Here is a 144,179-nt window from a genome sequence, read left to right on the forward strand (position 1 = left end):
ATACTCTTAAAATTAACAGTAGAGTGTCACAATAAAGGTACTCCAGCAATGCATTATAAATCAATCTTTTACCTTATTTCAGCTTAAAATGATTCAGCAAATCTTTTATTTTTATGAGTGGTAATTATTTTTGAAGTTTAGCATACATAATAATTTTATTTACATAACCCTTTTTAAGCACAAATGTGACTAAATTTACTAACGGAAGGTATAAAAGCATAAATGGTAAATAATTAAAAGAAAATTTACCATAATAATACAACAAAATAAAACAAGTAAATGGGATGTAAAAAGTACATGTCAAAGCCTAACAAAATATAATGAAGTATTTCGGATACACAGTTAATTTTACAGAACCTGATGTTTTAATTTAAAAACTCTTTCATAGCATATTTATGGTATTTTTGCATTTATTTGTAGCTATCCACTGATAATGGTCTCATTCCGTGAAGCACTTTTCCAGTGAAAACATTTCCTTTTCCTTCATTGGATCCACTGATGCATCCTTTCTTTCACCAGAACTGGTGCTTCCAGTAAGATCCATTAGCAGCAACAGTCTACAAGCCACATTTTTGCTGTAAAGAATCAAGGTACTCTGACTACTACCAGCAACAACAGTGTTGTGTTTACAGGATGTGATGATGCCATGATAAAAACTAAATATTACAGTTAAATCTTCTGATTGAGAACCTCGTTTCATCTCTAGAGAGCATTTACCACAGCTTTGATACAGTTCCCTCACTACCTAGAGCTACCTGCTCCCTGGTATGAGGTGTGACACCCAGCAAACCTTTAATCATTGATTGACTCTATGAATTATTCAGACAGGTGCCACTGTTGCAGGGACACTTTCACTTGCATATCATGACCCAGTCCCAACCCACACCAACAATGTTCTGTTTCATACATATCTTTGTTGTATGTTAAAACAAGCAGTGGGATTATTGCAACGTCATTATTCACATACAGTACTGTGAAATGGGAGAAACGTTTTGTGGGTGTGAATTTTCTTTATGACTCATGAAGTAAAATAAATGTACGGTTTAATGTTTTGGATGCTTGGGTGGTAAAGTCTGATATAAGATACGGTGACGATTAGGTCATCAGGGGTCAGGCCTCCCTGCTTTGTGTCAGGTTTCATGTCTGTAAGACACAAAACAATGGGAAACAACTGGAAGTAGCTTTTACTTTTTTTTACATAGGTCTAAATGATAATGTCTGTTCATCTGCGCAGAAGAATTTAGATTTACAGTCAGTTTATTTCACAGCTCATTGCACCCATTCAAACAGGTATACCTTCAATATTGCTATATTGAAGTTATAGGACACTATTAGTGTCAATTAATAGTCTCTGACTGGACTACAAGTCCAGTCAGAGACTGGACTGCTGTCATGTTTGGTGATGTCAAATGTGCAGAAAAGTGGCATACCTACTCTAACACTAAGAGCTCTGAAATCACATTATACTATCTTGAAAAATGTCATTTACAATACAGTAAAAACTTGTTATACTCTATTTTGTACTAATTGTAAAAGTCAGTTATGAAGCTATTAAAAAGCAAAGCATTAAATATTCAACAAACCAAAACTATATTTCAAAGTCTATCTGTTATGTTTTTGATGAATTCAATTATCCCAAAATTAACTGGGGGGCATCATGGGTTTAAATTAATTGCTCTAAACTGTCTTTGTGTTTTGCTTTCAAGCAGTGATCTCGCAGCGTAATATGATTTTTAAAACTGTCGAAGGAAGAATAAATGTTAGTCATGCTGTTCTTATTCAGGAGATGGATTATGCAAACATTAAGTGGAGCACACAGCAGTAAGTGTGCAGAAAGGTTATGTTCCTTCAAAGGTTATTTTAGAAGAAAGAAGAAGAAACCAAAACTCATGTTGATCCCTAATTTTTGTGAACTGAAAAAAAGAGAATGTTGTAAGCAAAGAAAAAGCCCTCTGATAGGTGCTTACACTGAGCCAGAGATTATATACAAACATTTCACCCTTCTCCTAGATTTTGCGAAAATTTAACATGAATAATACTGTTTTCTAATTCAAATGGATTGAAATTAAACTAACAAAAGTTACTTATACAGTAACAATATTGGGCAATTAAAAACCATATGTGTAATAAATTAAATTCATTAACACCCATTTGAGTAACCAGCTTGTAATCCAAATGCTGTGGTACAGCAAAATAACATGCAATGATGAGCTCATCCTGATCATCATTTATTTTTATCACTTATGTTCTCTGTTCATGCAAATCCTCTGTTCCTGTTAGCATTTGCCTTTCATAAGCAGAACAGGCTGCTGTCCTTCCTGCCTGTGAGTACATCTCACTCATCAACACAGGATGTATTGACACACAGCATGAACCAGTAAAAGCTCTTTACAAATTCTATCAACACTAACAAAGAATTGTTTAGTTTGTTCTTAATGCAATTTCTTTGGATGTTAGGACTGGCATCCTTGTAAATTATTTACAGATTTTTTTTCCAAGAAAGATTGCCACTCAGAGCAGAAACACAAATATGGTTGGTTAATTTGAGACTGAGTAAGAAAAATACAAAATACAGAAATCAAACATTAGTTACTTACTAAGCTGAAAAAAACGCACTACTTTTTTATTGCATTCGTTACAGCACATCTCAAATTTAGATTTATTCCCAACAGTTCAATGAAACAACTCATTGTTTTATAACAATGAATTATGAAACATTATTCAATGAAACAATTCATTGTTTCGTTGAATAATGAAACAATGAGTTGATGATGACTTTGCTAACAGCGACTTTGTTGTTTATTCTGATCAACCTGAAAGTGATGATTCAGAATTTTATTAAGTGAGGATCTGATAAAAGGTAAAAGAAGAAAGGTGCTTTGTGTTGGATTTTCTAAATTTCCTTTGGGAAATAGAAGCCGTATGTCACTCAGACTTGTTAACTCAGTTGTAGCACCATTCCCAAAACTCTTGTCTGACAACTGAGAGAAATTAAACTCTTGCTCGATACCTTACCTGTAGTAGATAACTATTTACTATAAATTAAAATTAGTTGGACCTGGAAGCTGTACTATGTTTGAATTGGGTAGTTGTGTATAGAGAAGGTAATGATTATTTACACTTATTAAGGAGGAGTAGGTCACCAGGAATATTTATGTTTTAGACTGAAAATGAAACACATGAATGATTTCTGATGCGAGTAAATGTCTAGTACAAAGGTGAAGAGATTTAAAACCACAAAAACATTATTGCATTAAGTTTTTGGCTCTGCGGAAAACCTAAGTTTTGTCATTCAGTCCAATGACCAGGTAGAAAAGCAAGGCAGTGAAAAATAAATAAAAGAGCATTAACATCAAACACTGTTATAATTTGTACTTTTACTTCCCTTTACTTTTCTTTTTCCCAGACAAAATTGCTTTACAGCTTCAGTTTTATTACATGTGTCACAGAGGAAGATAATAGGTGGAGCACTTCCTCCAACTTTAAATTCCTGTGAAAATAATCAGTGAGCTCGCTGTTGTAACATAACAATTTAAAGGTGCACAAACTAGTTTGCTTAAACTGCTGTGCAGTTTCTTGAGATTAACGTTGCTTTAATACATTCAGAGTACACTTTGCAATTGGATCTGTTTTAGATTTAACTACTGCGACTTTGCACCAAACCAAGACAAAATCGTTATTTCCAGGTGTTGAGAAGTTAACTGCCTACATCCTTTTAACAAAACCACATTTTTAAACCCTCAAAATATCCATTTCAGTATGCATAAGCACTGTTCCTATAGATAAGTCTTTGCTGAATTCATTTTTCAGTGATTTGTAAATCATGGTGGTTTCCATTGTACTGGTAAAAAGGGTTGCGGAAACTCATCCATATGATCATTGAGTGGAGGAAGGAAAAGAAAAAAAGGCAGCCAAAGGGCTGGAAATTAGCTAAAAACTCCTTCCTGCCAGATGGTCTGCTGTATTTATTTTCCTGCACTGCATTCCCCTCAGGAGGTTTGTTTTTTTAGACACAATAAGCCTCTCATTTGCTGCCTCCACAATCATAAGAGGTAGATCAATTAGCACAAAGGGAACTGGTTTGGTTTCTCACTCTCATTTTTACTAATCACATGTAGCTCATCAATTAGGCAGGGAAATGGATGAATGGATGAGGGGATGCTGTAGTCACCATGGAGACCTGATAATGCTAAGTTTTCTGAACACCCGTCCTTTAACCAGGATGCACCTTTTTGGATCAAAATGTTTTTTGATGGATGTTTCTTTATTGCTTGTCCATTGTGTAGTCAGTCAGTTGAGGTTATGATTTTGCTTCTTTTTACACAATAAGATAAAACAAATTCACGTTTGCTCTGCCACCATGCAACATGTCATCCTATCATAAGCACTGAATGACCTATTTAACATGACAGGAGTGAGAGCCCTAAATGCTAACCTGATTTCATAAGCAAATCAGGTTGTATCCCACATTTACAACCCTGATGTCCCTGCTGCCAGCAACTCAGATGCTCCTCAGTTTGTGGTCTCACTGACTGAATATGTAGGACAAAGCGGCTTCATCTCCGTTAATCTTTCAGAAGGATACCTGATGCAGCACCGTAGCACCTGTTTGCTGGGAATTGCTTCCACCCACTGAGCATACAAACAGGGTTATATATGCACCCTCAGCCAGGAAGCTGCAATGTATATGAACTAATCCTGCGCACAATGAGCACAGGGGTCAGAGACAGAGTCAGGGCCATCTGGTTTGCCGGATATCACTGAGCACTGAGTCTATGCTTTACTGTCAATGTAGTTTCACCAGTAAGAAGCATTGTAATAAATGAAAGTCCCACAAATATGTTCTAATGGTGAAATGGAAATAACAAGAAAACATCAGGATGACTCAAATGTATATATATATATATATATATATATATATATATATATATATATATATATATATATATATACTAAAGCTTTATTATGCCTTTTTTGAAAAGCTACAGGTAACAGCTTTTTTATATTTATATGTGTTTTGATTTTGTGTCATAAAATTTACTTTCATTTACTTTCTTCAAACTAACAGAAGAAAGTGGATTTCTTTGTGTAATTATGGCTTATGCCGTCATTGGGGGATTTCAAAAACACCGTCATCATTAACCATGGTGCTTCTCTCTGGAACAGTTCCCTAACACGGGAAAGCTCTCTCATTCGTCAAAGTAGAGGTCACCTGGAAACTTTGGGAAAAGAGCTGCTGACTTTGCATCTGTTAGATAATCTGATGATGGTTACTTCCCATAAGCCTTGTTGACTTAATGTTTCCATAAGTTTGACTTCTTCTCTTTTGCCTTCTCTTTTTAATTACATAGTTTTTAATTCAGTTTAAACTGAAACTAAAAATATTTCTTTTATGCATTATTTACATGTCTGGTATTTGAAACAAAAGACACCTTGGCCCACCTGAGTACGCAAACAAGTAGATATCAGGAGCCCCTGCAGTTTATATTGCCATGGAGATAGAGTTGAAGATACAATCATACACCTCCTTCAACAAACCTATTGTCATCTGGACAAAGCAGTCAGCACTGTGAGGATCATGTTCTTTGATTTCTGCAGTGCATTTCACACAATTCAGTCTGATTTGCTTTGCCGGAAACTCCAGGAGACATAGTTGGAGGCCATCTTGGTCAATGAATAGCTGACAGACAGACCAGTTTGGGAAACAGAAGGGTCATGTGGCACTTTACTCTCACCATTCCTTTGTACACTTCAGACTTCCTGCACAAGTCAGACTAATGTCATCTACAGAAATACTCAGATGGCTGATGAGTACAGAGAGCATGGAGTGAAAACATTCATCTAATTTTGAATGCAAACAAAATAAAAGAGATGATAAAAATTTTGTATAGATGCAACTATGTAATTGCTAATGCATCAAATTTACAGTTCACAAAACAATAGATGTAGTGTCAGCGGCAACATTTGAATTTTCTCTACACTTTAATTACTGATCAGTAATTGAGAAGGTCAGCTGATTTTAAAGGTGGGAAAGGTTTGAATTGTTTCCTCGGGAGGATTCAACAATACTAAATAGAGCAGCTCCATGCTATCAATCTTAATTTTAGAATTATTTTTTTCCTTTTCTCACACCTGAGAAAAGGTGTGAGACAACAACATTGGTTGTTGATTGTTCATTTTCCATTAGTTATGTGGCATATTGTTATGCTTGGTTCACTTTCTTCTTAGCTAAAAATCACTCTTGAATGGTTTTCTATTAAAATTATAATTATAATATTTCATACCCATGCCTCCAGCCTGCCAGGTTTTACCAATGTATTCTCTTTTGTCAAGTCAAATCATGTTTATTTGTAAAACACATTTCAGTAACATTAAATGTCATTAAAAGAAATCCCTCTAAACAATAGAAACTAATCGGACAGGCTTTCTTGGTATTCATACTAGTGAGGTTAACTAACTATAATTTTATAATCCTGGAAGATTTTCATAAAATTACACCCAACATTTGCATTTCTACAGTATTTAAAATAAATGGTCTCATGCAAACAGATCATCTAAAATAATAGATGATTTGTTGTTGATAAAATAATTGAAAACAATTATTTTGTTGATAAAATATTTGAAAAAAACATATTTTATCAATAATAGGCACATTTCCAGACTAAATCCACCTGGTAGTGGAAGTTTGATGTGCTATCTCATTCCAAGTGTTTCTTTATAAACAACCTATCAAGAAAAACTATTTGAATATCAAACGTAAAATGTTGTCAATTTTGTGTACCGTAAATAGATTTCGTACAGCATCACAATGTCTATCGTGTTAATTCTACTCCTAGCTCGTTTGTTAAATTGTGCCTCTTGAAAAGATTGAGGATCCTTTTTCCTTGATGATGTCTTATTAGCAGACTATCAGCTCAACTTGCAGCCCCTTCACACCTCCTCCAATTCCTCTCTCTACTTCCCACACTCCACCGGCAGGCACTGACATTTCTGTAATGAATGTGCCTCATTTTCAGAATGTTGCCCAATTAGGTGTGAGACTATGAGCTGTGGGGAAAGTTTTGTTGTATTTGCACCAGAGTGATTCTCTAATTAAAGATCCAAGTAAATTAGACTGAATTTCTGAAAAGGACATGGTTGGTGGCTAACTTGTCCTTTGAAAATATTCATTGCCTTATATTAGACAAATATGCAAATATTGTGATTCCAGCATGTCAAAGCTCAGATTCTACTTAATGTCATGATTCATAGAGTTTATTACATTCATCAATAATGCCTGTAAATGTAAATGAAACATACATTTTACAAAGTAAAGCAGTAAAAGGCTGCAGATTATAAAATGGAAACTGACCAGATTGCATTTCATAGAAGTATTTGTAAGTTTTCCCACATGGAGAGATCTGTAATTTTCATTGTGAAAACACCTCAGCTGTGAGTGAAATAATCTTAAAAAAAATCAAAAAATTCACATTGTATGTTTTTTTTAAACTAATTAGTTAACATTTTATTGTGTGAAATTAGAATGTGAAATAACACAAAATAGAGCATGATGTTTGGTACTCTATTTACAGTTACATTTATTCGACTTTTCCTGTAGTTCTTGACCAGATTTGCACACATCTCCAATGCTCTTAACGTGAGGAGTTATGTTGCCAAACATCTTTTCATACATGGCCTCAATCATCCTCTCCTCAATACTGTGCAGTCATTCCGTCTCTAATGCAGAAAAGCACCCTCAAACCATGATGTTTGCACCACCATGCTGCCTAAGTGGGATGGTGATCTTGTACAGTACTCTTCCTTTTTCTTCCTCCAAACACAGCAAGAGGACTTTGTACCACAAAGTTGACCTCCTCCCCTGCCTCTTCTGGATCACAGGAATGTCCTCTCGTCTAGTTCACTCACCTTTCTCATGAACACTATAGGAGCTACAGAGATCCACAGGTCTGAGAGAATCTGTCTACAAGACAACAATGAGTTGTACAATCCACAAATTTTGTTTTTTGGAAGGTGAGTAGCCGATGTAGCTGCAGTATGTAACTTTTACAAAAATATGTGTTTTTTTAATTTTTGTTACTACTACCATATAATGAAGGTATAATGAGACAGATAATCTGTGAAAAGATTGAGCTCCTCAATCTTTTCTCCAGCTTTATCTTTCAGGCTTACAGACATGCAAAATTCATAGAAACCCCAAAAGAGTTCTAGCTGGATATGGAGCAAAGAACTTTATAAAACAGACTCTGTGACATTGCTCATATTTATATCTGTCAGTTTTCTTCCACTTCACAATTGTGCACTAATTTGTACTGGTATGTCCAACTGGTGGCCAGCTCCAGTCTTCAAGAGTCTGTGTCCTGTATGTTTCAGATGTTTCCGCGGCATTCAGCACACCTGAATCAAATAAATGGTTCCCCATGAGGCCACTGCAGAAACTGGTTGACATACTCAGGAGAGAATTCAGCTGTGTTGGAGCATGGACACATTTACAACATACAGGAACTATCAACTCTGGAGGACTGGAGTAGGCAGATGTTGCACATTTATTACATAAAGTCGCAATGGAACAGTTGAATGTTGTGGTTGTAATGTGAAAAATGTTCAATGAGTATGGACATTTTTAAAGGGCACTGCTTTCTTTTGAGGATATCCTACACAAGAGATTTCATTGTTTTACATGTTGAAAATTGTATCCATGACAACACTCAACACCTGTGATGCTTATCACACAAGAGAGCCTAAACCATAGAATCTAAATTATCATACAAAACTACAAACATAACACATGTCAGACCTTCAAGCACAGAAAAGTTAAAAGAATCAATAACTACTGGACTCCAAATTCTGTGGCTCCAGCATTTTGTATGAGTGAACACAATTTTATTTTTTTCAATATTTATCAACTAACAATAAATAAGTACTTTTTCACAAAATACCTATTTGAAACTTGCTGCTGCCTAAATACACGCATGATGCAATCACAAATATTTTTTAGAGATAAATGATCAGTATCATTTTTTCAATACAAGCTGATAAATTACCGACTCCAACTTGTATTGTTTCTGAAAGGAGTAAAAAGTGACCATGCAAACACAAATAAATGCATATAATAGTAACACACATAAGATACTGAAATTGAGTTAAAATCTGTTTTTAAAGTTTACATTTTTTTTTAAAGGTGAGTGTCTAGTTTTAGACACCAATGGAAACTTTCATTTACATAGGGATTTTGGATTTGGAGTGCTTGGGTGTGCTCCACAGAGTTCCTAACAGACAATAAGTTCACCAGCAGTACACAGTACATTCAGACCTAAGCCTCTGGATAAACAGGGCGGACAAAGCAACATGTCCCCAATGCAGTCTGTACACTATGGAGGAAGTCTGCTGATGAGATGTAATCTGTGACACAAACAGCAGTGAGTTCTGGCTTTCCTTCATATAACAAGCTAGTCTGTATGCACATGAATTTGCACCTTCGAAAAATGTACAGCTAAAATAAATTCTAAAACATTATATTCTATGAAAGCTTTTGCCCCAACTCTGGGGATACAGTGTGACGTGATTAAAATATTGTTTCTCGACTTTTTGAATAGGTTTTGGACTGCTAAAACCTCAGACCAGTGGCGGTTTCTGATATGGGAAACTTGGGCAAACGCCCAGGGCAGCATCTTGTGGGGGTAGGGAGGTGACATGAGCAACCCTCCTTCATGCATGTCTTCTGCCTTCATTTTCATCAGCAGCATCAGAGTCAGTGACTGAAAATAGCTCAACAGACTGGTTAGAAGGATCTTTATGACCTCTAAGAAATGATTCTGCAAAGAAGAAACCTTTTCATGAAGAAGAATTCTTCAGAAAATCAAGAAGAATATGAACGACCCTGTGCATGTTCTTCATCAGACTATTAATCAACAACAGAATGACTTCAATTAGAGGCTTCTTCTGCCCACAGCCATTCACAGTTCTTCAAACATCAACTCTTTGAAGAAACTTAGGTAAATATGACTTGTCAAAACAACATTTAATTTTCCTTTGGAGGTTAATAAAGTATTTTTGAATTTAATTCAGCTAAATTGTAATATTCCATATTTAACTGATAACTCTGATATTATTTCAATAAGAAACAGTTGTTGCTCTGGCATGTCAGAGAACTCCGGTTAGATCCTGATAAAAGAACAAGAAACAATAGTGTCAAAAATAATCTGACTCAACACTGAAGGGATGGATGAACGTGAGGAATTACTGACTAGCAACATAATAAAGTACTCCTCTACAGCATCAATGTACACTGCCAATGCATTTACCCAAGGTATGGCCTAGTCTGCTTATTTTCCTGTTATCTTTCACCTTTTCATGCACCTGTACTGCTGTGCATCTAAGGAACATGCAGATGGAAAATCTCAGTCACGCTCAATATAATATGGCCACTAATGAGCATTCTAAAATCTGAATCCCCCAGTGTGACCCAATGGCTGAGTTCATTAAGCATGAATTTCTCTGTAAACGTGCAGCACAAATGAGTATATTCCAGGCAGAAAATGAGGCCGTGGATTATTCGATTCAAGGAACTTTGAGGCTGCTGTTGTTTACAAAATCCGGCGCCTTATCTTACAATTACAGTGATTGTGATCTGCATCCTCATTACTAATGAATGATTTCTTCTTTTACTTACAGTTCCTTGCAAATATAAACACACCCCATGAACTTTTTTTTTTTACTATTTTTGATGTCATACCCATAGACCTTTGTGGTTTATGAATACCACATACAGGGTTTTCGAAAATATTCTGTATCCATTTGTTCACCTACCTTGAATAAATCCTTTTAAGAAACACATTTTGCTGCAAGTAGAATGCAGCAAAAGACCTTCAAGACCTTTGGAATAGGTACATATTTGTACATCAAAAGACTTTTTGCCCATTCATGTTTTTGTTTTTTTTCAATTGAACTAAGATAACACACAATGCCTTGGTTATTCTGGTATATATAAGAAGCCTTATGTCCCATTTATTTATGTCCCATTGTAAATTGGACATAAAAAATCCCATTGTTGATCTGGATGCATTGCATGGTTTTTCTGTTGTGCAGTGAATCAAAACCTAAACAACTTATAGGTTCTCTTCCAGAATTGTAGTGCTTTTAGCTTAATCCATCTTCCCATCAACTTTACAGCTTTCCAGTCCTTGCTAAAGAAAAGCAAAGTGGTGCTGCAACCACCATGTTTTGCAGTGGGGATGATGACACTGTACTTCTTTGTGTACATAAAATAAGAAAGCCAAAACAAACAAAGTTTGTAGTTCTAATGTGACAAAATATGGAAATGTGATATGAACACTTAATTCCAAAACACTGTATGTCTCACTTCTGCTTGATATTATTTAAATGCTTATAGTTTAAGCAACAATCATAAACTAAACACATAAAGTAAAGACACAAGACAGGCAAAATAACCTATATTGGTAATTTTTTTTAAAAAAGTGACCTGTCTATGCACCACATTGATGGGTACTTTCTTTCTTTCATTGCTACCAGTTTCCTAAAATTCAACTAGCACATTCTTATTGAGCACCTTCCCTTAAGAGTAAAAAATGAGAACACCAAGTCCTGTTTTCTTTCTCTCTTTTTGTTCAGTGGGGAACTGACCTGTCACATAATAAGCGGTGCTTGTGTGATCATTATTCACCATTAGTGGCCTTTCATATCTTTCATCCAACTGAAGCGGGGTCTCAGTGTTCAGCTGGACATCTGTCCTCTTTAAAAGTGTGACATGCAGGTGGGGGAGGAGCTGCACAGAACCACAGTATAGGTAGGCGAAGCTATTGACAGGGAAACTATTACTGTAGCTGTGCACTCTGCAAATCTGGTTTTTATGAAAGGGTAGAAAGAAGAAAGCCATTGTTGAAAAAAGCAATTAGAAGTCCAGTAGTTTGCCAGAAATCAGCTAGGGGAATTTTTTGGCCTAGATACAAAATACCATGAGTTTAGAAAACAAACACTGCACATCACCCAGAACACACCAGCTCCATGGGTTTAACAGGAACAGGGAAGCAAAGTGGTTTGGATCTGGGTTGTCCAATTCCAGTGTTTACAGGTAATTTTCCCTCATTTTAGACATAACCCTGCTTTATCAAAGATAGTTCAAATGGCTGAATTGGCTACGCAGCATGTCATCAAATTCTGCAGGATCAGACTAAACACTTGTTCTTTTGAGATGTCTTGAATCAGGAAATAATCTATAACAGTACGCCCACTGAGAACTGACCTGATCAGTCAGGGGTCTGCAACCTTTATGGTCCAAAGAACCATTTTTGCCCTCAGGCAAGCTAAATAAAATCAATTTAGAGCTGCAAATACTACATGACCGCTTGAAACTATTTTTTTAATAAATATTTACAATAGAAAAGAACCATACTTTTATTTATATTTCTAGGCATTAAAATAAAGAATAAATAAACTTTTGCAAAAAAAAAGCATAATTTTTGTTTTCTTTTGGGTGTCAATATTTGTGCAAAATGATGTGAAGAAAAAAGCGTTTTACAACTTAATGACAAGAATAATATATACAATTTATCAGTTTGTTGTCAAAATTCAATGCAATTTGAAAAACCAAAAACTTGAAAAATTGCTTGAATCCGCATTTGCTGTTCTATCCATATTTAAAAAAACAACAACAAAACATTAGTTGGTTCAATATAATTTTTAGCCAAAGTTATTAAGAGGCATTATGAAAGATTCAAAGAGCCTCTTGCCACAAGCTACAGACGCCTGCTTTAGATCCAAGTACATTGATATTCTAGGATGGCTCAGTCAGAGACGTCCATTCCTAAACAAAGCTGAAAATCTGTGGCAAGACTTGATAACTGTTGTTGGGACACCCTCCAGCCAAGACATCAGTACTTCACTTTTTATTATTATTAAAGTTATTTAAAAATATTCACCTTTTATTTGATACGTACGCCCTACTTTATGTTAGTCTGATACATATATTTTAAAATAAAATACACCGAGCCTTGTGGATGTAACTAGAGAATCTGAAAAAGTTTAAGGGATGTGAATAGTTTTGCTGGACACTTTATATTCATTAAGAAGGAAAGCATAGAAACCCAGGAGGTGTTCATTTTTAGTCAAAAACTGTCTGCCCTTCTTCATGACCACCAAATGAAATTAGACCAAAGATATTATTTTTGGAGCAGCCGCATGAGATGGGCCACAGGTCTCGAGACAGATGACAGACCTAGAAAAACTACACTGCATGTGTATTTTTGTAAAACGAAATAGACTTACTCATAAAGTCTGTCATTTCTTGAATAAATAGCAAAGTATTTGAAAATTTTTAGTTTTGTCAGGGTAATGTTTGTAGGATGATGCATTCTGCTCTCAGCAGGATGAAATTGAAGTTTTTTTGTTTTTTTAATGTGGCAACCGGTGGCATAAATCATTAGGCAGAAACACCATAATGAGCCAGCACAGACAAAGCACCCAATTTCCATGGTGTCGGCTTTCTGCTGGGAGTTCTGGTGATAATGACATAGCTGTTTGTTACTTGGTTCTGAGCTGAATCACGAACACACAAGCCGAGGCCTCTCTGTCCTCAGTTTCTGGAACAAGAGAACATCATTAGGCCTCATCACATATCAGACAAGTGTTATTTAATATATCTATTTATTTAAGTTGCTACAAATTTTACTTTTCCAGCCACTTATGAATTGCTGAGAAAGACATAATTCAATTTTCCTGCACATTTTTTTTCTTTTCTTGAGATTACACAAGTCTTGCAAGGATTAATCTTTTGAGGGGGATTACGTATACTACCAGTTTGCTTTAAATTCATGTAGTCTTTTAGTTGCAATATTATAGCGGTAAAGATAGTTAAAGATATTGACACTGCATGGAATGAATATGACTATTTCCCGTTAAGCAGTTAAAGACATGCAGCAAGTGCCATGTTCTTTTAGACATCATGTAAAGCAATCTGCTTATAGCCCCTTGTGACTAATTGAAACGTAAATATTAGGTTTTCAGTTTTTCTTTCTCTGGCCAATCCATTAGTTTTAGCTTTCTGGCTGGTATCCGTACATTTGATGGGGCACTCAGCAGTGAATTTATTGTTTGCAAAATCTCTCAAGCATGTTGGCTTATGAATATTTTATTTGTTTTCCCTTTTATGATATTAGGGGGAAAAAACCAGGAGCTGAATAGATTTAATTGTTTTGGAAATTGTTGTGGAGACAGTTTTTATGGTTCTGATTTTTGACTGTATCAATGACATCCAAAGATTTATATAAACCAATCTCTCGTGTGAATCAAAATTTATTCAAAATTTATTCAAAATTAATTTAAAAACTATTCAAGCCCCTGGCAGAATTAAATCTAAAGTTGCTTTCACTGAGCCAAGACGTTTTGTTTCTGCTACGGCAATCGCTATAATTGCTTTTTTTTTTTTTTACTGATGATTTTTATTATGTATCTTTTGCAATAAGCTCTTGATGTTGGACAGCATCCTTGTTCTTATCCTAATCTTTAAATTTTTCCAAAGATTCTCAAAGGATGATATTAACTTTGGACTAACTGTAACTATCCATACAAAGTTTGAATTGATGCATCTTAGAAAGTTGCTGTGAAGCGATTCTGTTTCAGTAGTCATCAACAAGGTGGATATTTTAGCAAGCCTCATTCTAGGTGGATATTTCACCAGTATTTTTAGGAGATTTGGTAGAGCTCATTTAGCTTACTCACATAGCCATCTATTAAAACAAAGACAACACCTTTCCAGAAACTTAATATTGCCGTTCATCCATTCCAAGCAACTTTTGATGTATTTGGAATCATTGACAGATGGAAAGTGAATCTAAAAGATTCTCTTACATTTGACAATAATTGTTATCTCTAAAAAAAAATCTATAATTGGTTTGGGTGTTCAATTATAACCTAGACCAAGACCAAGTCAGCCGGCTGGTAATAACCAAGATTTAAATGTATAAAAAACTGGAAGATGTTGGAACATAAGTGTCACTGTCCACGGTAAAGTGAGCTTAACATTAAAAATAAGCTCAGACGCTGAAAGAAGCCAGGGTGCCTAAAAATGTATATCTTTAACATTTACTGAAATTGGCAGCTACCAGAATGACTGAGGCTAATTTATTCTAGAAGAAATTAAGATTGTGTTGTTTGGTCATAATAACAAAAAAAAAAGAAAAAGTGTTTGGAAAAAGTCATCATAACATTTTAAACTTAAGAACTCTGTATCAACTATTCATTTTGGGAAATATTCTTTATTTTTTTACTTTGTTTTTATTTGTCTCACTGAGATCCAACATTTTATTTAGAAGAGACGTTTTGATATATAAAACGAACAAACAAACTAAATTATAAAAATAGTAACTACAAATATGTCCCCACTTATTTTTCGGGTATCTCCAGGATTTAGTTTAGGCTTCATTTTCTTTTATGCTTCCCCTGGGTTGCATTTTCTAAAACCTTGACATTGTTCACTTTTTTTTGCTGAGAAATTGTAACTTTTAAATTGTGTTTTTGCGTTTTTGTTATTTATGTTTTGTGGAGAAATGCCAACTGAAACCACTTTCTTATAACAGGCATTTGTTTTCATTTAGGTTGATCATGATTAGTAATTTGACAATTATTTAAACAGACTTTAAAAATGTATATTTCAATAAGCTCCAACTTATTGAGTTTCTGTACATCTCGTTTCACAGATTTATTTATTTAATTATTTATGTATTCATTCATCTTCGACATGTACTTATTTCTGAGCAACATGTCTAAAACTAACATGCGGATAGAAACAATCAGACGTGAAATAATCCACATTATAAAAATGTGGCGGAAACACGAATCAAAACGTATTACGTCACAACCAATTCTTCCACACTATTGGACAGAGTCAATGTTTACTAATATCTGATTGGCTACCTCCTTGAGTTCAGAGGGTAGCTTGTTTGATAACTTATGCTATAGAAAGAGGCGTTTTTCTGTAGGTTTGTACTCAGTAGTTCATGCTTATTGAAATGTAGAATCACACAGGTGGACTGTCGCCGATGTATTTAGTCTGTTATCAACCTTAAGGCATGCATGTTTTGCGGCAACCAGTTAAACATGCTGACATTAGCCTTGTAGCTTTGTCCAGTAATTAGCTAGCTTGGTACCAAACAGGCAGTCGTAAATGACATATTTTTAAAGCTTACCTTAGCTGGCAGTGGGTTTGAAAGCGCTGTATCAGAGTTATGGCATCAGTCAGGCTTCTGTGTTTGTTCAATGGGAGGGCTGCAGGCTGGAGCAAAACATTAGCCCGGACTGGCTGCAGAAATGTCTGCAGTTCACCTTCAAGGCTGCAGAGCATGTCAGCCTGGGTCATTGATCAGTATGGCTCTAGTGGAGTTTTGAGGCACACAGAAGAAATCCCTATCCCGACTGTTAATTTTGCACATGATGTGATGATAAACGTCAGCGCGGCCAGTCTCAACCCTCTGGATCTGAATATGAGGGGTAAGTGCTATTCTGGCATTATCAGCAATAACACAAGATCTAAATATTTAAATGAATATGATTTGCGATGTTTTTCCTCTGTAGGGGGTTACGGAGCTACATTGCTTAACTTAAGGAGGGATCCTTTGTCTCTGGTTAACAGCTTTAGTGAGTTTCCACTCATTCTTGGCCGTGATCTGTCAGGTGTAGTAGTGGACTGTGGGTCTGGGGTAACCCACTTTGCTCCAGGAGATGAGGTAAGCACTTCAATACAAATCTGTCTTAGAAAAAATGAAGAGCAGTTCCAGTGTCTTGCAAAAATATGCACAAAACACCCTTTGATACAAAAACAGAATTCAATCTTCTTTAACATACTGTACCACCCACCCATCATTTCCCAATATTTCCCCATGCTACCTTACAGAAGTTCTCCAAGTTTCTCAAACTGTTAGGAGCTTTTTTATCCACAACCCTCTTCATTTGTGACTCCACAAATTTTCTGTCAGATGTTGTTCTGCATTTGGCTATTCTCTGCTCAAACTTTTTTTTTTTCCCGATGTACTGGTTCTGACTGGTTGTTAGAAAGTTAAATCCCTTTGCTCTCTTAGCAGACATAAAAAAATAGTCTGGAAATTCACTGGTGTTTGAAAATATTCATAGTTTTATTCATTTTTACAAAAAACAGTTACATCTGGGAGAAAAAGCAACTACAGCTCATGATACCACCAGTAGTTTTGAGAAATTTTTACAATTTATTCAGTACAGCTTTTTTTATTACCTCTAAGCAGCTTCAATTTGTTGTTTTGTTGTCATTTATAATGAAACTCTGTACATGCTTATTTTAAATACTAAAATGTGGAATTTATTTGTACTCTTCTCCTGGTTCATTTGTGCAGTGAGACTATTCTAATATTTTCTAATTTAGCTGCAAACTATGGCTTTAAAGGAAGTAAATGTCAGAAATGGACAGCAACATTTTTTTTCCCGATTTAAAAGATTTGGCATAATTGATGTTTGACTTTTACCATAGAAGATTAAATTCTGAAATGAGATCAAACAATGGATAAAAAAACCTCCTTCTTTTTAATGCATTTTTGATCCATCCAAGTTTTGCACCTGGAATTAGCCATGTAATTTTACATAACATTTTGAGAAAGGACAATTTAAAATTTCTGTTAAAAAGCTATGATGGAAAAACTGTTTTATTTCAATTTTTAGGCTTTAAAACAAAGAACAACAAAGAAGATGGATACATTTTATTTTACGGGATGTTAATATCTGTGGGAAATTATGTATACAAAATGAAAGCCTCAGTTTCCTGATTAATGACAAGAATAATGGATCTAATAACACATACTGGTGCCGTTAGTGTTATCCCGTTGTGGAAATTCAGTGAAATAATTCCATAAAAATTTATGGGCAACTTCTAAAACCTACATATGTTATTATGTCTCTTCAAAACATTACCAGTACTTGATTCTATTTTTTTTAAAATCATTTTTAGCCAAAATGATTAAGAGCCACTTATGGCTCCAGAGCCACAGGTGCAAACCCTGATCTAGTCTTCCTTCTTTGCTTTCTTTTCTACCTTCTGTTTTTGAAGGTCTTAATAAAGTTGTAGAAATCTCAGTCATACATTTATAATGAGACTGTTTTGACATGTTTAGCAATTCAAAATGGGCTAAGCTCAAAACAAAATTCTGGAGATTTAAATAATAAAAAGTTTGGAATGTTTATACAATAATTTTGAGAAACCCTGAATATTCTTCAGTTATGTTCAGGAACAAAGCCCACCACAGAGCGTTACGCTTTTCTTTAGATGGTGACACCAACGAACACCTCAACCTATAGTTTTTGTAACAATCAAACTGTTGGAGTAATTCTTAATTTGAGGAACAGTCCACAGATTTTCAGTGTGGTTGAGATCAGCAGCTTCCAAAAGCTTAATGCTAACCAGTTTGATCTATTCCAAAACATATTTTGAAATAGACAAAGCATAGATAATTATGTTGGAAAATCTATCAGTCTCTTTCTTGATTTGAGATTTAGTTGGAGTATTAAGGGATTGCCCTTTTTTGATATTCCTTTATCATTGCACAGTGCCCCATTTTCACCACTAGCCTCACCAGCATCCTGCCTTACAGTTCATACAGTGTTTTTAAATTCTAAAAGTCATACATTCTGCCTGCCAATGTGGCCAGAAAATTTGATCTTTATCTAATCTGATCTTAAAGCTTTTCTCCAGAAGCCATTAGGCTTGTTCATGTGGGCAGACTGTGAGCTGATCAGCATAAAAAAATGACAAAAACAAAAATATACATCAGTCATTTGTAATTTTTTCTTTATTTTTCCAGTAATTCACACACATTTGGAACCAGTGACATGGCTTTAATGTTGACACAGCCAAAACCGAAGAGAGATATTTCATCTCACCCCCATTAAATGGCAACAACTATAATACATAGTCAAACCCTCTGACTATGTATTACAGTCAGAGGGTAACAGTGTAACCTGTTACTCAGGCTACACTGTTATTATTCATGGTTCTTTCTTGGAACTAAAAGATTCTCTTTGGTCGGTGGTTACATTAAGTTGACTCATAATAATTACGGACGCCTACTGTGTTGTCTCCCACATGTCCACATTAGTGTCTTCCTGTAGGCTGAAATGCAATTTTGCGAATTCGTCTTCAAGTGAACATGATTAAGGAACAGAAGGACACACAAAGATTTCCAGCAACATACTGTTCACAGCAGTGAGCCGCCCGTTTAAAAATATCCTTTAAAGCAAGTTAATTATGATAAACGGCAGGAACCGTCTTCTACTAGATGGCTGATTAGCCAGACTAAGACAGCATGAGTGGGCGGGTAATTTCAGCTGTGTTCACCTTGTTAAATGTCATGTTGGTCCTCTAGGTGTGGGCTGCTATTCCACCGTGGAAACAAGGCAGCCTGGCAGAATATGTGACTCTAACAGAGTATGAGGTGAGATATAGAGACTGTTGTATAACATCAGTGCATGCGTTTAAGATTAGTTAGAAGTAATTGTTTGTTTTTCATGGAAAATATAAAAATGTACTGTAGAAAATATTATTTCAAGTGATTGTACGTTATGAAGCCCTGCTGTGTAAGCAATTAGGATTAGGTTTGTTTGGTGGCAGTAGCTGCTGTGGCAGTAATTGCAGACACATAATTTGGCCTGTTTTCTTTCTGTGCTATATTTCTCTCATTCTGTAGCGCCTTGCTTTTGTTGCAGCTCTTTTAGGCTTATTGTGACTGTTTTTGTTTGTTTTGTAGGTTTCCTACAAGCCAGAATCACTGAGTCACATAGAGGCTGCATCCATCCCCTATGTAGCCAACACGGCCCTCTCTGCTCTTGTGAATGCAGGAGGTCTGTGCAGGGAAAACTCCTTTAATAAAAGGCAAGAAGCAGCATGACCTTGGATAAACTTTTCACCTACCATAAGCTGTATTTTTTAGTTATTTACAGAAAATGTAAGTTATGCCTGATGAGGAAAGAGTCATTCCTGTAAGTTGGTGTGTTAAAATAACTGTATCTTTTCCTCCTCTTTTCTTCATCACAGTAATAAACAGAAGACTTAATTCATAAACCAAGTAGTGCCTTATAAAAGTATCAACATCTTAAACGTCTTCAGACAGGGTTTCCTCCGGTAAAGTAGATAAGATGTACCTTATTTAACCAGAATTGGGTAATTATTATTATCGTTATTCCTCTTAACAACAAGCTTTTCTGAAGAATACTATTCCCACAGGAAGATGCTGCCACTACTTTGTCTCACTGTGGGGATGGTGTGTTCAGGGTGATGCGGAGTGGTGGATTTCTTCACAACTTTTTACTGAGATTAAATTAAACATAAGTTGGGTCTTAGAACTGTTGGCTGCTCTGGATGCACTTTGGTCATGTGAAATCTAAAACAAATACTTTCAAATTTGTGGTTTTAACTTGGAATATGTGTGAAAAACAGCGGCGATTATTGTGAAACAATTTCAAGGCATTAGGTCATATCTTCCATTCCTACAATTTCCTTTGTACCCCAGGGTGATGCAGTTTCTGTTGACAGCATTGCTTAAATGAGTAACATGGTAAATAACCTGGTTTTTATGTTCCTCCTCAGAGTTTTGATCACTGGAGCATCTGGAGGTGTCGGAACGTTCTCAATTCAAGTAATCGAAATCATTTTCTGTTGTTGCTGGAACATTTGACTCATTAACCAAATGTTTTTTTCATAAACAAGAGAAAAACCTCTTGCTGCCAGTTTACATCTGTTTTTAAAAAAAAAAAAATTTCTATCCAGTTATTAAAAGCTTGGGGTGCCCATGTGACCGTTACCTGCTCTCAGAATGCCGAAGGCCTCGTCAGAGGTCTTGGAGCCGATGAGGTGGTTGACTACACTGCAGGAGATGTGGCTGAAAAACTGGACATGATGGAGAGGTGAAAAGATAGGCTTTGATGAAAACATATTTTAACCTATCTTTCAATATGATTTTGTTAAATTGAACAGCTTGTGGCTGTACCATTAGGTTTGACGTTATTTTGGACAATGTGGGAGAAGATACGGAGGAGTGGGCCATGCGCCTGTTGAAGCCCTGGTCAGGGGCGAAGTATGTAACGCTGGTGTCACCTTTACTCCTCAACACTGACTCCATGGGGCTGCTAGATGGATCACTTCACGCTGGGCTGACCCTGCACAACAAAGCCTTTCAGGTAAACATGAATCGCTTGAATGATTCTGTACAGAAGTTATCATCTCTAAATGCACACGAATCTGTTTTTGTTATGAATTGATCAGTTTGGGTGGGGATTCCTGAACAAAGGTGTCATGTTTAAAGCTCAACGGTGTTTCAAGAGCGCTTAGCTGGGAATGCACACCTGTTCAGACACCTGTAGTTCCCTCTACATTTTACTTCCATTCAGTTGATCAGATTAGTTGAACAGGGCGTGAGAAATCGTGTCATCACATGACCAGGCTACATTGGCTGCCTTTCAGACTTTAGCAGGAAATCAGACTTGGAGTAAGAATTTCAGACTTTGATCTTCTAATTTGGTAAAGTAGTAGTGAATTTTGAACATTTCATGACTGCAGTGCATGAATCACACAGGACAGGGTGGAGCAGCTGTAGGGACTGAGTCAAGTTGGCCTGGCCTAGTGAAGGCAGCGATGACGGCACAGCTGGCCGCGGTGGGGCTGGCTGTTAGTGAGTCTGTGCATGCGAGGAGATTCGACTTGATTGGTGTGTGCGTGTGCGCGCGCGTTTGCCGCTGACGCAGCAGTATTTGGTATTTGTTCAGATTACAGCCGACTGACTGACTCTCCCCACCAGCAAATACCAGCAATACAGCATGTCTTGCCAAGCCTTCGAGGCCTTTTGTCCATGAGAGCAGCCAGCTGGTCAGTTAGGTGGGGCTCAGCTGCAGCGGCCTCACCACCACCATCTAGCTTTCATCTCATCACATCAGGGAGTTCATAGCACAACTGAGCCCTCTAGTGGTGAATGTGCACATAGCAGGAACCATCGGCGGGACCTTATTCCAGTCTTTAGGTCAGGGGTCTCAAACTCCAGTCCTCGAGGGCCGCTGTCCTGCAACTTTTAGATGTGCCTCTGCTGCACCACACCTGAATGGAATAATTAGGTCATTAGCAAGGCTCTGGAGAACTGATCTACACAAGGAGGAGGCAATTAAGTCATTTCATTCCAGTGTTTTGTACCTGTGGCACATCTAAAAACTGCAGGACACCGGCCCTTGAGGACTGGAGTTTGACACCCCTGCTTTAGGTGATCGGTGTCCTGCATCTTTTTGGTGGACTGCTGCTCCTGCCACTCAGACGTAAATAATTTATTTACCTCATCAGCTTGTTATAAACTCAAGATGTCAAGAATCAGTCAGGGACCACTGCTGCAGATGTTAGAGAAGTGTTGAAAACATCCCTTGTCATATAAAGCTTTGAAAAAAAATGTACTTGCACCTTGAACTGTTTCTATCTTACATCCACAAACCGTAATGGTCTTTTTTCTTAAACTATGTCCTTCACTTAAGTTATTCATAATTTTTATTTCGGTCTATCACAGAAAATCCTGTAAAGTACATTAAAAGTTGTGGTATAATGTAAAAAGGCTCACTATCTGCCATGCAGCAGAGTGCAAATGTTCTTTCTACACAAGTTTAGTTTGTGTATAACTTGTTTTGGAGGCAATGACTTCAGCTTCCCAATAAAATAAATAAAAATCGGATCACTTTCTTGCTTCGAAACACATTTATTGGATACAGATCTGCTTAAACGCATAAGAGAAGCAAAAATATGACGTCCTAAAATAATATGGACATTAATAAAGAGACTATTCATTGCAATGTTTCTTATTAGAAATACCAACAAACTGTTTCATCAGTTGTCCTGATTGTTTTATCTCTCATTTTTGCCTTCACTCTGTTTTGCCTCCTAGAACATAACCTCCAGCGGAGTTTTCTACAGGTGGGCATTTTATGCTCCCGACGGTCCCACCTTGGATGAAGTCAGCCGGCTGGTGGATGCAGGGAAGGTACTGCCTCAGTACTGCTTTAATATTCATATCATGCGAAGCTGACATTCAGAGCTGTGGGTGCTGGCAAAGTAGCAGAGTTAGGAATTGCCTGATTTGCACAGCAGTCGCAGGCTGACAGTGGACCTCATGCTGTGATGGAGATCATGGAGAGCAGAAATAACGAACATGCCAGGGATTCCCTACATGCCTGTGTTCAACGCTTCCCCGCGGTTTTGTAAATGAGCGAGAATCAAACTCCCGTAGTGCCTCGCTTGGCTTAGCTGGCAGCGTGGCGGCGTGCGCTGCTGGGGGGCGATGTGAGTCGGGCGCCAGGAAACTGTGAATGGATTTTAAAACAGTGCTGAGCAGCCAGTCGCCGAGGCATGTGGACCCTCTGTCCTTTTGTCCTGGGGGGCTTACAGCTTGCCTTACACCCTGACCAGTGGCTGGAAGCTGGGGAATAAGCACACACACATAAATAACAAAACCACCACTCACTCACACACACACACACACACACACACACACCCACTATCTGGTTTGTAGTGACGCCATTGCGCCCTCCATTCATTGTTAAAGACAAGAGCTGCTGACCAGAATAACAAGCTGAGCTGCTGGTGCTGGACTAGCAGAGGATTGTCCAGCCTCATCACATTCTTAACCTCTCCCTCACATTTGGCACTGCTAAAGCAGAGCTTATTATACACATAAATCACATGTGCATAATTGTATTTCTATTTTCAAAACCTGTCAGTGTGAAAAAGACAAAAAAACCAACAAAAAAAACAGACAACTTTTATTTCTAATATTTTGTGAAATAAAACAAAACATCAGCTTATCACTTTTGACTTTTAAAGCATATCTCTGTCCAAAAGGTTACATCTAGAACTGTAAATGTAATCAAATTGATGGATGCACTTTTTTTGTGTGAGATTATTTTTCTGCTATGAAATATTATTTTAAGACCTTGTTATCAGAGGGGTGATAAGTGTGGGGATGCAGATTTTATACTTCCACTATGTCTCGCTTTTGAAAAATAAAAAATCTGTATTCACTGTCTTTGACTGCAGTTTGTGTTTATAGTCACTGTTTGCAGTGGGAGAGACTAATGTGTTCAGTACTGGCTCATTTTGTCCTGAATCCACAAAATAGAACAGAACAACTTCAGTCAAAAACTACAGGCTCAGAAGGCAGGGAAACTCCCTTATGAAACATTTGAATGAAAAAAGCCCACTGCAACTCTAGACAGGCAACAGTTCATAATTTTTCACCCACACCTATTGAAGCGATTCTACTTTAAGCTTCTGAATTTTTCTCTGCTGGATCGTTCCAGATCCTGCCGGTTGTGGAGGCCCAGTTTCCGTTCAGCCAGGTGCCTCAAGCGTTCCAGAAGCTGGAGCAGGGTCACGCCAGGGGGAAGACTGTGGTTGAGGTGGCTGAAGACGATGAGTACATGGAGGCCGCGGAGTCTGAGCAAAAAGTGCAAGAAACGCTGCAGCAAAATTGAAGATGGAAAATTGCCAAGCGAATCCCTCGTGCACTTCTTTGACCTTTCACAATGCTACAATTCACAGCAACAGACTGTGAACTCCAAATGGGAAAGGTCATGAACAGAAGATGGTGAAGAAGGAAAGGAAGAAAGCCAAATGATGTTTTTCTTACAGCGCTCACCTTTCTGCGCCATTTTATATTTATAAACGGTGTTTAAATTATGCTGTGTTCATGCTCTATTGAAATTAAAGTACACTTAAAATGGTGACATTTAAAAGTTAATCAGGTCACCATTCTGTTGTTATCCAGACTCAGAAACATGTTGATGAATATATATGCATAACATGGAATTTGGTTTAGTCATCTTTAAAGGTTTCTCAGTAAAAGACTTGAATTTGTTTGTACTCTTTTGTGTTTTCTTGCTGGAATAACATAACCATGTATTGCATGTTCACAGAATTTCTTTTTGAGAAAAACAAATAAATTCTTATTACATCTATCCTTTCTACATTTATAAAATAGTGATGCAGATGCAATATATTTAAGATATTTATTGACAAAAATAGTTGTACAGCTTTAATAATTCTGGTAAAACAAAAAAGACAAGTGATTATTGCTTGTATTTTATGCAGCTGGAATGTAAGGCAGGACGCAGCGGCATGATGCTAGTTACAAAGTAAGAGTGGTAACACTGTTTAACTTATTGGGGAGAAACAGATTTATCCAATGGACAAATTTACACAAATCTAAAAGAAACATTTATGTAGGTTTAAAAATCAAAGTATTTTCAAGTTCCTACTTAATATATGCTTAATGGGTAATAATACATTCTTAGAAAATTTATTCTCCGTGTTGACCTCCCTCATCAAAAGGTTGCACAGCTCTGAAGCCAAATATTGTCCTTTCTGGCCTCCAACAAAGTTCTTCTTATAAAGAGGAAGAAGTTCAACACGGCCGTTTAAATGCTCTCCACATCCCATCTCTGCTGTAGTTTATGTTTGTCAAGTGTGTTCAGAATCACTTGGTTTTTATCGTAGTGATGTCCACCTGAAATGCAAAACACATTTTCAGTTAGTATCCAGATAATTAAGTGTTTATTTGTTTTTTTAAATCATGAAGACATACAAATTATCACTGTAACTCTATTTAAGAAGGATTTCATGCTCCAAATTATTTACCTCATCAGAATTAAATGACTAGGTCAGAGGCAAGATCAATGCTCACATTTGTATGCATATGACACTTTATAACACATAGTAATATTCAATAAGTTAGCATGTTAAAGAAAAGTTCATTTGTTTCAGTAAATTGATTCACAAAGCGAAACATTACATAGATTACAATTACAAACTGATGATTTCAACCCTTTATGTCCGATAATTATTATTTTTCAGGTACAGGTCATGAAAATATTTAAAATTAGAATATTACATCTGATCAATTAAGAAATACAATTTTGATACAGAAATGTAGGCTTATTGAAAGTATTTCAAAGCCTGCGTAAAGGTTGTTACTTTCAAAAGGTACTTTTAATCTGACAAACGAGCCTATTCTGAACTCATATTCTAATATTAATACAGACGTTCAAATCGTATGTGAAAGCCACAGTTTAAGTTATTACTCCAATGTAACGTACAAGTTTTTAGTGTTTAGTCCACCAGATGTCACTAATGAACAGCTTTTTTTGAGGGGAAAGATTAGTAAGAGTGCCAGTTGTTCAATTTTCTTTTTAGCATAATGTGCCCAAACGAAAATTGTAAAAGCACAGACAACATTAAGGACCATTACTGCATTATTATGAAGAGTGATGGATACAGTAGTTAAGTTTCAACCTGAAATGATTGGTTATTTGTCTAATACTGTTCCTTGAAAATGAACCAATTTAACTTTTTTGCATTTTCTTATTCTTGTCCAGATTTGCAAACACAAACTTCAATGTCTTTTTTTATTGGGATTTTAAGTGACTGACCATCACAAAGTATAGTGCTAACGTGAAGTGGAAGGAAAAGGTACAGCATGTGCTGAAGCTACAGTCCTTGTGGTTGTTCTGGGTTCGACATGCAGCCATTTGCTGCATGTCTTCCTTCTCGCTCTCTCCTTACTGTTTCCTGCCAGTTTACTATCCAATAAAGGCCACTAATGCTAAAAACATCTCAAAACTTGGATGCCATTAGCACTCACCTCTGTAAGGCAGTGATCTCAAACTGCATTCCTCAAAGACACACCCTGCTTCAGCATACCTAGCGTCAATATTAGCTCATTAGCAAAACTCTCTAGAGGTTGACTGTATACTACTGAGGCAGTATAGGTATCCATTTTCACATTTTGCCAGAAGTGATTTTTTTTTTTTTTTGCCTATATCATCTTTTGGTATATCTCGCCCTAAACGTTAGCTGGAGATAGGCACCGGCAGCCCTCCCGACCCCACTAGGGACAAAGGTGTACAGAAAATGGATGGATGGAACTTTTGGTATAAAGAAGGTGTTTTTTTTTGCCAAGGTGACCTTTGGAAAAAAAATGACTTTGACCATTATTTTAGGAAGGTGACGATATGATGGACTGAGCAATGACCTGTTCCTATTTCTTAAATAATCTTCCCTAACAAACCTCTAATGTATTAATAGTACAGCTGTGTGTCTCGTTATAATCATAGCTATGAAAATCTTGCTTTATTAATCTTCCACTTCATAGTGATGAACCACTTTATATTTGTCTATCACATAAATTAGCATCAAAACACATACAAATGTTTAATTGAAATCTGTGAAAATGCAAAAAGAAATTATTTCTTATTTCATAAGAAATAATAAAATAATTTCATAAGAAATAATCTCCAGTGGTGACTTTTTACCTTTTTAGACATGTAAGATAAATAACTTGGATCACCTATGTTTTAAGATTCAAGAGTCACGGTGTCAGGCTTGGAGGCTCACCTTTGACTTCCAGAACCAGATCAGCGTTGGGGCTGTAGCGGATGAAGCCTTCAGGGGTGATACTCCAGAGGTGGTTTTGGTTGTTAAGCTCTGGTGGCGTGAGACCAACTCGGCTTCCAGCCATCGTGACACTACCACTTGGACTCAGGCAGCACTCCTCCAAGAGCTGGATGCAGGTAATTAGAAAGAAACAGAAGCAAACATCTTTGTTTGGTTCCTTTATTACTACAGAAGAGCAATATTTTGGTGTACAAGTTATCTGGGAAGTGATCAAAACCTCACAATCTGTCTTCAATCAGCTTTGACCAGCGAGCAGCCGGTCGGATATTAAGAAATTTATTAAGTTTTTCTGTTATGTAAGACATCAAACTTAAAAACTTCCACTTTATTAGGTCTGGAAACACACTTTTTAGTTCAGAAAAATCCAATAAAGGTTAGGAACATGTGAGTCGATGCATACATGGAAATAATTCCTTAGTTTCTGTTGGGTTCACAGCTGCTGAGTCAATGGAATCTGAATAACTTTTTTACAGCCATTTCTTTGTCACATTTAATTAAATTTAATTAAAATCACAATCATCAAGTCAGACATGTAAGTGATATGTACACCTGATGCGCACATCTCTCTTAATTATGTCTTGAAAATGATTGAATGTCTAAATTAATTTCCATTTACTCCAGGATTAAACTCAATTATGGTCTTTCCAGTCCAAATAATTTGAGTAATCTCGGTTTTCGTTTCAAATTTGACTATTACATTAGTTTCATTTTTCAAAGTCGCTGAAGATAGTCTCAGCCTCAGGATTCCTGCACATTTACCTGATGAAAGCTACACACTGTCTTAGACTCAAACATCTGGGGCAATGTTTTTGGTCATATTCTTTTGGCCTTAAGCTTTAAATCTTTATGGATGGATGGATGGATAGACAAGTCTGTCAAGAGGGACAACATAAGAACTTATACCAACATGCTGTCTGCAGATTGAATTTTTATGCTCTATTTTCTTTTTCCATACTTTTTCAGAACTGGGAAATAATGCAATAAAATACAATTTTTTGGACTGTGTAGAAACCCCGCAGCCCTTTAGGAACAATGCATACCTTTGACATTACCAATATAATAATGACCAGCTTGTACCTTGCAGTGTAAATATCCGTTCTGGTAGGACCATATCTGCTCTACGCCGTCCGTCTCTTCAGTTTCTTGTATCCGCATAAGTTTGACGTCATCCAAATCACCAGTCACTGACATTATTAGACCCGTCTGTCGGTTTCTTAAACGGAAGTACACTTGCTTCTGCACACACAAGGAAAGACATTTAAGCTGCGAAGATCAGAGGTTAAATGACATTTGGCTATTGGATTAAAAGTGTTGTTTTTTTCCCTTTCTGAGTTAGGTTTTAAAAGTGGTAACAAATCAAAGTAAAGATTCATCCGCCGGGTTTTTTCTGGCCAATTTTCTTTGAGGTCCTTTTTAACAAGGAGTAAAACACAAAAAGCAGAACAGTAAATGTAGGAATTGACAAGTTTATCCTCGTTTCTGTTTCAAAACATCAGATTCAACTGATTTGATTTTTATTAAACTAACAGTCTCTCAAAGTACATGCTGCTGGTTAATGTGTTTATAAAACAAAAATCCCAGGAACCTTTAGCTTTGATACATTTACAGAAAAAAAAAGATTTTCAGTATCTGATCTGCCGATCTGCAGTTTGGTGATTCCAATCTCTCTCGTGAATCTCCAAATAAAATGGATGCCAGGAACAGATGTGTCTGGTACATATGTATGAACACAGTCTTTAGAAGTTGATATTAAGTACAAGCTTTGAACTGCGGTAGGTATGACACAGGGTGGAGCAAACCTGTAGAAGAGGGCGAAGAGATCCAATTTTCTGCCAGGTGCTGAACTTCCGCCAGTCGGGAACCTCACCAGGTTTCAGTAAAATCTGGCCACCCCTATAGTTGATTCCCTCGTATAATATCCATCTGATGCAAAAAAAAAAAAAAAAAAAATCAAAAACAAAGACAAATCTTACATCTTGTATGATTACAGCAAACCCACATAAATAAATATCACTTCAAGATGAAAAGGGCAGTATTTTTCTTCTTGTGTCTTCATATAAATGCCTTTGAATAACTGGTTATTCTCAAGAAAGCAACACAGAAAAGAGAAAAAGACAAACTGAACTTATGCATCCAAAAATATGTTCTTAATCTTTACCAGATTTTTATATTAGAAAAGAAAATAGCACTGTACATTCCCTTGTGTGTTTTGTTAGTTATGATTCATTTCATGGATTGAAGCCAATAATTCAAAAAAATATTTGATCTGTGAATGATTGATAAAATGAGAGAACACAAACCTCTCTAAGATAATCTTTTAAAAGGTTCTGAGGTAATCCTGATTTTTGCTCTGCAGTGGGAATAAGCCACTCCACTGAGAACGTTGCCAGTGAGCTCTTTATTTCCTCAGCAGGACTCACACCTGCAGTCTAAATCTGACACGTCAGCAGCAGGTTTCCATCATTGATCTACATGTCAGCAGTGCACTGTGAGATGTGCTGAGGCAGCACTCTGAATTTGAAATCTGATGAACATCTCCAAATGTCATTTCACACCCAGTCATTTACACAAATAGCTCATGTTCCCTCTGTCGCGATAAGAGACTTTGAGATTCTCTCTTAAGCATATTCAAAAACAGCCTCTGGTGAAGGAGAACAAATCCAGGTGGGTTTTTTTTTAGATTGTCAACCTTTCAGCCTGTTTGTTTCATCACCTAAAATCAATTAGATTTATTTTTGGGTTTCTTGGTTTGTCTGCTAACGTTCATCCATTTTTAACAGACTCGAAGGCAGTGGTTTGTCACACAGCTAATTACTATGGAAGCAAAAAGCTTCACAACCACCATAAATGATACATTTAGAAGCAGCGCTTCTAAGAACCAGCAGACCAAAGACTGATTTTATATTTTTTCTGTGAAAATAAAAAATAGCTCTCTGTTTCATGCCTTCCATTGCAGAATAAATTACTTCGACACAACAGTGGGTCTGATCTGCAGCAGAAACATACTCATGCATGAACCTGTCAGTCACTGCCTGCTGACAGCTGGCTACCTGCCTTACATTCTGCAGAGTCATGTCATGCCCACTCAACCAGAGCTTTATTCTTCAACATCCACTCAACCAGAGCTTTATTCTTCAACATCCTTTTATCTTTTCAAATGAAAAATGAAAAGGTGTAATGGAGGAATCCGATATACTAGAAATTTGGGAGCTTAAATGTCATGAATCAACAATGTAAAAAATAAGTAGGTTAGACTTAGTTTATGGAAATAAAGGCTACCTTTTATTTAAAGAATTTTGACTTTGTTAGGAGAGCTTAGGATAGAAACATGCACAAAATGCACCATGTAGAGACTATCTGTGGCTAACTTGTCGAAGCATTGCCAGTAAGACAATAAAACAAGAACCAAAAATTCAACAAAGACAGCTTCAATAGACTTATTATTTAGACATGCACTGATCAGGTTTTCTTTCAGTTCCCATACTTTATCCTTAGGACTGTCACAAATTAAAGAGGACCACAAAGGGTGGCAGTTGAAGAATCCCTCATTTTAGTTTGATTATTATTCTTTCAACTTGTAACATCCTGGGTTCATATAGAGCCTAATATGATTTAAGAGCTGTGACCACTGATACACGACAGCACACTAGAGTCAAATTTTGTAAACAGTTTTGAAAAAATTTAAGTTTTTCTTTGCACAGTTTCCACTAGCTCTGAAATATATGTTAGATATTTATTAGCTTCTCTTGGCTAATAGTCAGGTTGTTTTTTGTAAGCAGATATGTTACAATTAAAAACAGTTACAACCAAATATAAAAATTAACATGATGTTCACTGAAACATCTTTTATTTTCTTAGAAAAGATGCACTCGCACACACCTTTTCAGATCTTCCCACAACTTCTCCGTACCACTGAGATCAGAACTTTGTGATGGCCACACCAAAACATTAACTTTGTTGTATTTAAGCTACTTTATAACAACTCTGGCTCTATGCTTTGTCCATTTGGAAGATTCTTTTGAGCCCATGTCGGTACAGGACAATTTGACTGTGGATAATGACACTATTTAACAGCTTCAGCCAGAATCTAGACGAGGTCTTAGGCTTTTGTTCTGAGGTAAAGCTGCACATTTTGGACCAAAATACATTCATCTTCTGGACAGAGAACATGTCTCCTTTCTGAGCAGTATGATGGTTGGACATTCCCATCATGTCTATACTTGTATATAACTGTTAGAACAAATGAACGCGGTACATTTAAACATCTGTAAATTGTTCCCAGGGATGAACCAGACCTGTACAGTTGCGCAATTTCCTTTCTGAAATCTTGGCTGATTTTCTTTGACATTCCCATCGTGTCAAACAAGATAGCAGTGTGTTTCAGGTGTGGCCTGAAAATACGTCTACAGGTGTGCCTCCAATTAACTCAGATGTTTGTGTTTGAGGTGTAATTCCTCAAACGTCTATAAAAAGGTTTGACTCAAGTCATAGTGTAAGGGACAGTTATCCCTCCTGTTGACCAAATGTGTTTAAACGTCTGAAATCAAGGAAAGACACACGCAAAAAAAATCTAAAAATAAATGTGCCTGCTATGTTCTCTGACATTTAGGAAATAGAAATAATTCAGGAATTCTAACTGACCTAAAACAAGAGAGGTTTGATCAGATTTAACTTCAGACAGTGAGAAAAAAATGTGTGTGTCATTTTATTTGGTGTATGTAAATATCTGATTTCAATTGTATATGTATATAATTTAGATTGCACCAGTCCAGCAGGGGTTACAATGTACTCACATGCCTCCTTCCACCAGCACGGACTGGACTCGGCTGCATCCTCCCGCCAGCGGAAGGTTGACTGATCCTTCTGTGAGCAGAACCCTCTTCCCCCGCAAACCGCACCGCTCGAACAGAGTGATGGATGGCAGAGAAAACTCCTGCCAAGAAAGTCATAAGGAGCATTAACAAACTCGGAAAACTGCAGGTCACGCAGTTCAAAATAAGAGTCATTTCAGAAGTTGCCCTGGAAACCGACCGCACTCAGACCTGTGTGCTTCTTGGCAAATAAGCTGTCTGGAAACTTGTAAAGAAGGCCTGTTTTCTAAATTGATGTAAGTGTCTTATTTGTTACTGGACAACACCTTTTCTGAGTACAAGTACAAAGAACTGAACTACTCAATTCTTTGTACAAAATCAACATAAAATAGTTCAAACTCAAAATACTTTACAATTTAAATTTAGTTTACGGATTCTTATAAGTTCATAAATATGTAAATCACTCTCTTGGGGCTACATAACAACATTTGCCTTGTTTAGAAACCACAAGGCAGCTGGGTGGCCAATGCTGTGGACAAGAGTGGTAATGGTATAAATAATTAGACCACATATGTATAATAAATTCCAAAGCGTAAAATACATAATAACAAGACAATGGAAATCATATTTCCATCATATTTCATATTTCCTTAATAAAGGAAGTGTAAAATGGTGAAACAACAGAAACAGCTAACACTTTGTCCACTGATAGAAACAACTAGTAGCAATCAATATTCTCTGTTAAACAGGCTAAAATACATTTTTGAGAGCTGTACTTAATTTTTTAACATCTCTGTTCAAATTACTACATCTTATCTGCCAGAACTACCTTGCATGTAAAATGTGTAGGTAGTCAAGATACAGATATATTTGAATTGATAAAATTTTAACAAGGCAGCCAGTGATTTCTAACTGATTGAATTTCAGTTCTTGGTGTTCAACTCTGTCTGTAATAGATCAAGCAGCAAAACTAATTTCCATTTTTCTTACTCTAACAATAACCTGAGCAGTTTCCAGGGAGCAGAGCACCCCAACAACTAATGGCAACACAATCAGTAAAAGCCTTTATCTTATACACACTGATTTATGAAACACAGCGCACAAAGAAGATGTAAAGCACTGCACCTTTAAAGGGACAAGCAACCCGAAACACAGAGGTGGGTGGAATGGCATTAGAAGAATCGACAAAATACAGACTCACAAAGCCAACAGTTTGCAGCGACAGGATGGATGAGCTCCTGCCGACACAGCCCATCGCTCTCAGATCTGGGTAACTTCCTTCCTCTAGCACATACATCTTCCCTGTGAAGTTCTGCCCTTCAAATGCCAGCCAGCTGAGGGTCATTTGCATGAACATGGACACGAATGCAAAGGAAAAATGAAGATTGCAATGAAATCAAGTCATTTTCTTTAACATTTTTTGCATTTGTACTGATTTTATTCGATAAGTAGTACAATAAACAAATGCCAAAAAGCAAACTGAAATATGTGTAGGCAATGCAGTGTATTTTAATCAGCTCATACATGAAAATAACTGAAAAGCAGAGCTATAGCAGCCTCAGAGATTTTTCTTTTCAGTCATAGCTGCTCCCAGCGGCCTCTACGTTTAAGCTCTGCTTTTCGAAGGTTGTTGCAAAATGTCCGTAAGCACGATTGATTCAACCTGTCATAACTCAAAAACAGTTACAGTAAAATGTTTTCCCCTCAGCGTGCGGCATTGCTCACCTCCCTGCCAAGACTTTGCAGGAAGCCACTGAGAAACCATCCTGCAGGCACTTTGCACTGTCCTCCAGGACAAGGACAGAGCCCTGGAAACCGGGATCAGAGAAAAGCTGCACCTGGGGGACACAAAGAAAAGCGAAACAATAACAGAATGAGTCATGTACCCTGCACACGTAGTCAGATAAGATGGACAAGAATACAAGCTTGCGCACTAATATTGTGGGTAGGGCCTACCTTAAACTTGGCAGTGTTCTCAAAATCATCCTGCAATAAAAGGAAAGAGAAATGAAACTGATTTACAAAGAAAACTCATCTAAGGAAAGAGAACTGAAAATAAAAATACAATCTATGCTTTATAATTGGCGACAAAAATCCTCAAACATTTTTTTCCAATTGTTATGTACAAAGTCGATATGAAATGTATGTGCGACATAAAAATCAACTTTTTGTACAATTGCTTAAATGGACCCAATGTCCTTGGAGGTTTAGGTGGAATTATAATCAGCAGCCTTACAGGGAGAGAAAGTGCAGTATTTTTATTACGATTCTTCAAACCTGTTTATGAATAATGCATATTGTTGTTCTTGGAATAGTTTTTAAAGAAGTTTCTGGACAAAGTCTGCTGAGACTGTCCTACATATATTGACTAGATTCACACTTTAAGGAGGAGGAATGCTCTACTTTATGTAAATATCTGTTTGTGAAATTGACTAAAGTTGGTAATAACCTATGTCTTAGTTTTAGTTACTCAGATTACTTGGAAAAAAAACCATAATGGAAGGAGTCAGGAGTTGATAACTTCAAGGTCTATAAATTCATTGAGCTCAGTGGAATGCAGACACTTTGATCAAATGAACCCATTCATGGGTTTATAGACTTCTGACGCATCATATTTCTCCCTCCGTAGTGACAAAACTGCTTTTTTGGAATGCCTGTTTCATTTAGATTTTTGGGGATTTAACTTGTTTTTAGATAAAGTGATTAGAGAAGAACACTTTAATGAGTAAATGAATCTTTTTTGTTTTCACTCAAATTTTGACACTACACTACATCCCGCTGCTTAAACAGTGACTGTTTATCCTCATGTTTGTAACCAAAACAGCTTCTGCATGAGTCACCTTTCTGATCATTCTTATGATGTTCCCTTTCCACAGGCCACATTTTTGTTCTTGATTTGAGGGTGACTCATGCTTCTGAAGATATTTTCTCTGTGGAGAATTGCCCGAGAACTCCTGAGCTGTATCTGCTCCGTCTTATTATTAGATTGTGCTACAAAGATGAGTGTTGTGACTGGTCACATGCAGCGGGTCAGAGCTGGGGAAGTGAAATCTTGTCAAACATGCTCCTCTAACCTTTCCAGCCCAAACAAAAACATTGGCTGTTTTAGCAACAGAAAGCTAAATACGACACACTCGCTGGGCCGTCTCAGTAATAACCAGGCAACTTTTCCACCAAAGCAAAAACAGTGAGATTTCATGGTTTTCCTGTGAGTCACTGCTCTTACCAGCACGACAGGCATAGTTGAGCCAACTTTGTGCTGCAGCGCGCCCCAGTCTTCTGGGCTCCCATACAGGCCTTTCTCCAGGATGTAGGACTCGCCGCAAAAGTCCGGCTGTTCAAACACAACCCAGCTAAAAGGGAAAAAAATAAACAAAGCAGATGGGGAGGAGCGTGATGTCTCTGACAGATATGACAATTTTCAATTTCATTCTGCTTTAATTAAGAGTGACAGGTGAGTGTTTGATGTGACCATATTTCCTGAGAAAGATCACCACAAGATTCCAAGTCGTGCGTAATTCTCATAAGCTGCAACAATATTTGGACAGAATCCAAACTAATACCAAAGTTAATGCTACGTGCATTTTATTAAAAATCACAATAAGTCCTGGCATTTTGGATCTGGCTCCTTGAATTAAAAAAAAGAAAAAAAAATAAAGCAAGGGGGTGTACTGCCTTTATAGAGTAATAGCATGAGAGGCAAGTCAAATTCAAACACTTCAGAACCAATCACAGGCTTGCAGGCACGGCGGGAGAACATGGGTGAGGCGGTGCAGCCTAATGGCAGACTAGCAGCGCAGCAAGAATTTCTGAGTTCTTCCTTGTAAAGAAGGACGCAATGTTCCGCTCCACAGTAATAACAGTCTTGTTAGTTTCTCCCTTGGGAAGTCAACTTGCTTCCCAAGGGAGCATTGCGTGTTCTGCTCTTCATTATCCCTATTTGCTCTCAGTTTGCTTTACTTCTACACTAGAAAAAAGCACAGACCACAACCAAATAGCACGGCTGCATGTTTCTTGCTACATATAAATAGAGATCATGAGTAGATGCGTGTTTTTATTCAGACAGCCACGCACCTCCTCCACACATAGTGTGAAACTGAATTTCACAATTATCCCACACCACAGCAGGGTGTGAGGCAGCATGCTCCAACGTAAACATACCTAGACAAGGAAGTGCAGGCTGGAGAACTAAAAAACATTAGTGAATTTGTTCCTCTGTCTTGACCTGTCTGCCTGGGTGTGGCAGTTTTACCGCTACACCTGAACCACGAAGATTGGCAGTAAATCAACAAGGCTTTGCAGGAACTCTCAGCTAATTATGAACTTGAAGGGAAGAAAAACATTTTAAAAAGCGCACACATTACTGGAATTTAGCAGGCATGTTAAGTAGTCAAGATATGTTTCCAGCAAAGCGTCTTTTAGTTTCATTGGCTGCTTGGATAAAAAGCAAAGACTTCTAGGATGAATATATTAAAAAGTGTCACTTACACGCCACTACTGACATCAATAGACTGCGTCTTCATGCCGTAGCCCGTGTCATCCATGTTAACAACAGGCAAAGTGAGGTCAACACTCACTCCAAGCTTGCCAAAGTTTCTGTCACTGAACAGCTTCAGGTGAGGAGACAGAAAATCCTGCCACAAAAATAAAATCCACCAGATTCACAAATGAACAAGGATAAGAAGAAAATGCTGAACATGTCACAGCACGCTAAAATTTGCATGATTCACAGATCACAACACAAAAACTAGCTAAGAAGCCTATTAGTAAAATGTTTTCATTGTGCTGTTAAACACTAATTTAATGTTGGTCATCCAAATTACTCACAAAAAACTATTCATACCATCTGAAACACTAAATAGGTAAAAACATGTAATTCTAGTATGAGATCCTCACATTATCTGATCGCTTTATTTGAAACTAAAAACAATGTTTTTTACTGGTGCTAAAATATTTTACCACATGTTTGTAGGCAGAACAATGTTATCCATAAAATATATGTATTTTAATTGAAAAACATAACCTAGGAAACAGTTTAAATTTATAAGTCACTTAACTTGGGGAATTTTAAGACGCTGATATTTTCTCTGACTTCTCATTAAACCTTGATGTGTCTTTTTTAACCAACAAGCAGCACCAGTCTAAACCTTAATGTGACAATTATCTTAGCAGCACAGTTAAAAACTGCAGTAACAATATTTAACCTGCATAAGCATGTTGCCTTGAAAGCTTGCCTTGTGTAATCAGGAAAGATAGTGCCCAGAATTCCTATTGTGAGGTTTATATCTTAAGAATTGCGTGTAAAACGTTAGAAGTTGGTTGCACATGGTCAATTTTAGACAAATTCCAACACCTAATTTCAGTGTATTACATGTTTCCAACTGCTTTGGTCACACATAGGCCAGAGGAATGTATTTAGTGCTGGACTCACAGATATTATTGGTCGTAATGACAGAAGCTCGAAGCCTCCCCATTCGCTGCAGTCCAGGTACTCCCCTTCCTCCAGGATGTGCTGCTGACCCTCGAACCCGGGCAGGTTGTAGCCCACCCAGCTGGAAGAGGAAAACATCTGTACTTCAACTGCATTTATAGATTTTGCTGTTTAAACAGTTTGAGAGCTGAATGCACTCGGCTTAGGACTGAGACAATGACACCTTAATTTCAACTTGCACAAGGAAAGGATGAAAAAGCGTGACAAGATGACTCACAATCCTCCAATGATTTTTAAAGATCCCACAGATTTTGTTTCAAGGTTTGTTCCATCTGCAGCGATGCCTTCTTCTGTCTCGCAAAAGCTCAAAACATCACTGTCAATTTGTAAGCAGGAGCCCTCAAAGCCAGCCTTCTCGTACACCAATGCCTGCAAAAAGGCACAGACAGACTGCATTCAAGACCACTCAGTTCAAAATAGTGGGTGTCATATTTTTTAATACACTGTCGGCTTCTTTCTATTTTCCCACCAAAGCACAAAATATAACATTGATTTGAGTGAGTATTCAATGAGCATCATGTTTCTTTTTTTACATTTTCTGCAGTTGCTGAACAGCAGCACAAAAGGATGGATTTGAAAAGAGGCTTTAATTCTCACATCTCACATAACTAAAATATCTGCTTTTTTTATTGCAGCATTTAAAGTCGTGACTATTTTTGGCTCAGCGCAAGAAGAGCACAAAGACTTGATCTGAAAACATAAAGCTCAGCAGCAGATGGCTTTTTCAAGAGGATGCTTCCAATCTGAATGTTTAACTTGCCAAGCTGACCATGTAAAAGCGAAGTGAAGTGTGCTTACCTTAACTTCATTCGGATTCTCCACTTTGAATCCACCCTGGAAAAATGGATTAATATGTATTTATTTATATGGTTTTATAAGTCCAATAATTAAAATCAAAATATTCTGTCATTTTAGAAATAAATGTACAGGTGTCAAGCAATTACAAGTAAAAAAAAAAATTTAAAAAGTGAAAGAATGTCTGTGAACTGATTCCTGTCACGCCAAAAGCCTTTGTACAAAGTGACATGCCTGAGCTGATTCACGTGGAAAAACAAAACGCAAGAGGAAGGAATAACAGCAATCTAAAGAATGCATTTTAAGCTGCTAATTAGCCTTGCAAAGACAATTCTCCCCTGCATTTCTCTAACATGGTGTCACTGACATTGTAGCACAGCAGCATTTTCTAATAAGCCCCAAATGAAACAAATAGTTACAGGATGATGTGAGAGACAGTAGTTTTGTCATGGACTTGCATAAAATGTAAAGACAAGTTATGACTGTGTGTCCACTTGTCTTGGGTAATGACTTTCATTTACTGAATGCAACTTGAGTAGAGATTAGCACAATCCATTCAGAACCTTTGAATGGATTGTCCACCCAACAACTGCCCAATCTAATGCATTTTAATATAGCTTCATGTGACAGACCAACACAAAGTACTGCAAAACAGGATGCCCAAAAGTACATGGTTTCCAAAGTTTTGTACAAATAAAAATCTAGAAAGTCAAATGTAAACTTGTGCTCTGCTCATTTTATTCTGACACCCCTATGAAAAACCTGGCAGCTCCAACTTAAGACATCACCTAAACAGAAAAAGTAACACTCTGAATGTAGCTGTTCAACTATGAAGTGTGGCGGTGCCAGTGTTATGCTGTTAGCAGGTACAAGGAAGCCTGACATAAGTCTGGAAAGATGAACGGTGCTAAAAAGCCATTCATTAAAAAAAATAGCAGAAATGAATTAGCAGAAACTTCTGTACAAGGATGATTAGCAGGGAGGTCAGAATCAAGTTTCTACAAAGGAACAAAGGAGAAAATGGAAAAATGTTTTGTTGATTGTTTCTTTTTTTAAAGTTAGATAAATAGTAAATATCATGAAGTCAGAGCAATGGTTTGCAAACTGTGCCAAAAATACCACTGTTGGTCTTTGGGCATTCTTTGTTACAATGAGTTTGTTACATTTTATCAGCTACAGTATTTACAGGGTAAAGTCTAAGCAACATAGAACTAGATAGCTCAAACATCCCAAGAGCTAGTTGGACTCCTGTTCACATAAGGCACAAAGAATACTGAGGATAACCAGCCTTTTAGATAATTTTGGTAAAATTATATTGAAGCTATTTACATATGTTTATTAGTGTAGATCATCCCTTCTAAATACATAAAATGAAATTGAAAATTCAGACTGTGCTGGTCCAAAAGGGAAGCACAGCGGGAAATATTTTTGAAAATTGCCCTGCAGAAACTGAATCAGAGGTCAGTGAACCACAAATGGCACCTAATGATGTGTTCAATTTTTCTCTGAAGCCAAATACTTCAGAGACATAATTAAGCTGGCTTATTTTCAGCAGATGATGCTAATTCCTGTTAGCAATACAAGCTGCTGGCAATGAAATTAATGTATTTAAACATAATAGGAAATTGTTTTTTTTTACAAACAGAGGTCATTGTGTCATAAATCTTACAGGTTTTATAACTCCAAAAACTGCCAGAAGTGCAAACAAAAGGCTTGTGAGAAATCTCCATCTGTCCATGCTTGCATTCTGATTTCAGGCAGCTTTACTGTTTATTTTTCCAGTTTGAACCTTGAAACATATTTCCTTAAGCATGAAGTGCAAAGAAATTTGAATGTTATTTTTTTTTAATTATTTTTATTTGGACAATAAAATAATAATGTTATTATATTAACAGTATTAACAGCTGTACTGTTTTTAAATTTCTTGAGAGTGTGGTCACACTTGCAAAACAGCATTTACAGATATGGCACTAGTTAGCAAAAGACTGAGAATATTTTATGTTTGACAACAAACATCAAGGTTTTCAGCAAAACCAAACATATAACTAACTTTCATAGCCATAAAACCCCTTTACCTGACTTGCAACTAGTAGTGATTGAACTGTTATATGCATAAGAGGATACACACACATACTTACCATTTTAAGTGGTCTAAGAGATCCCACAAATGGTGAAGAAAAGCCCCAAGCCTCAGGAACAGGATATGCTCCTTTTTCCAGCACACCTATCATGCCTTCAAATCCCGGATCACTGAACACCAGCCACCTGCCGGAAGATGCACAAAGACTAAACATTACCATTTTACTTATTACTATGTCAAAATGTCCCTCTATGTTATACGTAGCTGCACCCAGTGTGGTTTCAGAATCACAGGAAGTCATGGCCTGATGTAGGTGGTTACTTATAGTGAATAGTGGAAGCACATGGTTCTCACACTTAAAATAATATGCATCATTAGTATGAGTATTATGATTAGTATTATAAGCATAAACCTTTTCTGCTAATTTCACTCTAAATTTTTGTGATAGACTGACAAAAAATTGTAAAGCGGAACAAAAACAAAACAAAATGTCTTTAAAAATGTTTTACAAATAATAAAAATTACCCTAATAAGACAATGTCTGTAGTTTGTCACAACCTTAGTAGGGAACTCAGTGAAATGTGGATACTGTACATGACCTTGAATGCACCATCCCCACAGTCAAACATGGCAGAACCATTATGGTATGGGGATCTGCTTCTTTAGCACAAACAAGAACTGATGGGAGGATGAAAGCAGCTGAATACAAAACAATCCTGGACATAAAGCTTTCAGAGGCTCCAAAAGACTTAAATCTGGGATGAAGGTTTACCATCCAACAAGATAAGAATCCAAAACACACAGCAAGATCTATGATTCAATGATTCAGTGATGTTTTAGGTTGTAATGTGATCATGTGAAAAAGTTCATGGTTTACATAATTCGACTAAGAGAACAAAGCTGAAGCTCTCTCACAGGAAAGACTTCAACACTTCCTGCTGCGTGCAGCACTTAAGAGTGGTGAAATCAGGCTTTTTTAGTAGGGTTTGGTTTTATACCTCTATCAGACATGAGTGAAACAAACTTGAATGAAAAACAAAAGATGCTTGTTTTAGAGTGAAAGCCAGAGGAATGGCATGCTGCAGTTCAAAGTGGTTTTCTTCACATTTAATTTTTAGTGTGGGCAGCCTTTGTTCCCCCCTTTTCTCTGGCATTTCGAGCACAATACCAATGCCTCATACCGATCACCATGTGTGAGCCTCTGGCAGGAAAAAACAAACCCATCCCTTTCAGCCACCGCTGAGGAAGTAATACCAGGAGGCGATGCCAGCCTCATTCTGCTAAGTAAAGGAATAGCTTCACTCCATTTGGCTGGAACAAAACCACATCTGCTACACAGTCGTCTCCACTCGAAGCAGGGGAAAAGTTATGCAGGACGGGCAGCTGAAGGAGATCTTTGAGGATTATCTAACTAGATGTAATCCGACACCTATCACTTTTGTTTAATCTGCGAAGATAGTCAGATTAAATTCTTTATTGAAAGGCAAAGCCGCAAAAAGTAGCTATGAAGCACAAGTTTAATAGAACGCATTGCCTACTGGGGCAGGGCACAAAATGTCCCAAATGCCTACACCTCTTCTGTGGAAAAAAAAAAATCCCACATTTTGCCAAGTTGACACCTTTGTCTGGTTCTCACTGTTCATCTAGTTTTCACCTCTTTCCTTTTTTTCTGACATGCACCAGCAGGACAGACATGCCCAGGCTTTCTAAAAAGTAGGAATGAGAACAAACAAAACATAAATGAGGAAGATAATGATTATTATCACTCAACTTTTTTTATTTTTCCACAAAAGAAAAGATTTCTACTAGTCAGAGAACCTCTGATGAGTCTGCCAGTCGATATAAAAAGCAACATAAGTGATGGCAAATAGGAGTAACACATGTGCGTCTAACTACATTTTCTTTTGTCTTTTGGAGCCTCGGGGTATTTTCTCGGTAGTTTAACTCAGCACTAATTGCTCATACTAACAGGCAGCTTTTTACCTAAGTGTTGTTCACAGTGGATTCTCAACAGGTTTGAAACTGCTGGGAAAGGGAGATAAGCCGAATACGAAAGTGATAGCTGTTTTGCTAAAGCTCGAGATATTCTTTGAATTTCTACATTTTGACCATATTTGGAGAAAAAAATACACAATACATGTACCCTCTGTGGTTGCAGATTATACATCAGTTATGGTTTTCTATACCATGAATATTTTAATCTCAGCCATTAGCTTCAGGTCAGGGATTAATGTCACACACAGTTCCCCTATGTTCCAGCTGCCAATTAGAAAACTAGAGGTTATAATTTTTTTTTCGTGCTTACGGTCCAGGCTAAATAATAGAAACAGCATAACATAATTTCTCGGGCTTTATAAATTCCTACTTAAGGTATAAATAATTAAACACATGCACAAAATGATGTAAGTAGTACAGTACAAATTAAGGAAGCTAGGGAACAACAAAGCTGAAGTAGGATAGATGTGTGGTCTTAAATCTGGAAATGGGAGCATAATACATACTTGCTGAAACTTGTCCAAATCTACAGTCAATGCAATAACTAAAAAGCTTACAACAAACTAGACTGAGTGAAGATCAGTTGTTTGTTTTGAACCCACATACAAAGAAAAAGCTGGTAAAGGATGAGACAAAAAAATCCTTTGAAGCTCAAGTTAGAGAACTGCAGCAAACAAAGGACATCTTAAGATTAACAAGTCTTTGTAACAATCACTGGATGCTATCCAGGTGTTTTATGGTGAGACGTGTCACCACAAAAAACATCTTTCTTAACACTACAAATGGTAATTTGGAGTTTGCTAAAAGCTACTAGGGCTTTAACTGGAGTCATTTGATTTGTCAGACAAGGCCATGTTTTTTGGCTGCAAACACTCTTTTGCTCAAAAGGTTTGAGAGAAAAAGCAAACATTTTACCAAGTCAAAATTTCAACTATGCACGAAATATTAAGCTGATTATTCCTCCAAGGACTTAAAAAATTCAACTTACAGGGAGCAGATGCAACTCAGCATTTACATGCAACTGATTTGCATAGAGAAATTGGGATATGCAAGTTCTAAGAGAAAAAAATCTAATACAACACCCAGTGAAGTCAGAATTCTGAACTGGATAATTGAATGTGCCTGCCTGACACCGTGGTCATATTCAATATGTCTGCCAATTATATAAAATGTAGCCAAAACATTTATTTCCACTTGTGTTTTGAAACCAGCTGTAGTACTGTTGACTGGATGCAGCATTAATCCCCAGATTATTGTTGGGGTTTTTCAAGTGATCTGATCGTTTTCAGAAAAACCTTTAGTAAGCAAGAACGTCACAAAGTTCCTAACTTTGAAAATCACCTTTTATTGTCAAATCAGATTACTTGAAACTTCTTAATACAAAAAGAAACTCTTAAAGAATATCTAATCCAAAATGTTGATATCTAAATGAAACCAGATGCTATAAAAATGGCAATACTCACACTCCAGAGTGGACTTGGATGGAAGCGGTGTTCAGCGGGATACCAAATGAGCCAGTTTCTATCGTATCATCATGGTACGGTGTCACTCTCCCCCGGCCCTCTGGCTCAGTAAACAGATCAATGTGAGGGATGCTGTAATCCTACAGAGAGAGCAGAGGAAAAAATCAAACATGTCAATCATCTGTAGCAGCCAATGCTAAATCTTCAATAAATCCTCCCAGTGAAAGCAAATCAGCGATTAACTCATTCACTTATATGCTCTGAAATATGGCCTGAATGTCACATCAGCTATTAAAGGGTACATGAGTTGAAAATGAAGTAAAGTTAATGAGTGTACTCACCCTGACAGCAAGTCGAATTGAGCCTATGGTAATCGGTGGGCCATTCTGTTCAGTTTGTGGCTCTGCCCACATATTTTCTAAATCTAAATCTAGTCCACCTTCTTCCAAGGCGATGGTGCGTCCCTGAAAGTCAGGCTTCTCATAGAGGATCCAGCTGTAACATGAAAACAGTTTTGTTTCACACAATAAACACAGAAAACTCAACTTAAGGAATAATAAAGGAAGGATATGAAAGGTTTTAACTAGTTAAAAAATAGAGAAATACTCTTAATATTCACTGGATGCTCACTCTCATATCTTTTGTGCAAATATAAAAATTGGAAGCCTTATAGTTGCTAATTAGCTTAGCTTGAATAACTTTAATTGCATCTCTAAGCCTCTCAAGAAAATGCGTAATAATTTCCTTGATTAATCCTTTCGCAAGATGAAGTGTAAAATCAACAAATGGTAGAGAATGAAGATAACCTCCCCTTCTGTAAATAGTTTAATAAGATTGCTTTAATTCTTCGGATTTGTGTAAGATGAGAGAATGTTGAATCAGTTTGGCTCAGTGTGCCTGCAGAAGGTCACATCTGATTCTTTTTAAATTGCATTCTTTCTGTTTTCTTTATTTATTTAACAGAAGCAAAAACAATTCATTTGCATCTACAAATATATTCACTTGTTCAAGGATGCAGAAACTATCCAAATAGTAAAATGGATTCACAAATTGTTGTAGGAGCCGCTGTTTTTGCAGCACAATATAGTAATGCTAATCATACCCAGCTGAACATTAGCACAATACTTTTTAATGTGCCTTTTTTTTTACCCCCAATATTGTGCTGGAACATTTAGTAAAATTACCAGGAACACAACTCTGATTATAATTTCTGTTTTATGTTTTAAATAGATCACATTGTCTAGAAACGTCTAATTAAAAATCCAAGACTTCGTGTTCTCCCAGACTACAAATATGAGACACAGGACCAATTACCCCTTGCCACTGTTCTACACGAGAAACACAAAAGAGCATGTATTGCAAGTAAGTCAGCGATACCAATAATTCTGCTAGGAAGAGTGACTGCATTCATGTGAAAAATATTGGCTTAATCCACTATTTAGGAGACTGAAACTGCCACAGGAAACAAAGATATAAATACACGAAATAAGCAGTAAAATCTATGTGATAAGATCTTAAAAAAAAGAGAGTAGTTACCAACGATGAAATCCAACTTCTGATATTTCACCCAATTAATCCTTTGAGACACCCTAACTTCACCCTCACAAAATCGCTTGACATTAATTAGAACTACATCTTACGGCACATTTTCAACTGAAGCTATTTATTTTATGCACACTTACCATCCCCTCACAACCTTTACAGATATGAGAGGCGAAAGCTCCAGAGAAGAAGAATCTGCCATGTCCCTGTAAATCTCATGCGCTTGGCCACTGAACTGAGCTTTTTCAAACAACACCATCTGCATTGGAGACACAGAGGGCAGAATAAAACATTCCATCACATTAAGCATGCCGGAAAATAATGGGGAAAAAAGCATCCCTCATTAAATGCTTCATAGTAAAACAGGATTTATTGAAAGCAGGCCGATGTACCGATGTTTACTCAGGCTAAAAAGCCCATACAAGCATGCAAGTAGGGCATGCTGTTAATGTTTTGAGTCACTTTAAAGGAAGTTATTTGCATGTTTGTGCTAGTCTGACAGAATTTTAAAAATAGTCAAAAGCAAAGAATTGAACCACAAAAATGCTCTCTCTTGGGAATAAATGTTTTTTTCTTATTACTTGCTTCCAAAGATCTTATAAACAACTATAACAAAGCTCTATTTTAAGTCAGTGGTTCCTCAGTACAACAGAAGCAGAAGGCAAGAGAATAAGTATGCTGAGCACCAGGGGAATAACTGGCTTAGCTGCAACAGCTATTATGAAGTTATATACTAATGAAGATCCTACACTCATGCACTGTTAGCAGTATAACATTTCATAATGCTAATCATACCCAGCTGAACATTTGCACAAGACTTTTTAATGTGCCTTTTTTTTACCCCCAAGAACGCTATATGAAGAACAGATGTTTTCCCAAAAACAAAGCGTTGTCTATTGAGATTCCTATCTCCATCTTGTTTCTATCGAGCAAAGGTTTTGCCTACTGTACCTTTCCAGGGCGTTTATGAAATCCCTTGACAGCTATTTTCTGAAACACAAAAGAAAATGGGATTGTGAGAAATACCATGAAGCATGGCAAACATCTGCAAAATGCAAAGCATGCTAATTAATGTAACCTTGCGCAGCTGCTCCGTGTCTGCAGATTAACCTGACCTTTACAGATTATTTATAGTCTTTTGTGAGTACACAGCTCTGATTTCATACTGAAACAGCACACTTCTGGGCAAATTTGCCAAAAAAACAGAGTAATGCATGCTATGAATGCTACAGGAATGCTTTAGAACTGATGTGAAATGTGAAATTCCAACCAACAAGACCAGACTGAATAACTTTGTGGACCATAATTCTATAATAACCCACTGCTCAGATTTGCAAACAAATGCATAAACATGCCTAAACGTTTGGCTGTGGAAAAATGTGTGATTCAACAATTACCCACGACAAGCCTCTGTCATCCTGAACATAACATTTTGCATGGATTCATGTGTGATTACAACAAAATTATATTGTTCTTTCCAGGAGAAAACCTAGAATCTGGTCCAAAAATAAACTCAACACAAGTATAGCTAAAGTTCTTGTCTTTCTAATTGGCTGGGAATCTAAAATCTAATAACCCAAATTTTAATGTCTCAATATCAAGCTATACCTCAACAAATAATAGGTTCTCTGATGCACTTAACTGAAAATTCAGATAAGGATGGGGATAGATTCACTGGGGCAAAAAAGGCCATGACAGACCTGGAGATTGATCAATCTCTTATAAAAATTGCTAAAATGCTTTATTGATTTACCTATAGGTATTTACTGTAGATTTACACCAGTAACTGTAAAGAAACTTCTGCTGTATGTGTAGTGAAAGTGGTTTCAGCCTTAAAAGATTACCAAAATCCTCATTAGTTGAAGAAAATATCCTTTATTTATAAAAACAAATGGGATACAGGAGAAAGTAGTACAAAGCAGAGTAAAAAAAAATAGAAGTAAAAGATCCCCTCTAAATAACACATGCAATCTTTTGGTTTTATTTCCATAAAAGCCATAGGAGCAGCAGCTTTATGGAAATTGTAGTAAAAACAGTATCTAGCTCACTATGCCAACAACTGAAACTTGATACTTCTAACTGTAGAGAATGAATCTGTTGCACAACACAACATAGCATCCTGCAGCAGCATGCTTGTGATGTACTTACGGTATTTCTGAGAGCCTCGTGTGGTTGGGACAAAGGCTCTTTGGAAAGATGATGAGCGTGTGCAGTTGGAGGAATCCCAGGAAAACTTGGAACTGCAGAGTCAGGAAGCACCAGACCTGGTTTTCTAACGTCCTCTGCCTTTCCTCCAGAAAGCAGAGATGCCATTTTCCCTGTTAGCTAAGAGATAAAATGATATGCTTTTGGTTGATTCTTTGTCTCACTGCTCATTCAAATGTTCACAGATGACTTTCTACTCAAACAATACACTGAACTTCCCGTTTCAGCTTATACCACTGCGTCACTATTTTAGTTTAGCTTCGACAGCAGTGACATTAGAATATTTTTCATTCAAACTGAAACTAACCTCAGGTTTGACTTGGTCCAGTCCTAGTACTCCCGGCACAGCTTTTGCTTGATCCTGTGGGAGGTGCTTCTCTAAATAGTCAGGCAGCTTGATGTCGTTAAAAGCAGGAAGTGGAGGACTTGAGTCACAGACCACAGTCTCTGCAGTCCGGGTTTCCTCTTCATTCTGCTTGGCTGCTGTTTGTTTGACTGGAGTTGAGTCTGTCAGGCTTGGAGGGGCCGGCTGGGGTGAAGTTAGAGGACTGAGCTTGGGGGGTTCGTTAGGCAACACGCTGTCTGAGCCGGTGCCTTCAGCCTGAGTCTGAGCTCCATTCCGCTTACCTCTTAAGAGAGAGGAGGTGAGACTGCTGAGAACCGAGCTCCTCTCCAAGCGAGACTTAACTTTTATTTGATCTTTTTCTTCCTTTTCTTCTACCTCGCCCTTGCCAGCATCCTTGTCCCTGAGGCGAGAGTGAGAATCAAGGCCACCAAGCAGCAGGCTCCTGTCAGCAAAACTCGCCCTGGCGGGTATCAGGCCAGATTTTGCATCTGCGCTCTGGAGCTTGGCTAAAAGGCTTGGAGTTGTTTCTAACGTGAGCTGAGTCTTCTTCCTCAAGCCAAATGTGAATTCCTCAGGGTCAAATGACTTCTCAAAGCGGTCTTCCTTAATGGCCGGCATCGCAAAGGGAGGCTGGGGGGTCCGAAGGTGGTTGTGCTTACGAGGTGGGAGGGAGAAAGGGGTGCAGAGCTTTTTAATTTTTTCAACAAAATCATCATCATCCAGCTCACCAGAAGTATCCAACAGGTTGCTCTCACTTCCAGAGGAAGTCAGTTTTGCCTCTGGGACTCTCAGCTTGTGCTTGGGAACATCTACATCTAGCCAGCTGGATGGTGTCTCTTGCTGTTGAAAGGAATTATCGTTCTTAAGATCCCTTGGCAAATTCAGTTTCCTCATGGATGAATGCTGAACTGGGTCTGGGATCAGCTTATTAACCTCTGGGGGGAGAGGAGCTTTTGGAGTGTGACTCAATGTGTCTTTCGCTGGCTCCTTTATGACTTTGACGAGTTGTGAATGTGAGGAGATATCACCATTAGCAACAGGTGAAAGTTTATTTGCTGGGAGAGTGATTTTTTTCTCTGCTGCATTTTCTGTTTTATTACCTGTCAAGTGAAGTGTGATGCTATCAGTGGGGCTCCGAGTTATTTTCTCTGCATCTTTGAGTGAACAGACATCAATACTACTCTCCGTGCTTGTGTGAGTAAGAGTGGGCTTCTTGAATTCTGTCAAGTTTTCTTGCACGGATGGCATAGTGGTTTCTTTTTCCCTGACATCTTCCCTGGGCCCTCTGCCTAATGTAGACTGATAGTCAGAAATACTAAAAGAATTTTTAGCAGTTGAATCTGTCTTTTCCTTGTATGTCACATCAACCTGAGCAGGTGCCACCAAGAGAATGCCATTAGTGCCTTTTGCACTCACTCCCTCATCTGGCATGGCTGCTTTGGTAATAGGTTCTGACTTGGACAGCTCAGGATCATTAGCTCCATGTGTACATGAGTCATCAACTGGATTCTCAGATTTTTCCACAGATACAGAATCGGGCTTGGCTACTCCTGCCACCAGCTCACTTTGTATTCCAGAGCTTTCTGAGAGTTTTGTTTGTGACTCAGGAGGCACATTTGTGGCCAACTCTGCCTTCTGTGGCTCTTTATCACTCTCTGTTGCACTCACAGCCTCATTAGTCTGGGTGATTGTACAAATAACAGCTTTCTCTGGAGGTACAGTCACCGCCTCACTGGATTTTTGTGTATCATCAGGGAGGGCTGATGATCCAATGGTATTGTCTGACATTTGACAGGTTGTTTGTGGTTGTTTTGATTTTTCAGAACTCTGCTCCTTTCCTAAGATACTTTGCCCACTGTCTGAAATATCCCCCTTTGCAGAGGTTTTGTCTCCAGGCAGAAGCTGCTGGGTGTTTTCTGTGTCTCTCTCCTCTGTATGATGTAGATTTCCACTGTTCATTATTTCTAATTTATCCACATATTCAGTCTCAGCTTGATATATCAGTGCTGTGTCTGTGCTAGGAGGAAGCTGGGTTTGTTCTGCTTCTTCTTTAGCTGCTGTGCCTTCTTCCTGTTTACTTGTTGAGTCGAGCTGCATTGATAATTCTTTATCTAATTTAGGCTGCTCAGCAGATAACTCCTGATTTGCTGCAGGTGGTGTCTCAAGATGCTGTATAGCTGAAGGAGGTGTTGAGAGAGAGGTGGTGGAAATTTGACTCCTGTCCTCTGAGGAGTTTTGTCTGTCTTGTGTAACTGTAAGGCTCTGTTCTTCTGATTTGTCCTCCTGCTTGGGTACAATTTTGGCCTTCTTATCAATAGTCCCTTTTATTTCACTGCTACAGCTAGCAGTGTCAGGTTCATCTCTGTTGACAGGTGATTCATCAGCCTCCTTTGATTCATTTGTGAACTCATCCTGTTCATTTTCTGTCAGAGTCTGTATTCCTGAAATGCTTCCAGGGAATTTTTGAGATGACATCAATTTTGGAAGTTTTTTGGGGGTAGAGGACATCTCCTCTGTATTTTCCACCTCCTCTTGTTTTACATCAGAACCCTTTGGTTGTACTTGTGCATTTGGGCTGACAGGACTAGCTGCTTCTTTATTTTTTCTTCGTTTAGACCGGGAGCTTGTTCTGCTTGGGCTTTTGTGCTCTGGTGTTACGTTTTCGGTAGTATCTGCAGAATCTCCTAGATCATCTTTTACAATAGTGCTTGAATGTGTGACTTGATGTACATCCTTTGCTTCTGTTTCGCTAGCTTTAGAGTCTATTTGTTGCAATTCTTGAGGGGGCATCGGTACCCCTGCAGCAGAAATATCCTGCACATTTTGATTTGATGTTATCTCTGACTTTGCTTTGGTTTGAATTGGCTCTTTGGTATCAAGTTTATCTTGAATTTCAAGTTCTGACGACTTTGATACTGGAACTGTCACAGAGGCATGAGATTTTATAGATGTTCCTTTTACAGGCAGCATTTGAGTCGGTGCTGGTTTTACTTGTGATTTTGATGGTTCTGCAAATTTTCTCATTCGCTCCTTGATGGTCATTGGTTTCTCACTGTCAGCTGACCCAATGCCCGACCTGGGGCTGCCGTAACGTTCTGCAGATTTTGACCTCTGCTCAGACAAAAGGAAGTCAGTTTTAAGCCTGTCTGAGACAGATCTGGTTGGGGAGACATCAGCACTTCTTGGGGTCTGGAAGGTCTTGTTGACACTCCCATCTTGTTTTTTCTGCTCAAACAGGTTGATTTTATCTGCAATCCGACCAGCAACAGGTTTGGGCTCTTGAGCAACTGTCTTTGGGCCAGGGACACTGTGCAAAACAAAAGGGAAACATTTGAAATATTTAAAATAATGCAGCACTTAAAGATAACTTACTTAAAACCATATACTTTCTATGAACAAGTAATGATTTAATCTTGAGGGAATATCCTAATCACCCAAAGATTTATCTAACCTCAATTTAGATCTCAGCTACACTTTTACAAGTCCAATCCTAAAGCTCAGGCCTGAACTTTGTATTATGACTCACACCTCTGTTTCTCTGTGGATATACCTGAATCAATTCCCACACCGTTTACCTGCTCTGTAAATGTCTGCGAAGTGACATTTAACAAAAGTATGCAAGTCAGTCTGAATAGTTAACCCTTCACCTTCCAATCAACTGGTGTATGTGGACTGTACAACTTGTAGTTACTTAAAAGTTTGAACTTACCTTGCGTCAGTCTCTGTTTTGGGCTTTTCTTCTTCTGATATCTCCTTTAATGTATTGCTGAAATCCCGCTGATTTGCTGTAGTGCTTTGTTTTGGTTTAAGAGGAACATTTTTTGAAAAAAGCTTAACTTCACTTTTGGAAACCTTAATACTCCTGCGTTTGGACTCTGGTGTCTCGGTCTTCCTCTCTACTTTGTAAAGGCTCTCATCCTCGTCCATGTCTGCTCCCACTTCTACCTCGCCCGTCTGGCTGGCTGCAGAGTCTGAGATTGAGTTCTGGAACTGGTCCAACTGCTTGACCATATCTGTGGAGGAGAACTTGCTTTCTCCTCCTTCAGGTGAGACCTGTAAGGAGGGGGCTGGCTTGGAGGAGGAGTCTGTGGATGCTTCTTTCAACTGAGTGCTTGGACTTTTGCCCTGCAGACTGTCTGCAGAGTTACCTGCGGGAGGGAGTCCATCTGCAGATTGAGTGTTTCTGGGGTTTTTGCCTGTGGGGCTTTTTGCTGTGGGGCTTTTGATTCCGTCTCCTTGAGAATTTTTCCTGACCCTCCTCTTGCCTGAGTTTTTACGGCCCATGTCGTCTGCCTCTGTTTGCTCAGCCTCAGTCTTTAACCACGAGTCTTTGTGTGTTTTGAGCGACACTCCCCCTAAAACACTGTAATAACTTTGTTCCCCGGCAGCCGGCCTCACATTTTTCTCAGCGTTTGCTGGACTTGAGCTGGCTGCTAAATCAAAACTCTGTGATGACTTTGGCTTCCGAAGTATCTGCAAGCTCTTTTTAACAGTTTTGCAAACAACTTCCTCTCCCTCACAGATGTTCTGGCCACACTGAATCACGCTAGTCTCCTCCAGGTACACATGGAGCTTCCTACCTGTCTGAGCCTGTGTTTTTCTCAGTGCGTGTGGCTGGGTGTGGGCCTGGTCAAAGTCCCACGCCACTCCCCGTTTAGACGAAGACGAGGGATGCGTCAGATGACTGACATTCCTCTCAGGATTCCCACTTGCTGAAGGAGCACTACTGTTCTCCTCTGTCTCCTTGCCCTGCCCTGTTCTCTGCTTCCACCTCTCTCCAAGCTCCCCCTCCTTTGCACCACCCTCTCCTGTCTCAGTGCTGCACACAACTGAGTTGTCTCTGTGGGCAGACTGCGTGGCGTCCCTCTCTTCACAAGGGAAAACCTCTTTAAAGAGGCCAAGTGAACTAATATCCCTCTCCTGCCACTGTCGCTCTTCTGCTCGGATTTTCACAGAGTCCTCGCTCTCGCGATCACCGTCTCTTCTCTGCGTGAAACCAGAGGCTGAGAAGTCATTTCCATCCAAGCACTTTGGAGAATTTCCCCTCCATGGAGACAGCCAGCTGCCAATACGGCCCAAGACTCCAGTACTCGGCTGCTCCTCAGGGCTCTCAGACTATAGCGAAAAGCAGACCAAAGCGAAAAGGACTTACTAAAATATCCATCTACAAATATATCAAAAATGTTGCAACTATTGATACAACTTAAATAATAAAATACATTCTCAAAAAATCTAATAATTGCATGTAACTGAGCACATGCCAAACTGTCTATCACCAAAGTAAATGTGCAAGCTTTGGTATTTAAAGTCAACTAAGTGTTATTCAGAGATATGTTTAATGCAGCCATTCATCTCTTAGCAATGCAAAGACATGCAGTGGTGCATGAACCTGTACGCTTACCGTAGAAAATACCATATCATTGAGAGTCTTTATGTAGGATGTGAACATGATTTTGGTTTTGAACAAAAACTCCTACAGAGCATAAGACAAACACAAAATCATTCCACCATAACAAAAAGCAATAAGAAAGAGTAGACTTATTAAAAAGGCAAAACGCCTCATTAAAGTGAGAGCTCATACCTGACTTTCTAAAATATGAAGTCCAGAATGTCAATACACGATAAACTCACCCTTAATCCTTGAAGAAAACTTTTCTTTCTTTAATGCAAACAGTTGTTAGACAGTCCATGATGGAGTCTCCACTAAAGGGTAACTGATGAACATCTTACGTTACTCCTGTTTGTCTCCAGTCGAGCATCCCCAAACTATTTGAGTGCTGTGTCAACGCGTGTTGTTAAAAAGTTCTGCCCCCCTCCGCCGGAGCGCCAGAGCGTAGCCCGGTGCTTCGAATGATGCATTCAAATGCTCCTCCGTAATTTTTATACATGGCAGTTATTTAGGAGTGAGTCATCAAGTAATATTTCCACGTCAGCCGCCCAATTGCGTTTTCATTTTGGAGTTCTTTGTTAGTGTGGTTGATGGACAACTTTTAGTTTTATTTTTGATTCAATTAAATGGCTAATCAGTTTTCAGATACTTTCAAGTAGTCTTTTTCTCTAGTTTTAATCTTATTCTTATTATGTTTATATCTAATTCTAGGTGGATTATTACAAACTATGTAGCTCTATCATTTTCTCTATTTACAAGTTTTTTTCTGTTTTTAGAAGTATTGTCGAAGATAACACTTCGACTCACAAAACGCACAAAAATAAAACAAATACATTTAATTTAAACAGTATTTTGCAGTTTCTCATAAAAATCTGTATGAACACATTTACATCCTAATTGTTCTAAATCGTAATATAGCATAAAAGCTTTGTTATTAACAATTGGTTAAGCTAGTATTTAGTACATCGATCATTGGTAGAACTCGGGCTCTCTTTACTGTTTGTTTTAAGAAATGCTGGTAGGCTGCTGCTCATTTTTAGGCAAATATGAACTGATTTCCACATCTCATATAGAGCTAATAACCACCAACAACCAAAAACAGCATTTGTCCAAGCTATTTGATTTTTACTTCATGATAAACGTTTCAAAATAAAAGTGCACTTGAGAGAACTGAAAAGGATGACAGTGATTGAAGAAGAATCGAGGCTCCAAAGCTGTGTTCCATTTTTCTACTGAAGTAATTTTAATCTTGACATGACTTAAAAATAAGTTAGCCATGTTCTCAAAATTAGAAAACCAGTGAGATTTGTTAATTTACATAGTAAGGAACCTGGTTAACTATGGTTGGCAAAACAGCATGTAGGTCTCACAAACATTGGAGCAATATGATGTTATATTGGCTGTGTGAAAGATTTAATCTGTACCAAATTGTCAAAATCACAGTTCTTTCATTGCTCTAAAAATTTTATTCTTTTTAGAGCAAAGTTTCAAGCAGTCTTGAAACTTTTAAACATCTGAGTTAGTCTAGATGGGGTTTATTGGCACATTTGTTTGTTGTTGTTTTTTGTTCCATCCATCTGTCCATCCATTTTCAGTACACCCTTGTCATTAGTGGGGTCGGGAGGGGTGCTGGTGCCTATCTCCAGCTAACGATTCGGGCAAGAGGTGGGGTACACCCTGGACAGGTCTCCAGTCTGTCGCAGGGCAACACAGAGACAGACAGGACAAACAACCATGCACACACACACACACCTAGGGAGAATTTAGAGAGACCAGTTAACCTCACAGTCATGTTTCTGGATTGTGGGAGGAAGCCGGAGTACCCAGAGAGAACCCACGCAGGCACAGGGAAAACATGGAAACTCCATCCCTGGGCCGGGAATTGAACCCAGGACCTTCACCTTCTTGCTGCAAGGCAACAGTGCTACCAACTGTGCCACTATGCAGCCCTTGTTTATTGTTGTTTATTAAAAATAATTGTAAGAAGAAAGATGTTTGCATAAAATGTAAAAAACAAAATCAGCTTTATGTTTTTCTCTAAATGCAACCTTAGTTTCTGATCCTGCTTTTGTGACAGGCACATTATGCATATATGACTAATTGATTACTAATTGCATGGTATGGCAAAGCTATTATGTTTTATTGACCCAAACTAGCTATGTAATGAGCATTATTAAAAAATAAGGTTGTACCTGAACCACCAGTGTTTGAGTCAGATCAGACACTTTTCTGTACAGAAACAAAACATCAGCCCTCACGTTTTAACAAATTCAAGAGAAGACAGGATAGTCTTATGAAGTGCCACCTCTCAGCTTTGAGAAGAAATCAATACAGAAATATAGCTACAGAAGACAGAGCCCTCCCCAAACTGATTTCTAAAGACAAAAACCTCACGTCTAAATCAACTCTGAGTCACATGTAAATTTTTAAACTATGAAGCAATTACAGAGACTCTAAATGTTAATGCTTAGTTCGTACTTCAACATTCCATCTGAATGTGATGACGCACGGAAGCAGAGAAACAGTCTGGTCTACATCAGATCATATAATTTGCATTAGTGTTGTTTGCAGGATGTTTATTGTTCTGGCTGAGAAACCTCACTGTTCGGTCTGTTCAGTGCTTTGTACTGCAGCAGCAGAATGAAAATCAAGTAAGCCAGTCCATTAATGAATTAGTGTAACTGACTGATGCTTCATGAACCCAATATAAAGAGTTAACATCAAGAGTTGTTGTGCACCAACACTGGTCAAGTTCTTCCAGTATGCATTCATGCAAGGTAACATAACTGACATGAACAATTGAAAACTGAAGTTTATATAACTGTATATGGAGAACTGCTTGACTGTTCTCCATAAACATGGACATGGTTTTGCAGAACTGTGTTGCAGCGTCCTTCATAGTTTCGATTGTCTTCTCTTTGTTTTCGACAAGAGGCTTTGAAATCATTCTTAGGCTTATTGAGTTTGCTCAGTTTTCTTGTGCTAAGATAAAACTTTTTTTTTATTAATAAATGTTTTGTTGTCAGACTCAGAGTAAGATTGGATAGTCCAAGGTGTATGTGCTAAACTCACCACATACAGCACATTGGTCTTCATTTTGCATCCGACTGAACAATAGATGCAAATGTCTGTCAACAGCACAGGGAACCTCTATTTAACCTCACTTTTGGCCATACAAAACATCCATTACATTTGCGTCTTTTAAATACTTAGCTGTTTTTGATATTTCAAAATCTAATTTATTAAATCAGTCTTGTGCAACCTTAAACTAATACAGTGCCTTGCAAAATTATTCATATCCATTTACATTTTTCAGATTTTTTATGGTACAACCACATACTTCAGTAACTTTAGTACTTTATTGGAATTATATATGATAGCATAAAAATAAAGTAGCGTATAGTAAAATGAAAGGGGAATAATATGTTGTATCCATAATGTATCATTATCATAATTTTTACAAATAAAAATCCACATAGTATTCATATTCGTATTCAGTTGCAGTCACAGCTTTTCTTTTGGGGTTTAGCTTCACGAAAATGAATTAATAGAGTTCAGTCATACCGTGGTATAAATTTCTTCACAACTTTTTCCCTGGCCTGTCTGTTATGCTTCTTAGTGTTCATGTTCATGACGCATTATAGTCTCTAGTTTTGTTCAATAAACCCCTAAAACCTTCATGGAATGCTGTATTTTTACTGAGAATACGAGAAATGGCGCAATATTTACTAAGTAAGCGAATTCTGAGGCTAATGTGTTGGGTGGTATTTATTTGGATTATTAGAATAAAAGCAGCTAGACATATTTTCACATTTTTATTTGTAAATAATCTTCATTCTTTTTGTCCCAATAAAACACCTTCAAGTTTGCGGTTGCAATGCAGCCAAATGTCAAAATTTGGCTGCATTGCAACTGCAATATTTGGCAATATTTCTGCTTGACATTGAAAATTGCTGGTAACAAAAATGTCTTCCAGAATGCCACTGAAGGGAGCCTGAGTACTACCAGTGATACAATTCAGCTGGCAAACTGTGACATGTTATTAAATGTCAAAGCATTACATGCCTGGACAAGTAAAAACCTCACATAAATGTCAGCGCTCTACAAGCCAAGATAAGAATGCAAGTTCAGACCACTCTAGTAGGTTTGATCATACCGATTAAGATGCAAATGGAGCAAAAAATAAAAAGAAAGATAAAAAAAAACATGGACAAGTCAGAATAAGCATACTTCTAAAACTGGTTGCTTAAAAGTGAAAAGGGGGAATGCATTATGGTTCATGGTGTGTTATGTGAACATATTTCAAAATTCTGACATTTATTTGAACAAGCGAAGGCAACAGGAGGCAGTGTCCAAATTAAGCTTTCCACCGGAAATGACGTAGGGACGGTGTGACTTTCAAAGCCTGTAGAATTCGGCTTCTCTGTTTTTTCAACCTCTGGTTGTTCAGGTTTCACCATGCGGGTAGCTCAAGTCAGTCTTTCCATGCCCGAGGTCGGGGGAATTAACTCTTAACTTCTCATGTTTTACGTGAACTGTAGTGCACTTTTATATAAATAAAAGATGTGTAAGCGGTAGCTTGCATTTTAATAAGGATTTATTTCTACCTTGCAGTTAAATTCGGCGACTACAGGTAGAGATGGGAGTGGTCTTGATCACTTTTTAAAATTTTCATTCCTACATTTGAATTTGAATTGTGGATTCAGGTGTTTCCAACACACACGACTTCGTATGACTGCATTTAAATTGTTGCTATAAAATAGACCTTTTCACTTTTAAATTCGGTCTAAGGAGCCCTCGGAAATTGTGACGAGCTCTCGAAATTCTGCTCAAAGAGCATCATTTCCGTCAAACAAAGAGAGCGGGCCTGAAACTTTACAGTGAAATTAGATTGTGCAGACCTCAAATAGTTTATCGACCGAAGCGCTCACGAAAGCCCCTCTGACTTGCTCTCCTATATAACCATCTTACTGCAGACAGAAAGTCAGTTCTTACCATGATTAGAGTGTCTCTGTTGGTTGTCCAGTGAATAAACCGGTCAGATGCAGCCTGCTGCTGGGGAACCTCCTGGGAGTGAAGCTTCTCTTTGAGGTAAACTGTCCCTCCTCACACAGAGTAGAGGAGCCTTATTAATATTTCGTCGAGGAAAAATAGGAAAAAAAAAACCTTGTCTTTGCCAAACTGATGTCATTGTAGAATTATATTTTCCCCCAAAAGGCAGTGAGGTAGTAACTGCGGAAGAATCTGCCCCGGCCAGGTAACACACCCCAGGGCATACTGACACCTTGACGCAGCAGTTCGATAGGCGGTTTGTTTGGCAACCACGTCAGTGAAATGCTTTCTCTCTTTCTTTTCAGAAAGACTGTTCTTGTGATAAAGGGGTCGGAGGGAAAAGGGCAACAACCCAAGCTTTTATAAATTCTTGCTAAACTTTATTTTCAGTGATCTTCTGCTAGTCCTTTTGTCAGTCTGCAGAAGCACAACACATACTGTGTACAAAATAGCATCCACCATTGCCTATGTTGTGGCGGCTCTACACGGCGGCTCTTTGTTTTCTACCCTTTTTTCATGCCTTATTGATGAGATGCAGAAACATAAGACCCTGTCTCCTTTTTTCACCCCATAAAATATTCACACCTGGCCTTTAACTGATCGGTCTCTTCCTTATTACTTAGTCATTTTTTACATAAGATGTTTGAAATGGTGATTTGAGCGATTTGAGGAAATTCAAATAAGACTGTCACATGCCTGAATGCAAATTATACAGAAAACACTCGACTTTTTCACATTCACATTGGAAGTCTAGCTTTAGTTTATTTGAACTAATTAAATAAACACTTATTTTATTTTAATGAGCAAGCGGTCCAGTTCTAATGATCAGTGGGAGAAGAAGATATTTGAGCATCTGTTCATTCAGGAAATAGTTTTACAGAGTTTAATGCTCTACATTCACACAGTTACAGACTTGCACAGCCAGCAGCTGTTTTCACCATGTGTCCTCCTTTTGTTGCAGAGAGGAGCACTGCTGGGGGCATCTGTCAACGGCTGCAAATAGTCTCTTATAGTTTGTATATATGCAGAGTTTTCCTGTGTGAACGTGGGAAATGGAAAAACTTGCATGAATTGCACAGTTATTCCTTTATATGAAGACGGTTTCTTTTATTTTCCTTTTATAGTGTCCTTCTTTGATTGTCTGTCATCCCTTCCTGACTTCTCCCTTCCTCCCTCCTCAAGATACCAAGATCACATAACAGTATATTAATATCATTAATGTTTGAATTTGAGAGGGCTAAAAAGCATCTTCCAACATATCAAATCAGTTAATGTTTATGGTGATGTTTTTCATCGACTAAAACTCTGCTGTTTTTGATCAGTTAGGATTACAATAGGTTTTTGTATTTGCTAAAAGCCATAATAATAAAATATTTTAAAGTTTTTCAATATTGTTAATGGTAAACGTTAACAGCTTTCCTTTTGGCTCTGCCTAAAAATGTACTTTCAGACACTGATCTGAGTTTTGTGATGTTGCTCTTAAACATAGACTAGCTTGTCCTTAAGTCACCTTGTAACTGATTTAGTGTTTTGCAAACGGTCAATATCCAATTGGAAGACTTATTTGCGCCTAAGTTTTAATTTCATTGCTGATTTCCTGAGATGTTTTAATATTTCTTCCAGATGTACTTTCCTCATGATGCCACCTGTGAAGTGCATCAGTCCCTCCTGCAGCTGAACTTCAGCACAACATAAAGCTGCCACCCTTAAGGATGGTGTTATAAGGTTCGCAAGCCTCGTCTATTTTCATTATGACTATAGATTCAACTTTAACTTCATCAGATCTTGGCACTTATTTTGAAAAGGTGGGGTATTTGTCTCTGTATGTATTTGCAAACTATAATCTGGATTTTATGCTCCTTCTAGAGTGATTGCATCTTCTTCTTCAAGTGACCTTTTAGAACATCCTGCACATTATTGGATTAACTGTGGATAATGTCATTTGTATATTATCTCCAGCCAGCAGCTTTGCAAGGTATGTTGCTTTTATTCTAGGGTGGTTATGTGCATTTCACATCAAACGTGTTTGTGTCTTGATCACAGAACCTGTCTCCTATGCAAATAGTGTGAGTCATAGATATTCTGATGCTGCTTCTACTTCTTTCAATTGCTTGAATGGATGAATATGGCACCTTCAGACATTCATACCTAGGGATGAACCAGATTTAAGAAGGTCTTCAATTCTCTTCCTGATATATTGCCAGATTTCTTTAGATTTTTAAATGATGTCTTGAAAGGAAGCAGCTTGTTTAAACTACATCCACAGGTCTGACTCCATTTAGCTCAAAGGTTCTAATTTGACCATTATCAGAAGCTTACAAAAATATGGTATCAGGGGTTTGCTAAATCAATTTAAAGGCATGTTGGTCTTAGTGTGTACAAACGTTTGCCTTTGAGGAAAGTAACAACATGTATTTAAAAAAGAAAAAAAGCCTCTGTCTCTGAGTTTAACTCAGAGAATTAACTTTTAGCTGCAAGAACTTGAAAATGAGAACGTACACTTTGCAGATTTCTGGTTGTTTAAAAATGTCCTATATCGTTTTTGTAATAGTTATATCTGATTGATCATGAACACATAGGTAGAGAAAGAAAAAAAGACCACTTACATCTTTTTGTTGGATGTTTTGCCAATAAAAAAAGGGTTAGTTTAACAGATTAATTACATTTTCAGCACTGGAGTGTAGTCGTGCTTCAATGAGCTGTGAAACCTAAGCTTGTTCAGAAAACTCTCATTATTTTTATTCTTATGTCCTTGTCTTTGAAAGTAAGCAGGACTAATGACGCAGTGTTGTATAGCTAAGCTCTTTGATATCATAATTTTGTAAAACATTTAGTCAGCCCCTGTTTTCTCCAATTTATTTAACTTGCATTTAGCTTTAGCACAAAAAACACAGAAAAAATAAACATAGACAAAATTGTTTGCTTGTCCTCTTCCATGCTTCACACTCCTTCACACTGCTCCAAAGATCCTTGCCTGCTGATTACTGCAAACCTTCAACTGTCATCTGCAGTGCTGTGAGAGATTCCTTGGGGAGGTTTCGTGAAACAATTAAAACTAAAGTTTTATTGTGTAACTGATATAATGTCCCTGTACCATGCATAGAAAACATGGTTTTCTATGCTTATAATGCACAGTAGGAGTCCATGTCTCCACAGGGAAAAAAACGGGCAAGTAAAACTTACTGAACCATGTTGCCTCTCCCGGTTGATGCATTTGTAATTTTAATACATTCAAGTATTCCAACATTTGTCACAATAAAATCAACACTAACTAATTCATAGCTCTGAAATAGAAAGGAAATGGATACAGGGTTCACCTAAGTTGACTGACCAAACAGGGAAAACATGAATTAAAGGGGCAGCCAAGAGGTTCATGTTTCCTCTGGAGGATCTGCAAATATTGGCAAGAAGAAAGCCCTGTTAAAATTTTACCAAAAAGACACAGCAAATATGTGAAAGTAGCCGTTCTCTTTAGATCGGACTAAAAGTAAATTATTTGTCATACACACAAACTGCTATTTGTGATCATTTCACGTCACACTAAACTGAAATTCAGTATTTGTGATCATTTCACATCACACTGAGCTGAATTCCTTAGGTAGCCTTCAGAGCTCAATCAAACTGAGAACCTGTGGCAAATAATGTTTGCAGATGCTTTCTATCCAAAGTAGAGTTATTTTACAAGAATATTGTGAAACGTTTCAGTCTACAAATGTACAAATCTGGTGTAGCGTAGCGTAACGTGCTTTTTAAAAATATTGCTTCAAGTGGAAAAAAAATACATGCCATCCTTTTTACAATTTGAAAGCAATGCATTTTGTTCCATTCACTTCATAATTATGGAGCACTTTGTTTTGGTTTATCGTAAAACTTAAATTAATTGTTTGAGGTTTGTAATGTGACAAGATATGAGAAAGTTCAAGAAGTAACAATGCTTTTGCAAGAAAGTGCAAAATAAAACCATAGTTTAATGAGATTTGTGGAGAAAACGATATTATGAAGGACCACCAGGAAGGACAGTCTGATAACTTGCATAGCAAACAAAGTGGGCAGCTAAGCACAGTCTTCTCTTATGATTTGCCACAAACGACCTTCCACCTTCTCGTCTCTGAGCCTACTCAGTGGACACAGTTGACCGAACGCCCCCTTAGTCTGCTGGTAAAGAAAACATGTGATTCACTGCTGCTCTTTTCTGTTATTGCCCAGCCATTTAGTCTTGCATCACCACAGCAACCGTCGCAGTCGATGTGTGCACGGCTTGAGCTTGAAGTTCTGACATTCAAAGCTGGAAAACACTTCTTGTAGTGAAAACAGTGATTAATTTCTGAAATGATTCAAGCCCTTTTCTCATGTATAGCATGCCTCTTGTTCTGTACGAGGGCGGCAAAGTCAAGAAGTACTCATGCCGATACTGTATGACTTTACATACTGACCTGTTTGTTTTCAGCACTACTCTTTATAGTCTGATCCGCTGCCCCTAACTTGAAGCTGCCCGCACATTTTTGTTTCAGAGCTCTGCCTTTGTCAGAGGAGGGAATAAACAAGGGAGCTTGGTATTCTGCACTGGTTCTGACAATGAGCAGCTATGTTTAGTGACACAGGCATTACTGCAGTCTTGTTTGTGGTGATCTATTCCAAGAATGTTGGAATACTACATGCTATAGCTTTGATAGCGGGTTGGTTCTCTGATTGATCTGCTGCTTGAAAGCTGCAAGGAGTAAAGAGAATGGGCGAGAGAATGATTAAGTGCTACTACAATGTGATAAAGCTGCAAAGTAGTTAAAGAATAGGTTGTTCCCTGAGGTGAGTTTTGTGTGAAAGAGGAACTCAGAAGCTGCATTCACACTGAGCAATAATGCACATCTGCTCAGCCTGTTCCCCACTGAATGCCTTTCAATAAATCAGAGAAAATATCAGCAGAGGTCATTATTTGTTACCTCTCAAACTGAATTTAATGGGCTCCTTGTTGGCCGACTCAGCCAAATCAAAGAATGAGTTGGCTGAGTCTGCGCCACATCAGCTTTGATGGGCTGTCTGGCATTCCCTGCACACCCTTCCATCTAAGAAATATTGTTTTATGAGGCTTGCATATTTCCTGATGAGTCGTTATGATGAGAAGCAATGTTCTTTTGCATAATTGTCACTGAATATCCCTCAAAACAGTTTTAATTTGTTTTGACTGGAGAAAAATATTCTACATTAATAAAGAATAGCCTTAAGTTTCTGTGTTTTTGTTTTCGACTTCATCTGTCAGGTCTAATCATTGCCAGCAATGAGGTAGGTGTTCAGTGTAATTTTTGTTCAAACTTAAAGAGCAAAGTCTAGTAAAAAATAAATAAATAAAAAGTAGAAAAGAAAAATTGGTGTTATTGGCATTGAATCCAAGCTTAAAAATCTTTAACACTATTCTGTTCAGTTTAAAGTGTAAAACCAGTTCCTGACACAATATCACAAGGGAAAAATTATTTTTGGCTTCTCTATTACTTTGTCTGTCTGCTCTGTGCTCTTATTATTTCAGCAGGTAATGGGCACCTTCATATTCTTGCCAGTGGTTGGTAATCTAAAATGTCTGTGACAATTTTACAGCAAAAGCTCAATCTAGAAATAGAATCTTGTTATGGTCATTAGAAATAATAACAATCTTTGGTGAAGAGCAGTAGAGAGTAGAGTAGAGAAAAGCTCAAAGACTGACCTTGAACATCTTTATGCATAGAAAGATGTAAACACCATATTATTCTTCCACAGACTGCTGAAAAATGCCTTCAGGTGTGATTAGATTGAAGATAGTCTTTTATTCCAAAGACTGCTCCTAAAATTGTTTGAATTCTTTTTTGTTGAAATAAAATGCTTGGAAACCTTTAATAAAACTGAAATAAATCTCAACACATGTCAAAAGTAATTCTCTCACTGTTACTTTTTCCTCTTCAAAGAATGTCTCGCTACAAGTTTCATTTTGTCATTCACCAAAATCTTCTGTAATCTTTCATCAACACTGTTTTTTTTCAAATTTCCTGCATTTTGGTTCTGAGCATGCAAACATCTTGCACCCTTCTAAACTCAGAGTAAACTCACTGGTCAGACAACATTAAACTAGGGAAACCACAAATGATACAGGAGGTTTGACTCTACCGCAGTGGTTAAACACCAGGATACGACTGGTTGTATAGCAGGTTTTATGTCCTCAATGATTCTTCAGTGACGATCGCTCAGTTTCTATTTGAAGTGTTTTTGTTTTTCTGAGACTTTTCACAAAGCAAAGTTTAGGCTTGGGGATGACAAGACAAACAGACAGATATCGACAGAAAGATGTATATAAATTTGAGACTAATAAAAAAATTATTTAATGAAATTGATGTGGTTTTTAATACAAACTGATGCTCTCAAATGGATACTTAAGTATGCAGATGACATTCCTGCTTAATCTTTTTATTTGAAGAGGACTATTGTCTTTTTAGATTTTCTTTCTTAACTGGTGTGAGCTACACAATCTTCTACTAAACCTGAGCAAACCTAAAGAAATGTCCAGAGACTTTAGAAAAAGTCAATCCTCCTGCACAACTTATATTGATAATGAACTTATAGAGTCAGTCACAAGGTTTTAAATATCTTGGCGTTAGGCTTGATCACAAGTTCACATGGAAGTCTTTGTACTGATCTTATCAGTCCAAGACTCAACAATGTGTGCAGTCTTAATGTTCATAGCAAGAATCTGTATATGTTCTCTTGTGCTTTCATTGAAATGATTTTATCCTTTTGCATTATCTGCTGGTTCGGAAATGATTCTGCGGCACAGAAAAACACTGCGTTGCATTACCAAGTATGGAGAGCATCTGCAAGGACCATGTGGACAACAAGGCAAACAAAATTATGATCCACAATACCCACCTCCTTAATCCCTTCTGCAAACCCCTTCCATCTGGACGACAGTTCTCTCTGCCTGTTTTCAGCAGGACAGCAACGCTCAGCACACAGCCAGAGCTGTCATGAAACAGTTTAGATCAAAGCATGTTCATGTGTTAGAATGATCTTCTTAAGCTCTATAGTCTCCTCATCTCAACTATCACAGTGATGAGTTAGTCGTTGCTGTTATTACATTGACACCTACAGTTAATTTGGTTAATGTTATTGTAATATTATTTATTTGGTTGATTAGTTTACTTGGGAATAGAAAAGGGAATGAAAAAAATACTAGACAATAATGATCACAGAAATGAGTTGACAGAAGTCTCAGCCTGCAACAACACAATGTTACATTATGTCCAAAGTGAAGTGTAACTGTCTTCATTAAATTGTTAGTGGACTTGTCATTACCAGTTATGAATTTCCCTTTTTGTTGTTAAATAAGGCTGCACCACACAAACTCTGAAGGCTTAAAACTGTTTTTAATCTCTATTCAGTATTTCTTGTTAATATGTGAGTTTTACATACAGTATATCCAACCAAAAAAAGACAGTGATTTTCATTTAGTGCTACAAAGCATATAGTTGGTACATTTCAGCTTTTTTAACAGTATTACACTTTAGAACAATGTCCTCTGAATTTATGTTGCTTTTTTCCCTAAACAACCAGCTTGCCTCTGACTCTCATCCAGAGACAGATCCATTGTTCACAATCTTACAGTATAACAAAAACAACAAGAATAGCATAATAATTTCCCCAACACATCCTTCCCCAGTGACCCCCACTTGTCTTTCATTATTCTCTTTTTCTGTGCAGAGTCTGGATGCAGCCCAGCTGCATCCAATTCAGGCTCACAGTACTTGAAATAACAGGTATCATTTCCAAGGCAATCTCTTCTTCTGGAGGGAAACTCATCCTGTTATTCTGAGTTTGCTTTTGCAGGCTATGCCTTCCAACCTCTTGGCTTTTTTTTTTTCTTTTTTAGAAAACACTAAAAAGTAATTTGAAAGCTCTTTACAGAAAGACAGGAGTAGCAGGTGCATATATTTCCCTCTGCCAGTCTTAAAATGCTTCTGAATGTAAACCAATTTAAGTTACAAGACCACCGTAGCGGTCCGCATTAGTGGGTGTCACAGTGACCATTGTGAGCTTGAGACTGACGCTCCAGGATGACGGACGGCTCATATAGCAGATCGTCCTCTCCCAGTGTGGAGCCATGATCCAAGTTCACAAAGTTTGGGATGTTGAAGTGAGACAGGAAAGCACACTCTCTGTCTGACTTACTTTTCTCAATGAGGCCATTGAGAGGTTGGTGTGCCCCGCTTTCCTCAATGTCCTCGTCCATCTCATCTAGTTCACCAGAGCGCTGTAGTCTTCCAGCTTTGTCTTTTGCAGAACTCCTTTTGTCTCCCGGTTTCTGTTTCTCATGGGCCTGATCTTCCTCACTGATGTAGAAATTAAAGTACGAACGGGAGCCTTCTAACAGCGGGCGGGAGAAAGCTTTGTCGTTATCGTCCTGGTGGCCATTGATGTCTACCAGACAGCCTTCTGGTTGGTGCCATTTCTCCCCCAACTCTGGGTTTCTGTTTCAACAATCAAAGAGAAATTGTGAGTGATGCTGCACAGGAGAACAGCTTTAATAACTTGAGATTTCTTAAATGCCATCAATACTTAAAAGGATTCAAATAGCTTTTACTTGTCTTGCTGTATCTTGTCTGCTTCATAAGGATGATTTGTCAAATTTCTGGCATAGTTTTTATGAGGATATGACAGAAGTAGGGAAGGGGTGTTGATAGCTGAGTAAAAAACTCTCAACTCAATATTGGATTATTGTCATCTCATTTTAATTTGTGTTGGGTAACAGATTTCTTGGTAATCTTTATTGCTCGACATAAAGCTCCAATCATCTTTTACAGAGAGCAAGAGATAAAGTCATTATGCTTTCCACACTTTGCCATTATTCCATGCTGTGTAGAAGAACGCTGTTTTCTATTATTACATTTTTCAGATAGCAAAAAAATCCTATTAATGAAATTCTTGTCTTTAGCAAAATCACCAGTGGCACTGCTGTGGCAAGTTCAACCAAGTCTTTGAAAATAAATGCAAGTGGAGCATTTATTGATCAGACATTCTAGGAACTTCTGCACTGTTATCAGTGACTTTCCTTTTCTCTGGGGCATCCTGTGAATGCGACATAACAGAAGTACATTTATTTTAGCTACTAAGCTAGATTGGAGATCCTGATTTGTTTACAAACTCCACCAGGAATGGTTCACATATAAATGTTGCCCTGCCCTGGGCAAGTCCTTCCTTCTGCACTCCTGCACTCCTTCATTTTACACACATAACCAAAGCACACACCCCTGCCGTTACAAATACTAGAAAAAAAATCAATCATACAACTTATACCAATTAGCATAATACTGACTAATATAATATATATACTGTATATATACATATATCTGTTTGGTGCTCGTTCTGCTCCTCACAAGGAGGATAAGTTTAGAAATAGCCTGAATAATTCTTGTGCTGTATTGTTAGAATTAGCCTAAACTAGTCTGCTAAAAAACAAAACATAACAAAACAAAACAAAAAAAAATTTTAAAGTTTGAGTTTTAATACATATAATAAAGATTTTGTGAACCCGAAGTTCTCTCTTCAGTGTGGAAAAATTTTATTTAAGTTTTGACAAGTAAAAGTATTTTGCACTTACAACTAGAGAAGATCTATTTCAATCCAGATTCAGTGAACTTGCCTTTTAATGAAGGACCAACTAAAGCAGCAAATCAACCACCTGGTTGAGCATCATCAGCCAGGTGCACAGACACATTTTGTTACTTTGCTTACATGGTGCAAAACACTGTTGCACACTGCTCCCTTGACTGAACAAGCAAGCAAGCAGTACATCACATAGAAGCAGAAGGGTAAAAAAAAAACCCAATCCAATTTAAACTTTTGGAGAAGTGCATTTTTAAAGTCACTAAGTTTCTAAAACAACCATTAGATACAGTCCATGTTAAAGGCTGTTGTTTGGGGATGATGCCAGAGCAATGTGTTAAATTTTATAAGAACTTTACCTGGATCTGTGTGATTTGGTCAGATTGAGATTTTGGCAACAGCCATTCCAGGTGATTTTTGGCATGAAACAGGAGATAAATTTTAAAGCTGAAGAACATATCAACTTGTCGTCAATATCGTGCAAAATCTCAATTGCAAAGTTTGACTGAATCAATATTTCTAAGGTTTTTAGATTTACTCAAGTGTGCTTCAAATTAATTATTCTTATGGTACTCTTGTGCTAAAACATTTTAAATGGAAAATCTAGTTCCATTCGTCATCAAATAAAAATGTATCTTTAGAACGTCCTTCAAAAAAATACTGATGTAAATTACATGACCAAAGAAACAATCAAAAAATAACGAATGCTTTGGCAGATATGAGCTCAACGTTCTTTCATGGCCATCTCAGTCCTAAATCCTTTTGAAAACTGCTCCTCACACAGCTCAGAGATGAAAAGGTCAGCTCTGAATAGCTTGATCTCACCTCCGTGCTGACTCAATCCCTATTAGAAGGCTGAAAGTAAAAAGGGGAAACACGGATCACGCTGCTTTTCTACACTCACTCCTGATGTGGTGCTCCAGTCTTTGTGAGCAGCGTGAGAACGAAGAACATGAAAATGACGAAAACTGCCAGTCCCACCCAGAAACCTATGACAATGGAGTCTGAAAGATAACAGAAGACAGTCATTTGGTTAATTTGTTTAAATCCCATTTAGCCTGCCTGCTTTTTATGTGTTTATGATAGGAAGTTCTCACAATCCTTAATTAATGATTCCAAGTGAGCATTATTATATTTTTCCAAAACTTGATTAGAGTACAGTAGCTGACTTGTTTACTACCACAATGATGTCTCATTAAGTGGTTTGATTATTATCTGAGAAGCAGGAGAAAACTGCTACATTAAGCGTTGCTTGTAGATAATGTTAGTGCAAAGCAGGCATAAGGGGGTCAGCCTTCAGCAAAAGCAATAAAGATAATGGACCCCAATAAAGAGCTAATGGATCATAATTAAATTAAAGTGCACAAAAGGCACATATAGCCTTAATGCACGAGGAGAAAATGTAAACAATCAGTGCAACAAAGTCAGAGGAAAGAATGAAGCTTACATCTGTGCGCTTTAAGTCCCTCAAAAGAGACAGGCTCCTCGTCGTCGTAATACTCATACTGCCAGACGTAGTCACTGCGTCGTGCGCTGACTTGGCTTCGGTTGTGGAAGTCGGACATTTCAAACAATTTTGCGAACCTTTACAGCTGAGAACGAGTCCATGAAAAAAAGAAGCCACGCAAACGCGGATTTAACCCCCTTCCCAGGCATGCTGAACATTTCTGCGGTTAAAAAAGGAGAACAAAACAAAAACAAATTCATATCCTCAATTCTAAAAAAAAAATGTCGATAATAATAATAATTAAAAAAAAACAAAACTGTAAGATTTTATATTAGGCTGCAAGTCCTTTACATAGCACTCATGATATGAGCCTCAACGTGGAAATCCATGGCGTTACTCGAAAACTCTGCCCATCGTCATGCTCTGGGAGTGAGGCAGCAGCCTTTTGGAGAGCTTCTCAGTGCGCATCACCTTATCCAACAGCTGTGGGCTGGTGGCGCACTTTCTGGGAACGGAGATATTACGCCGCAAATGTGTTCTAAGAAACTGATGTTCTCCAATCAGCAGTGTAGTTCCTGTGTGGTTGAGAAAACTGTATTTGCGCAGAAGTAATGACACATGGTGCCACTGTTAAAAAAATGGAACATTGGAGCTATAGTTTTTTGTAGTGTTCTTAAAATGTAATCAACATACGCATAGCGAATTATTGCATGGATTAGTGCAGATTTTCAGATTTGGATGTTCTCGCCAGAAGTCAGTAATGACAAAACAAACAAACAGCAAAACAAATATGGTGATTTGATTTTGCGTAAAACCACAAATCAATATATTGAATTACACGCAGTTTTTCATATTTATGGTCATACACGCATGAGTGGAAATTTGAGTCAAAAATTAAACGAAAAAAAAGTTGTTTTCATTCTTACATTTTGAGGGATCGTTGTATAGCTACTGCGGCTGTAGGAGGCGCTCTTTCTTCTGTACATCTCAAACGGGTTGTTCTCATTTTCTTTCCTTAATGGCACATACAGAACATAGAAATTCAACTTTTAATTAAAAGTCTAAGGAGTTTGTATAAAGATATGCTTAAAAAATATTTTCAAATGGTGACTCCATTGTTGAGCCACCGTAAACAACTCTGTTTATGGGTTCTGACGTCACGGGTTTATATCTTGCCAGCAGAGATTGAGGTGTGGAGGATGTCATAAAATGAGAATTATCTGTTTGGCTTTATATGTGATTATGACTGGAGAATTATTCATTGGGCTCTCCCAACCATAACAGGACCACCGGGTCTTATATATTGGATTTTCTATGGGTTTTTTTTGGTGTTTTTTTTTTCAGGAAAAAACAAAAACTGAGTCCAAAAGGAGCTACAGACTAAAAAAACTACCCTCTGTACAACAACACAAAAACATATGGAGGAAAAAAATAAAATAACAAATGCAGAAGGAAATGAAATAAATTGATAATGAAATTTTGCTGCTGCAGCCCTTTAAGAGGTTGATTACAAAGCTAGAACAACTTCTCTGAAATGCCTGCTTGCTCTAACAAAAAGAAAATAAATGAAATGAGGTGGTGTGCTTATAACTCAAAATTGTTCTCAAAAGGATACAATGAGACAAATTTTTAAAAGCTCTCATCACATCATTCTGAAAAACTTCATTTCATTCAACAAGCTTAGTAATAGCTACCGCTTTCCTAAAATATCTGAGCTATCTTTTCAGGAGAGGTTCTTTTCTTTCAGCTATGCAGCAGTAATTCACTAATTTCCACATCATGGAAATTAAAATCAACCTGTACTGACAGAAACATCTGTGCATCTTGACTGTGTCTCATTTATTCCAGCAGATAAACAATCTATTCTTTCCTATAGAGTGCTAAGCAAATTCATTCATTCATTCATTCATTCATTCATTCATTCATTCATTCATTCATTCATTCAGGTTTCTTAGGATGTCTGGCTACCTCAGTTTAAAATGCTGCTCCATCTGGTGGCATGATCAGGAACAACAAAGAGGAAAATCTGAGGTACAAATATTTTTCACAAAACAAGAAGCAGTATTGAATTATTAAGTAAAGTTTTGTTAAGAAAAATGGTGGGTTGCTCCAGGAAATCCAACTAAATTTATAAACTTCTTTACTGAGACGCTACAGTTTTATAAATCAAGTGCAAAGTTTGACCCCATAAATATATATTCATTCTGTAAATTTCATCTGGCATGAATTGTACGTTAGTTCTAAAAATAAAAAGCCTGACAGACTCGTTTGAAAAAACATTGTTTTGGCTGTTGGGTTCTGCATGTTAGTAATGTACAAGAAAATATTTCTAAGGCCAGGTTACTCAGGTCAAAACAAGTTGGCTCCTGTTCAGGGTTTACCATTTACCCAAACAAGTTATTGTTCATTTATCACAATTTTCATAAATAATGTTCCTTGTAAATGTAATAATAATGCTTGGTGAGTTGCTTCTTATAAGTTCCTGTTAATAAAAGAGTCCTATCAAGAGCTTATTTGAAAAAGCAGTTGCATAAAGATATTTATATGTTTTTTTAAAAATATATATATTATCCAAATGCCTGTGTTGGTGCTTTATTGAATAATAAGCGACAGCTGAATTATGTCTGAGTTTAGCATATTTACTCTAAAATTATATAAGATGCCAAACATATAGTAATAAGGACACCCAAGATATTTTGTCTTTTTTCAGTATCAATTTTATTATTAGCATCAATGGGCTGAATCAGAGCTTCCTTACCATTCAATTTTACTTCATATTTGCCAGAGCATCAATAATGCACGTCTTAATAAATAACTCATCTCTAAAAGCTGTCTTGTGGGATTTTCTTTGGTCTCTTGCTTTGTTCTGCTTTAGTCAAAGTAATCTCAGAAAGATGTTCTGCTGTTTGCTCAGCCGGTGTTTGACGTGCTTTGATCAGAAAGAGGGCACCTAATGGTTGCTGGTAGTAAAAAATGAAATGCTTTGCAGATAGATGTAACAGCTTCTTGTATTACCAAGAAATGCATACATGCAAAAGAAGACTGTATTGTCTGAATGGATAAAGGCTATATTTCCATTACAGCATGCCAATATTACATATATTTGTATGTGACTGTAGGGGTTAAATTTTATTATTGATGGGATTGGTGGGATACATTTTCCAGAAAATATACTATGTCATACCTGTATTGTATTTTTTTTTTTGTGGTTGTAAATCTGAAACTCTGATGTCACCAAAGATGAATATCATCCCTTTGAACTGCTGCCTAGGCTCCAATCTGCTGCCCTGAGCCGAGCCTGCTTCTGAGCCTCAGAGATAAAAGAGTAATAAATAGGTGCATAATGCAAACAAAATGAGTCATCCTAAAGATTTATCTCATTTACAACAAATGTAAACTGTTCAACTAAAAATGAGCCATGAATCCAAGCAAGTAATTCTTCTGACTAAACATTTAACTGTCACTTGCTTCTTCCCCTAACATTAAAAATGATGTAACCTGTCAAAAATGTTAATGAAATCCTTTAGATTTTTGGACAGTCTTTATTGCTAACAGACAAAAACATCTGTTTCACATCATATTATTTTACCAAATGGGCAAACTGCTGGTTGACACTGTGTTTATTTTGCATTACATGTTGATGCTGTTTGTGTTGTCATTACACTACTGTTTAATTAACTTACATGCAATGCTAATATTATCCATGACTTGTCAGGATCTCAAGTCTCCCAAGCTGAAAAGTTTAGAAATGTCCTGTTGAGGCGTGGGAGGGTGAATGTCAGATATTAAGATGAAGATGTTTGTCTTTACACCAAAGTGTGAACTGTTTGATGGTGTTAATAGTGCAGCAGCAGTGTGGTGATTGTTGTGTCAGTTCAGTGTTTGTGGAATGATGTAGTTGGTGAAGAGATGAGGCAATCATTAGTTTATAGCAGCGTTTCCCAATTCCGGTCCTCAGGCCTCCCTGCTCTGCATGTTTTAGATGTGCCTCTATTCCAGTGCAGCTGATTCAAATGATTGCATGACCATCAAGTGCTGCAGAAACCTGTTGATCACCCATATATTCAATCCAGGTGTGTAGCAGAAAGGAAACACCTAAAACATGCAGGGCAGGGAAGCCTGAGGACCGGAATTGGGAAACGCCGGTTTATAGTGTTCATAGAAAAGGGCTCAGCACACACCCTTGTGGTGCTCCAGTGATGGTGTTGAATGCAGGTGGCATGGTTGTACCCTCCTAAACAGATGGCAAACTGTAACTGTTTTTTTTTCCTTCATCCATACTGTTTCCCGCGCCCCTCCCTCCCCCCTGCAATGGCACTCTAGGGGGCGTGCTCCACACCTTGGGAACCGATGGCCGCCCTAGTGTATCAATATGTCTGAAAGCACGCACTTCTATATGCTCCGAGTAGGAGCATGTTTCTGCAAAAATAATCTGCTACTATCTTAGTTTTGAGAAACTGTGGAATAGTAGTATCCTACTGCTTAAGCTGTTCATGTTACAGTTATGGTTTCACCCTATCATTATCATGTGATGATAACCATTGTCTATTATTAATCTTTCTTGAAGCACAAGAGTCCATGTTGATTAGAGGTGAAACTCCTTCAGATTTGCGATGCATGTAAATGAATCTGACCTCCGGCACAAGTCTCACTACTTCAGGTGTGTCTAACAACTCAAAGACAGAAAGCTCCTGTAAGCTTTCAACAGCCACTCGCAGTCATGATCTTATTCAAAATCAGATTTAGTAATTTGCATGTGTATAGAGTGATGTTGGGAGTCAGTACAAATTCTTCTGCTGATCATCATTTACTTTTCTTTCCCCTGTTTACAAATAATAATGGCAAACATTCTGATCACATATTTGCCTCAGCTTTGTGCTACTACCGCCCACCTGTCTGGCTTATCCGAGGTGAAAAACACTAGAGAACCCAAACAAATACTAGGAGAAACTCTTTGATATTCAGCATTTGCCCTCCTGCAACGTGGAATGCATTTTCAGGACAAAATTAAGGGGAATGCAGACTTTATTTCACAAGCTCACCTGCTGATGTTTGAAATGTTCTTTCCATCATGACTTTTATTACATTCTCACGTTTCCTTCATGTGTCTTATACTAAGACAGCTCACTTCTTACACTCCAGTACAACAGCATAAAGTCACTAACTTAGAAAGGTTTCACACATATGTTTTATGCAGCTTTGCTTTTGTCTGCAAGATCAACTTTATAGATTCTCTTTTTCTTTGTTTCTTTTATTTCTTTAGGAAATGTGCTCTGATTCTCAATGCATTAGCATTCTCTTTTTGTCACAACAAAGGCAAAGCAGTCACACAAGTTAATCCCAAGCAGAGCATAAAAATGGGTGGGGCGTTGTCTTCTTCACCCTTGCTCATGGGGTGCTTATTTCTTTATTTTAAATTACAGATAGTGACTGGTATACAGAAAGCCATCAACAACATCAACGTAGGGCTTTTAAATAGATTACCTGTGCTAACATTGGACACAAAATTAAAAACATTTTCTCTGTTTCTCAATATTTTTCTCTGAACCTTTTTTCTCCTGGAGCTTTTATTTACAATACATTTTTTGCCTTGCAGTGGTTTCCAAGGGAACACTCCAGTCTTCAATTAAACTGGGATCTGGTTCTGTCTGACCTCGCCGCTGCTATTCGGGACGCTCATATAAACTTATATTAAGACATGTTCATGTGTGCTACAGTATTCTCGAGTGCTTCATGACGTCAGATCACATACTAATTTTGAATCAGATCATGAATCATCTTTGAACAGCAGCTCTCTGAGGGTGAGAATCTGAATACTAAATAGGTTTTATTAAACAGCCACTAGGTGCCTTTTTTCTTCCTTTTATTAACTTCCTGTGAGCTTCTGGCTGTTGATCATTTGATAATCTTTGTAGATAAGACACATGTGCAAGCCCCCCAAATACTGGAAGAAAAGCGCACTATTCATTTTCTAATCTTTTTTTCATATGATACACGACTTTAACTCATACTTTTTGTATTAGAAAGTAGAAAAATAATACGTGTTATAATGCAAATGAATTTATAAAAGTTCTTCAATAACTTTGATGTATGATCAAAATTTTTATTATATATGAGAAATCCAAAGAATGTAGAATGTGGTTATCAATGTTCATTTGTGGTCGCATCATCACGTTCCGTAGCTCATCACCATGTAGAATGAATTTGAAAATTATTCAATACCCTGGAACATTTTAACATATTGTTGCTTAAAACCAGATATTTCATTGGGCTTTTAAATACTTGAAATAGTGTAAAATAGAGACAACAAATTCTGACCCCTTCTACATTAGATTGGATGGAAAACATCTGTGAACTTAACCTTTTAACTTTTTCCACAATTTCTCAATTGGATTAAGGTTTGAACTTTGACTGGGACATTTAGACATATGATTGGATTGATGTCTTGCCAGTGTAGCTGTGTTTGTGTTTAAGGTATTTGTTCTGCTGGAGGATAAACCATTCTCAAATCTTTAGCAGCCTCTAAGTTTTTTATTCAAGGATTGCCCTATATTTATCTCCATCCGTCTTTCTGTCAACTCTGATGTGCTTCTCTGTCAATTCTGAAGAAAAACATCCCCACAGCATAATGCTGCCACCAAATGGTTCCTAGTTGAAATGGTGAGTTCAGAGTGGAGTCCAGTCTTAATTTTCATCCACAGAGCTTTTGTGTATTAGTCAAGCATGTGTTTTTGGTTTTGTCTGACCATAGAACCTATTTCTTACAGAAGAACTGAACAACTAACACTATCATCAGACGTTACCATCTGGATCTCTGCAACTCTTGTAGCATTGCAGTGTTTCTCTTGGCTGCTTGTCTCGGCTGTCAATTTAGATGAACAGCAATATCTTGACCATTGTATGGTTGCACCACATTATTTCTGTTTTTGGGCATTGGATTGAACAAGCTCAGGTACATGTCCAAAGGTTGAGAGTAATTTTATAATCTAATAGTGCTTTAAATGTTCTGTCTGACCTGTTTTCTGTGTTTCTTAGTCTTTATGAAGCTGTTTGTTTTAATAATAATGAACACATATTGTTGCCGAGGCCTTCACAGAACAGTTTCATTAAAACACACAAATGGAGTCTATTTACTTATGAAGTGACTTCTGAGAGCAACTGGATGCACTGGATTTTATTTTCAAGTAAATTCAAATACCTATATGTATTCAGATTGTAGTATGCAAGCACTGTTGAAAACCATGAATAATCTTTCTTAAACGAAGATCCTAAGTTCATCAGAGAGGAATGGAATTATATTAACTGACAATAAAATACATATAACTTTCCCTTGCCATATGTAATTTTGAGTACTAAGCAGTAATTTTAGAAAGATGAACCCTTTTAAATGCATAATTTTATGCATACCCCACATCTCACTCCAAAGGCTTAGCAAAAAGTAAATTGGTTATATTTGTAACAGCTTTGGAACTTTGGAAAGAAAACTGAAAACAGGCTTTACTTTGGAATAGAGACAAAGAAGAACAAGTTTATTACAGACAAAATCAATACAGAGGCTTTGGAGGGGTTAAGCAAATAAGTCAAGCTCAACATGAAGTTGGAGGCAGCAGGGTGTATGAGAGAGCATGTTGTCCTCACTGAATGAATTAGGCGTGTATCTCTCCTGCTGTCATGGAGGAATGTTTGCTCTCTTAACTCCAGGATTAACAAGAAAAATACTACAATATGGATAGAAAAGGTCATTATCATTATGACCTGGAGTAAACTGAAACCAAACTTTTTTCTGCATTGAATGCAGGCATTTTAACAGTAAATTATAATATCATTTGAAAAACTTATTTGTTCCAATAATTAATACAAACATTTCTCATCTTCCTAATGCTCCACAGATTCTCAGTTGAGATCAGATAAAGCTAGTTTTCTGGCCAATCAAGGAGAGTAATATTTAAAATGTAATGGTTATTAGAACAGGGATAAATGCTTTTGTGAAAGCACATAAACAGTCCTTAGGAGTAACACAACACAGGAAATACAACAACTGTGTCCCTTGTCTGCAATATCTTGTCTTGCGAATCTCCCCTAAGATGTTCAATGAACTTTGACATTGAACATTCACATTCCTCAAATAAAATTAAAAGTGTCAGATATCAGATTTGTCAGATTTAAATTTATTTGATGCTTTAACAATATGGTTGCACTCATTTTGTGTTGCATTGCTGAATGCTATATATAATTCAAGAATAAAAACAGTATTTCATACATATTGATGTATTTGTGTTAAAATATTAATGCTGAAGGACATTTATTTTTTTATGTGCCACATATACCCTTTTAAATTCCAAGAAAATTCTTGAAAGCCATTCAGCTCATTAAAAGATGACAGCAAAGCATTCTGTGCTACGGAGAGCTCCAACGACCTGGCAACTATGACATACTAAATAACATTACAACACCCACAAACATGCACATTTTGAAGATCAACTAAAAACGTGATGCAGAACCATGGGGACCAGGGATATAATTATATAATTAACAGCCGACAGCTGTGCCCTTAAATCTGAAAAGAAAAATGTAACATTGAGTTGGAGGTTGGAAGAGCTAGAAATTGAGTATTTGTGGTTTGCTAAGATGGATATCTAAAGAAGAAAATGAGAAACTGGAATTTTTATTTAATTTTTTATTTGAAAGAGTGCACCAGTGATGGCTCAAGTTGTTTGCAAAATGTTGTACCAAATGTGAGAATAAAACGGCTTCTGCATTAGCAAGGTCGGTTCCCAGTCAAGCAAGCTTATGCTGAAACATTGTTCTAATGCTGTTAAAATGTGTACCAGAAGCTCATCCACCATTCTTACTCCATCTTAATTCTTCATTACCAATTTATCCTTAATGGGTTCAGCCTTGAACCCATTAACTGATTTGTTGGATTGCCAGAAAGCTCCATGATGAATGTGTTTCATTATTATCATTATCATTATTATTTTGTTTCTTATTTTGCATATGAATCCAGTGGTGGTCAGTGCTTTCTGTGGTCTTCACAAGAGCCTTTATTTCACCTTCATTCTCGTCTGGCACATATTTCCCATTTACTTTCTCCATTTCTTTTGTATTCTCTTCTCACTCACCCTTTAGACGTGTACAGAAAACATGTCACTGAAAAAACTCACAAAGGGTGCAGGGGATGTACAAAAAAGAAAGATTACATTTTGATCCAGTCATGTAGAGTTCTCTTTACAATATTTTTGTTATGTTCTAATGTGGCCATTGAGTTGTGAAAACTCCAAAGGTCATCTTCGAATAGAATTATGTTTTAAATAAAGAATATGCTTCATTTCCTGGGTTTTGAATAAAACCTAGAGAACAAAATTACATGAAGTACACTGTAAAATGTAACATGATTTATCTTATTTTCTATTTTTGAAATTAGATATTGCACAAAAAGGGAAAGGAAAAAAAGAACAAACAACAACAAAAAAAAAGAAATTGAGATCGGTAATGAAAAATCACAAACTTTAAAAATTAGAATTGACTTATCAGATAGTTTGATATTTCTGGCTGAAATAAGAAATAATAAGAAAAACAGAGTCTGCATAGACCAGTGGTTCTCAAACTTTTTTCATTGATGTACCCCCTTAAAAATATATTTTTAGTCAAGTACCCCCTGACACGGGCAAAATATTTTGGAATAAAAAAGAGGTACAGTGCTGTAAAATCACTGTCTGATTTATTAAAGCCAAACAACTTATATCAGTGAACCTGACAAATACATCCATATTGCAAACATTGCATGGTTAAACAAAAAAGAAAAACAGAAGACGGTGACCACCAGGAAGGTATAAAACCAGTCAAAACTGAAATATGCAAAACGCTGCTAATTTATATTGGTCTCTGTAATGGTACAAAATTAAATATATACATAAATAATAATTCAGTGCATGAACACACATTTATATTTTATCAAACTTTTTGCAAACTAATTTTTCCCAAGACTTATTATGAGGAGCCTACTGATTTTTTAAAGATATTTTGAAAAGCTTCACGTACCCCCTGCAGTACCTCCACGTACCCCCATTTGAGAACCACTGGCATAGACAACCAGTCTGCAGTATGTTTTTCCTTAGAAGCTGTTCACTGTTCACAATCTTTGAAAAAGTATTCATACCTCTTGAAGATTTTCATATTTTGTCATATTGCAATCACAAACTTTAAGGTATGGCAAAAAGCTGTTATGCTTTAAGCCAACATAAGGTAGGCTATGATAGTGAGGTGAGAGGAAAATGATAGGTTCCATACAAGTGAAAATTTCAGCATCTGAAGCATCTAAATTTGTGCCAAGAAACAAATGTTCTGTGAAGACCAAGCATAACTTTACCAGGCATAAAGTTATGAAGAAGTTTAAATCAGGCTAAGGGTATAAAACAACATCACAAGCTTTAAACATCTCACAGAGCACTGTCAAATCTAATCCGTATGGAAAGAGTTTGGTACAAATGCAACACTATGATGCAACAGCCAAATAACTAAAATGACTGGACTGGCCTTAGAAGATTTTAGTCAAAGTTCAGGCCTAAATCAAAGTGAGAATAAGTGAAAAAATTTAAAACTAGTGTTCATAAACTGTCTCCATCCAATGTGACTGAATTATAGCTATTATGGAACAAGAAATATCAGTGCCTAGATGTACCTCACAAGACTTGGCAGCCATAATTGAATAGTACATAAGAAAGAAGGAAAGAAAGAAGGAAAGAAAGAAAGAAAGAAAAAAGAAAGAGAGAAATAAAGGAAGGAAGAAAGAAACATAAGCACTTCCATCCTCTCATGATTATCCTATTCCTTGTTAAGATCTATCCCATATAATTCCAAGCTGTGTACCTTTTACTCCGTACCATATATTCTAGTACACCTCACTTGGAGTGGCTTATTTGCATCCTCAAGCAAACTATTTGAAAGACGTTGCAGGAGACAGATAAGCAAATATATAAAACCTTTGTCTGTCTAAACACCATTCCAATAAAACATTGTCACGCAAATAATGTAAACTTTCTCTGATCCAGCTGTAAAAAGGGAACCAGAGGAATGACACTTGAAGTCAGCAAGAGCCCCGGGTGACCAATTAGCACCAAAGCTGCAACAGAGACCGAGGGAACGAAGGAATCTGTGTGGACCTTATTAGCACCAAGTTCTGATCTTTTTTTTTCCCTCGACACAGATTCTGTAATATTGAAAGAACCGGTGGGCGAAGAAATTTAAGCCTGGTCATGCATGATTCACCTTTAAGCAGACCAACTGCTATGACAAGTGATGCTTGCAAATGCATCACCCATTAGTTGTGAATGGAGTCAAATAAGAGAAGCCACACCTAATAGTGGAGCCAACTCTGCTCCAAGACACCTGACTGTTCGGCACTGCATGCAGAAATCTGTCGGATATTTTCGAGCAGTCATACAGCTCCACTCTACCCCCTGCTGGTGCACGGCACATCTGCACATTTCTAATATTGACGGCAGCTGATTAGTCAGCGCTCTGCAAAATAGAAGCTGCGTGTTTTTTTAAACAATATAACCAAAGGTTTACCATATGGGACAAAAATGCATTTGCTGAGGTACTATGATGACCTGCATCCGTCTGTTAAGTGTTAAAGGCTGGCGCGTGTCGATCCCCACCTCTTACCACGTTTTAAGCTGTGCACGAGCCTTCCTCTGAATCTGATTCGGCACGTGTTTGTTCACACCTCACACCCAAATGGCTGCTCAGATAAAGAGAAATCAGAAGTTGCGTTGCACAACATACCAAATGTCGAATCTAAACTCAAACATATCAAATACAAACGTGTTTAAAATAATAATATTAATAATAATAATAATAATAACCCTTTTCTTAGCTCAAATCATTTCGCGAATTATTCATAAATTATAATTATTTGATAAAGCTTTATGCGCAAATAGAAATATTAGAGGCGATTTTTCATCATTTTGGGCATCAGTTGTGTATTCTCTACAAACTCTGGAGATTTTTCCCCCCTCAAAATGATATTTGAAATGAAGCAAACTGACCATGTGACCGTTTGTTTGCCAAGTGTGACTTCTCACCTTTACGCAGTGGTTGATGGAGACACTTGGGGACGCGTCAAAGTTCAATTTGGCACGGGGCTCCCTGCAGGCCCTGATAAATACCAGTTTCCTGCCTCGAGACTCACTTCCGCGGGGGATTTTCCTCGGACCAGATCAACGCAAGGAGAACATGGAGAATAGCGGCGCCAGCAGTGGATTGGCGTCAGTTCGCGGTGGAGACAATCCAACACAGCAGAGCAACTTGTGGAGACCGTGGAACAAAACTGAGGGCCAACCTGCCCATTTTACGGTGATTTTTTAATAGAAAAGGTGTACAGTATTAAACTTTAAAAGAGTGGTTTCAGACATTTTATTCTGTTTTAACTTTCAGACTCGCTTTGTGCATGGAGAGATTTCCAGCGCACAGCCCAAGATTCAACAAGTCATCCATCCAGTCAAGTAAGAAAAATCTAAAGAACTTTTTTCCCCTTATAAAGTATTCATAAGTAATATTAATTAATAACATGTCTATTTTAAGATTGTTCTGGCCAAAGTCGAAATGTTTTGACTATCTGTACCGGGATGCCGAAACGCTCCTGAGGAACTATCCAATCCAAGCGACCATCTGCCCATATGAAAACTCCAGCAGCGATGAAGAAGGCGAGGATGAAGATGAAGATGAGATGGAGGGAAAGGAGCATAATTAAACGCAAACAGTACATGATATTATGATATTTATGTTTCATTTAAATTATTCTTGTACATACATGCAAAGAGACTTTCATTTCTATACCTAACAAACGTGTATATAACTAAATTATTCAAACATTCTAACTTTTGGGTAATTTGTAACATTGCAATAAAGCCTTTCAGAAGAATATTGCTCTCTTCGTATGTTTATTAATCTGAATTAAACAATCACAGAATGCCAAGGCTAAGTTTTAGTTTCAATAAATTTCTGACATGTATATGGGTAAATGAACCAATAGTGGCATAATAGCATAAATCCAGCTTAACATAAGACCCTTACTTGGAGATGTGCTTTTGCATGTAGTTTAGTTCTTCCTACAGATAAGTGCAAAATCCTAAACTCCCCATTCACATCCTGCACAGTGTCACCCGAGGTGTTAAAGCCAGTCAGATGGGAGATGCAAACCCAGTCAGGAAAGAACAGTAATGAATCAGAGAGATGTTAAAGGAAAACTCTTAGAGGACTGTCTCTCAACTGGTGCAGATCAGTAAAAAATAAAAAAACTAAAAACATATGAAATTATTCAGTTTTAAGATAAGTTACTGATGTTCCTTTCTGTGTTGCAATAGCAAATGCATGTTTGTACATTTTGAGCAGTTCTAATCTTTTCATTCAGTTTTGATATGGCAGAACAGGGTTTTATATGTGACATGAGAACATTGGCACTATGCTCCAGATCTGTTATGTAAACACTGTTAGTACTTGTAATAAAAATACCTGAACATAATGATTTCTGTGTAGTTCTACACTGAATATATTCGGTCAAACAATTCTTTTAATCTCAAAGTTGTCAGGCTCCCGTCTAATTTTGTTTAATGTGAGAATCAAACTATTGTTGACAAAGGACTATTTCATGTGTGACAAAATGTGTTATTCTTAGTATTTTTCAGTGACTCAACCAAAAAAATTAATGTGTCTTTGTGACAGTCTTGTAACAAAGTGTCTAAAGATAAATATTATAATTTTCCAGGTTTAAACTGAACAGGTTCATCCATTCAGCATAGAAATTCTTAATAAGCCTACTGGAAGATGAATGTGACAAGCAAAGCATGTTTTCTCTTAAAAATGTTACCTTTTAAAATGTTTGGATACTGGAGTTAAAATTAATTAAAAGTCCAAATAAACTATAGGAAAATAAAATAACTACTAGGAAAATAACTACTGAAAAACCTTTGATTCAGACCTATAATGTTATATAATTGTTATATATATATATATATATATAATGTCATAATTGTTTTGACAACTTATATCAGTATTTGGAAGGACAATCACCAGAGCACACAAAAATCACTTTACTTTACTTTATTAGTGCATCACAGAAAACTTGGAGACTTGTTCCAGTCTTGAACTCTTCAACTCAGCCGCCTGCTTGTGGGAACTTTTCCTGGGTTGCCTTTAGGTGTTTGGTAAAGTGTAAAGTCTGCACACCATTTTGGTGGGAAACATGGTGTCCTCTGGAAGGGGTCACTGTGCTGCCTCTGTAGTTGTGACCTCCACTGCACTGAACCAAGTTGGAGTGTTAATTATTAACTGATACTTGGAGTCTCATTCACATTTTCTTTAGAGCTCACACAGGTACAATTTAAACATTCAGCCTAACAACTACAGAAAGTAGAAATAAAAACTTTAGGTTTGCAATCAAGCAACATAAAGGCTGAGTACTTTGCATCAAAAACTGACTGGTTATATAAAATAGGAATCTGTGATAAAGTTCTCATGTCTTTTGTAGCTTCTGAGCTTTCTGAACCTTCTCATCTGAGAGTGTCAGATCCATAGTCAGTAATCTTGGTGTGAAATTTGTCCACCTCCCTAATTAAATTTAAAGTCCGTGATTCCCTTTATGATGAACTCTGTGGGTTTATGTACACCAGCTGAAGCAGATATGACACCAAGATTGCTGAATTCAGTTTTGGATGGAATAGTAAAACTTTATGATCATCAATCTTATTATAATATAAAGTTGTCTTATATTGTTCTAATATCTTAAATTATAGTTGGACTTAATGAGGCATTTATTATTTTTTGAAAATTTCCAACTTTATCGAGATACAATAAAAATATATATAGTTTGAGTTTTTTCTAAAAAAAAAAACCAGCAAAAAAAAACACACATCTTCAAATAAAGCCATAACAATGAGTGGAGAACATTTTTATTAATACAAAGGACTGGATATTACTTCAACACTACCGTGTGAGTTTCTTTGTTAAATCCTGAACATACTTCTGTTTTCATTTCTGAGCATTTGATTTCAGTTTTAATTACTTATATATCTCAAACAGGTCTTAAAGGACAAGGAAACTGGTCTTTTGTCAGTAGGACAAAAGAAACCATGTGCATACATAACCAAGAACAAAATAATTAGCTTACCACTACTTTGTTGTTTCAAAATTAGTAGGAAGAAGTGAACATTTATGTAGTCCTACTCCTTATCTCAATTTATTAAAAGACAATACTTAGTGACTTAATAATTATCAGAAATTTGAAATTAAAGCCATGTTATGGTATTCATATGCCTGTTCAATAAACTGTTCTAGAGAACCAACAAATAAATTATATTGCAAATACAACATTATTACAAACTTACTCTCAAATTAATTCCTACACAGTGTTGTGTCATCTTGTAATTATTCTCTGACTGCAGCATGCAGAGTACAACTGCTGGCATTCTCCTGTGAAGTTTAACTACAGGTTGTGGTGTGATCACAGACACCAGCAAGGTGACAAAGTGCGACTTGGCCAAGCTGAGGATGAATCTATTAAGCTCTGCTTCCCACAGTCACACTTCAAGTTAAACACGGGGAATGCAGAGAACATGCTGGTAGAGTTACATCTACTTTGTTTCATTGCTGTTTGCAATTAGAATTCAGTTATGAGTAAGAGGGTGGTGTCGCTGTGCTACTTTTGCTCAGGTTTGTGTTGTAATGCTGATATTTTAGTTTATAGTGAGCAATTTAAAATTTATAATAATTGTATTGTGTATTTATCAACATCTTGTGTGTATTGTAATTAATTATTATTGAGATGTGTACTAAATCTGTCAAATATTTGGGTTGTTGATATTGTATGATGTGTGTTTTCAATCCTACCTAATGGGGATCTTAAACAATAAACTACTTTAAAGTATTTCAAAGGAAATACGTTGTGCCGATGTGTGTGTTTGAAAAAAAAGCCCACCTCCATCGTTTTATTCTTAAACTTTTTGGGTGCTTTAAATGATTTGTGTGTTAGTTTAAGAACATGGCCCACATCATCAGTCAACCAATGTACGTTTTAAAGAATTGTTAGAGTTTTTTTTCCATGTTACATTCACAAATGTAGCTATTTGTTTGGATATTATGTAACAGGCCAACACAAAAGTAAGGGAAGTGAAAGGAAAATTACACAATTGTCAAAAAGTAAGTATCTGAAAAGTGTGCATGGATAGAAACTTGTTTACTCTGATACCCCTAAAACAATCCAATCCATTCAAATGCCTTCTAAGTCACCGTATTATTAAATCTAGATCGATTGTGTTTAACTTGAACTTAGTATGAATCCAACACTTCTTTGTAGGTCTTAGGGGTTCACTGGTGAGAATTAGTGAATAAGCAGCATAATGAAGACCTACGAACACAGCAGCCAAGTCAGGGAGAAGATTTTGGAGAAATGGAAAGTTTTAAAACGATATCCTAAGTTGTAAGAGAGAACTGGAAAGCCAAGTGACATTTTCTCCTGTTCTTCAGATGAATACACCTTTAAGTGTGTCCTTTGAGTGTCAGACTCCAGTCCTCAAGGGCCACTGTCCTGCAGTTTTTAGATGTGCCACAGGTTCAAAACACTGGAATGAAATGGCTTGGTAGATCAGTTCTCCAGAGCCTTGCTAATGACCTAATTATTCTATTCAGGTGTGGTGCAGTAGAGGCACATCTAAAAGATGCAGGACACCGGCCCTTGAGGACTGGAGTTTGACACCCAGATGTTTTTCCATTTTTAATAAAAATACCTTACCAACACATGGCGCAAAATACAAAAAGGTGAAAGATGTCTCCTGCCTTGTAATAGCGTTGTATTTCCACCCGGAGGCGATGTTGTACTTAAGAAAGAATTTGTAACTTACGCTAATCAACAAATGAGGAGTATTTTTTTTATTTGTTTCTATTTTCATACCATAACTTGTACTTGTAGCCCTAAAAATAACTTACAATATATGTTTTACTTATAATGATAAATGAAAAACACTTACCATTTACATTCTTACTTTCCTGCACGTTTAAATGCATTTTAGGTCAGATATTAGATCACCACAGTAGGGAATTAAAATTCTGTTTTAATTTTTAAATGTAAATTTGCCTTTATAGCGAACATAATTATAATACTTTAGATGTTAGAAAATAATTCTCATAAAATACAATAAATTACAATGACAAAAAATGTAACTGAATGTAATTGAACATATTCTAAGAGATTTTAGAATTTATGAAGTAAAATACATTATAGCGAAATAGTTTTTTAATAAATATTTTTACTTCAAAATTCAGAAGATAAATTCTTCACTTTTCTCACTAAACCAACACCAGCTATACTGTTTGTGCTAATTATCAATCAACCACAGTATTATTTTACAAGCTGGACAAATAAAGGTATCACTGATATGTTTAATCAGGACAACAGCAAAGTTCAGTAGTGTTTTTTTTATTGAGGCAAAAATAGAAGATGAGGTAAATATTTTGTTTTTATAGTGAACTCACAGACATCCCATCTCCCTCTCCTGAATGAGAAAGAAAATGCTGATGTGTTTCTCTTATACCTCACTACCTTACCCTCCACTTAAATAGTTAGTTTGGTCTTTTCTCCCTGAGATGGAGATAATTACAATTTCAGCAACGTTTGTCAGGTGATTACCTCATAATCCCCTATTTCATTTGATAAGTCACGCATTGATTTAACTCAGAGTTGGACCTAATGGAGTATCTTTTCCACCACCACAGTGATTTGTATGCTGGGCCAAAAGGGCGTCTGTGGATGGGAGGCAGAAAAGCAGTCAGTCTTGCTTCTCTTTCCTGTCGCTTATGGTGAAAGATGAGCAACAAGGATGCAGGTTTAATCACAGCAACCTAAATGTAAACAGTAAATTACTGCACAGACTGATGGTTAAAATAGTCCCTTTCTCATAAAAAAAAATTCCTGTCGTCGTTTTTTTTAATATTCTCGGCTTCTGCAGCCAGAGAGGAGAATGAAACGATAAAAGATAAGATGAGAGAAAACGAAAGAGGCCTGTTTTGTATTCACCTGTCTCTCTGGATCAATAAAGGTAATTTGGTCTGATTCCTCCCCGTAGGCCTCTTAGCAGACAGAAGGGGAGAAGGGTCAGCCGCTGCTGAGCTGAAGGGAGCTGGAATAACTTAAAAACACACTCCACAAATTATTCAAACTGCTTTTTCTCTGCCTTGACAGGAGATGCACTGTTGGTTATCTATTTGATGTGCAACCTGGGGATGAAATGAATGGTTTTGTTGGTATTTGTGTCATTGGTGAAATTCAAACCCCCCAATTTAACCTAAACAAAGAGAAAAAAAAGACTGAAAAAACCTGTTATTGGTATTAAGGCCCCACGATTTTGTGGCTTAAAATCTTTAAAATGAGGTGCCAGTGTTTACGACAGCTCCTCCTCACACCTGTTGCTACATTTTGCAGGACAGCTGGCTGAAAGGACAGCACTACCCCTTCTCTAACTTGTAAGAAGGACAAAGTTGACCATTTAAAGCATCTCAGACACACAGAAAACATGACTGCATACAATGTGTGGAAACTGTAGTAGCACCACCAATCACTCTAATCACGTTATTCTTTTAAAACGTAGTTGGCCAGATGTGTGCTGCTGGCTGGCTGCAAGCTTGACTAATACAAATAATATCAGCTTTTGTTACTTTATAAAAAGCAATACAATTATAAAATGGATAGGTATTTGAAACTGCAAACACATTTCATTCTAAATAAACTAGTAATTAAATCAATGAGATCATTTTATATACATCTTTGTATTAAACCTTACTATTGGTACCATGTTATTGGGAAGCCATGGTATTTTTGTTGAAGGTTGCCAATCTGTGAGAATCTCATACTGATCCATGCTTACAGCTAAAGGTTGTCACAAAACATTTCACAGAGTGGTTCTAGTACCTATACTGAAACAAAGTTTGGAAGGAAAATTTCTAATGTTGAAGACTAAACTGTCAGTTTCTATCATTTACCGTGGACCAGAAATGTCAGGTGGAAAAAAGAATTCATTCAAACACACCAAAATCAGTCTACACCTCCAACAGGTTACTTTTTTCTTTTTTGTCCAGCCTCTTGAGTTTACTATTCTTGCTCACAACCCTTACCTTTCAGCTCCTGTATTGTTCCAGTCAATCTCATTTGTTGGTTACAGGCATGGAGGTTGCTGTCTGTCATGCAGGGTCACCAGTCTGAGAGGAATGCTTGGTGTCAGGAGGTGCCAGAAGAGGTTGGATGTCCCAAGAGACACAAAACTCACAAAGACTAAACCCCATCACCGGACAGTAATTACTGCCCCCCTTTTTTGTTTTGTTTTTTACGCCAATGAGAAGCTCAAATTCCTCATAGGAATGTTATCATTATAATTCTTTTCTGTTCATGGTACAAATGACTTCAATAGCTTTTAATGGCTATATTTGGTGCTGTACTTTGATTTTATTGACTCAAACATTTCCCTGCACCGCTAGAATGTAGTTAAATGTTACTCCAAAAGTTGCACGTCAAGGCCATATTTGTTTTTTGTCCTCATTAGAAAGCTTCTGACTAATTATGTTGGAATGTTTGTCTATTATTGGGGAAAACCTGGTAAAGTTTATTGTAAATAGTTGAATTTCTGGCGCAGATCTATTGTTTGAGCATAGTACGTACATTTTTAATTGGATTTAGTATGGTTTAAAACTAATATTTTTAGTCAATGTCTTGCTATAGATGCTAGTTTTAATTTCAAAGTTGAAGTTGAAGACTTTTGAGGTTGTCTTGATTCTTCCTAATTCAGTCAATTGGTTTTGTGGAACGCAGAGGCAGCAAAGCAGATTTAAAGCATACTTGTCAATTGGCACTCTACACTGAAAACCTACTTCAGGTCACTGTGGCCTAGTGGTTCAATCATTGTATCAATCAGCCCTAAACCTTTTCTCCAGATGATATTTGTCATCTTCATGTGAGCAGATGTAAATTTCAGTCAAATTCGATGATACTGATTTTGGAGCAAAGGCTTGTTTTTGAATCTGCCCCCTCTATGCCAATGGTGACATAGAACTCACTTTGCTTCCCATATTGACCCTGATGTTCTAGCGTCTTCTAGTGGTTTCTGGTTTGTTCCCCTCATTGTTACCAATTTTCTTTTATCCGAAGCAAACAATCGGTCTTAAATGGGGTTCCAAGGGGAAAACGATTCAAAGCACAAAATAAAATGTTTTTAGTAATGTATAAAGCAAACAATAGTCTCTTGGAATAGCCTTCCCAAAGTAATAGTGTAACCCATACTTGAAATGTAGAAAGTCAGCTAAGAAGTCACATCCTTCCTTAAAAGCCAAGCTAGTAAAATTGCACGTTTTTGATTAAAAGAGTGGACAAACATCTAACGGTCAAGATGTTTATTCAAGCATCATTTTGAGGTTGTTAGACAAAACATAATAATTGAACAAAAATTCTAACTTGCGCATCCACCTGTATTTCTGTTTAAATTCAATGACGTTGTTTTCTTTCATTTTGAAAAAGAACAACTGAAAAACATCATTAATCAAACCAAATTAATACAAAATTCTTGCTTGTGATGTGTTTGTATAAAACTCTCACTGCACTGTACTCTCACCATGTATACCTATCCGTGTATCACACAACTACTTGTCCTCCTATGCTCACAGTTTCTGCTTCGAAAGGTGAAACATTGACGGCTGGGAGGATGCAGAGGTTTTTATTGTATGCTGATTGCAGAACACAAGGGCTGGAGAGGTTGACGGTGCACCTAATAGAGGTGAAGAAAGGGCAACCGCAAGCCTTCTCCAACACAACCCAAAAAGATGCAGTGTGATTGACTTTAAGGGGGGATTGTGCAAAAAGGGATAAGATGAGGGTCAACACTGCTATAATAAATCTCCCAGGGCCTAAATTAGTTTTTTTTGTTGAGTTTTCTTTTCACCTCAAAGAGTAGGATTTAATGCCCTTTTGCTGTTTTCTGTCTCATCTTTTTTTTTTCTAAATTTGGACATAAAATTTTAGTTGACATAACATAAGGATAATATCATTATTAATTACAAAATTATATATATATATATATATATAACATTTGTGTGAAGAAATTCAAAAGGATAAAGAAAAGAGATTCACATTAGAAAGATAGCAACCTGCTAAAGCAATATCTTGCAGAAATTTGATTAATAGTCTACTTTTGCTTTCCACATCCATCCATCCACTTTCAATTACCTTTCAACATCATTAATTGCTTCTGGAGGAAGCACATATTGATGGTCCATCATGTGCGGGGCTGTTTGAGGCCCGACTTAGCTGACAAGTCATTTCCATTCTAGTACCCTGACCTAATCACCATATCTTATTATCATTCTCATGAAAACACTAATTACAAAGGCAGGGTGAACCTGATTTATGCTAATGGAAACGTGAATATACCACGGATGCATTAATCTAGAGTATAGGACCCTGCGCTGGTGTTAAGTGTGATTAGCATGTGATTACCATAGCATGGGTTATATCTACTGGAAGCCCTATCATTGATGGGCTGGGGGGAAGTCTCTCCTGTCAACAGCAGGGAATGAGACTGATTTATCAGAGCAAGGGGAAATATTGTTAATAATTCAAAACAGGTCATATTGATTGTTGCATTCTAAAACAAATAACTAGTAATGAGAGAATTTTAGTTTGAAATGATGATTGCAACTTTTTTCTTAAGAAGGACTGGAAAATTTGGTTGATTAATTTAGCTTAGAAGGTTAAAAAATAAATTAGAGTAGAAGCAGTGAAAGTGACTTGAATCTGAGGTTTCCACATAATGCAATTCTACTGACAGGGGTGATGTGGCTCTCCACCCTGGGGGGCACCCTGTGAGAGGACGATTTTTTTGTGAGGAATAAAAAGTTATCTGCCAGCTACTCCCTGGGGAGTGGGTTCTAACTGAAGTAGTGCAAAATTTAAGCAATGTGAGAAAATATGGCCATATAGCATGGTTCGCTGATGATGTTTAAATCAGATTCCAGATTTAAATCAAAGGATAGATAATATTTTTTTGTTTGTTTGTTTGTCTCTTCTTGTTCTCGCTTTCTTGTTGATAAACCCACAAGAAGCATTTTACCACTACTGTTGAAAGACAAAATTACAAACGAGTAAAAAAAAAAAATCTAATGAGAGACGTGTAAACTAAAGCATCTTGTCAGTTATAACTACAACTGTTTTTGTCTCTATGGAATCGCACTTACAAAATAAACTGAAAAGATACATTTGATGTGAAATGTTCACTCCTGTACAATTTTTACCATGGTCTTATGATTTATCTTCCAATGTTGACACTTGGTCTTGTTTATGCATTATATAAGCAACAAATTAGCATTTCCACAGTTATTGAACAAACTGTTACAAGGCAAGTATAAGTTTATTTCTTTATTTAGGAAAAGTGTTATTTAATGTAAGAAAGTCTTGCCTTAAATCAAGGTGCATACAGAACATGCACCACATTTTGTTAGATACTGCGTAAATGCTGTGTTCCCATTGAAACATGAGGCCAGAAATAACTGATAAGAGAAGCAGAGATAGGAGAATAGACACCTGGCTGTTAGACACAATGTTAGAAAGTATATATATATATGTATATATATACTGTATGTATGTATGTATGTATGTATGTATGTATGTATGTATGTATGTATGTATGTATGTATGTATGTATGTATGTATGTATGTATGTATGTATGTATGTATGTATGTATGTATGTATGTATGTATGTATGTATGTATGTATGTATGTATGTGTGTATGTATGTATGTATGTATGTGTGTATGTATGTATGTATGTATGTATAAGAGGAGGGAAGGCTGATAGTTGAGAACCACATGCTGCAACCTCCGCATTTGGCCTATGCCGACCTTCGGAATCCAACATTTAGCCTACTTCTATTTTTGTTTGGTTAGTGTAAACTGATCCTTAGCAGTATTTCTGTTTGTTTTGTGTAATAAATTTCCAATTGCCTCCTTGAAATGACAAAAAAATATTCTAAAACATTTTACAAATAAATACTTAAAGGTTTTTTTTTTTCCCAATGACAGATGTTATGTATACTTCTCAAACAATCAGATTATATGAGATTAAAATGGATTAACCCTGTTGATTCCCTTTTCAATAATTCTTACAAATCTTAACTCAGAATCATTTGTTGCAAAGTCAAAAATATGTTTGTTATCTTTTACTTAATAGCTTTGGACAAAAAATAGAAAGCTCTGACTGTAAGTTGGAAAAGTTTTTGTTTCACAGGCAAAAGTGAATCGTTTTGTTATTGCCTTTGATAAGAGTCAGTGAAACGAACGTTCAAGATGCAGCATTTCTGAACACATCACTTTACTGCATGTAATATACAGGATCATTATGTAGCATTTAATCTTGTATTAAAAAATAATCTCCAGTCTCTCTTAATCAAAGCCCACAGATGTGCCGAGCACAACACTTCACTTTCCGGAGTATCTCCTCCGTGCCATCTGTTCCTGTGTCCAGCTTCCTCAGTGGAGCTTCCAGCAGGCATGGGATGGTGCGTTTGTTTTGGGAGCCACGCGAGCACAAAGAACAGGGGCCAACTCTCTATCCCTGCTTTGATTCATCTATTCAGTGGAACCCAATGCTCTCCCCCCACCCCCTCTGCCCCAGCTTGTGCTTGCCTGGGTGGCTGGTGTGTTGGGTTGTGCCCTGCACATGGCACTCCAGCAGAAGGAGCCTATTGACGAAAGAACAGATTGGTGTTGAGTGTACCTGATGGCCATACCCCAACTCCTCTAATCTGCGCCCCCTCCCTTTTTTCTCTTTCTCTCTCTCTCTTTAGGCAATGACAATCCCTGTCTCCATCTTTGTAATACAAATTGCCACTGTGTAGTTGAGTTAAGAGAGTGGCAGGAGCCATTGTTGTTTAATCTGTATCGAAAAGCAGAGGTGATGCTGAGTGTGATCCTTTTCTTAGGAAGGATTAGGGTTGGTTTCTCTCCGTTAGCCCTCTTTTGGTAAGAGGCAGGAAAACTGGGTGAAACTAGCCAACAGGTTGAGAAAAATGTGTGTGTGGAGAGTTTGTCTGTGGCTGAATTCATCTTTAGCCGAGCTGAGGGTCATCTGGCTTTAATAGGTGTTCTCAGGTGTTGGTTTTGATGTCTGCAGCTCTGTGTTGTTTGCTGTTGGGAATCAGATCCTGGCTTTCTCCTTCCCCCCTCTGCCCCGCTTCAGTCCCTGTGCACCGCAGCTAATACCACGCTCATTACGCTGCTATCGATCGGCCCTTTCTGCACACCAAAGGGCAAGGAAGTCTTATCCTCTTTTTTCCTCCCCTTTGCCATTTTTTCCTATCCTATACCCTTTTCATAATCTCTTCGCATTTTTATTCTACAAGCCAACATATATCCCTTCTCTGAGAATGGCATTTAAGTGCCATTCTTTTTGGCTGCCTCAGTTTATACAGACGTTTGTGCAGGATGTATAGAATTGATACTGTGAACCCCTCCTCCTCTGCTATCCAGCTCTATTACCATCCCTTCACGCTTCTTATTATACATTTTTTTATCTTGTAAGAGATTTTGTCTTGTAAAATAACACCCAATTTATTATACGGATCTTTGTAGAAGTATGCAGTCTTGTGTGGGCTGAGGTTTAAACCCTCGGTGATGTCATTGAAGGGAGTCTTGAATTATAGCACTATACAACTAGTTCACTACATACAACAGTGCAATATGCAGAAACTGCATTAGACAAACGTGGGAAAACAGCCATGTTGCAGACTTAATGGTTAAAGTCTGCATTGTGGATTTCTGCATTTTCTTTGTTTGAAATATATGCATTTTGAATGTCTTACTTTAGATTAACCAGGTATATTCAGTTAAGTAACTTACCACATTTTCCTCTTTTTTTCAACCCTTTTACTCCTGCTTGATAATTTTACGAATGTTACTATCAAATTCACACACTTTTTTTTACAGTGTAAATTACTTTTTAAAGTTTTGCTGTTTTTCCTGATATAGAGACATCCTAAAAAAACAAACAGAGCCATGTTGACTTTATTTATCATGTTGTAGTCAGTTTAACAGAGATGTGAGTCTGATTTAAAACTGTCATCTTAATAACTGATAGTGTTAAGCAATAATATCTGTCAAAGCAGAGATGTTAATAATGTCTGTAAGGAAAATTCTCTCCATTGCTGTAATATTTTTTTACACAGCTTCATCCATATTATTTTTCTTCTTATCTTTTAAATTCATATATTAGCTTTTAATGTAGCCAGAGAATTCTACCCAGTTGTTTTCCTTTTAAATTAAAGTTTCCAAATTGGTCAAAACTTAAAGCTTTGAAGCAAATTTGGTGCAGGCATCAGCAATTTAACATTTTCTTGGATGCTAAAAGTATATGAAATGTGTTTTAAGTGTTGTTAAGCACGCCAACTCAAAAGGAAAAATAACAAAAATATGCAGAATCTTATATGAGTATTTAAACATTTCAGCATCACATTTCCATTTGTCTTAATCAGTGGGTCATTTATGTTGCAATGAAACAAAGACCAAAGCACTAAATTCTTTGCTTTAACTGTGTTGGGCTAATTTCTTTTGAACTGGCATGGATTGTCAACGTTAATGTACTTGGAAAGAGAAACAGTATGACAATTTTTTGTGCACATCAAAGAGTTCCTTCAAGACAATGGTCTTTCCTTTCTGTTGACAGAATTTATTTGCATTTCTTCTGCTGTAGTAACTCAGCAAGGGGTTGTCTGTGCTTTGACCCAGCAGCTCCCAAACCACATTGATTGTTAAACCATAATTGCTTGCATACCGTACAACAGCATATTTTCTTGACTTTGCTTTCAATTCTTCCAGCTCCATTTTTTTTTTGTCTCCTCAATGTATTCCTCACTAATCTCACCCAATCTTTACAGCCCAGTTTCATGTTGGAGAACCGTTCGGTGTGCATAGACTCAAAGGTGGCGCTACGTCTTTTGCTGTTACGCAGGTTAGATACCTCTGACCCCCTGCTACCTCTATGTCTTTGTTTCACGGCTGACAGAGGGAGTGCCAGAGCTCCTCCGGCTCGGGTGATTTATGACCAGCAGCTGCTCTTGTAGCCCATGACCCACACAGCTGGGTGTCAGATGTGGTCTCCCCTGTAAGCAGAAACTTATCTGGCAACCCAACATCAGTTTAAAGCCGGACAGAGAGAGTGAGAGAGGAGGATCAGGAAAGGATAAAGACCAACCAAGGAAAAGAGTCATAAGACTCATAAGATAAATTGTTTGAAAAATTGAAAGGATTGAAATTTGGTGAAATAATAACCGTGAAGGCTATACTTGTTGACAGCACTAAAGCTAGAAGCCTGACAGAAAAAAAAAAGAATTTGAATGCAGCAGCTGGACTCTGCATTGATTTCTACTCGTGCAGAGAAAGCAAAATGTTTGTATTATTTCATAAGCCAATTAGCTGCAAGGAGACTCATCTCCCTGTGTGCCTATTGACCCGCAGTCTGTGGTTGCAGCTTTATTGTCTAGGGGGGTGCTCTATAAAAGATCAATAAGAGGCGAGTGATTGGATTATGGGGTAATCAATGGATTGTACTAATATATAACTAGAGTGATTACAGAGTACTAGCTAATAGGAGGCATCTGAAAGCTGTAAAAACATCACACTCCCACTGGTGATGAGAAGACTGGAGCGAGTCATAAACATGTGTGTGCAGCTGAAAGTATGTGTCTGTGTGCAGGTGCATGTGAAAAGGTGTATGTTCAACCATGTGTTTATAAGGTAGTTAGGGGGTGGTGCTAGGGTAGATGATGGGTTGATTTCCCTGAAAATTCAGCCATTGAAGAATAGCAGTAACAGATGGTGTGTGATAGCTGCTCCGAAGAGGTGATCATCGGATTCCTGCTGTAATACAGTGACGCGGCTTCTGGGTTCAATGAAGCAACACATGGGGAGACAATTAAACCCACTTTCAAATGAGTAGCAAGTGATGCTTTCATGGCAAATGCTTTGTATAAGGGAAATGTTTAGCAGTAAACATTAACTCCTTACCTGATTAGAACCTTGCAATTTTCATATTTATGTAAAAGAGATAACCCCTCCTCTCGTCCGGAACGTTAGCTGGAGATAGGCACCAGCACCTCCCGACCCCACTAGGGACAAGGGTGTAAGAAAATGGATGGATGGATATGAAAGAGATTCTCACAGAGATGAAATAAAGAAAATGCAATGCTAGCATTAAATGTTGTTTTCCCCCTTTATATCACAACAGATTGCTAAAAACTCCTGGTGTTGACTTGTTTAGATATTTAAGATTTATCAGAAAATAGCATTTGTCAGAGAAGGTCTATGGAAGCCTTTAAGAATTTCCCCAATGTGTCAAAAAACAACAAAAGTATAACTTGATTATTAGCATTTTTGAGAAAGTGAAACGTTTTCTTTGTGCATAAAATTCAAGAAATTGAAAGGCAATTTCTCCCAAATTCCTTCAGTATCTTTCTACACAGCCTCAAGTATCAAGTATCAGAATAAAAACCCGGCTTGTGCACCTGTGTGTGATAATTTGCCAACAGGTCCCATTCCATTAGGAACAAGCAACAGATCATTGCTTTTGTGAAGCAGAAAATTTTGTTTCAATCTCAGAATCAATAATTGTGAGATTATTCATGCTGGGGATGTCCTAATTAAGAAATTTTAAGAAAAGCTAGTGGAGAGCATAAACTGGTTTGATACAATTGTGTTTACTTGATTTAGCAGGAACTCGGGCTGCTGCGTTCTGAATAGCTTGCAGATATAAAACTGATGAGCTGTCTGGTTTGCTAAAAGGAGCATTAGAGTAGTCTAGAGACACATGGCTGCACAGCCAATTTTTAACGATCAGTGTTTGTCAAATGTATGACCCTTGTACATGCATCATGTTAAATAACTTAGATTTGCATCAAAGACAAAAAAAATCCCAAAAGGGCCATTTGTAGGCTAAACAGAAATGTCACTATTCCTTATAAATGTCAAATATATAAAAGTCTAGGGGCTTTTGTAGATAATATAAATAACAATCTTAGCCAAATTGCTAATTGCTGCTCTCTCTTCAACAGCACCACTGCTATTTGCGATGGTACAGATCCAGCTATGGATTCTTCATCATTAACAAAAAGCGTATTCTTATTCCAACACTGAACAAATATCTTCCACCTGTAGACATCTCATTGGTGGGGGAAACTGAATCAGTTTTCAGAGAGTTTCTGGTCCGTCTGGAGAGTTTCTTTGGTCGTAAAATGAATTATGATAGTTACTTGCTACCAAGATAGGACCTAGAGGACACAACATTATGAGACTAAGCTTCTTAAGCAACAGAAAAACGTTTTGCTAAGCGTAACTGGAGAAAACATAACCATGTTATGTTTCTGCAAAACAAAAACTTCAACGTACAAACACATGGCGTTTTGAATGTATATATTCGACAGCATGTGTTCACTCTCTAAATTCTTCAGTTTTATATTGTGTGTTCTTCAGCTTTGATAATGTGTTCAAATATTTGATTCAGATTTGTTTGTTAGGTTGAGGTTACAGATGGTTCTCATGCATGCAATCCAACAAATACATTTTTATTATGCATAGAAATAAAATGTAATGGAAAGAAAAAATCATCCAAAAAATACCTGCCTTGGCATCCAAATTTGCCCAGTTGTCAGGAACTAAGCCATGTAAACACTGCATGCATATGCTTGTAAAATTTTATATTTGTGTTTATGTTCACGTGTGTTCCATAATTACTGCACCTTTAAGAGATTTTCGGAAATCCAAAAAGGCAATATATTTGCTTTAGGGCTAGCAAAGGTGAGGAGATAAAATATAGAGTGAAAGAATCCAAACCAATATAGAGTTCAAAGTGGTGCAAAGCTGTATCGGAACCATGACAGATCCAGACCAGACCATCAAATTTTTGGTATTGGTAAATTGCAAAACACACAAAGAAATAGCAGAGAAATTGAGCCTTCTGTATTAAATTTTTAAACATTATTTTATTCTAATAATTTGCTATTGTTATTGTAATATTCTTCTAAATACATTTGTTTCCATTATTTTTTAACAATGTAATATTAGTGTGCACTTGTGACTCATCTGCATATCAGCAATTTTTTTTTTCCTTACACCCCATATGCTACTACATTTCAGAGTTCATAATGGGCAGATGTAAGAGACAAGAAGACCACCAGCTGGTAAAGTTGTCCATTGTCTGCAGGGCTGAGAGCAGAAACGTGACTGGCAGACTAATCTTGTTAGACACTTTGCACCCGAAAGCCAGAAAGTAATGATGTAATGATAATGACAAACCTTTTAACAAGTAATTATCTCTGTTTATCAACACGTGCCAGGCCATTTAATATAATTGAGAGAGTAATAACCACCAATCTTGTCAGCGCCTTTAATAATTTCTTTGATTTGCCAAGCATTTAAAAGCTCAAATCACCATGATATCACTTTCTTCACAGAATCGCTCCAGCACACTGACAGAGACTAAGGTCTTTGTCTTGATTCTCTGTCCCACATCTTTCTTTTCTTTTTTTTTTTTGCACCTCTGTTCAGAATAGCAGAATTAGTGAGATGTGGTTAAACACCTTAAATCCTATTTGAAGGTGTCTGTTTGATTTCTTCTTAGCTGCTTTGTCGCGTGTCTTTTGCTCAAATACAAGGCAGAGATCAGTTCCTGCAGACTGAGGAGCTTTGGGGAAGTTTGCTCAAGAGTTTAGTTGGCTTTTAAGTGACAAATGGTGGATATAAGCCGTGGGTGTGTTGCTTATAGCCTGATTGAAGAGAATTAAGAGAAATTACATAATAATTCCACCCTTAGTGGATTTGTGTTTGCTATTATTATGGTATTTGCATTTTACTTATTTGATAGTAAGCAATTTCAATTGGAGTTTTTTTTATGAAGCACATATTCCATGCTCATGATATCTGCGGCCAGGTCTTCAGCCATTAGCCTGGATGCCTGTTCCCTCCTTCTTTCCGTTTTCTGGCTGTTTAAGTGTCCGTTTAAAAAGCTGCTCTGTCCCAGAGGACTCGTCTTTTACCTGTCATCCCTATCCAAAGCACTAATCACCACACAAAGCTCAGAGGGAGCTCACCATGCACTTGTTAGCCCTCGTCCCAATCTTCCATCGCATCCCCTTTGACACCCACACAGCCTCCTAATTCCCCCTATTATGTTCTTATGTTTCTATAGCCTCCTAATGAGACAAGAAAGAGGAGTATCAGGTTGTGTCCATTGATGCGGCAGGGCCCGGCGTGTGTTGAATGTGTGTGAATGTGTGCACTGGTTCTGTGAGCCATCTGCCTGTCACAGGAAACATGCCATGTAATAACGGAATCATGACCGTGGAGATCAGGGCCCCGGCAGGGAGCCTTGTATTCATGGAGCTTTTAAAGGCAGCCAACCCGTACTGATCAGACACGCCCAGTGGGTCTCTCCCTTTTTCAATGCTTTTTAAAAATTTTTTAGTCGCATCCCCAAAGACTCGTGCACCCCTTAATTCCACGTTCCCAGCCACATAGGCTGCGGACTTCTTGCTGCTAGGGGGTTGATGCGGTCGCCAGGGTCAGAGGTGCTTGTTGGAGGTGAGGTTCAGACAGCGAGCCCATCTGATAGGACCATCTGGACGAGTGACCTGACATAATTAGTTATTAATTCTCCTCAGAAAGGGGGAAAGAGGGGAGGCGGTTACACGCGGTTAATGCTCTTACTCGCGCTAATGCTGTCAGCTCCAGGATTACGGACATAAGCGGGATTCTTGTGTGATAGAGAAATGAGAGGAAATGGGAAGCAGATCAGAAGACTTCCACAAAGCCCAGTATACTTTTAACTTAAAGTTAACTGTGTTTTACAATTTGCTTCAAATTAATTGTTTTTACATTGCAGAATGATATAAAGATGCTCCATGCTATGTCAGCCTAGACTGCCTAAAAAAGCAGCCCAGCAAGCACGCATTCCACACTGCCTAAAAAATGTATGTTTTCGCACGCTTCAGTTTAGGAAAATTAAGTCCAAAAACAATAACCTTCCTTACTCAATCTTTACTTTAAAAAAAACCTCTTAGCTTCTTGTGTTTAATATTGATTACAAAACTCTGATTTACTGACCTTTGTTGAATGTAAAATTATTATAACTTGATATATATGTTTTTAAATATATCCTACTTTTCTTCTCATTTATTATATAATGGGTTTCACTAATTTTTGCACAAAAACACTGAAGTCAAATAGTTATACCCATGTAGTTGTGCAATGCACTCCAAACAAATAATTTAACAAATAATGAGATTATTTTTTTTTTATTGATCCAAAGACTACTGGAATCATAGTTTAAAACTTATAGATCACAAAACCATCTTCAAAGGAAAGCATGAAGAATCTGAAAGAGTAGATCTGAGTGTTAATTCTTTGGATTGAAGTTCAATTGTATGTTTCCATGTTACTTCATTTTGCTTTAAGCGTAGACATGGCCGTTTATTGTTCCTTGCTCTGTTTAATTAATTTACATTGTTTGAACAATTTCTACATAATTGTAAAGTATTTGCCAATGCACTAGATAATTAGCTTTATCTCGGCAACACTGCAAAGTAGGGCTCTGAGGTTTTACAGGATTGAATAATAAATAAGTAAAAAAATATATTTAACAAGAATCAGCACACATGTCCTATAAAGATCATATCTAGTTGTGTTCAAGAGAAAAAAGAAGAAGAATGGAATGGAAAAAATATGTAAGCAGTTACTACAGTGTCTACAGGAAGCATGAGAAAAATTTGGAATGTGGTTCATTGATAATTATCCTGGGAGTGTTCAAAAGTTGATTTGGAATTTCTCTCTATTTTTCCCCACAAAAAAAACATCTGGTGCTCAACTCCTTTTGGTGCAAAGTGTCTAATGCTGCCATGCAGGGCTATACTAGTACAGTGTCAGCGAGCGGCCCCTCCTGTCGCTCTACTGCTGCAAGGGAATCTCCTCATTGGCATGCAAGGCTGCGACTTGGTGCCGTGGAGCACCGACACCTTCTCTCAGGAGACTCTCTCCCTGCTCTCTCCTCTCTCCTTCTTTCTCCTTGTCTTTCTCCTGCACTTCTCCCTCTCGTGCCTCACACAGCTGTCACAATATCTGCTCAATGCGAACACTGGAGAAGTCGCAAGATTAGAAGAGCCTCACTGATGTGACGCTCCTAGAGCAGGAGATTTCGAATCAGAACGGGCTGAAAGGCCTCTTGTGAGAGGCATTAAAGCAATCTTGAGATTTGTAAATGGGTTTGTATTGTGTATGTCGCGCAGCTGTGAGTACACCTGGGGATCCTACTGAAATTCATTGTAAAAAGGTATGCGCAAATCACATAAAATGCTCTGACAGCATCAGAATTTATTCTGCTCTGTTTTTGGCTGATGGGCCATGGGTTTGCGGCACAGTGAGATGAACCCGGATCCAAGCAAACAAACAAACAAACAAACAAACAAACAAACAAACAACCGACGTACTGGCATGTGTTGAGCATTTTGCTAAGGAGATGGAACAAACAGTGACACAAGAGAGCGGAGAGAACTGGAGAGAGAAGACACAGATCCTGTGTGGCTCTGTGGATTTGGAAAGAGTGAAAGCACAGGCAAGAGCGCTGATACCAGCCAGACTCAAGCTGTGGGCAAATCAAGCGTGAAATCGGGAACAAAGGGATTCACGGGATTGAAGGGCATTAGACTCACACTGTCTGAGCCTCAGAGGTGTGTGTGTTTGTGTGCTAAAGAGGCTCAGGATGTTGTATTTGTAGTCTTTTTAATAGCCTTATTGCAAAAGGATTAGGCACTTTTAAATTAAGGTGGCTTTGTTTCACTATTAGCAGGTAATCCACCCCTTTATTGCAATTTTAGTTTGAATCAAAATTCCAATAGAAGGATTCTTCACCTTTTTCCTGAACATTTATTTACTTATTCATTCATTTATTTGTTTGTTTTTAAAACAAACAATGCAGATTCTTTGAAATTCTCGCCCCTCCGTTTGTATAACAATTTAAATACTAAAAATTAATATGGTTTCATGTAAAAGGAAGTAAAGTTGAAGATATTTTGTGTCTTCTCAAATAGTTGGTAAATAGCTTGTTTTGTTCCTTCAAGCCCTTCATCTGTCTCATTTGTTGTCAAAAATGTTGATTAATATGTATCTATTTCTTTAAATTGTGAAACACATATGTGCTTAAATGTCATATATTATTATACAATATTTAATATAAATAATACATTTAATATTATATGATTTAATGTCATATAACACTATATGACATTATATAGTGTCATATAGTATTATATGACACTATATAATACTATATAGTGTCATATAATACACTACATTATAGTATATTATAATATACACTATATTATAATACAGTGTATTATGATAGTGTATTATAAAATACAATACACTATAATATAGTGTAGTGCAATATTTGCTATATTTATTTATTGTAAATATTACAATAACTATTACTATAGCACTGTTCTGGTTATACTGACCACTAGAAGCGCGCTTTCACTTTAGCCACTTTCATCCAGTGACACTCAGAAATGAGCACCAGTTCGCTGAACAAAGTGTAAGAAGGAGTTAAGTGCCTTGCCCAAGGGTGCATGAAGCTACAATCAAACCAACTACATTCCAGTACAGTATCTTCTCAAAGCTATTCATTTCTAAAATGGTTATCTGCAGTTTTCTAAATAATTTATTCCTTACATAAAGCGATAAATGCCTTGCCCTCAATACTGTTGAAAGTGTATTCTGTGATTTTAAACTTGTTTTGAATGCATAATCCGCACTCAATAGGGAAGTTAATAATTATAGACCTATTACCACCTTGCTGTTACCACCAGACTTAGAGCTTGTGGCTGACTCACAGAATAATTTGGTCTTCCTGTTAGTGAAGGTCTCACATTTACTCAAAGTCGCACATTCTGTTGAAGAAACGTAAATTAAAACAGCTCTTTTTGGTTTGAAATAGGTGTTGTTTCTCTTTTGAATCAAGATTGATAGCTCCACTTTTTATGTCTGTGGTGGATTTTGTATACATGCATGCTTCTTTACAGTGGCTGCACATGTTAGACTGCCTAGAATCAGCTGCAGCGTGTCTTAAATCTCAGGGAGCTGGTCTCTGAACATTTTTAAGTGGCTTAAAATTACTGCATTGCAGATGGTTTAAAAATGTGTGCTCACTTATATTTGCACTTTTACATTTGAATCAAATTGTGTCCAAACTCATTTCTGTGATGCTGGATTCCCTCCTGCAATATAATTGTGGCTAAATAAAGATAAAATAAAAATGTTTGAAAATTACAGTAAAAGAGCTATAAAAAGAAAAGTATAGAGACAGACAGAACAGATTCTCTGAACATTTTGGAGAAAACTACGAAACCGCTGACCCACACTGAAACGTTTCACAAGTCTGTAATTATCCTAGTGAGTTTGGCGATGTTCGAATTCATTGGAATCCAAATGTATATATTTAAAGGTCTAAATTTGAATTTAAACCCATGATAACTCTATATAGAAACTCTTCTTCATTCTATTATCTATTCAAACTTATAACAAAAACATTTTGTTTCATCCAGTTATTTGTAAGTATTTTTTTTCAAAGATAAAAGTCTTTGGAACAGACATTAATTATAAAAAACTCTCCAGTAAATTAAGCTTGAAATGTTTTTTTTTTTAGTAAGACATCTAACAATATATTTATAACATAAAGCTTTCAATAATATTTTTTTTCTTGTTTCCATAACAGATCATACAGCTTGCTTCCAAATATCACATATGCACTGAAGTACAGGGAAAGTACAGGTTTCAACAATAAGTATTATGTTGAAACATAATATTTTTATAATATTTTAGTTTTTCACATGTTCTTCATTTTGTTATATATATATATATATATATATATATATATATATATATATATATATATATATATATATATATATATATATATATATATGTATATGTACTCTCACAAGATAAGCTATTACACTATACTGTAAAATTAGTTTGTTCTCTATGTACTTTCCAGGCAGCATTCCTAATTAAGACAAAAATAAACCTTATTTCCTCTCCAATTTGCAACTTGACCTCAGTTTCCTGACTCAGCCAATCAGATCGACCAGATGACCTCAATATCCTAGTCCAGCCGATCAGAACACCTAAATGTCCTCTGGTGAAGAGTGGTTTGCTGTGGAGGTGTCGCTAGACGTTTTGCTTGAATGACTTTTCCCAGGTTTCTGCTTTTACGCCCTCTCTCAACTGCTGGTGCCTTTCGACATAAACTGTTTGCTTTGGTGCTGCGATTCCAAGGGTTAACACCTTACAACGTTTTTTTTTTTTTAAAGCTAAATTTGAACTACCCGCAATTTCCACACTGATTTACGGGTAGAAGATTTAAACAATTAACATGTCAGTTCACACTGAAAAAGGTCATAAAGTACACGGACGAGCAGAAAACATGTTGAAACATTTTCCTGTCCGCTGCTCCGAAGCCGTTTCATGAGCATGACTCCTCACTAAGTGCCAGACTGAGTTATGGAGGCTCTGGTGGAGAAACACTTTAATTGTTGTATGAATATGCAATTGTGCCTCGTTCCTGGACCAGAAATCAATCACGTGGACATTCAGCAGCCCTTCTGAGTCTTGCCACCTGCCTTTTCAAATTTTGTGGTTATTTATGGAGGTAGGAACCATTTTTCCTTTTCTTTGGTTTAAAACCTTGGAGCTTTAATCTGAAATTAGCATAATGTCCACAGATATTCATATTAATCACATCTTTATCATGTCTATGCTAATGGATGGAGAGAAAACTGGTTTGCTCATTCATTTTATGTGCAATACCAACATGTGCTTTTAATGGTGTCATAAAATACAATATTATATTTATTGGTTTAATTATATGTGAAATTAAACCCTGAATCCTTGATCTCCACTATGGCATATCATGGTGACAGCATCATGCTGTGGTGATTGTTTTCTTCAACAGTGACAGGAAAACTCATCAGAGTCAATGGGAGCATGGATAGAGAAAAATACAAAGTTATTTTGTGAGAAAACCTTTTATAGAAGCCAGTAAATGGACTGGCTTCAGGGATTCACCTTCCAGCAGAACTTTGACCACAAACTTATAGTTAAAACAACAAAACATTGGTTTAGACGAAAACCTAGTTAAAACCTAGACCTCATAAATCCACTTCACAATTTGTGCTAAATCCAAAATAACAGCTCTTAACCTAACTTGCAAAAAGGAATATGTTGCACTCTGGATATGCATAGCTTGAAATTCGCTCAAATTAGCTGTATGAGTTCAAAAGTGGTTTTACAAAGTGTTGATTCAAATGAGGTGAATACATATCCATGTTACATCTTTAAGATTTTTACTTAACGAATAAAATTAAAATAATATATTTTTAATATTTGCCTATCTTGATCATTTTTATTACAAAATTAGAAGGAAAACTGTGAATCTTCTTTTTTTTTTACTGCAGCAGACTCTCTTTCTCATTCACTAATTAACAGTCCCTTTCTTTAAACTGAGGCTAAGAAGATCTGGAGTGAGGAGCCATAAAGTAGTTGGGGAGGTGAACGGTGGGGAGTAAAGTCTGGGCAAAAAGCCCAGTGTTTGGCCTAATTTGTAACTGGTTCTACATGTGAAAGCCTTCAGGGCACATCAGGCAAAAGCTTCAGTATTTGGGGTGGAGGGGAAAAGGGCTCTGATTTTTTAAAGAATCTTAACAGTAGAGACACTTTCACATACGCAATCATTCACACACACGCTCTTCATGAACCTTGATGATGTCAGCAGCTGAGTTTTGGAGCAGTTTTGCCTCCCAGAACGACAGCAGAAGGGGGAAATCTGGCAGACCATCACAAAGTTCTGTCAATGGTGACTGATGGGAGCTCTGAATCCAGGCCAAAACTGTGTCCAGGTCCCGAGAACCTCTGACAGTCAGCCAGACAAGCTCTCCAGCAACATGTGAGTATGTTGCATACATTAAAATAAACCATAGGAAAACTGTCCTACAGTTAATGTGAAAGATCCAATGGAAGAAATGTGTTGCTGCAAGTATTTTGAAAACTGAAAGTGGTGGTTTGTAATTGTAACAAATCACTAATGTTTTTCATTTCTAAAAGTCAAACTTACATTCTTGTTTTCTTTTTAAATACACAGCCTAATACACCAATTTTATTATTGCTTCTCTCAAAATTAAAGAAGTCCAAAATGCATTCTGGGGGCCAGCTGCGGCCCCTGGACCAATTTTGTGTGGCCTTGGACCCCAATTCATTAACTGTCTATATCTGGCCTGCCAGCACAAGTTATCGATGCAGATGAAGATTTTTTTATTCTTTTTTTTACCTGTTGTTTGTTTTTGTTTTTACAAAGATACTGAATTTTTTTCTAAAATTCAAAACTGTTATGTTTAACACAAAATTTTCATCTTTTATTAATCCTTTTTTAAATTATTTTATGCTATGTAGGATCGCAAATATCCAGTTTCTTCTCTTCAAAAGCACATGTTGGTCCACCCAAACCTGCATTTAACTGATTTATTAAACTTGGCTAAATATAACAAGTATTATTAATAAACGGGTTACCCAAATTCTGCTCTTGTTGATTAGAGTAAACATTATTGTTCTAGGTCTAGATATCAAAGGTCAATCAACATTTAGAAACTGTGTGCCTTTATTTTAATATCCTTTATATATAGTAAAATGATTTATGTAATAAAATAAATCATATTATTTTGGAAATAAAAAGATTTACATATCTACTTCCTACTAAAATGAGACCATTTAAAATATTGCATATTTAAGTTATTGGTGAGAATGTAGAAAAAAGAGTTGCATTTTGGAGGCGGAGGGTTTAATGAAACAACACACTCAGGGAAATTCAACTTGATGATTTTGTCCAATGTGGCAAAAGATTTGGACACCACTGCATCCAAACTGTGACTCAATTTTCTCCATGTGTTCCCTCTGTATGATACTGTATGATAATAAACATCATTGGGCTAATACCAAAATCTGGCTATGTACTAAATACTCAATAAAGTCCCTCGCAAAGGATTTATAGATCTTTAATCTTAACAACTCAGGGTTTAGCCACAAACTTCAACATATTTTATCAGGCTTTTATTTGACAGACCAACTCAATTTACTGCATAATTGTTAAGTAGAAGGAAACGAATGCATGTTTCCAAAATGTTTTAACAAATGATTCTGAAAAATAAGATCGTCATATGTATTCGGCCTCTTTCACTACTACAGCCCTAAATAAGTCACAATACACTCCACCTGTGTAGTTTAATATTAGTATAAATAGGTTTTGGGAAGTCTGTTAGCTAGGTAATGTGAACTTTAATAAAAAAAAATGCAGCCAAATAGTTTGTAGTAACTTGGGAGGTGCTGCAGAAATCCAAAATTTAGAAGAATCTGATGATGAATGGGGCCTTCAGAGAAGCCTTGAATGGAAAACGCCATAGCAGAAAATAAGCCATGACTTAAGTTTGCAGTTTGATGGCAATCTGTTGTCAAAACACATGAAACAAAATGCTATTCATGATGGAAAATTAACATTGGACATCGTGCTGAATGCACAATTCCCACATTGAAATGAAGTGGCGTTGTTGTGCGGGGATGCTTTTTCTAAGCTAGGATGGCAAAGAGTTGATGGGACGATGGATGGAGCAAAATGAAGGAAAAATGATAAACACCAACTAAAAGAAAGTTGTAAAAGACTTGAGCCTGAGGTAGAGGTTCACTGTCCAGAAGGACAACAAGCCTAAACATTTGGTCTATCAACTCAAACCCCAATAAAATTTGCAGATCGAGGTGCTGAATTATGCATACTTTTGTGACTTATGACAAGAATTTTTTTCTTTGCCATGATGAGCAGAAAAGAATAACAGAAAAACCAAACAATATTTTTTTTTTCTCATTCTTTCTTTACTATGGTGTTTTACAAAAAGGTTAAAAATTAAATTAAGTTGAAACAAACAAGAAAAAATACACAACTAATTTAACTTAAATACTATACATACATCAATACTTCTATCAAATATCAGAGGTCTTGAGCAGTAGCATTGTGTGTATGTGAATGAAACAAAAACAGCTGAGATAACTGATGTTTTGTTTGCAGCAGTTTTCAGATCTAGGTCACATTTTAAGCCAATTAATAAATACTTTTAAACCTTTTCTTTTAAAAAAATGAATATATTATGTGATTATATTTCAAATAAAAAAATTTAATGAGAAACTAAACCTTTTATTAAAGTCTGTACTGATTATTTTATCCCTTTAGATGGCCATGCTCTGAGAAAACTAGCTGTTGAAGAATAGTTTTGTAATCTAACACATTTGGTAAAATTAAGTCAACAAAAAATAAAAATACCTTCATTTGTTCCACATAATTTGGATGCAACCAACTTCTCACTCTGTGCCATGCTCGCCTGCAGTTTTTGCTCATTTGCATGTCAAAGGAAAATGTTTCCTTTTGTTTTCTACGCTGTTTATTTTTTTTATTTGTTATGGTAATGATGGTCTGATCCAATCACAGAAACTGTTTTATTTGCACCAGAAAATATTTCTATTTTGACTGAAAATAATGGAACATGCAGAAAAACAGTCCACCGACTAATAAATACAAGGAAACATTGACATCTTACAACAGTGAAATGCAGATCTTTCCGTTGTTGCACTTTAATGCGTTTGAGGAGCTTGGAGATTTTCAGGTAAAAGGGCAATGGAACAGCACATTTTCCTACAGTCTGTGGAAATCACGTCCTGGACAGATTAACTCAGATGTCCAACGATGCGTGAGGGGAGTGAGACAGAAACATTTGCTTGATGTTTAACCAGCCTTCTGGTGGGAGAGTGCGCAGTTCACCACCATTAAAATAACAGTAACTTCCTGTTGTGGAGCAAACTTTTCCCAGTGCCACGCAGTGTATAAATATTATTTCCTTTGAGCTTTGGAATATCATCCTCTGACAACAAAGAAAGGAAAATGGCACAATGCAAGAGCCTGACATTTACAAGCAGTGATCAATGGACCACCAACAGGACATCAGTCCAACAACAAGGTGTCTTGCATCCTTTTGTCAACATTTTGTCTCTTGCACCAGACATCTGGTCACTGATGCTCAAGCATACGTGGCCATCAGCTGTAACGTCCTCATTTAGACAACATAATCAATCTGCACCAGAAACTGTCAGCTGCCGTTGGTAATGATAACTGAGGTGGCCTTGTGTCCTTGCATCTGCTCCGCCTGCATCCTCACATGAGATGCCACGTCATACTGGACTCCTCCGCATGCCAGGCTAGAATAACTCCGCAAGTTCTCTGGGTCATACAGGTGCTCCAGGGAATACCCGGTCAAAGCATAAGCCGCCTGCCTTTCCATCTGCTGCCTCTCCTGGGCTGGATAGAGCAGCGGACTACTGTGGGCCTGTGCAGGGTGTGGTGACAAATCTGTCGGCATGTAGTCTTTGGTTAGAGGGAGACCAGGCCTGGGGACACCGTCAGAGCCGGGGCTGCTGAGGCGAGACACTGACACTGGGCTGGTTGTGTTTTCGTCATTGTCGTGGGAGCCAAGCGCTTTGAGGCTATCCCGGTGATGAAGGCGCTCTGATGGGAGGTCGATGCTGGGAGCCCCTGGACCACGACACACCACGCTGGGCATGGTGAGCTGAGAATGATGGGGTATTGAGGAGGCGAAGCATGGACTGTGAGTTTTGGTGAGACCTGAAACGTCCAGCAGCACCTTCTGTTGCTGTAAGCGATTCTCTTCCTCTTTAATCATTTGCTGTGTGGCTCGGATCAGGGTCTCCATCTTGCTTGGTTCTCGAGGACTTGATTGGAACTGGTCACCGTGATAACGCTCACCCGAATCGCTGGTGGACCCACCTCCATCAGGTGAACTCACAACACTGTCTTCATCCCAGTGGCCCCGTCCTGCACAGAGAAATAGAGTCAGTCTTAGTAAGGATAAACAAATAGCTAATGTGTAAAATCCTGCTTTCAGTGCATATGGAATCAAGATCTGATATCTTGGTAGAGGCACAGTGGGGGAGTTGTTACACTGTCTAAGGATGTGAAATGTGAAATAACTTGGCTTTCAATTGCAGGTAATTTTTGAACAGATGGTAGCAATCGCCACACTGGCAAGAGACAGCGTAAACAACTTAGCATGTCCCATAATAGCATTTGGAAGCTACCAGGAGAAACAAGGCCAGAGCTATTTTCAGAGACAGATGGTTGTGGTCTCAACCCTAACACCTCACCATGAATGGCGCCATGGTAGGATGTGATTTCATAGCCCTCACTGTTGTCCACAGAGAATTTTGGAAGTGACAGCACAGAACGTGTGGTGTCCCACCACATCTCTCGACCCGACTGAGGTGTTCCCAGGAAATAACGGCCTCCTTGGCATCGGACACGGTCGCAGGTGGTGGTGTGAGGGTGAGCTTGGGTGTGGGCGAGATCATCTTCAGATAAACCCAAACCGTAGCACAGGGATCCAGAGTCTGGATACAATCTGTAGGCGCAAGATGCCTCAGCAGCCTCACTCGGATCCAGCAACTGAGGCGAGGCTGAGTCTGTCAGGGGGCTCCCCCCCCACTGGCTGTCTTGGTCAGATTCTGAACGCTCTGGATTAAAAGCTGCAAATTGCTGGAAAGACACAACATCACAGTTTGAATAATGTCTCTAACAAGTTTTTGGCAAGCAAGAACAAAAACTTTATTTGATTTTAGCTCCATAAGGCAAGCTTTTACCTGTGGATAAGGTGATACTCTAGGTTTTGCCTTTGACTGGGTCAGACGGGACTTGGACGTTTTTCTGTCCTCACTGTGACTGTCAGCATAAGGGAAGGCCGGTTTAGTAGGACTCATTTGATCCAAGGAAAGCTGCATTCCTTTATACTCAGTGTCCCTTTAAACAAAGATAACAAACATGTTAGATATTAACAGAAAACTGTAGTTTAGAAATTATTACAGATTATGATTTATTTTGTGGTCTTCCAGTGTCTGTAACTAAGAAGCAAGTTGTAAAACTTGCAACCTTCAAGCCTTGGATAAGAAAAATGTTCCATATTTTATATTTTTTCATTCATTTGCCTTTTTAAACCACCTGTAATTATCACAATAATCACATGCAACATATTAGACTGCTCAGCATCTACTCAGACTAAAGAAAATTTGTTTGAAAAGCTAGAGAATTTAAACATGTATTTGAAACGTTTGCATCTTTCTTGTGTTAAAGCATCTATACTCAAGACAAGTACTAGCATGTTGTTGCTTAAAATGGGTTTATCAAAGTTTACACTTCACAAAAGTAGTGTTATATGAAAAACATTCAGCAGATAAATAATTACTAAAGACACAAAAAATATAGCATATTTTGATTAATGAGATGAAAATTATACTAATGAAATTGACATGCTACATTGACTGTGCTACTGTATTGCTTTTGCTTTTTACAGTAAATTGAGATTTGATCTCACTTAACTTTGGTTCCAGGCTTTATTTAGATAATTACTACTTTTGCATGTTGATAACTCTGGAACATTTCAACAAACAAAATTCAATTAACTTGTGGGGAGCATCTATCTTCTGTTTGTAAAGTAATGATTTGCATCTAAAAGAGCACAGCAGACATTCCAACAGAATCATTCACTTGCACAATTATCCAGTCGCTTTTGTCTGTGACTGTTAGTCACAGACTTAAGGTTTAGTTTAGAATGTTTAGTTTAGAAGGTTTAGTTTAGTCCCCTGCCCTGCCACAAAATCTTGTGAGATTCTCCAAAAATAAATATACTACTTTAGAAACATGTATGTGGAATGGCAGGCCATTGCTACAATAGCCTCTAAGCAGGCTTTAATCTGTGGCCTCAATTCCACTCATGTCCAGCATGAAACTGATGCTTTATAAACCAGTACAGTGTGGATTTAACTACTGTTTGGCTCATAAGTCAACACTGGGTCCTAAACAGCCACAAAGGTTGCTCATGCTTCAGGCTAGCTTTCTTTACATAGAGTGTAAATGTGTTAGAAATTTAAATAGTTTTTTTAAATAAAAGTTTAGGGGTTATGAATGATTATGAATTATGCTGGAAATTACATGTGAATAAAATGTCAAAACTCAATTGCAACATAATAAAGAGTTTAGAACATAAAGTAAGTTCGTTTTCCATACTGTACTTAAAGTTTTCATACTGTACTTCCTGTTTAGAGGTTTGGTAGATGTACTTTGAGAAGAATCTCAAATAAAATTTTTATAATAGAAGTTAACATCAGGAAGGATTTTAATTAAACAAATTTTTATACAAAAATAAATTCTCTTCATACAATAGCCATTTAGTTTTTAGTATAATAAATGAATTTCAAAACTTTGTCTAAAATGTAAATAAAGTTCAATAAATTTGAACTTTATTGAGCAGTAAGTGTTTCATACAAACTTCTGTTTAAACATTTATGTATATTTCAGCCTTCCTCTAGCTAAAATTTAAAATCTCTGGTGGCTACTTACATACATCACAACTTGAGAGGTGTCAAAACATTTGAAATGATTCTAATATCATCTACTAACTTTTTGTCCAACTGTGGTGTCTGTGTTGTAGCCAGTATTGTCATCAATGACTAATCAGCAGTAAATATTATAGATAGCATACAAAAATCATTGTATAGTACCATAACATTCATAGGACAAGATATCAAACTGAGGAAAGCTAATTATTCATTTCTGCAGTTCACCTTTTACCACGAAGGTGCTAAAGATATTGTAACTAAAGATACACTTGAAACACTTTGTTGCAGAACGTTGTCTTCACTTAAGCAACTGATACAAACTTTCTTTGCCTATTAAAGACTTTTCTTCACATGCATGCATCCATTTAGCTTGTGAACCCTATAAGTAACTGTCCTGCAGCTGCACACTCCAAGTGTTGCTGTCGAGGGAGAGAAAAGGCTTCCTGTGTCAAGTGTTCAGCAAACATGAGCCTATTCTTAACTTATCGCATCAACAGTATGAAATACCAGCTGCCTGGCATTTTAAACCTTGTGACCCATCCCTGACCCTCTGGAGCCAGCCTCTTTAATACAACTCTAGATATGACCCAATTCTCCTTTATGACACCTTGGGGGAAAGGCTATGTTTGGACAGCCAGTGCACAACATGAACACTATTTGTTCTTGCAGGTACAGTTGCGGTGGCCGGTTCAGAATCCTATCTGAGTTGTGGCCGACTGTTGCCTGAGCCAATAATGTTGGACCTATGTTCAAACTCAGTTGTGTTAGCCAAATTCCACTGTGTGGTCCAAAGCAGGGCACTTTGTGTCTGAAAAATAGCTTTTAGCCAACCAGGAAGAATGATTTATTTATGGATTCTTGCGGGGTTACAATACTGTTTGAGATAGGTGATTGAGTAGTTGTTTGTTTCTTTAAAAAAAAAAAAAAGGCATCTGTTTTTTCGGCACCTTTCGCAGGGTGCAGTGTCCTGACACTTTCATGTCATAACTAATTATCTCCAAGGAAATTCCCTGTCATTTTAATATAGTTCCTTTGTTTTCTCCTTACTGCATTGAGAAAATCATTACCTAGACCTCAGCCATGTGCACGCATGCACGTACACACTCAGACGGCTTTACATCGCATGCACTCTCACACAAGCACACACAGATCAGCCAAACTTAACAAGTAAAATCCAACATGTGCTACATCTATGAGATAGCTATTGATTTCCAGGTTACCGTTTGATCGATTTTGCTTTCCTGAGACTGCCCAATCGATTGTGACAGTAGAGGGTTTTTGATGGGGTTGAACCCTGATGTTTGTTCTTGCTGTCTCGAAGGGGCCTGAGTGTGCTTTGTGCTTTCATAACAGAGAATTGCCTCAACCTTGCAGTGGGAGCATTTGGTTGATTTTTGCATAAAGGCTACAGACGAAAAAGGACGTTTGCTTCAGGATACAAAAAGCCTCAGGAGTGATAATAAGAGTGTATGACATTATTATTTTTTCTTTGCTCTTGCTAAATATTTTCAATTAAAATTCTAACCTTTTGTTTTTTTGCTGTCCACCTTAAGATCCTGACTTGTGTCGCATTTTATTTCTGTAATTTCAACAACAGCATCCTACTTCAACAGCATCCCACTTTTATGAAATAAATTGAACAAATGTTTTAAACAAGCAAATGCTAATTAAATCACCTCCCTCCCAAATGAGACTCACGTGAGAACGTAGTTGACACTGACGATACAATGAGGCCTTGAAGAGCGGCTGTTGTGGACAATGGTGGCGTAACTCTGGACCCAGACCCAACCACCGTGCTTGGCAAGGAAACGGTAATACTTAGTCGTGACCTGGCCTTTTACCAGCACTGAAAGAGATGTTAAAAATAAAAAATGAAAATAGTCTCACTAAGGAGATTAACTATTTATCAGCTTGCATTCTCCGAGTTCTTGTGTGGGTGGTGTGACTGTCAGCACAAGTTAACGGCTGAGAAGATCCTGAACTACTTATGGTAAACACAAAAGTGTAACTCACAGAGGTGATGAGCACAGCGGAGGTGAAAAATATCGCAGCTGTGGACATGATGGTATAATGTTTTCTCTATAAGGTCCTGGGGCTCATAACCCGTCAGCTCAGCTACCCTGAATACAAAGTGCACAGAAAAGGATAAAAATAAAAGTCACATTTGCTCTGATGCACAATTACTACATGCATATATTGCAATAAAAAAAAATCTACATCCAGAACTATAAAACAATTGCATAAAATTTGTTCTCCCATTGTACCTTGAGTCCAGAAAAATGAGCTTCATGTCCAGACTGGCCCTGAACATAAACATGTTGCTGTGCAATTTTATTTCCGTCACAGCGCTGGGCGGCAGAGAGTGACCCACAGCCACCAGTCCCACATTCTGGTAGCAGCCCTCAAAAGGTGACATGTCCAGACTGTACTGACGGATCTTCAGGTAGCCACTGCAGTGGATGACCTGTTGTGTGGCAGGAAGATTAATAGCAATTGTGAGGTGAAATTCTTTTTCCAAGAGATGTATCCCAGCATGAATAGCAGAATTTTAAGTCAAAAGTGTTCTGCATAAATTACGCAGCCTCATGAAAAAATATTAAATGCATGACTGTTAAACTATAAGTATTTTTGTAAAAATTCCGGGTTACATAATGGCACAATAAAACACTGAGAAGGCTAAGAAAAACATGTGTGAAGGCTATTCGTTTGAATTAGTATTTTACAAACATTCTAACCCAGTAATATTACGTCTTACTAGTTCTTACTTGTATCAACTAGTAATAATGATTATGAAAATGTGCTACCTTGTATCCTCCACTGGTTAATCCTGCATTTCTTTTTGCCAGCACACATTTCATCCTCAAAAAGAAAGATCGTTCCACTTCATATTCTAGAGAAAAAGAGAAAACAGTTTTTGTTATTACTTTAAAACGCCTAAAGTACTCATTTGTATAATAATAATAATAATAATAATAATAATAATAGTGCAAGTACACACGTAGTAGATACACACATCCCCTTTTTGTTTATTGAGACTCATCATATTGTAATTTAAGTCCTATCAAACAGAGTGAGGGGCTCTTATTATGAAACGCGGCTGTATACCTTGTACGAAATGTGAGTGATAGGGCTGATGTGGCGTCAGCACCGCAGTCATTTCATCATGGTCGGCAGGATGGACATATTCATAAATGCTGTTCCCGGTCAACTCTACCTGTTGAGAACAACTCAAGTAATCAACGGAGAAGTACCGAGGAGAGCAGCCACTACAAAAAACTATGAAAATTCAATAATAATAATAATAATAATAATAATAATAATAATAATAATAATAATAATAATAATAATAATAATAATAATAATATCTGGAAGTAAAAATGTGAGAAAAATGACCTGAGACAGTCCTAAATGGACCGACGCTGTCTCTGAGATGTACATAATCTTCCCATCCGGAGCCACCACGAATATGAATCCATCTAACGTCTGCAATAAATAATTACACAAGCATAAAAAATACATGAATTTCAAATATATATATAGTAAACTAAAGAAATAAAAAAAATTAATAATTTAACACCAGAATCTGATGTTGGTTATCATTTTAGTTTGAGTTTAACCCGTGTTCTTTGGCTCCATATTACCGCGGTCAGAACCTACCTGCAATAAATGAGATCCGAGCTCCCGGCCGAGATTGTCCAAAGATCTTGTTCGACTCGTGTGTCCCCACGCCTCACCAAGACCTTCAAAAGTATTTCACATTTTATTATTATTATTATTATTATTATTATTATTGGAAGTATTTAAATATAAAATATTACGCGAAAAAAATTTAAGGAAAGTACAGCACACACACAGAGAGAGAGAGACCCACACACACGTGCGCAATGATGAAGCTTCCGTTTTAATTTCCAATTTACAGTAAAATTTTTTCTCCCCGAGTAATTAGAAATGTATCTCTCTCTATTTGTGCAAAGACTGAAAAGACGCATAAAATCTAACACAGTCGCCACTACGATTTGTCATTTCAAAATTTCTGCTTCGTGTCCAAATGGATCATTTTTAGAAAATTCATAGCGCATAAAGTCAGTAGCAAAAACAATTAATTCAGTTACATAAAAAGGGAAAAAAAATGAAGTGGAGCCTCGTAATCCTGGATAAATTTCCACTGCTGTAAATAAAACTAAATCTCTGTGTGAACAGGTTGAGCATCATGCCCCCAATTTATATAAAATATGACTTGTTTTCCTTTTTATTTTGGCTTCGTTTTTTTCCTACACAGCATTTATTTCGTCCTCCCTCTCTTGCGTTCAGTGTTGCGACATGAAAATATCAGAAAGTTCTAAAAAAAAAAAAGGAGCCTGTTGTAGATTTCATGGAAGATCAATTGTTGTATTTGTCTTCTAGAAGACAGGCAATGAGGGGGAGGGAGGGGGGAGGATCGTACTCAGCTCCTGCTTTCACGGCCTTATAGGAGACTAGACGCCTCGCTGCGCCTCCTTCCTAATTGCTGATTGGTATTCTCAGTCACACATGAGAAGAAACCTGCAGAGACCCGTGTAAAAAGATGGTGGCAGATCGCCTCATTTGAAATCACTGAATTACAAACAAACTATAATGCATTTGTAAAGACTCCCTGTAGATCAATGACAGAATCGCTTCGCTTCAGAACTCCTGCGACTTTTTTCCCCTTTGTAGCCTAAAGACTGCTTTGATAAATGTATTTTGTTTTATTAGAATACAGATTGTCCTGCGTTTTATTCTTAAATCAGTTGATTCCATGACTGCATGATTAAAAGAGTGATATTAGTTTTTAAGAGTTCTCTCTTTAGACTTATTTGAAATTTGGCCGTTCAAATATCAATTTAGCCATTTTTTGTCTGTTTTTATGGCATTATTTTTTTTAATTTATTTTGTGTACCTTTTTTAGCTGTTCAGTTAGATTTACGGTCGCATGAATAGTTTCGCCAAGTAAGAGCTGTATACGTGTGCAATTAATCGTTAATTTTGCTTAAGAAAGCGGTGCGTAATTGTCTTCAGATGGCTCACCCTGCGGGAAAACAATCCTCATCTTTAGGTAGCTTGTTGTCAGCCTTATTATGGAGGCTTTGTCGAGCTGGGAGGTAATGGCCGACGGAAGAGGGAGCATTTTAGCCAGTTCATAAAATTCGCTGTTCTCTTTTTCTCGTCTAGTCCTTGCGGCCGTCTTGGATTTCTCCTTCATTTTCGGCGCCTCTGTAGGATGTCCTCACGCGTCTCAACTAACGGCGGTTTAGAGCAGCAGCAATCGGCTTTGCTTCGTTTTCATTGTCTGTTTGTTTTATTCAGATCAACTTTAATATATCTATAAATATAGCCGAAGAACGGATGTAAACATGTGAATCCAACGTGCGTAAACATCCCTGGAAATCCCGAGTTTAGCCTCCTCGCTTCAGCCACTGGCCTTTATCCATGTCCTGCGAAACAGAGAACCAGACAAGCATTTTTGTGGATAGCTGTCCAAGAGAAAACATATACTTTACTCAGCTGGACATTTAATTTTAGGCTTTGACTTGTTGAATTTCAAGAAGCTCCAAGCTGCTGTAATCTTGCACATTATTAAAAAGAAACATATAACAATACATTCTGGCTACAGTGAATAAAAATGGACTATTTGACAAAATAAATATATAAGAGCAGAATTACATGCAATAAAAATCATTTACTTATTTTTAATATTTAGGGAATAGTAAAATCAATTTGTCTGATAATCTTAGATTTGGCATTTTTCGTTTTAATGAAAGGAGCGCCACAGGCCCGTCCGTCTTAAGACTTTCACCAACCTTTATTTTCAATTTAACATACAAATAATCTGTCGATAGGTGACATTTGCTCACATTTTTTTAGAGGAAACACAACATGCTACAGATCGTTGATGTAGCGTCAGGGAAGTGACACTTGACCCGACACAGATCCTCAAACGTGTACACCAGCGTGCAGTCCACTCAGATCGGTTGTGCGTCTCTTTTATAAAGCTGATCGCAACGTAATAAGAAATATACAGCTACATCAAAATGAAGCGAACGCATTCATTCCTACCAGAGCGGATAGTTTGCGTTCGCTGATCCCCGCACTTGAAGAACAATCGATCCCGTGGCCCTTAAACTGCAGCCTGCTGGGAATTTCACCTGTCCTGAACCGGGTTCAGTAGCAGTGGTCCCGGTTCAAAATTGCTCTCGGCTCCTCCTGGATTTCCACCTGGAAAGGCGAACGGGCCGTGCGTTGCATACGCCTCTCCAAATTACAAGACGCGCAACGAGTGGCATTGGGTGCCCACCAAACCAGCTCTCCTCAACTATCTCTGCGTCAGCTCTCTGAGCGGCCGAACGCCCGCCCACAGTGTTCCTCTACTCTGCTCTGATTGGGCGGAAGAGTTTGGAGTCGCTATGCGATTGGACACGTACCGCGAGTGTCAGGTTTTATCTCGCAAGGTATGCGCAGCCTTTTTCTTTTTTCTTTAGCCGTGCGCCGTTGAAGCTTAAATGTGATCTTGTTGTGTTTTAGTCATTAACGTGGAGATGATGGTTCCAGATGAAATAGATAAATCCGTGCTATAGCAGAGGGATTTCTGGCAGGTGAGAGGCTAAACACGAGCAGGGGTGCCTCTAGAAAATTATGCAAGGGTTTGTGAGATGGGGGACCACTAATAATCTTGATGTGGCACACTATTAGTTTGATGGAGGTATGTCACTTGAATTTGGAAACTTGCGTTTTATAAAAAAAATAAAATAAAATAAACACTCAATGACTATAATACTAAATAAAAATCTAAATCTTAATTATAATTTTTTGAACAACCTAACAGCCTGTAAGTCCATTCCTTTATGCGCTTTAATTAGAACATGTTCCATTTGGTCTCTGTAACATTTAGAGACCAAATAGAATTTCAAAATATTTCTCTTTGAATTTTTGACCTAAATATATGATGTTGGTCAAAACTAAACTACAATGAAAATCTTAATTATTACGATCCCCCCCCCCCCTCCCCCCTCCCCCACCTGACCAACATAAGTTTATTTTATCAGTAGACTTTAAGAGTAAAGTGATTTATTCGAGTCAGAACATGCTTTTTCTAGAACCCTTTGAAATTTGTAGGCAATCCAAGAAAAACAAATAAATAAACAAATAACTAACTGAATAAATATATGACTAAATCTTGTTATTCTCCCTCTTAATTCCATGCATAAAAAAGTATGTGTTCAACTACCTCTTTGGTGTGGCCGTCCCATTTTGCGCCACTGTGAAACACACCAATGGGACAGGAAAATACAAACAGCAGATGATGCGTTTACTTAACTTATAGTCGAAGATAACACAGCATTTTTTTCCCCACTTTTAATTAATTAATTCTTGCAAAAATATTGTGTGGAAACTCTCAGTTTCCTTCACACATTCCTAATAAGCACAATCAACTCCCTAATTCTGGTAAATTTTCAGCTTTTTAAATTAATGTACATTGTGTCTGTCAAATAAATTAATACATTTCAAATTTAAAATAAATTTAAATAAAAACATCCGGGACCTAGTCGTAAGCTAACTGTTTAATGTCAGAGGAAAAAGTATTTAGCAGTTAGTTGAATATGTCTAAGATAGTATGGCAGAGATCCTATATCTGTGTCATTAAGTGATATAATTAAAAGTACACCTTGTATATCAATTTGGCTTCTCTTCGTTTCACTTTGTACCCATGAAGTATCTCTCAGTTGCAGAGAGGTTGGTGACTCCCGGTGTAACGTAATCAGAAATACGAAGCCAGCGAAAATAAAGTACTGTAAGGGTTTTGAGTTTGTAGGGATCAGCGCATGCTCAGCGGTGCTGCTGGTGATCATCAGTTTTTCGTCTTTGAGTATCATTTCAATGCTCTTTCCTATTCTTGATAAGACTCAGGTGCCCACACTTGACCCAAAATGCACCTCATTTTTAAGTTGCGTCCCTAAAGTTAATGTTTTGGTCGTGAATTTCCTCAGACCCTCTTTGGTTTACTCCCTATTAAAAGGTGCACTAAACACACAGAGGCTTTATTTGCCATTTAGAGCACCAGGTTCACGTTTGCCCTCGGGCTACAAGGCAGGCTCTATTCTCCTTTTCTTTATTTAAATTCGAAATGGAAACACCGAGGTTGGATTTGCATGATGTTTTGCGCCTGGAAACAAATAACCTCTTTAAATCTCTTTCTCCCACTTAAAAAAACAAAACAAAACAAAAACACACACACACACACACACACACACACACACAATCTCATGAAGTCAGATCAGTCCGCTTTGTCTAAAGTTATTTTGGAGCTGTAAATTTCCAAAAAGACAAGTGCAACACAGTTTACACTACGCGTCAACGCTTCCAGAGCTCATGTAATAGTCCTGTGTTCGCCAAGAAACACGTTGGTGTGAGGATTAATTTCCATGTTGTGAATCAGATGAGAGCGCCGCGGCGCATGTAGTTTTTTAATTAGTTGCTGGGCGCTTGGATGGAAAAGAAGGGGGGGATGGAGGAAGAGAGCATGCGGAGGAGGAGGGAAGAACAGCGGGCTCGGTGTCGGGGGCGCGGACGCATGATGGTGAGCTCATTACGCACATAATTAGCGCTTAAATTGGTGCAGCATCCTGTCTTAATTGGAGACTCTCCCGCTGCCTGGCAGCAGTTATCGCTTGTCTTATCTGAGCAGAGGCGTACATGAATGGTGCCCCTCCTGCTGCCACCTCCCACCGAATCAGTCACATACAAAAAAAAACCCGTCGTTTTTGTTTAGCTTATCAGAAACACCAACAACTAAAAACATAAAATCTGAAATTAATTAAGAATATAAAGTCAGACTGATTTCAACAATATGCTTTTTGAAAAGTAAGAATCTAATCTAGACCACCAAAGGAGCGATGCGAGAGGGACATCATACGTACTTACATGCTTAATATTTTTATATATTCATTTAAGAGAGAAAATGAGAAGCGTTAGGAATTAAAGAATAAAATTATTTCAGACATGTTTGAAACAATCTCTGTTCAGTAGAGTGATCCAGCTGTGGTGTGGCCAGTCCTGAGAAATGTGTAAGATTATGAGCTATAAAAAATAGTCAAGTTTTAAAGTTGCAACTCAGAAACCAATTGGACACCACCTGAGGTCAGTCCGTCCATCCATCCATCCATTCATCCATCCACTGTCTGCACCTGTTTATCAGTTCAGGTTTTCAGGGTGTTGGGGGGACTGTAGGGGGTAGCAGATTGTACATCTGAATATGTACAATTTTAAGTTTTCAGAAAAAAATGCAATCCATCCTCCTTGAAAAACACAGAAATAGCCATTTGTGTTATCATATTGTGGGTGGGGACGTTATGGTTGTTCAGGTAGAGAAGGTCTCCATCACTCATTAGGCAAGAGGTGTAGTAAACCCCGGGCAGGTTGCCAGTCCTTCACAAAGCAACACACAGACACACAAACAAACAACCATGCACATACATACTTACTCCTGCTTTAAAGAGCACAATTGAATATGCATGTTTTTGGACTGTAACCAGACATCCCACACATGGAAAACATGCAAACTCCATGCAGACAGACCTTAGGCCAGTAGTCCAACTCAAAACCTCCTTGCTGCAAGGAACCAAGTGCTGCACTTTCCAGTCCAATATCAAAGGTTAATGTTGTAAAATAAACAAAAATAATAACTTTCTTCCATGATCCACCCCAACACCCATAACATGTTTTAGTTTTTCAATGAGTACAAAACATTTACCCAAACTAAATGATCTCATAACAAGTGAAAGTTCAGAGTTTCAAGCCCAATTTGGCTTCATTTCTATGGTTTGTGCTCTGGAGTGACAGCCTGCCAGAGTTTCAGAATTTTTTTCAGATTATTGGCTGCAGGCTCCTGGTGAACGATTTACTCCGCCTGGACATCCTGTTAATGCCCCACTGCAGGCCCTCGCAACAGGGGGGCTAGCTTTGCTATCCTTCCAACCCCTCCTTTGCCGCCACCCAAGTCTTCATCGTCTTTCCATTTTTATTGTGCTTTTGCAAATCATGCTTCTCCCTGGGAGGCCATGTCGGAGGGGGAAAAAAGAAAATGGATGGGCCATGTTAGTGAAGGTTATGCAGGATAAAGATGTGAGGGGAAGGTGTGAAGGAGATGAGAGAATAAATGTAAAGCATGCCAGTGGTGGTGACCGACGAGTTGTTTTGACTCTTTTAATCATATATTAGAAGACCAGTAATAGGGTTTCATGATGACAGATGAAGAAAGGAGTTGAAATCCCTACTGTTTCCAGGCTGGCAATATATGACGAGTCGGGAGTGAGAATGTGTTGATATTGCGCATGGTGGTCTTGAAACTGGAATTTTTAGACAATAGATTATGTTTACCTATAATCACACTGTCGCCGATTTAAAATGGTAAATAAAAAATGGATAACACAAAGCTTACAAAGTGAATGCTCATTTTATTACGAACAGGCTACAACTAATATCAACGTCACAGTTATTAAGAACTGACAATGCACTAAGCACATAAAGTCAGTTCTTTAATCAATTGATCATTCTCTATGGTTTAAAAACTGATTTCCTTTCCAGAAATCTCCAAATGGAGATTAAATAAAACCTGTAGAATAAAAGACAAACTCTAGGTATGATTTGAAAACTTGTTAATTCATAAAGCATAGGTAATATTTGGGTGGTTTCATTTATCTTATGTCTGCAGTATGCAGATGATTATTCCAGTTTGCACAGGTAATATTTATTGTAGTACATTCATAAAAATAAACTAAATGTAACTCAAATCTTATCACACATATAGAAGACCTGCATCACAGTGTGTACATAAATTAAATATGTAGAATTTATATTTATTATATTTAACCACGTTAATTGAGTTTAAAACACCACTGTGCACAATTTCCAGAACAAGTTACTTTAAAAAAATGGCAGATATGAAAAGTTTGTGTGTTTATGTATGTGCACCTGCTGAACTCAACAAATAGTTTCATGTTTTTTTTTTATCCGGGATCTGTAACCTTTGCAGAGGTTTTTTTGCACTTAGTCCAGTTAAAATACATGTTGCATGACCTTTAGAAAAAAAAGACAACACTCATTTCTCTATTTTGTGTAAAATCTGCAAGGCTTTGTCTGATTTTCATGTCAGGAGTTTAAAGTTCTAGTCCTCAAGAGCAACTGTTCTGCGACTCTTAACTACGTTCTCCATCCAACACACCTGAATTACATAAATGGTTCACTGGACGTCTTCTGTAGAACTTTATGATATGCTGATCAGGGAACTCAGCCATTTTATTCTGGTATATTAGAGCATTGACATATTTAGAATTTGGAGGTAAAAACCTTGAGGTCTATTTTTTTTGTTGAGTAATTTCAGTTTGAGCCCACTCTCTAAGCTTTAACAGCCCAGTTCCAAACCTGCAGACATCTAAACCCAGAGTAAAGAAATGAACCTCTGTGGGCTGACAGAAGCAGTGCTGTCCTCTATATTAACGAGTCTCTATGCAGGAGAGAAAAAAGTTTGTGTTGATAAGGCATTTCCACGCTCTGTCCCATGAGCAACTAATAATGCTTCCATATGTTAGAACCAACAGGCACTTTACTGTCCATGTCGACTTTATACTGACATGAACTGAAAAGCCATTCAGAGAAGAAGAAGACGTTATTCCAAAAGAAACAGAAAAAGCCAGATGAGAGTTTCTAAATGCGCTCAGTAAAATATTTGACATTACTGACCATGATGTATCCCAAATACTAATGGGCTTGGCAGTAATATATTGTTTGAGTATTTTACTTTGAAAGGTACATTTCGCAAAAAAAGAATCACAACAGAAGGAAAGCAAAAATATGAGGAAATAATTCATGGGAATTGTTCCAAAATTTCAGCAAAATTCAGTTTTGCAAAGGCTGCTGAACATGTTTCACCCAAGTCGTGCAATCTAAAACAGGATTCTGCCAGACAGCTAAGCAAATTTATGTCAGCTTCTGAAATCAAAAGCTTCAAACTACTGTCTGAAATAAATCTGTCCTTTATTATTGTACAATTTATAAAAAAGTTATAATTTTGTGAATTCTAAAGCAAGGTCAGTTAGAAAGGTTCAGTCTGATGTAATGTCACACTGTGAGAAGAATGGCTATGTGTGTAAGGAAGTGCAAATAAATATCTGATTTTAGCTGTATAAAGTACTTTGCAAGAATATAAAGAAAACAGTGGAAAACATGGTGTGTCCAGGAAAATATTCCTCAACGTTGCAGAGTAAACATGCATATTTTCACATTTAAAAGGAGTGAGCACATTTTAAACATTAACCACAACCACAGCAGACACGTCTGCCACATACAGCTGTGTCATTTATGCACAGACCCAAATTACCATGGATATCCACCATTTTATTTATAGCAACTCCTCCACATGATTTTTTTCTCATTTCTCCTCCTGTACTCCTGATGACATCCTTATGGACTAATGTACCACCATGCAGATACAGATAACCTGATTAGGTGAAACATTGCGGATTATGTCTTAGGAGCTTGAAAGATGATGGGGGGAGAAGTGTCTTTCAGAGGCACGGATGTAAAGAATGTATGGAAAGACAGGAGATGAGGTGATAACATAATGGTAAAATGAAAAAAAAAGGAAGATGAAAAAGCAATCCTAAATGTGTTAGCAGAAGATTTCACAGAATGAGTAAAAGGCAATGAGAAGCTGGCACCATGTTGAGTTTCACTCTGTGCTAAGAGATTGAAACGGCTGGACATATGTAAACTGGCTTCTTGTTTGACCAAGATTTGCCAGTTGTGTTTTCTGTAAGCTATTACTGACTCTTTGTGCTGTTTTCAGTAAAAAGATTGAAATGCTATTTAGTGCTCCCCGCTTCCTCAACCGGGCATTTTATTTGAAGAGTTGGTTTCAAATTTTATTTTTGTATTCCTTCCCTTCCATTAGCAGTGGGTTTCTTTTTTGTATAAACTTGGTCTCTCTGCGTCTCTTACTGCCAGGCACTTCACCGAGCCCATCTGCTGTGTGCAAGCGTTAATTAACCACGCTGCCATTTCCTGTGCGCAGGCTGCATTTAAAGGTGCTCAGAGTACGCGAGTCAGCCCCGCGAGTTCATCAAAATGCTAATTCAGCCCAAATTAAAGTTGTGATTAACATTATACAGTTTCTTATGCAGACACACTGATCCTTGCATGAACTCTCTGTCTTTTTCAGGGTGATGGGAGTCTGGGGGAAAGACGCAAGTGGAAAGCAGGAGTAAAGAAAACAGGAAAAAGCCTGCAGACATGGTTTAAATTTCTGATTGCTATCTTTGTAACTTACAAAATGACTCAGTTTGTCCTAAAAGGAACATTTCCCATTAACTTGCCCCCCTACCTGTCAGTTTTTGTATGTTTCTATCCATAGGTGCTTTACTATATAGACAATATGGCTCAGCACTAAGGGCGCCGTCTCATCAGGAAACAGCATGAGTACTTAAAAAATAAAAAGGTTGTCAGTTTTGCCAAGAATATTTTTTTTCTGTTGCTTACTTCCAAGGTCCAGTCAAAGAAGAGCATGCACACCTCTGTGTTTTTTGAACTCAGGATAAATAGATTTGTCATGCACCCTTTTACGTTTTTTAAAACACACAAAAGTTGAGTATTTCCAATTGCTTTTATCCCATACAGAACATTACACCGATGCTTTAATAATGTATCAAACCTAAATTAAACTGTTTTACTCTTATTACAGATTAAGTAAAACATTTGGCCTACGGAAAGCTTTAAACATTTAACCTAAATCTATTTGATAACCAAAAATTGGTTTAGGAGTGAGTCTTCTATGTTATTTTTCATACAAGAACTGCCCTTGTGTCTGTCTGTCCATCTGGACGTGTTTTATTCCAAATATGACACATTTACAAATGAATTTATCCAACTGCAATGGAAGCTGGTGTCATGAAACACAAGGCAGTGCAAGGATTTACGTAAATCTCCAAAGCTCCTTTAAATCTTGACTGCTTTAGCTAAATTCACACTGAGGCTTTAATGTTGCTGCATACAACAGGAGAGTGGAGAGTACTGCTATGAAACTGGAGAAAAGTATTTTAATCCTGGGTCAAAGCTGAGAGGCAATACTTCTCTTAAAGAAGCAACATTGGTAAATTTATTTTTGGGCTTAAATTTTATACTAGTTTGATAACAATGATAACAATTTCAGAATGCAAAAATGCTGCTATACCAATTTTAAGCACCACAATAATTTTACCACATAGAAAAGTGTTTTACATAAAGTATGTGCACCATTTGCAGATATGCAAATGCATTTTCAGAATTCCAGTTTTCAGAATTGCATTCTCCCTTTCTTCAAATCTAAAACTAACTGTTGAATGCATGAATGTGATGAACAGATACAAATGGAGCATATATGAATATGATAAATGTAAATACTTCTTTTTATACACGTTAAGTTTTTTTTTTAGATATATGATTTGGTCAAACGCTTAAATGATCGTATAAGATGTTTTATGGGGAAAATCAATATTAATTGATTAAAAACAGGTTAAATAAAAATTCAAGTCAAACGGGCCAAATTTAAGTGAAGTCTCTGGTGCTAAAGTCTGAGTTTATTTTTAAGTCTTTTGTGATTTCATCCAGTCAAATCTAAAGTAATAAAATTTGTGACTTCAGCTTGACTTGATTATGACTTTTATAACCTGAACACAACCCACTGTAAAACAGAAAAATGCAACAAATGAACCAATGTTAGATGATATTAAAGTCAGCATCAAAATAAATTGATGAATTGAAACCAGTCTGAACAAAATAACTAATTTAAAGTAAAGTAAGCATTCTGCTTTCAAAAGACACTAATTCTCTACAGATTTCAGTTTTCTCAAAACAGAAAAAAACATTTGTTTATGTTGTAATAATGAGCAAATATGATTGATCAATTTTACGGATGTTTCCAGTTTCATGGAAAATGACAGACATAAATGTTAACACAGTTATGCTTTCTGCATGGCTTAAAATGAATAACAGCAGTGAGAGAAACTGTCTGAAAAGAAAAACCTTCCCAGATGTCATAAATTACAAAGAATAGACATTTTTCAGATCAAAGCTTTACTTTTCTGTGGTTGAGTACACTTTTAATTTTAATTGCTTAAACAAATAAAAGATTATTCAGATAAAATTTCTTCTCTGCAATCCAGCTGATCACAATTCTGATTACAAAAATTTGCATCCATTTACTCAGTCCATTGTACACTATAAAAATACAAGTCATTTAAATAAATTCTGTCCCTGCTCATACATCTGTCACTGCTGTCTAAACCATAAGCCACATCCTTAGGGTGTAGGTTCCTTATATATTCAGATATATTTTTCTTCTTGAGAAAATAACATCTTAACATTTCAATCAGTGTATGTCAGCAGAGGGCTTCTTTAATAATCTCTGTCTTAGTCTTTTGAGTTGACATACACAACTTCACACAGTCAAGGAAAGAAAGAATGTAACTTCCCACAAGGAAAGCCTCTGGCATTCATCACTCTCTCTTAAGTAGTGGTTATTGAGGCATTAAATATGTCCACACAGGAATCAGAGAAAGGCTGCCAGATCAGTGTTCTCATTCGAGAGGGGGGCTCTGTTTGCATACAGACAGGTTGGGGGATTGTGAACGTGCACCGAATGGATCCTGGGAGTCGTAACTGGGTGCCCACCACTCTTCCTGCTAGTGCCATTATGGGATGTCACTGTGGGAGAACTGCAGCTCTTCAGTGGGATTACTGAGATTCTTGCTGAAATTGAGCGGAATTGGAAGTAGGGCCAACAGGGATTCTCTCCTGAACGATGCGTGTGCGCGGCGCCCGCGTGTACGGAGACACGCATTGTGACATTTGTGCTCAAACAAATGTAAATGTGCATTTACGCAAACATTTGACCACAAGTGGAGCTCTGATGTTAACACTTTTATAAACAGGAGAATATGCAGTCAGTTTGTATCAACCATGTTGTCCCCTCCCATCCCACGTTTTCTTCTCACAGCATGACGACAAATGCAAAACAGCCCCAGTGTGTGCTTCTGCAGCCTCCACTGCTTTCAACACATATTTGGGCAGCATACAATGAAGTGGTTTGCTGTGTTTTTAAGCCTTACTTGCTAACCAAATTCCTGTTTCGGAATCACAAGGATTTGAATTGTAGTAAAATCAACTGAACTAACTCTACAACAAAAAGAAAACATGCTTATTTTGCATTACTTTGAAAAATGTTTTTGTTTTGTCACAGTACCTCCATAGACTTCAAATTTCAAGGACTCGGGTTTCACTGAGCGATTCACTAAAGGAATTCAGTTCACATGAGCTCATCTGTCTAAAAAAACAACAGCCTCATAGATTCAGGATGTGAATATGTGAATACGTACTCAGAAGAGAAAAATACCAAAAAGCTGAAAAGGCAGAATATAGCAATTTCTTATCAGCAAATCAATATGTTTCAGGACATAAAGTATCAGGATAAACCATAGATCTCACTTTGTTTCTCAAAAGAAAAAAATATATATACATTGAGTCAATGAGCCAATTAAATCAGATCAACTGAATCACCCAAGATGAACTTTTTGACTTGTAAGCAAAACGCTATGGACAAATCTCGTTGAAAGTCACCTTGAACACCCCATCCTCATAGTGAAATGATTGTGACATTATCACACTGTGGGGATGTTTTTTTTTTTTTTTTTGGCAGAGCGGAAAGTTAGCCAAAGATTTACTGAGAAGATAGATATAGGATAATTCTAGAAGAAAATAATTTATAGGCTACAACACACTTGAAACTGGGACAAAGGTTCAGACTTCAACAGGAAAACTACTTTAAACATAATAGAATAAATTACAACACGACCATTTAGATTTCCTAATGCACCAAAGTTACTTAGAATGAGCTTGAGCTATTTTGCAAAACAAAAAACAAACAAAAAAAGTGCATGTATTTATTTGTAAAAATATTTAAACCATGTATTCTTCTACAATATTTGCTACACAATGTTGATCTTTTATACCAAATCCCATCAAAAACTGTTGCAAACAGTGGTGTTTTCTGACACAATGTAAAAAAAAAAGTTAAACAAGTATATAATACTTTTGTAAGGAAATGTACAGAAATTAGATACAATAACATTTATAACCATGTTTGTTGATTCTGCTGCAGCAAAACTGAATGAGGTCTTGGAAAATCTGTTGGGAACAAAGAAAAGAAAGAAAAGAGCCTTTTTATAGCTCAGCAGTGTACTTTCTAATGTGCTTGGGGGTCAATGTGCTGAGGCCACTCTCCCCTCTGAGGTCCCTTCTACTGTGTCATAAAACAAACTTGCTGGGTCCGACCCTTGTAAGGGTGAACATTAACACCCCAGTCGCTGGCAAACAGGTCAGCCAGGGTTCAGCAGCCTGTGGTGGAGGAAAGGTTAGAAATGATTCCTCCACAATGACAGCAAGCTAAACACAGCATCATACACTTTATGCCATACACACTCCAATCATCAGTTTTGTTTAAATTACATTTGAAGTACATATAATTAAAGGTGGGCTCTCTGAACAGCAATGCATTTAGGAAACAGGCAATCAAAAACACACATTTAGATAATTTAAGATATGTGCCCGTTCTAAATGGGTGCTTCATTGTTGGAAGGACTGTTCATGACCTGATTTGTCCAACAATCAGATGTAGACAGGGTAAATAGTGCCAAACTTCAATGAATAAATAACTTATAAAATCGTTATTTAAATTTGTCATTAGTTTGTCAGAACTAAAAATTAATACAAAAATAATTTATCAGATGTAGAATAAATTAGATATGCCTCAATAAAATGCACAGATTTCATTGCACAAACAAGGTGCAGTTATTTCACGATCATCATGAGTTAAACAGTCGACTTCATTCGTCATACTCAGTGGGTGGGATTAGAGGTGATTCACTAACATCTGATTGGCTATTTCAAACAGCAAGTGAAGACAACTTCTTTTAAGTTTGCTATCATTCTGGATCAATATTCTTCCTGGAAGTGAATAACTTAACTAAATTGGTATAATTTATTTACTACAAACAACTCCAGTCTTTGTATCTAGTTCAGTCTGAAATACATCAGATATGTTTATGAGTCTTCAACCCTTCACATAGGCTCAACGTTAGCTCCGCCCACACCAGCTAAGCCCTTGCTCAGTGGCCACAGCCAGTATTTGTTCAAATTCATCCTTGCTGCAGATGTTCAGGTGCTTCCAGTGAATTGTTTGCAGCACTTTACAGGCCCTGCAGCCATCTGGAAATTGTGGGTAGCCTGCGCTCCTTCTGTCTCCATGGTTGTGTCTTTGGGTAAAACACTTCATCCGCCTTGCCTGCTGGTGGTGGTCAGAGGCCCCTCGCTTCTGTCAGACTCCTCCAGGGCAGCTGTGGCTATAATCCAGTAGCTTTCCACCATCAGTGTGTGAATGTGCTTGTGAATTAGTGAATGACTCAATGCAGCGTGAAGCGCTTTAGGGTCCTGTAGACTTGATAAAATGCTATATACCATTTACCTTTAAATACCTCAATTTACGTCAGATATGTTGCATTCATCTATCGGTATCTTAAAAAGACATAAATTGTTTGAAGGCATACCAATCTTATCAACATCTCCAAACTACCTACTTAAAGTGGTCAAAAATGTATCTTAAAATGATTATGATTCTTTTTATCCAGTGTATGTAGATAGTTGTTTTCCAAAGGTTGCTGCAACACGACACTTTACTGCAGACAAGAGGAGTCTGACTGATAACAACTTTACAGAACCTCACTATTAAAACAATCCAAATGATCTCTTTAAGAACCAAGTTAGTGGCTGAAGTGACAGTCATTTGATGACTTGATGACATATCCAACAAATAGACACCAATGTTGTCTCATGAGTCATCCTGCTCTTTGTCCACTGTTGGTCACATGCCTTTTTTATGTCTGTTTAGACCTTAGTCAAACAGCCAAGCACTTTGTATTGTCTTGTTCCTGAAAATGTGCTATATAAATAAAATTACCTTACCTTACCTTAGTATTTTTTTAAACTATATCTAGCTCCTAGTTAGCTTTGTGGCTGTCTTAATGTTTGATGTTAAGTAGGAATTGTACATTTTAAAATATACTAAAACAAGGTAAACCTGTTTAAATTATGCATATTTGAGCAAAAATAGGCTAAATGCAAGAATATAGGTAAATCTTTGCAAAGAACAACTACAAATTGTGGTCTCAAAAATATCACAAGCGCTGATAATTTATTACACATTTTATTTTGCCCTTCCTCAGTGGTCACAGCCAGTATTTTTTTTTTAAATTCATTCTTGCTGCAGATGTTCAGGTGCTTCCAGTGAATTGTTTGCAGCACTTTACAGGCCCAGTAACAAGAAGAGGCAGAGCATGTAACACCCTGGTGCATTATACAGCCTGGTATGCCCCCTGACTGAGGGGATCCGGCGATATCAGACAGTGCTAACCAGCAGCTGTGGAGGGAAGGCACGGACACCGGACCTACCAAGACTGGTCAAACTTGATATAGAGATTATTGATATACTGACATGACAGAAGCAAACACACAATTTCTGATGCATTTTTTTTCATTCATATATTCAAGTTTACTTTAGCAACAAAAGGCTTCTAAGACTTATTTCTACAGTGCATAACAATTGCAGACAAGGAAACAAGACAAAATGGTAGGATTTATAAGAAAACTACAACTTATAGGATTTATTTGTCCTTTTAGCCTATCCACAAAGTGCTTATAAAGCCTCCCCTTGCAACAATTAGGGGCTCGTAGATCACATTCCTGCTTTTGCAGAGGCCAAATAACACCACACGGCTTTGGGACATCTCATTCACATTGGGAACGGTCTGGAAGACGCTTTACAAGATGGATTTATATGTGTCCCGCGCTGCTTTCCAGTGATTGAATGTCCATGTGCATGTGTTGCGCCGACTTTGTGTGAGTCTGTCTGGGGACTCATAAGGCAGGTTTGAATTAGGCATGAGATAGAAGGAAGATGTGCATGTGTGCTGGTGTGTGAGTTTGTCTGCAGGTTACATGTGTGACTTGGAGTGCGTTATGGTGAAAGAGCGTGTAAATAGTGACCGGAGGCAGATGTGGTCGCATTCATGAAAGGCTGAAGATAAAAAATTATCAGGGCAAGACCTTAGGATCAGGCCAGAGTCAAGCATTTCTCAAGGAAGACATACTTTTAGAGCAAAAGGCACTTTAACAAATCAAATATCCTCAAACAACCAGACATATAGCAGCTTCTTGTTCAACAGCTCCTCTGTCTGATAATATTGAGTTACACAGGCTGAAATTAAACCTGTAAAAGGTTCAGACGCTCCTTTTCATCTGAGCAGCTTACAGCTTTACCAAAGATGCTGGCTGTGGCTCTAAATACTGCTGAGACCATAAAACATGAGCTGGAGAGTTGTGAGAGACATAAAACACAGTTCCTTTTAATGTAATATTGATTTACAAACCAAGAGTTAAAACACCTCCTGGTCACGGCTCATTACTTCCAGCCCTTAGCAATTGAGCTTGGTGCTCAACTGGAGCCAGTGAACACAGGGTTGTGGAAGATTTTGGATCCAGATGCACAGGTTTCAGGTGTCTTTGTGTCTAGACAGTTACACTAGGATGACCAAAGAAAGAATTTAGGCAGACATTTACTAGGAAGCTCGGTTAGACCGGCAAATTAACCACTGAAAGGATAAAACGGCAAAGTTTAGACTGAAGTGAGTTTTTCATTTCAACGTTTTCTCTCACAATAAAAAGTGTTAAGCTGGCACTTAAAGATCCAAGGAGTGCACTCACTGATGCCATGTAACCATTTCACAAGCTCATGTTGATTAGCTCAATTAGTCCACAATTACACCAAATTATTGTCTATGTTTTGACCTCACAGTGCGGTGTTGCGACAACTGGGACTATAACAGGGAGAAATTATAATAATTAACTTATTTCAGTCAGATAATGCTTTGGTAAGTACATAGCGGTGTGCTGTGCCAAGAGACACTGCTTGGTTTATTTCTTTTATATTTGATTATGTTTACAGACAACATATCACTGTATTTGTAAAAAAACACAGGACATGTTGAGAATAGATAACAGTGGGGATGAGCGTTTGGTACCTGATTATAGAGAATTTAATAAAGGCATGTCTCATGAAGCCTAAAAAGAAAAATGAAGATTAACAAAGTGAGTTATTTTGCACAAACCTAAAAATACAGTTGATGCCAGATATTTTTAAACACTGTTTAAAAAGATGCATTTTGCTCTCACTGTCAAACACTAAACCAAACATTTGGCAGCATTGCCTTTAAAGTGTATGCGTTGGTGAAATCCTTTTTTTCTCTCCATGAACTGTTGTCATATTTGGACAAATGGTTTCTTCATTGCTGAGTGGCCTTCCAGTCCACTTTGGTACACTGTGGAAAATTAGACTCCTCTACCAAAATTTAATCAAAATATAATTTTTCATTTTTTCTATTGTTCTCAAGTTGATATGCACGTCTCATATCAAAACACATGCATCTCTGGGACAACAAACCCGAGGCCTTCCTAAACAATACCATATCGCTAACCTTTTCATGCTGTTTATTACCTAAGCGTGGCAACAGAAAATTGTGCCTAAGAACAAACCAGACTTGTGGAGGATATGGTTGTTTTCTTTTTGTTGATTTCTTTTGATTTACGCATAAAAACGTATTCATAATTGTCAATCTAGTTATGTCTAATGTTATAAACATTTCAGAATGCTTGAAATGGTATTAAATGATCATGTTAGCATTCCCAAATTGTGTAAAAGCAGAGTAATCTAAGTGCATGTAAACTCCAGAATGTGAATAAAGTTACAACTTTTATTACCTTTTATTCTTAGATTTAGCAAATAGAAATAGTAGTGGAGTTGCTAAGACCTGAACTTTAATTTTAGACATTCAGAAAAACATAATGTATGCACTGATACGGTGTAAACTTCTCGTTTCAATTTTAAGTATTAATTTCTATTCATATTCAAACCACTCATGATTAAATTGTCTTTATTTCACTACAAATTACATGATTATGATCATCATTAAATTATACCAAAGTATTGATTGGTAAAACAGAAATTGTCCCTACAGTCAATACACACACTCCTAAATGTCGGAGAGGGAGCTATAGTTGTTTAAGGACATGCTCATAAACACGTACATAATGTGTTTATGAGCAAATATACTGCATAATATATATAACATAATGCAAATATGTTTGCATTATTTGGTCCTTAAATACTGATATATTTGGAACATTATTCTACTGTAGAATAATGTTAGAAAATAATGTTCTACAGTTGAGTAGAACATTATTTCCTAAAGCAATAACAGCAAATTTCAGAGAGCCGTTCCCTCTCTGTAAGAGGGGAGATTTTATCAGCACATCACTGCAAAGGGAATCTTAAATATTTTTGTACTAATTTACTGGAAAATGAATCCAGAAAGTTTTGCTTGTTTTTAGTTTTAATTCGAACAACACAAAAAAGTGAAAAGGGATTGTTATTTCTTAATACAGTCATATAAGTTACGTTTTTTATTTCTTAGAACAAGACCAGGCTTCTTGTGTTTCAGGATAATAACAAAAGACTTCTGGTTAAGAGAAACTGTAAAAGCTTCCAACTTGCTGTTTTTAAAAACAATTATCCTTAAAAATAGCCCCTCTTAGAGTCTTATACCTCTCACCATGCGGGCAGACTGAACATATGGCTTGTACTACAAGCATGGCTCCAATTTACATTTTAATTCATCTTAGGTAAATGCTTCCACATGAGAATATGCTCTTCGGAGACAACTTTTTTCTTAGTTATGTGCAATCACTATTTCTTTACAGCTTTGGGCAAATTTATACAGATTGTTTAAATTTAAACATAGCATGTTCTCAACATTCACTTATGGGAGACAAACTACAAATAGGCAACAAGACGAATGTTAACTCGTAGCACTAGTTTCATATCTAAGGCAAATCTTCAGCATACAACACTTTCTGTGTTCCTTCTTTGTGGTAACGCAGTGTTTCCCTTTTTTAAAGTCACTAGCCTTCTGTTCATCCCTCAGAAGTCACTTGTCACCCAGTTGATTTAGTGAAGCAGTCATTTCCAAGCAGAGCAATAGTGCAAACGCGCTCCCTGCTGCAAATGAATATTTACATGCCTGTTAACAGGTGGCGAGCAGTTTGATGGTGGTAATTGCTCCATGATGCATGAAGGAAAGGAGATTTAAATGTTGTGCAGCCTGGATTTTTCCTACTTCCCATTAACCTTCCCATGGGATGTAGTTTTTGAAGCTTGTGAACCATATTTTGTATATCTGGAGTAAAATGAGCATTATATTGTAGTATGACTTATTGTGCTTCATCCTTAAAGTTTTGTTTTCATTAAGGTAAGTGATAACTGAGTGTATATTTGTTTTTCTCAATAATTAATTGAATAGTATTGTGCTTCAACAAAAATGATGTACTTCCGATAAGCAAATATGAGATTCCATTTGTTTTTTGGCTGCTAAATCGTCTCGCCGGTGAGAGCAAGTGTTTTTGCATCACAAATGGCTGCCAAGGGAGATTAAAGGATTTCTTAAACATGCATGGCAGAACTAAAGCAAAACTCTAGGTATGTTTTTGAGGATGTAATGATATTAGAACATGATGTGAAGTCAATTTTACATAATACTCCCTTCTTTAAAAAACTCCTGCCAGAAGTTGTTTTGCCATACATCCAGGGTCTATGTATGTGCATGGCCTTTGCTAACAACAACAATGAACTTTTTTTTTTATTGAGCTCAATAAGAGTAGTTAACAAATTATTTATGTCTCAAATGTGAGACAGAGATTTGTTAAGCAGATAAATTTCACAGCCAGCAGACTCATTTTCTCTTTGCTGGAAGAAAATTGAGTTTATTGCCCTTCTGACAGCCATGCAAATGTTAAAACAGTGGAATGCTCTGAAGCAGATGGACACGGCAAGCTCCTCTCTTTCAGTCTCAAAGAAGATGACATCACCACATATGGTCGCGGTGATTGATCTGTCGTTGGAGAGTGATAGTTGGCTGAGCGTCGGGAACAGGAAAGAGAAATACACGGAGGAGAGGAAGAGAACCGTAATATTTTCCATAGTAAAGAAAACATGGCCAAGAAAATGAATATATCTAAGATTGAGTAATTTTGCTCCGTTGGTGTTTGTGTTCTGGTGCAAACTTTATTGTCCAAATAATTTAGGAAAAATCAAAGCAGCAGAGTTTGTTAATCGGTTTGTGTTTGCTTTACACTTATCACACTAGATAATCATAAAAAAATGATGACTTCAGTACACAGTTTATAAATAGTTTATAGATAATGATTGTTTAAAAAGCAGCATTCTGCAACTTGCAAGCTGTCATCAGTAGGGAGACGGAGAAAGATGATGATGATGTTGGAGAGAAAAGTAATAGCCTGGATGTGCAGCTCCAGAGACAGAACAGAAGCTGGGAGCTTGTCCTGTCCTGCTGTGAGTCTGGCAGATTGCTATGGAGCCTGTCATTGCTGCCAGCATGGTGTTCAGCCACTACATGGCGTTCAGCAGGGGAGCTGAATAAATCACTGGAACACACACAGTCCAGCTTACAGCTGACAAAGCTAACATTGGCTTCGATCACACCTATGCTCGGCGGTATCAGCATTATTTTGCCCCCTCAAGAACAAAATAGAATGTAAATGTGTTGCTTGCCTTGAAAAACCTCACCACTTCTGTAGTTTAGCCAGTTTATTGTTTTAAAGACAGCTTTATTTAACTTTATTGATGATGAAAGCATTTTCTTAAGTCAAACGCAGTGGTTTAATTTTTTTTTCACCCTGCTCAGCATGCTATAATTCCCTGGGGTTTTTCTTCTACAAGACACAAAAATGTATTGGGAAGCGTATTATTTATGTCTCAGTGAAGGGACATAAAATGCGTTTTACAAGTGCATTAAAATCCTTAACCTGTGAAACAGTGTTATTACAGCTCATAAAATCTAAACTTTCCAACAGATCAAGTATCACATACTGTATGTCTTTCATTGTTAATACTTTGGTGGCATTAACAGTACGGGACTCCATCTCTTTACTCATCCTTGCCCTACAATTCTTTTAAAAATAAATAAATGATATGATTAGAACTATTATTAATTGGTCAGCATATGCAATGTAGATAATCTCCGTTCTTTCCATTTATTAAAATAAATAAATGTCTTCAATAGTTTCTTGATAAAAAAAAAAAATGTGTGATGGGGGATGGTTTTTTCCTCTTCCTTTCTAATCAAATTTTCAAAATAAATTTAAAGAAGTGAGATGATTTTCTTAAATTTCTCAGAGTAAGATTTATTTTGGAACTATAGAAAAATTACCAGAAACTAGTAATACTGAATGTATTCTTTATGAATGAAACTAAAGTGCATTTATTATTGGTTAAAATAGCAAAAAAGAAACAAATTAAAAATAAAACAATAATGCCAACACCACATAAAAAAGGGAACAGGGAGAATTAATTGAAGTGTTCAGATCCATCTTTGATCCAGCAGTTTCCAACACCAGAAGTACCACTAAAGACAAACACTTGAGACAACAAGTTGGACAGGAATCAAGCTGTTGTCTCACTCATAAAACCAGACGGGATTTCTGTTTGTGCTGCTTGCACCGACCCACTTCCTATCTTAGCTGAAGGATAAATCTCTGCACAGCAGCAGTAGTTCCTGGTAACAACTTTTTTGTGACTTTTTTAATTAGTGATTTTAGTAGACAGATTTAAAATCTGGGTGGAAAACAAATTTAGCACAGAAAATCATTTTAAAATCTGAAAGAATTTGTAAAACAAAGAAATTACATATCTGTTCTCAAAATCATGGAGAATATTAACTTCAAGATGAATGAATTTTTGCTAAATTGTTCAAACTGACTTTTATAAAACAAGTGTTTATAGAGCTATTATAGGTACTTTTGAAACTGCAAAAATAAGTCATTTAAACTCAACATTACATTTAGATGCTAAAAACAACATGCAGATAAGTACTTGACATGGCTTTTTGTGGAGCAAACCAGAGCAATGTGGTTCTGATTTCACACAATTGGTTTTGTGGACAGACTTAGAAAACATTGGGATGTCAGTGTCACCTCGTTTTGATGCCACAATACAACATTGAAAAGCTTGAAAACCCTGCAATTGGCCAAGAAAATAGGAGACTGCGCTCCAGGAAAGAGTGGTTCACGGGTTTGGAAGCAGAAACGGCTATGATGAGGAAAGAGGACAAGCATGTGTTTACACGAGACACCAACACAAGGCTCCGTAATCAATCTTGCAATCTCTCAGGGTGAAAACTCAGCCAAGAATCAGTGTGTGGGATGAAAGTCATGGTAAACAGCATGAATCTCTGCCAGCTGTCTATTTAAAATCTCTGTTTATCCACAGAACTATGAATCTTTTTCCTGCAGTGTCATACTAGACATAAATGTTATTCACATGCTGGTATCATGGGAAATATGTTTGCATCTTACTAAAGGCCCCCATGATATGATCTACATTTTATTTTAGCGTTCACAAGGGTAAAATAGATTGGATAGGGAAATGTTTAGCTTTTCGACATGAATACAAATGACCTAAACATAAATAAATAAATAACCTAACATCTACTTACAATTCATAACTTCTTGTGCTCATATTGGAGTTATCTTGTTTCAATAGCACGTCAAACCTCCGAGGACAACTTAATGCATTAGCTCAACTGATGTCGGTCATAAGTTTGATCTTCTGGCACAACCATTTCGAGACATCATGTGCAAAAATAAATATATTAAAAGAACAGATTTATAGTTGCTGTTTTGATCGTTGACAAATGATGTTTTATGATATTATAATCACAGCTTCCTAAAGGATGTTGAACCATCATGTGTGAGGAGGAGACATATTAGTGCATACAATTTTTTGTTTGTTTTCAGTGTCAGACAGTGAAATATGGAAGTAAAAGTTTTCTCATATTCTTTTCAGCTCAATTGAACCGATCTGTGCTCATTCCCCTTCTTGTTTGCATTCTATTTCTGTCTCTCTCCCTATGATTTCTTACTTTCCATCCAAATATCAGACAGCCGACCAGACTGAATGCATGCATTTACATAATTTCTGTGACTAAGCAACAGACTCAGTTGTTCATATGGAGCACTGCATATCAAGAGGTTCCATACAGATTTATAACTGTACAGCATCTACCGAGCTGAGAACCTTGAACTTGTTACCCAATGTACCCATTTTTTTGTACCTATTTCCTTTTTCCTTTCACAGTTTGTCAGCAGTATTAGCTAATGGAACACGTTTGTTTCAGCATGTATGTGCCAGATATTCTACAACATGAGGTTTTTTGAATAACAAATCTAACATACATCTGAACATACACTGAGTTTAGAGGCCAAGCATGAAATAAAGGCAACAGTTGAAAGCGGATTATTGGTTTCTCAAATTATGAGGAAACATTAGTGCAACAACATTTTGTTGGCAGTCTTGGCACTTGGTAATCCTGTCTGTGTTTTAGACCAATTTGGAAAAAGAAATGCCTTCTAGACTGAGAGGGGCAAACTATAGTAGCACACATTTTTCAGAAAGGGTGGGAGTACAGCCAAAAGGGATCTACAGATACATACACTGAACAGAAAACATGCACACCTCTGGAAAACTGTTCCCAACAACACTCTACTGTATCACTGCAAAAGACTCTAATGCTGTTTATAATTGAATATAATTGTGGCAGCTTCAGGCATCTTTAAATTGTACCCAAAGACAAACCAGATGTGAAGGTCCACACTTCCCTTCCTGATTTCTTGGCTTAATATTTTTGGTTTTTCCAAGAAAACGGTATTTGAAGTGTTTCCCCAGTTTTTCCTGGAGAACTTAAATGTTTTAAAAGAACAATATTCAGAAGCTTAAAGCATAGCCTTTTCATTGATTATCATTAGCTTAAAGACATAGCAATTTTGGTGTATATATAAGCTTCTATTTTTGAAGAATGTAAAAGACTATTTATTATTCTGGTCTTTGGTAAATAGACATAATTAGCAGGGGGCCAGAAGAGTAAATATCTGGTTTAGGCTGCTGGTCAGCAGGACTCTCTATATGTATTGACATCCCTGGAAAAGGTTAATTCTCCCCAACCTCATTCTGAAAACTTTCACCTGAAGCACACCTACTATAGTCCATGGAGAGAAAAGCATACACTTAGAAATAATTGTGACTGGCCATGACAAAACAAGGAACATCTCTCCCCCAGAGTGTTTAGAGTTATCTTCAGATTTAGAAAAGATGAATTCTGAACTTTCCAGTGATGTCAAAAATCCAGATATAAAAAATGTCCCTCTGCAAATGCGATTAGTGAGGAAATAAACCTCAAAGTTTCACAAGAACTGTCCCCATGCCTGATGAGCCACAGGGGGTGATAAGGGCTGTTCATTTATATTAATTTGTAATAATCTCACACCCCAGAATTGACTGTCAACAGGTATATTTGCATGTGCATACAAAATATTAGTTTTCGTCTGGCTTATCTAATTAGAAAAATATACTTTAAAAGTTTTCAGGTTTTGTCCTATTTACCAGTAAGGTGTGTGAACTTATGTAATTTGAGATATTCATTCATTTATTGATGGTTTTGGTGTGTTTTCTTCTCAGCAGCATTTTGTCTCAGCAGATGGATGTTGTCATCTCTGAAGTAAGGATGTGCGCCTTTTGGCTTCAAGATGTCCAGTTGCTCTCATGATCTGTCTCTCTTTTTCTCCTGGAAGAAAAAGAATCCATCGGCACGTTGTAAGTTGTAGAAAGTTTGCGGCTGCCCAACAGTGTGGAGAATTCTCTCATTTTCTTTTCTCTTAGCCCTTACCCTACCAGCAAAAGTTGTCTGTGCCATCTCTGGGCCAAACTACGATCTGAACTACGGATCTGGGACTGAGGTGATCCACAACTGCTATAAATATATTGCATTGTGGTGACGAGGTTGTGTTGACAATAAGTAGTGTCTATCCTATTGGCCGAAATCAATTAAAAAAAATGTGTGAATAGCTAATCAGTTGTACACCTCATCACTCACACCTCAAAATGGCTCAAATTTACTCCATAAAAAAGCTGAATTCAAGCACAGTTTACCATTTTACCACATCCAAAATTACTATTTAAAACATGAGGTTGTTTCTTTATGACTTCATCAAGTATATTTTGCAAAAAAAAAAAAAAAGTCACCATTTTCTGAAATTGATGTGTTTTTATACCTCTGTTTCTCCTCTGGCAACTTGTTCCTAGTTTTGCATGTCACAATTGTGCCTTGACGGCACACTCATTGGTACAACTAACAATTTTACTTATAATAATTAGGGCTGGCCATGTTACCGCGTTAACCCATGTGATTGATCTAAAAAGTTTAACACATTAACATTACATAATGCAGATTGATCACATGACCTACTGTATTTTGACCTAAAAACCTATGTCCCACAGATTGTGACCAGTTCATGCCAGTGCGGTCTTGTACTGCGGTCAGCAATTCAGTCAGAAACGTGAATGAAAAGATGAGCGATGATGCTTTAAAAACACTGTGATAGATGTTTGGATAAAACCAAGAGAGTATTTAGCTTCCTTACTGCAATTATAGATTATCCCTCTACCGAAGCACAGCCAATTTATAGTTAATATTTCTAAATTACGTTTGAATCTAAATTACTTCTTTTTAACATCCTGAATATAAAAACTTGGAAAACTGAGACAAAATAACATGTCATTCAAAAGAGATGAGTGGATGTTGATTTAAAGGGGATTACTGCATACAGTCAGAGCAATAATAAAAGCCTGTGATCATAAACTATTTGCAGTAAAAATCTAATGGCCTCTCAAATTCAGAGGCTACTTGTTATGTGTGTAGTTTTACTTTACGTCCCAAATGTGTATTTGGCAGTATAATTGTATTTTTGTTTTGTCTGACATGTCTGTAAGTTTTGTTGTGAACAATGTTAATATTGCAAATATGCATTATGTTTTTTCTTTGACTTTTAAAAACAATTTTGTGTGTTCTCACACTATTGTTCAGGAGTTTGTGGCCTTTGGAGTTATGGACCATTTAACATAGTTTACACAAGCAAGTGGCTGTTGTTCTTTAGCTCATGCAGAGAGGAGCATCTTATTAATATGACAAACAAAACATCTAAATTCTGAACTGTTGTGTTTATGAGCCTCTGAAGAAGTCTGAGGTTTAGTAGAATTTTATAAATCCAAATTTAGAAATAATGAATCTAATTTTGTCTATTGAACAAAAAAACGCTTTGGTGATCTTTTTTTGCTATTTGACGGTTGAAGTTAAATAGCCAAATTCAGATTTTCTTTTTTTTACTTTCCTATCCTTTAGGACAACGAAAATCTTAAAAAATAGAAAAAGTACCTGTCCTGGCATATATTTGTTTGTCCAGGCTTCGTTTTTTTCACCTTGACAGAAATCAGTTCTCCTGTTCTGTTTCCAGATGGAGCACAGCCAGACGAGAAAGGTGTTCGCTACAAACCCAGCTGTGTAAATTGTTAATTTTCAATCAGTAAACAAAAACCTGAGTCATCGGCCGAAGCAAATATGATAATTGTTTGCGGATTACTGAGATCTGGCAGGCAACTCTGCGGAGGCTGTGAGTAAACGGCAAGAAAGCTCAGCTCAAACAAATGCAGTTACTCAGCCAGTCAAGCAGAATCCTCAGGGGGCGAATAGAGCCTCTGGGCACAGG

General features: G+C 37.2%; 5 protein-coding genes across 10 annotated transcripts; 2 read left to right on the plus strand and 3 right to left on the minus strand.

The window, feature by feature from the left end:
- Nucleotides 1–15,935: 15,935 nt before the first annotated feature.
- On the plus strand, nucleotides 15,936–24,913 carry LOC102230230 (reticulon-4-interacting protein 1 homolog, mitochondrial-like). Its single transcript, XM_005813742.3, has 9 exons — nucleotides 15,936–16,500; nucleotides 16,585–16,736; nucleotides 19,395–19,463; nucleotides 19,776–19,900; nucleotides 20,615–20,663; nucleotides 20,795–20,931; nucleotides 21,021–21,204; nucleotides 22,941–23,036; nucleotides 24,352–24,913. The coding sequence occupies exons 1-9, from the start codon at nucleotides 16,239–16,241 to the stop codon at nucleotides 24,523–24,525; spliced, it is 1,248 nt and encodes a 415-aa protein (XP_005813799.2). The 5' UTR covers nucleotides 15,936–16,238; the 3' UTR covers nucleotides 24,526–24,913.
- A 132-nt stretch (nucleotides 24,914–25,045) lies between these two features.
- LOC102230755 lies at nucleotides 25,046–58,870 on the minus strand. 2 transcript variants are annotated; one of them, XM_014474414.2, is made up of 23 exons: nucleotides 53,862–54,081; nucleotides 53,632–53,703; nucleotides 51,940–53,345; nucleotides 48,192–51,537; nucleotides 47,828–48,004; nucleotides 46,631–46,669; nucleotides 45,820–45,938; nucleotides 44,479–44,632; nucleotides 44,138–44,277; nucleotides 40,738–40,864; nucleotides 38,603–38,638; nucleotides 38,022–38,173; nucleotides 37,745–37,865; nucleotides 36,802–36,947; nucleotides 35,540–35,666; nucleotides 34,270–34,299; nucleotides 34,039–34,151; nucleotides 33,515–33,647; nucleotides 32,296–32,435; nucleotides 29,302–29,425; nucleotides 28,580–28,738; nucleotides 27,443–27,608; nucleotides 25,046–25,556 (listed from the first exon to the last, which is right to left on the minus strand). In XM_014474414.2, the coding sequence occupies exons 2-23, from the start codon at nucleotides 53,677–53,679 to the stop codon at nucleotides 25,468–25,470; spliced, it is 7,092 nt and encodes a 2,363-aa protein (XP_014329900.1). In that variant the 5' UTR covers nucleotides 53,680–53,703; nucleotides 53,862–54,081; the 3' UTR covers nucleotides 25,046–25,467. The 2 variants fall into 2 exon arrangements, with proteins under 2 accessions (XP_014329900.1, XP_023203361.1); XM_023347593.1 differs by lacking the exons at nucleotides 53,632–53,703; nucleotides 53,862–54,081 and adding an exon at nucleotides 58,615–58,870.
- Nucleotides 58,871–60,574: 1,704 nt separating this feature from the next.
- LOC102235534 (protein ripply2-like) lies at nucleotides 60,575–82,637 on the plus strand. Its single transcript, XM_023347315.1, has 4 exons — nucleotides 60,575–60,646; nucleotides 81,833–82,093; nucleotides 82,175–82,242; nucleotides 82,322–82,637. Exons 2-4 carry the CDS (start codon nucleotides 81,839–81,841, stop codon nucleotides 82,488–82,490), a joined length of 492 nt encoding a protein of 163 aa, XP_023203083.1. The 5' UTR covers nucleotides 60,575–60,646; nucleotides 81,833–81,838; the 3' UTR covers nucleotides 82,491–82,637.
- On the minus strand, nucleotides 66,491–70,876 carry mrap2 (melanocortin 2 receptor accessory protein 2). 4 transcript variants are annotated; one of them, XM_023347314.1, is made up of 4 exons: nucleotides 70,663–70,876; nucleotides 69,737–69,956; nucleotides 69,194–69,293; nucleotides 66,491–67,154 (listed from the first exon to the last, which is right to left on the minus strand). In XM_023347314.1, exons 2-4 carry the CDS (start codon nucleotides 69,852–69,854, stop codon nucleotides 66,692–66,694), a joined length of 681 nt encoding a protein of 226 aa, XP_023203082.1. In that variant the 5' UTR covers nucleotides 69,855–69,956; nucleotides 70,663–70,876; the 3' UTR covers nucleotides 66,491–66,691. The 4 variants fall into 4 exon arrangements, with proteins under 4 accessions (XP_023203082.1, XP_023203080.1, XP_023203081.1 ...); XM_023347312.1 differs by having other exon boundaries at nucleotides 69,737–70,328; XM_023347313.1 differs by lacking the exon at nucleotides 70,663–70,876 and adding an exon at nucleotides 70,088–70,631.
- A 26,532-nt stretch (nucleotides 82,638–109,169) lies between the features above and the next one.
- LOC102227571 (single-minded homolog 1-like) lies at nucleotides 109,170–119,663 on the minus strand. Of its 2 annotated transcripts, XM_005814862.2 has the most exons (12): nucleotides 119,433–119,663; nucleotides 118,404–118,810; nucleotides 117,015–117,097; nucleotides 116,751–116,840; nucleotides 116,463–116,571; nucleotides 116,162–116,247; nucleotides 115,622–115,821; nucleotides 115,371–115,477; nucleotides 115,056–115,203; nucleotides 111,606–111,762; nucleotides 111,114–111,501; nucleotides 109,170–110,784 (listed from the first exon to the last, which is right to left on the minus strand). In XM_005814862.2, the coding sequence occupies exons 2-12, from the start codon at nucleotides 118,576–118,578 to the stop codon at nucleotides 110,042–110,044; spliced, it is 2,286 nt and encodes a 761-aa protein (XP_005814919.1). In that variant the 5' UTR covers nucleotides 118,579–118,810; nucleotides 119,433–119,663; the 3' UTR covers nucleotides 109,170–110,041. The 2 variants fall into 2 exon arrangements, with proteins under 2 accessions (XP_005814919.1, XP_023203085.1); XM_023347317.1 differs by lacking the exons at nucleotides 117,015–117,097; nucleotides 118,404–118,810; nucleotides 119,433–119,663 and having other exon boundaries at nucleotides 116,463–116,567; nucleotides 116,751–116,835.
- Nucleotides 119,664–144,179: the final 24,516 nt, after the last annotated feature.

Source organism: Xiphophorus maculatus, chromosome 15 (genome assembly GCF_002775205.1).
Source record: "Xiphophorus maculatus strain JP 163 A chromosome 15, X_maculatus-5.0-male, whole genome shotgun sequence".
NCBI lineage: Eukaryota > Metazoa > Chordata > Actinopteri > Cyprinodontiformes > Poeciliidae > Xiphophorus > Xiphophorus maculatus.

Coding starts and splice junctions, on each gene's coding strand:
- mrap2 (XM_023347314.1), bottom strand. CDS start 69,854: ATGTCCGACTTCCACAACCGAAGCCAAGTCAGCGCACGACGCAGTGAC. Junction 69,294..69,736: donor GGGACTTAAAGCGCACAGAT/GTAAGCTTCATT, acceptor GTTATCTTTCAG/ACTCCATTGTCATAGGTTTC. Junction 67,155..69,193: donor ACTGGAGCACCACATCAGGA/GTGAGTGTAGAA, acceptor TTGTTGAAACAG/AAACCCAGAGTTGGGGGAGA.
- LOC102230230 (XM_005813742.3), top strand. CDS start 16,239: ATGGCATCAGTCAGGCTTCTGTGTTTGTTCAATGGGAGGGCTGCAGGC. Junction 16,737..19,394: donor ACTTTGCTCCAGGAGATGAG/GTAAGCACTTCA, acceptor TTGGTCCTCTAG/GTGTGGGCTGCTATTCCACC. Junction 23,037..24,351: donor GGCTGGTGGATGCAGGGAAG/GTACTGCCTCAG, acceptor GGATCGTTCCAG/ATCCTGCCGGTTGTGGAGGC.
- LOC102227571 (XM_005814862.2), bottom strand. CDS start 118,578: ATGAAGGAGAAATCCAAGACGGCCGCAAGGACTAGACGAGAAAAAGAG. Junction 115,822..116,161: donor TAACCAGTGGAGGATACAAG/GTAGCACATTTT, acceptor GCCACACAACAG/GTCATCCACTGCAGTGGCTA. Junction 110,785..111,113: donor CTACCATGGCGCCATTCATG/GTGAGGTGTTAG, acceptor TTCTCTGTGCAG/GACGGGGCCACTGGGATGAA.
- LOC102230755 (XM_014474414.2), bottom strand. CDS start 53,679: ATGTTCACATCCTACATAAAGACTCTCAATGATATGGTATTTTCTACG. Junction 35,667..36,801: donor ATTGATGTCAGTAGTGGCGT/GTAAGTGACACT, acceptor TTTCCCTTTTAG/CTGGGTTGTGTTTGAACAGC. Junction 33,648..34,038: donor TGCAAAGTCTTGGCAGGGAG/GTGAGCAATGCC, acceptor AATGACCCTCAG/CTGGCTGGCATTTGAAGGGC.
- LOC102235534 (XM_023347315.1), top strand. CDS start 81,839: ATGGAGACACTTGGGGACGCGTCAAAGTTCAATTTGGCACGGGGCTCC. Junction 82,094..82,174: donor GCCAACCTGCCCATTTTACG/GTGATTTTTTAA, acceptor TTTAACTTTCAG/ACTCGCTTTGTGCATGGAGA. Junction 82,243..82,321: donor CAAGTCATCCATCCAGTCAA/GTAAGAAAAATC, acceptor GTCTATTTTAAG/ATTGTTCTGGCCAAAGTCGA.